This window comes from Cololabis saira, chromosome 22, assembly GCF_033807715.1.
Source record: "Cololabis saira isolate AMF1-May2022 chromosome 22, fColSai1.1, whole genome shotgun sequence".
NCBI classification, from domain to species: Eukaryota; Metazoa; Chordata; class Actinopteri; order Beloniformes; family Belonidae; genus Cololabis; species Cololabis saira.
Window position 1 is genome coordinate 31441572 of NC_084608.1, and position 144179 is coordinate 31585750.

At 39.9% G+C, this 144179-nt stretch overlaps 1 protein-coding gene across 1 annotated transcript; it reads left to right on the forward strand.

Moving 5' to 3' along the window:
• The first annotated feature begins 3614 nt into the window (after positions 1-3614).
• tmtopsb (teleost multiple tissue opsin b) lies at positions 3615-115491 on the forward strand. The gene is made up of 4 exons (XM_061713117.1): positions 3615-4014; positions 47481-47809; positions 94162-94395; positions 115198-115491. The coding sequence occupies exons 1-4, from the start codon at positions 3615-3617 to the stop codon at positions 115489-115491; spliced, it is 1257 nt and encodes a 418-aa protein (XP_061569101.1).
• Positions 115492-144179: the final 28688 nt, after the last annotated feature.

A 144179-nucleotide genomic window follows, 5' to 3' on the forward strand; every position in this document is an offset into this window, starting at 1 on the left:
AGAGGGCCCGTTCATCGCTGCTTGCAGCTTTAATTGTTATTCTATTTTCTTGAGAACATTTAAAATTTTAAATTAAAAAATATAAAAACGAACTTCCTCTCACACGTGATAGACTGATGTTGCGCGTCATGTTGCAGTTCACGAGCGGGTCATTTAGGTAGACTACTGTTGCCGATAGCTGAAATCGTTGATCAATGGCTAAACGGCTGTCTTTGGGCCACCTTTTCAAAAACCATGTCTACAGATAGCTAACTGGGATGTGGCTGCTTCTCGCAAGCTGCTTTCAAAGTTTCGCACATCTGTTGTCACCACGACTTTGGGGAAAACATTAGCCATCAAGAATGATGCTGATTTAAAGGCCCTGTGGAACAATTTTCTGGACAGGCAAATATCGCAGTTAAACCATGTTCAATTTGTCTGACATTTCAATATCTGTTCTATACTACTCAACCCCAATTGCAAATGACCAACTTTATGAATGAACCTCATAAGTGAGTAATGCGACAGTCAGGTGTCCAATGTGCTGAATTTGTGTCCGGAGCGAGGTGTGAAGATTTATTTATTCCAATAAGTGAACAGAGAAATACATGTCTCAATGTTCAATATCAACAAAACAATAAAGCTTCAGCAAAGACATAAGCTCGATCTCTTTCGCTCTCTCCCTCTTTTTTCCTTATCACGTCTTAACAGTGAATTTGAACAGAACAGAGGTCTGATTGTGGAGTCTACAGTAGGACTGCTGTATTTCCTTTCATACCTGTAGATATTTATCTGACAGGAATCTGACTTAAAGGGGACCTATTATGAAAAACAGGTTTTTTCTTGCTTTAACATATATAAAGTGGTCTCTCCTCAGCCTGCCAACTCAGAGGAGGAAAGCAACCAAATTCTGCAGTGTCTGTACAGCCGCCCGGATGAGCCGTCCAGTGTGATGTGGATCTACGAGCCGTTCAGATTCTGCACATTTTCGTTACGTAACCAAAATGCAAACCACGCCCACAACTATAAAACCGTGTAACTGCATGCGAGCGTCCCACTATCACGTAGCACTGCGTGACATCGGACGCTCTCTGTCCATCTCCCTCCAGCAGCTGCCACTTTATTGAGGTTTTTGTGGTGAAATGAGGAGGAATCATAGAGATAACTTCTCATTTCAACTAACTGGATCAGCCGTTCCTCATCATGACTGTTTCCTACAGCGCTTTCAACCGGCTTTCAACGCGAGCGACAGGAAGAAAATAGAAGTACAGCGTCCGACAAATGTTCAGCTCAAAACGGCGCTGCGTCGCTGCTGCCAGTTAGGACAGTCCAATAGAAAATAAGGCAATGGAATTGATTTTGTCGATGACGCTCGCTCGCATCGCATGCAGCAAAGATCCTCTATACAGAAGATAGCACATTACCGTTACTGCCAATGGTATGAAATGGTATACACTTCCTGTCTCCTAAGTGGGTGTCATCGCCCCTCTCCCCACATCGTTTTGGAACATAAAACACTATACAGAAAACTTTCTTCCAAAAAGACTTAAATAATAAAAATAACAGTATTATTAAGCAAAGAAGCAAGTTTTATTTTAGTTTTAAACTTCATTTTATCCGATGGGAAAACGACGAGAGCCAAATCTCACGAGTGTTGATCAGACAGAGACAGGTCTCAAACAAAGTTCATTTTCTCCTAATCTGTCGGTCTGAAAATTGCCATTTTGGTGTCAGAATGTTCAGAAGGTTTGTGGCTTTTGAAAAATGGGTCCCATATTTACTTAGGTTACTATGGGGCGAAGGAATTGGTAATAATCTGTGCTCACGTTCACTTTTCCCATAGGACTCAATAGACTCAGGACCTACTTCCTGTCTCCTAAAGGGGCGGGGGAGTCACGTGACACAGATACAGGAAACCGAACCGCAGTGGGCTGTCTCGTTTATTGAACGTCTCTGCATGCAGTTAGGACACCGTGTAACTCCGCCGGCAGGAGCTTCCGCCCTTTCTTCGTAGCGGTGTATCGCGTCATTCAGGCAGCCAATCAGCACAGAGCCTCATTATCATAGCCCCGCCCACTCAGAATCCTGCATAGATAATGAGGTTAGAGAATGGGAAGATAAAGACATGGTTTAGAGGCTGAATTTCTAATTTATTTAAAAAAAACAATCAAAAGCTTGTTTTTAAGACATCCAAGGCCTGTTTAAAATAGGTATTAGATGCCATAATAGGCCCCCATTAAGTACGAGGTGTACTATAATTAACAGTGGTCCGAGTCTGACAGATTTTTTTTACACAATATAATTTGTACGCACATATCAACTTTAAACAAATCAGGCCCATTCAAATTTTTGCAGGCCCACCCATTAGGTACATTCTTACGACGGAGTACTAGGGCCAAACTAAGACAAAAAAAAAAGAAAATGGAAATTACGAGAATAAAGTCATAATGTTGCGAGAATAAAGTCGTAATGGAATAAAGTCGTAATATTACGAGAATAAAGTCGTAACATTACGAGAATAAAGTCCTAACATTACGAGAATAAAGTCGTAACATTACGAGAATAAAGTCGTAATTTATGAGAATAAAATCGTAATATTACGAGAATAAAGTTGTAATATTATGAGAATAAAGTTACGACGGTATTAGGGCCAAACTAAGACAAAAAAAAGTTGGAAATTACGAGAATAAAGTCGTAAAAATTACGAGAATAAAGTGGTAAAATTCCGAGAATAAAGTCGTAAAATTCCGAGAATAAAGTGGTAATTTATGAGAATAAAGTCGTAATATTATGAAAATAAAGTGGTAATTTATGAGAATAAAGTCGTAATATTATGAAAATAAAGTGGTAATTTATGAGAACTCTAACAGGAAGAGCATCTTCTCCCTGTGTTAAAATGAGGAATATTGAGCATCTTGTAAATTATATTTATATATTTATAATCTATTACAACTTTATTCTCGTAATATTACGACTTTATTCTCAAAATATTAAGACTTTATTCTCGTAATATTATGACTTTATTCTCGTAATTTTTTTGTCTTAGTTTGGCCCTAATACTCCGTCGTATAAAGTTGTAATATTATGAGAATATATTTTATGAGAACTCTAACAGGAAGATATTCTCCCTGTGTTAAAATGATGAATATTGATCATCTTGCGAAGTTCTATTTATATATTTATAATATATTTAATATTACGACTTTATTCTCGTAATATTATGACTTTATTCTCATATTATGACTTTATTCTCATATTATGACTTTATTTTTTATTTTTGCTCTTGTTTGGCCCTAATACTCCGTCGTAATTCTGGCTCCGCCACTGGTTGGAGATAAAGCAGTGCGCACTTTACGCAGCAGCCGGAGCGCACGGCGGCGGAGTGGGTTGGGGGGGGGGTTTGGGGGGAGAGGCGGGTCTTCAGGACACCTGCAAGTGTTGTCTGAGTCCTCAGTCAGTGTTCAGGTTTCTCTCGGACAGGAGAGTGGTTTTTGCAGCGGGCTGCCCCTGGCGCGCCTCCGCTCCATCACATGGACTGAGCCGAGGCGCACGGAGACCGGATGGTGTCGCCGCTCGCTCCGCGGAGACGCAAAAAAAACTTCCCACTGCTCCAAAGTTGGCGGCTTCGGCGCGGCATGATCATTTCCAACGCGAGTCTGAGCTGTGCCAGCTGTCACGGTGAGGTAGCCACGGACGCGTACGCGGAGGTGTCGGGCTCTGTGTCGGGCTCTGTGTCGGGCTCTCTCCCCCCGGCTGCGGCGGCGTCCCTGAGCCCGGCGGGCCACCTGCTGGTGGCCGTGTGCCTCGGCTTCATCGGCACCTTCGGCTTCCTCAGCAACCTGCTGGTGCTGGCGCTGTTCTGCCGCTACCGGGCTCTGCGCACGCCCATGAACCTGCTGCTGGTCAGCATCTCCCTGAGCGACCTGCTGGTCAGCATCCTGGGCACCCCGTTCAGCTTCGCCGCCAGCACCCAGGGGCGCTGGCTCATCGGCCGCGGCGGCTGCGTCTGGTATGGCTTCATCAACGCTTTTCTGGGTAAGAAAGCTTTGGTTTTGATTTTTATTTGTGAATGAAGTGGGTTTTTTTTTTTTTTTACTATAAATCAGCTTTCAATATCCACAAAATCCAAAACGCGTGCCTCTTTATTTAAAACTTAAAACTGGGTGAAATCCAGATTTTTGGCACTTAACACGTTTCTGCGTAAGCAAGCTTTGGTTTGATTTTATTTTTGAATGAAGTGTTTTTTTTTTACGTGTATTGCAGGAGCCTAAACTGGCAAAGTCTTAAGCCTGCATTATGGTTCTGCGTTAAATCGACGCAGAGCCTACGGCGTAGGATCTGCGTCGATATAACGCGGGACCATAAATCAACCTTCACTCTTTATTAATTTTTATTACTTATTTATATTACTTTTTTACCCCCTTCCCTGTATGTGTGTTTGTACTGCTGCTACGTGAGTCTCCCGATTGAGGGAGTAATAAAGGACTATTTTATCTTATCTTATTATTGCTTATTATCAAAAATGGATAGTCTTTCCAGACTAATTTATCCGGCATTCTCCTTACCCATCTCAACAAGAATGACGAAACAATAAATACAGTTAATTTTAAGTTCATATGGAGAAATAGATGTCAATATATAAGAAAGATTAACATGGTAAAAAACTATGATGATGTTGAATGTGATCGATTTCAATATTATGAATGGTGTCTTGAAACTGAAATAGTTAAAATCTTTCCTTACAAATAGACATTCCATCTGGTTTATTGTTCCAAATATGATTTTCCAAAAAATGGGTGGAATAGACTAGAATACTATTATTTTGTTGAAGACAAGAATTTGGACTTTGTCCTTAATAATTTGGTGTTATTGGGAAAGTTCTTCATTCACAAATGTAGATTTTTTTTAAGACCAAACCGTGTTTGAGCCATTAGAGAAATGAGCTAAAGCTCTTGAGTAAGTCCTTGAGTCTTGTTAAAGAAAAGAAAGCCCTTAAACTGTTTTCTTTACTTGAAAGATATGATTTAATATAAGATGGCCCTTGTGAGTTATTTTTTATTTATTTTTTATTTTATGTTGTACAATAATTAGATTGTCAGTGTATATTTTGTAATACTGATGTTGCTCAACCCAAGGCAAAAGTTTGTAATTCTGATATTACTTTTATGTGCTTTGTTTGTTTGTATCTATCTTTCAATAAAAAAAAAAAATTCTGGTGTAAAATTAAAGTGAAGTTAAAGTGAGTTAACAAAGGGGAAGTTAACCTGCATGGGGAACTTTCTCCAGCTGAGAGCAGCAGTGCCAGCTGGGATCAGACCGGGAACAGCGACACTAGCGGCCAGAGCGAGAACTGCAGGTCGCGTACGCGTTCAGTGTCTTTTTGAGAACGTGCACGTCGACCGGTCAAATGAACGCAGGATACGTGTGACGTCACGCGTACGCGTTCTGAACGGCGACCATGTTTGCGGCTTACGGCGTAGGGTACGCGTCGACGCGTATCCTTTGCCGTAGGCTCTGCGTCGATTTAACGCAGAACCATAAATCACCCTTCAAAATCCACAGCATCTTTATTTAAAATTTAAAACTGTGCAAAATCCAGATTTTTGGCACTTTACTTGCAAATGTCAATCTCATGTTTTGGCCAAAGCATCATGCATAATCTCGTAAGCCCCCCAAAAGTTGCAGTATTTCATTAGTTTCTGCATAAAACTGCCAAAGTGAAAGTGCGTCCTACTCGCACTTATTCTTTCTCCGAATGAAAGCTGCGACTCCGCCGCCTGCAGCTCCATCCAACATTACACTGCATGTGGACTAAAACCCAAATACCTTCCGGTCAGTTTCATTTAGTAAGATTTGGAGTTTAGATCTACAAGCTTTGCAATCCTGGAGGTACTTTACACGATTTAATTTTTCCTTTATTTTTTTTTAATTTGGCAAACTGAATTACAATGACACAAATAATGATGTAGTGAACTGTTATCCTCCAGATCTGTGGCACAGATAGTAAACTGAAACATGGAAAAAGCATTTCAGGCTGGAATTAATTGAATCTCCATTTCTTTCTGTATAGATTTAATTCAGATTGCTTCTTGTGCTCGGATTTATGGGCTGTTGATGGAGCTCTTTATGTGTGTTGGAAGCAAAGCTGTAACCTTTACGTTTTGGAACAGTCGCTCTAATTACTGTCCAGGTTTTATTGACCTCCGTCTCCTGCTCACGGAGCAGATATTCCGTCCGCTGCAGTGATGAAAACCAGAGGAGACAGATGATGTTGATTGGGGGTAATCCTGCTCCGCTGATTAGAGTTCATTCTTTGGGCTAAAGAGAACAATCAGTCTGCTAATAGACGCGAGTAGTGCTCCCTTTCCCGTCATTGTTTAGTCATTAGGTCTTGATTTTCAAACCTGAGTGAAATGCAGTGAAGTGCATTTAATAAAAATGTCTCTAATTAGTCTTTTTCTCTTTGGGACCTGAAATTGTGCAGCAAGGCATTGTAACTGTTGAATCTCTTCTTCTCTCTCAATAAAACAATTAGCCAGACTATTTCTACGGCATATTAGAGGAATGATTAATGCAATTTAAAACCCTGTTACAAGTGAAACTAATGCACTTCAAATAGGTTAAAACTTGCACAATACAATACAATAAGAGTGAGAAAATACTAAAATTGGTAAATTATAAGCCTAAAAAACACATCAAGTTGAAGCAACTGTAAATACATTAAAATAGACTTTATAAAAGCACAACAGTAAATGGGTTTTTGTACATTTTGAAGTGAAATCCTCATTGCCAGATGTTTGCAGCGTAGTACGTGAAAAGAGTATCACTAAATGTCTTCGTTCTGCTTTGAAACTGAAAAACTGATGATCTGAGGAGATCTTCTATCTCGCGTCTCTGAGATGCTTTGAATGGCCACGTGCCGCCTTTTTAACAACTTAAAGAATTGAAAAGTCAGTGCAGATGCTGTGTAAAGAGTTTTAAATGGGTGTAACGTGCGCTCTGGTATTGGTCTGAGTAGACTTTTGTGGAGGAAATGTCTGATTAACAGTAACTGTGTTGTATTCTGACAGTAGAGTTAAGAGGATTAAAGCTCCTGCATGGTCATAAAGGCGTGTTTTAGTGTTTTTTCGCTAGGGATGGGCGGTATGGACTAAAAAATGTATCCCGATAATTTCTGGCATTTATCCTGATAACGATAAAAATGACGATAAAAAAACACCAATTCAACTCCACCTTTGTAACTATAAATCTATCACCACATTCAGTCTTTGGAGCCAAATCACTGCTCTAAAATATACTAAATACTACTAAACGTCATCAATGGGAATTTTTCTTTCTTTCTTTCTTTCTTTCTTTCTTTCTTTCTTTCTTTCTTTCTTTCTTTCTTTCTTTCTTTCTTTCTTTCTTTCTTTCTTTCTTTCTTTCTTTCTTTCTTTCTTTCTTTCTTACTTACTTACTTACTTACTTACTTACTTACTTCTTATTTCCCTTCCTTCCTTCTTTCCTCCTGCTCTCTCCTTCCTTCTCCCCTTTCCTTCCTTCCTTCCTTCCTTCCTTCCTTCCTTCCTTCCTTCCTTCCTTCCTTCCTTCCTTCCTTCCTTCCTTCCTTCCTTCCTTCCTTCCTTCCTTCCTTCACGTACGTTGTGCATGGATTTAACGCAGAACTATAAATCAGATTTACACAGAAACGTCATCAACGGGAATTTATCATTTTTATCACCAGATGACAAATTCTTACCGTGGGGAATTATTTTGACGGTATATCGTGAACGGTAAAATATCACCCATTCCTACTCTGCGCTGATCATTAAGGGAAGAAGCCTCCGTTTGGAGATGTTCATCAAACACAATCCGCTTTACAGATGTTGTGAGACTGTTTTCGTTTGATTCTTGGATTCAAATTTGTCTTCTCCTTTAAGTGTACACAAGTGCGAGGGGTTTGCGGGGAACGTTGTTGATCATGTCTTGATGAATTTGAATCTTCTGATCTTGTACCGCCTTTGTTCTTTGCAACCCCAGACAGCTGCATTCATGTTTATATACTTACTGATTTTCAGTGTGTATTTGCTAAATGTTTTCATGTGTCTGTGTTCCCACCTTTGTTTACTGTGTATTCCTGACACACGTGATCTCTGCCTGCTCCTGGGTTTTGGTCTTGCTTGATCCCTGCCAATGTTGCCGTGTTCCTGAAGCGTTTGACATTTTGAAGTGTCTTCATATCTTGACCTTTTTGTCAGCACCCTGCCTGATGTGCAGCCCCGCCTTTTGCTAGAAAAACCAAGCAGTTTGGACTTTTACTTTGAATTTGCTCTGACCACTGCGCGAGGAGTCATTTCTTGGTCTTTGTTCAAGAATGAAAGCATCCAAATTGGAACAGAAACTTGCTGCTTTGCACGAAACTGTCTTACAAAGAATGATTGATTGGACTTTTAAACAGCTGCCTTTGAGCTGTGGTTTGGGAAGAATTAAGGTTTAAAACAAACATTCCTTGTCTTAAAACCAACAGTGTCACGATGACTCTATCCTGTATTGTTTTGGGAGTTCTGGTTTTCAGAGTAGTGTATCCTACCTCCAAAAGGTGCAACATGTTATGTCACAAATACGACATCTGTACTAGGAATGGGCGATATTTTACCGTTCACGATATACCGTCAAAAAAATTCCCCACAGTAAGAATTTGTCATTTTTGTGTGAAGCTGATTTATGGTTCTGTGTTAAATCGACGCACAACGTATGTGAAGGAAGAGAGGAAGGGAGGAAGGAAATGAGTCTGAAAGAGGGACAGAAAGAAAGAAAGAAAGAAAGAAAGAAAGAAATGAGCCTAAAAGAAAAAAGAAAGAAAGAAAGAAAGAAAGAAAGAAAGAAAGAAAGAAAGAAAGAAAGAAATGAGCCTAAAAGAAAAAAGAAAGAAAGAAAGAAAGAAATGAGCCTGAAAGAAAGAAAGAAAGAAAGAAAGAAATGAGCCAGAAAGAAAGAAAGAAATTAGCCTGAAAGAAAGAAAGAAAGAAAGAAAGAAATGAGACTGAAAGAAAGAAAGAAAGAAAGAAAGAAAGAAAGAAAGAAAGAAAGAAAGAAAGAAAGAAAGAAAGAAAGAAAGAAATGAGCCTAAAAGAAAAAAGAAAGAAAGAAAGAAAGAAAGAAATGAGCCTGAAAGAAACAAAGAAAGAAAGAAAGAAAGAAAGAAAGAAAGAAAGAAAGAAAGAAATGAGCCAGAAAGAAAGAAAGAAAGAAATTAGCCTGAAAGAAAGAAAGAAAGAAAGAAATGAGACTGAAAGAAAGAAAGAAAGAAAGAAAGAAAGAAAGAAAGAAAGAAAGAAAGAAAGAAAGAAAGAAAGAAAGAAAGAAATTAGCCTGAAAGAAAGAAAGAAAGAAAGAAAGAAAGAAAAAAAAGAAAGAAATGATCCTAAAAGAAAAAGAAAGAAATAAAGAAAGAAATGAGCCTGAAAGAAAGAAAGAAAGAAAGAAATGATCCTAAAAGAAAAAGAAAGAAAGAAAGAAAGAAAGAAAGAAATGAGCCTGAAAGAAAGAAAGAAAGAAAGAAAGAAATCAGCCTGAAAGAAAGAAAGAAGGAAAGAAAGAAAAAGAAATGATCCTAAAAGAAAAAAGAAAGAAAGAAAGAAAGAAAGAAAGAGCCTGAAAGAAAGAAAGAAAGAAAGAAAGAAAGAAAGAAAGAAAGAAAGAAAGAAAGAAAGAAAGAAAGAAAGAAAGAAAGAAAGAAAGAAAGAAAGAAAGATAAATTCCCATTGATAACGTTTTTGTATTGGTATTTTTTTTATCGTTATGGGGATAAATCCCAGAAATTATCGTGATACATGTTTTAGTCCATACCGCCCATCCCTAATCTGTACCAAATACATAACTTTGAAAGTTGTAATTTTGTGCAAGTAAATAAAGGGAGTGGAAGCATCACTTCACAAATACGATCGTTTTCATTTTCAGAGCTCTTTTAGTAACATCCCAAACATTGCGTTTGGGTTTCGAGGGCAGGAGTGAAATCAGACTGGCCCAGATCTGCCTCTCTCTGTCCACTCCTTCGCCTCGCCTGCCAGGATATCAGGGCTTCCCTGGCCAGAGATATACAACCTCCCCAGCATGCCCCTGGGGAAACTCATTTCACCCACTTTATACTTGCGGTCTCGCTCCTTCTGTCTCTGCACACAGTTCATGACCATACGTGAGGTTAGGGATGTAAATTGACTCGTGAACAGGGAACCTTCTCTCTTCTCTAGAACAGATCGGTTCAAAGCATTGCTGCGATTCCTCAGTCTATGTCTTGCCCTGTTTCTAACTCACGTGTGAACTAGAGTCTGAGATATTTAAAGTCCTCCTCTTCAAGGAGCACCTCATCCCAAACCCAGAGAGAGCATCCCACCCTTTTTTGGAGGCTTCATCACCCAGATTTGGATTTCTCTGCTGCCTCACACATGTCTGCGAACTGCATCAGTGAGAGCTGACGTTCCCCACTGGAAGACGCCAATAGTGCAGCATCATCTGCAAACAGCAGAGCTGAAATCCTCAACTCCTGCCTGAAACAAATCTGACTTACCACTGGCAACATGAACCAAACTCTCACTCAGTTTATGTAAGGACTGAGAAACTATCTTCTCCAGAACTAGGGATGGGCGGTATGGACTAAAAAATGTATCACGATAATTTCTGGCATTTATCCCGATATCGATAAAAATGACGATAAAAAAAATACCAATTCAACTCCACCTTTGTAAATATAAATCTATCACCACATTCAGTCTTTGGAGCCAAAACACTGCTCTAAAAGATACTAAATGCTACTAAACGTCATCAATGGGAATTTATCGTTCTTTCTTTCTTTCTTTCTTTCTTTCTTTCTTTCTTTCTTTCTTTCTTTCTTTCTTTCTTTCTTTCTTTCTTTCTTTCTTTCTTTCTTTCTTTCTTTCTTTCTTTCTTTCTTTCTTCTTGCTTGCTTGCTTGCTTGCTTGCTTGCTTGCTTGCTTGCTTGCTTGCTTGCTTGCTTGCTTGCTTGCTTGCTTGCTTGCTTGCTTGCTTGCTTTCTTTCTTTCTTTCTTTCTTTCTTTCTTTCTTTCTTTCAGGCTCATATCTTTCCATCCATCCATCCATCCATCCATCCATCCATCATTCCATCCTTCCTTCCTTCCTTCCTTCCTTCCTTCCTTCCTTCCTTCCTTCCTTCCTTCCTTCCTTCCTTCCTTCCTTCCTTCCTTCCTTCCTTCCTTCCTTCCTTCCATCCTTTCTTCCTTCCTTCCTTCCTTCCTTCCTTCCTTCCTTCCTTCCTTCCTTCCTTCCTTCCTTCCTTCCTTCCTTCCTTCCTTCCTTCCTTCCTTCCTTCCTTCCTCCTCCACGCATTTAACGCAGAACCATAAATCAGATTTACACAAAAACGTCACCAACGGGAATTTATCATTTTTACCGCGAGATGACAAATTCTTACCGTGGGGAATTCTTTTGACGGTTTATCGTGAACGGTAAAATATCCCCCATGATGACCCGCATTTGACATTTGACTTGGATTTCAAACAATATCTCAAAGGTCAAACACAAACAAAACTGAAAAAAACGGATTATTGCTTCAATGGCGCCAAGTAGGGATTGGATGCTCAAACTTAGTGCATCGTTATCTAATAATTTGACATTTTTGCAAGGGTTCTGGATAGGAATGGGCGATATTTTACCGTTCACGATATACCGTCAGAAGAATTCCCCACGGTAAGAATTTGTCATCTCGTGGTAAAAACGATAAATTCCCGTTGATGACGTTTTTGTGTAAAGCCTGATTTGGAAAATCTGAAAGTCTGATTGAGGAAGGAAGGAAGGAAGGAAGGAAGGAAGGAAGGAAGGAAGGAAGGAAGGAAGGAAGGAAGGAAGGAAGGAAGGAAGGAAGGAAGGAAGGAAGGAAGGAAGGAAGGAAGGAAGGAAATGAGCCAGAAAGAAAGAAAGAAAGAAAGAAAGAAAGAAAGAAAGAAAGAAAGAAAGAAAGAAAGAAAGAAAGAAAGAAAGAAAGAAAGAAAGATAAATTCCCGTTGTGTAACAAACATGGCGGATCTGAGTCATTCCAGTTTTGCAGTACAGGTGTAACTCATTTAATTGGTTTTTATTAATTCAATTTAATTGGTGTAGTTTAGTAGCATTTAGTATCTTTTAGAGCAGTGTTTTTTTCCGGGCTCCAAAGACTGAATGTGGTGATAGATTTATAGTTACAAAGGTGGAGTTGAATTGGTATTTTTTTTATCGTCATTTTTATCGTTATCGGGATAAATGCCAGAAATTATCGTGATACATTTTTTAGTCCATACCGCCCATCCCTAGTCATCAGGAAACACAACTACACAAAACTAAAAAAGAAGTGGCCCCAAACTGATCCTTGTGGTACCCCACAGTTTCCTGAAAGGGATCTTCCACAAAAATATGTGGTAGATAAAAAACATTTTTTTAGAGAAGCTAAGTTGTCTTTTCAATCTAGAAGTTTGTGAAAACATCTGCTGGTCCACATAAATAAAGCAGTACCTGAAATTAAGGTTTGTTTTTTCTGATTAAATCGTGAATCCAGTTTATGTCTTTAACCAGCGTTTTGCTTTATTTTAAAATCAGCAGGGAAAGACCAAGGTGTAGGAGTGATTTAATTTACTAAAGTTGTCTTCATGCAGTCAGAAAGAAAAGTTAAAAAGACAGAAAATATGTAGGATTTAATTTGTCTCTGTTTTCCTGAGAAGTTCAACATCAACCGGGTCAAAACATTTCATCTTCACGTTAGCTCTCAAGTCCGATCTCGAGCTGGAGTGCAGTTTGATGTTTTTGCTGTTAAATCCGATATTTCAGTGGACTAAAGAGGAGGTTAAAATGTGTTGTTTCCTCTGAGGAGTTCTGGTGTGCAGGAGGGAACATTCATGTGTCATCTATTTTCTGTATTCATTTGTTTTGCTCTTCTCAGTTTTCAATGCGGCTTCTCATCTTCCGTTAAAATGAATGATTCTGGTGGATCTGGATGCAACAAGCTTGAACGAGCTGCAATGAGACGCACAGCGATGCTGTCTATTGTGCTCTTCTAGTTCATCCATAACAACAGAGCTGGCACAATTAATTTTGAACAATGATTCTTAGCCTTGCATGCTCAATAGCCTTTGTGCAACTAAATAAGCAAAAGCGAAGGGCATTAAAACCGTACCTGACAGGATCAAAGGCTCACTGTTGAAGAGGAGCCGGATGAGGTGCTTCACAGATTCAATTCTGGAGCTGGCGAGTTCATCGGCTCTCTGAGAATACTGGAGTGGGGAGACGGGCACCTTAACATCAAACATTTATGGAGTAGTAGTGAGTGATTGCAGGTTAAAATGTCTCACGTAGGGGAAGAGCAATGAAACATGCAGCCAAATTTGGGCAGGAAAACGCTACACGGTCAAATTGCTTGGCATTTATTGACTCGCAACGACGGTTATTCCCACAATAGTTCATTATTTCATCCTGGCATCTGTGAGGAGAGTGAAATTAGACTTCATTGGTTTTAATTACAGCATTCTTTATGATGTATATCAAGTTGCTGGATCTGTACTCCGGTTCGTTAAATCTGTGCGATTGTTTAAGACTTCCAAGCTGTTTGTTTGCAGTTTGTGTAAAAACAAAACTGCACAAGGGAGGCCAGAATTTCTCTGTTCAGTCTATTTGGTTTAATTTAGGTTTCTGCAGTTGCACACAACACTGCATTAGAAGCCAAATGCAAACAATAAACAACTGCATTTAAATTGGAAATGCAGAAACATCTACTCAGGTAAATCAATAGCATCAAGCGTTTACTCGTCAGTATCTCACCAGGGCTCCGTTTCACAAAGCAGGTTAAACAAACTCTGAGTCTAATCCTGAACTCTTAGTTGATCTACTCTGAGATCGGAAACTCTGAGTTTTCGGTTCCAGAACAGCGGATTTGAGTTAATTTACTCAACTCTAAGTATTTTCACCTGGAGTTAAGCGCGTGCAACACAACTATAAAAAGCCAGCATTAATGGAGCCCTCTTACAACAATTCACCATGGCAAGCGGCGACAACAAAAGATCCACATACTTTTTCTTTTTTCTTTTTAAAACTTTATTTAACATTTCAATTTACAAAATCCCTTTGAGGAAACATTATCCGTAGTTTGCATCTGAAGATCCACATACTTCACGCCGTGTCCTTTTTCACCCGAGAGAGATTTTAATGCGCGCATACGGCGAATTTGAACATGTTTTTCGAAAAAAGAGTAACACCGCAGAACAGAATAATATAAAATTAATTTAACAGATCTCTACATCATTCACCTGCAATCCTGTGGAACTCCTTGATGGCTTGGACAGGTTTATGTAGGCTTGCCCGTCCCTTGAAATACGGAATTGTTCCGTAATTGGGAATTAAAAGGTGCATTCCGTATTGAACCAATACAGACACATATTGTGCTCTTATTTATTTATGTAATAATATACAGGTGGAGGTCGGAAAATGTGAATATATTGCAAAACATAATTCGTAGTAAATTCAACTTAAGGTGAAACAAATATTATTTCCCACTACATGCAAAGTGAGATATTTCAAGCCTTTATTTGTTATAATTTTGATTATTATGGCTCACAGTTTATGAAAACCCCAAATAAAAAATCTAAAAAAATTAGACTATATTATGAAATCATTAAACAATTCAATCATCAAAATTATAACAAATAAAGGATTAACATATATTGCTTTGCCTGTAATGAGACTATGTACTGTAATGTACATCTATTACGTGGTCTGATAACCATCTCCCGACGAATATTTAATTCTCTGCGCATTAATGCTGCACCTTCATCAATTGGGTCATGCCATGTTCGTGACAATGGACTTCTAATATTTATTCTGACTCTGTTTTTAATGACAGACGGCAGAACTTCGCCAAAACTCGCCTGCTGACTGAATGAATGAGGAAATGAAAGTGCGTGTGTCTCTGAAAGAGGCGGAGACGCAGAGAAACTCCAGGTTTCACGATATAGACCCGGTCCCGACCAGGTTAGGTTCAGAGCGTCTGTTACTACGGTAACTGACCGAGAGCTTAAGTTACCTCTCTTTGTGAAACAGGCTAGAGTTACTCCTCTTTCTCTGGTTTGAGTTACCTCCCTTTGTGAAACGGAAAACTCAGAGTTTCCCTCATTTCAGGGTTAACAGACTCCGAGTTTTCACTAAACCTGCTTTGTGAAACCGACTCCAGGGCTCCGCGTTAAACTGGATGCTGGATCACATTCAGGTGACAGGACAGAAATGCCTCTGCTCAGAGTGGTGGGGTTAAAGTAACCGGGACCTTGTTTCATTCTGTGCTGTTTAGTAATTTACTAAAGAGCCTCTGTTCACCCCAACACAATTACCTCAGACGGCAGCGGAGCAGCTGTAGCTCCAGGGAGGGATGCTTAACAAAGTTGTAGTAAGGCCTCATCGGGTCACTCTTGCTGGAGCAGAATAATCTTCCTGTAGTAATCAACGCCGTCCTTTTGTATTTTACCCTCATTTGTTTTTGATCCTTTTACTGTTGGAGGGAGTATGGAGAGGTGTTTTCCTAGTAGCCTACTTTCTTTTCGTCCCACAGTCCCAAATCACGTATATTAGGCTGGTTAGTGGTTCTTCCTTGACCATAGTGAGTGTGTGAGTGGCCCAAAGACTGTATACGTAGAACTGGACAAGCCTGCAGAGATGTCACCCATAGGTTTCTGAAGTGCTTTTGAAGACTTTTTTCCCCATAGACATATATACGTAGACGCTGCATCGAGTGTTCTTGCCCGCTGCTGCGATACGTCAATGTCGCCGCCATATTGGATGTGGCAAGACTGCGCTGTAAACTAATACAAGTAAATTGACTTATTTTCATAAAGCGCCTTTCTACAAAGAAATTTACGTTTTACGTCTCATTTATTCTTTCACACACGCACTAATATACTTGGGAAACAGTTAGGCACCAAATATAATATATTTAATTTTCTTAGATGGCAAAAATAAGAACTTTATTGATCCCACATAGGAGTAATTCATGTTATATCAGCTATAGAGAACAAGGTAGTGCCGAAAAACAATATATATCCCCCCTCACAAAAATAAGAAAAATAGAGAAACATATTTTCTCATCAACAAAACAAATTTTAAATTTTTTAAATAACAAAATAACATATTTGAACCATTTTTCAGACAATAAAATAACTGAAAAAATCTGAAAAATGGTTCAAATATGTTATTTTGTTACTTGAAAAATGTAAAATATGTTAATGTAAAATATGCTACAGTAGTTTACAGCGCAGTCTTGCCACATCCAATATGGCGGCAGCGTTGACGTATCGCTGCAGCGCTCGATAGGGCGTCTACGTATATATGTCTATGTTTTCTCCCTCTCATACTGCACGGCGCCGTGTTGTAAATGTGCAGAAACAGCGGCTTTAACACGACCACTTTAGTTCACTTACTGTGAGTTAGAGATTTCAGCTTGGCTCATGTTAACTTATGATGCTAACTAACTTAAATTCACTCTGATCAAATCTCTCAATCTATCCTCATTTTTCATGCTGTCAGAAAATGACACTTGAAATGAGTAATGTTGGCTTTAAAATGAGAACAAACAGCAATAAGACAACCTACATCTGTCCTACATTCAGCAGCCAATAGACTACTAGATCTCAACTATGGCTCAGTGGTGTTTTGAATCGTTTTAGAGTTGCAACTGCAAAAAGAAAAAGTGAAACTGAAAAAGATGGTTTGAAAACAGAAATGATTTCAGAACTGATGAAGAAAAAGAAAAGTGTAACCCAGAAAGATGATCTTGTTCTTGGTTCGATGGTTTTATATTTCTTGATTACAGATTCTGGGTTTTTTATTTTAAGAAATAATTTTTTTTTCTTTTTCATTTTTTAATTCAGATTTTGGATTTTGATTCGCATTTCGTTTGACGTTGAATTGACGCCATGAAATCCCCCCCCTACAGTTGACATGGGTGTAAAATTTGGCGATGGAGACCAAAACTGTGATTTGAACCCAGACATTATTGTTTATTTCTGCTGCTATAAATGTTGGACATTTAAACACGGATGTCAACAGAGATCGACTCAGTTTTCGAGGCACAGTCGCTGAATTACAGCTAAACTCATTTCCTCTGATGGCATAAAACAAGCGGGGGTTTCGTAGAGGGGGATATAGCCCCCTGGTGCTACATCCCCCCCAGATGCATATGTCGAAATTACACTTTGGATTGTGTAGAAAAACGAAAAAACAAAACTAATATTGCAATATTTCCATTCTGACCTCCTATTAAACACAAGGATTTGTCGTGTCTTGCTTCAGGCCGTCACACATGACCTTTCTTCAATTAAATGCTGCCCTCCTTTTTGTCTGCAGTGGTCCTACTTCCGTTTGTCGGAAGTAGAAAGGCCTCGGTTTTTAACAAATAACAGAGCAATATGTTATTAATCAATGAGACGAACATGAATGATTTTAAAAACAATCTCTGAGCATATCAGATTAGTTTTTTTAACAAACACTCTCCTGCTCCCTGTCGGAAACATTGGGAATAACAGGTTTGTTTGAATTCAACCTGCTTACACGTGAAACCAGAGGCACCGGGCAGATTTTAAATATTTCAGCTACGTTCCAGCCGTGGAGTAAGTTAACAACATTGTTAGGAGTGCCAGTTGCCTCCCAGTGGCAGCTCCGTGCTGCTGATGCTTTGCAGACGAGACAGATGATCTATCAGGCTTTGATCAGGAGTCATAACAGTTTTATCAGTTAATCCCAGCTGTCTCTAGACAAAGACCATGCACTCTAGAGAGACAAAAATAAGGCCGGCGTTGGTGGTGAATGTCAACTCTCCATCTGCACAGAATCAGTCCACCCGCCGTCCATCGTCCAGTTCTTCCTATATTCCAGTAGTAGCACTCTAACCTCTGATGTTGATGAGTATCATCTTCCAGTAAGTAGATGCACATACATGCAGTTGTCCTGGAACAACCTTTTAATTAGAGATGCACCCATCAGGATTTTGAGGGCCGATCATTGATCCCCGATCTCGAAAACCAGTATCTGCTGATACCGATTTTGCCGATCACAGCGATAAATCCATAAATTTGTCAATATTGTTGTCTCATGTACATTACACTGACATTGTATTGATAGGTATTAAACTTAGGAGATGAGAAAGTATCATGAATTGACTGTTTTATTGCAGGCTGAGGAAATGAGCAATATTTCCTACTCTAGAGACTCTTAGAAACGACTTAGACTCGGCTTACAAAGAGTAAGTGTAGCTTACTAGTTTACGTTTTCCTGTGGTAATAATTATGTACAACATGAACCAACACAGACAACAGCAGACATGTCACTCTCTAAAAGTTGATACAAGTTGTAAACTATAAACTTTAGTTTTCCTGTGGAAAGAGGAATTAAATCTTACAATAAAAATTATGAATTAAAGCTGCAAGCAGCGATGAACGGGCCCTCGCACTCACGGCCACCGCCCCCCATAAGCATATCAGAAATGACACCACCCACGACTCTCTATGTCAAACCATTCAAAAGTTATAGCAGAAAAAAAGGACAAACAATCAGAAGAAGGGGCGGGGCTAATTCAGGCCAATGAAGCTCAAGGACTCAATACAGAGTCAGATGACACCACCCACTACTCTCTATGTCAAAACATTCAAAAGTTATAGTGGGAAATAGGGACAACCAATCAGAAGAAGGGGCGGGGCTAATTTTCACCAATTATGGTCAAGGACTCAATACCGAGTCCCATGACACCACCCACAACTCTTTATGTCAAACCATTCAAAAGTTATGGCAGAGAATAGTATTCTAGGGGGCGCTGTTGAGCCGTTAGGCCACGCCCATTAATGCAAACCATGAAATATCAAATGTATCGCCAGGCCTGGCTTGCATGCAAAATTTGGTGACTTTTGGAGAACTATTAAATATGGACCAATCAGATGAAGGGGGGGGGCGCGCCTTTTGGCGTCTAGCGTCGCCACGGCAACACTTTTGAAAGAGAAAAGTAATGCGCGTAGTCGCAGGATGGAGACGCACATTTTGATGTATAACACACCTGGGTGCACATTACGGTTCGGGCCGTATTAATTGCCGAAGGAATTGCATAAATTGCGCCAAAATTACACAATTAATTCAAAATGGCCGACTTCCTGTTCGGTTTCGGCCATGGCAAGAGACTTTTCTTTAAGTTGTGCCATGATACATGTGTGTAGCGATTTTCGTGCATGTACGTCAAACCGTATTGTGGGGCTTGAGGCACAAAGTTTTCCGGGGGGGCGCTGTTGAGCCATTTTGCCACGCCCATTAATGCAAACCATGAAATATCACATTTATCGCCAGGCCTGGCTTGCATGCCAAATTTGGTGCCTTTTGGGGAACTATAAAATATGGACCAATCAGATGAAGGGGGGGGTGCGCTTGTTGGCGTCTAGCGTCGGCACGGTAACACTTTTGAAAGAGAAAAGTAATGCGCGTAGTCTCAGGATGGAGACGCACATTTTGATGTATAACACATCTGGGTGCACGTTACGGTTCGGGCCGTATTAATTCTCGAAGGAATGGCTCATATTGCTCCAAAATTATGCGATTAATTCAGAATGTTCAAAATGGCCGACTTCCTGTTCGGTTTCGGCCATGGCGCCAAGAGACTTTTCTTTAAGTTGCGACATGATACAGGTGTGTACCGATTTTCGTTCATGTACATCAAACCGTATTATGGGGCTTGAGGCGCAAAGTTTTTTCTGTCTGAACCAACCAGATGAAGGTTGGGTGCGCTTTTTGGCGTCTAGCGTCGCCACAGTAACGCTTTTGAAAGAGAAAAGTTATGCGTGTTGTCGCAGGATGGAGACGCACGTTTTGATGTATAACACCCTGGGTACACGTTACGGTTCGGGCCGTATTAACTACCGAAGGAATGGCATAAATTGCGCCAAAGTGACACGATTAATTCAAAATGGCTGACTTCCTGTTCGGTTTCCGGCCATGTCGCCAAGAGACTTTTCTTTAAGTTGTGTACTGATACAGGTGTGTAGCGATTTTCGTGCATGTACGTCAAACCGTATTGTGGGGCTTGAGGCACAAAGTTTTCCGGGGGGCGCTGTTGAGCCATTTTGCCATGCCCAATAATGTAAACCATTAAATATCAAATTTTTCGCCAGGCCTGACTTGCATGCAAAATTTGGTGACTTTTTGGGGCACGTTTAGGGGGGCAAAAAAGGCCCTCCTTTCGTCAGAAGAAAGAAAGAAAGAAAGAAAAAAGAAAAAGAAAAAAAATTCCTACAGATACAATAGGGCCCTTCGCACTGAAGGGAGCTCGGGCCCTAATTATTAAGCTTTTTTGAAAACTTTAGCGATAGCATCCGCCGCGTGTGAGGAAACTCTTGTGAGTGAAACTCTTCACACTAGAACTCCAAATGACTCGTGAAGCGACTGACAAGACTGTCGTCCTGCGTAAAGCTTTGGACTGTAAATAGTCTGGTATACAGTAACTATGGCGGGATTTCATCAGTGAAATATTTTACAACGCGGGCAGCGCGACCGCGGATCCAAGCAGCTAACGACGCGGCTAAACCCAACGTCTTCTACAACAGAAAGCGGCTGATGAACAAAGCGTATGAATTCATTACATTACGATGTAGTTCTTTATTTTTCTTGCTGTCGTTTATAGGTCTCTGTTACATTCAGCGGAGTTAGCGGCATTGCTGCACCTCCTTTTCTTTCTCTTGCCTTAGCGGCAGCCAACTTTGGAAACTCAATATACTCCTTCGAGTGAAAAACTTTCAAATGTCTCATCAGCTTCGTTGTGTTGAAATTATTTTTTAACATTCCCCCTCGGGGTATTTCCTTTGCACACACCTTGCAAACTGCAAATTTGTTGTCCTTTTCAGACATTGTAAAACTCCCACACCGGCGAGGCCGACGCCCCCTCAGGACAGCTCGGTCTGAGATAACGGGAACGGACGCGCGGGCGGCGTTTGTTGTTGTAAACGTCATCAGATCGGCTGATTTGAACTATTATTTTCCGTTACCGATCAAAACCGATAGGGGCATTATCAGTTGACCATCAATCGGTGCATCTCTACTTTAATCCGTTGAGAGTAGACAAGATTGTCTTAGCTGGTGTGTGTAGTCCCTCCAACATCCGCGGTGCTTCCTTTCAACTGAAACAACGGGTTCTTCCTAATCTGAATATTCTTCTGTGCTTCAGGTTGTTTGATTAAAGTTTTGCAACTCTGCAAACACGGAGAAGATATATGTGCCATCGAGACAAAGCAGTTATATTTGTCGTTATCAGATACACAGCAAGAAGGCGTGCTCGGCTCCCCGGGGTTAATGACTAACAGTAAACCCATTAATAACACTAAACTGGGGCAGGGTGGGTTCTTGCTTGCCTTAAGTATTCACTCGGAATATGTCGTGGAGGCCTGGGTTCTTTCTTTCTTTCTTTCTTTCTTTCTTTCTTTCTTTCTTTCTTTCTTTCTTTCTTTCTTTCTGTCTTTCGCACTGCATGCTGGGAGTCTGAGGTGTGTGAGCGGCTGTAGAGCGTGCGGAGACACGGAGTGGAGTGTTGGATGGTGAAATGGTGCTTTTTTGACTTTTTCAACTTTCCAGACTGTTCTTCACGAGTAGGTAAGGGGACTTTAATTCATCATTAGTGGATTCTGAAAGTAAACGTGTACAGGATCGTGTTTTAGCGGGCATGGCGTCCCTCCCTGGGGAGGGTTCGCCGCCGTCCATCAGGCATGGGTGTCAGGGTGGTGGCTGCTCCACACTACACCGTGGAGAGGGTTCTCCTGGCTGTGGGAGAACAGGTGGGTCATGAGAACATCACGTACGGCTCCAGATGAATAAGGCCGTGGTGGCGTTTCTCCGTGAGGAGCGCCTGGTTCATGAGTTGGTCGGGAAGGGCGTGGTGCTGGATGATCTGTACGTGGCTGTGTCACCGCTGTTTGTTCCATCTGCACGGGTCACTGTGTCGGGCGTGCCCCCCTTTATCCCCAATGAACTACTGGAGAAAGAGCTGGTCCGTTTTGGGAAGTTCGCCAGCGGGTTTAAGACAGTTCGGCTCGGCTGTAAAGACGCCAAGCTGCAGCAACGTTCAGTCCCTGCGGAGACAGGCGTTCATGTTTCTGACGATCCTGCTCAGAACTTGGAGGTTTCCTTCAAAGTGAAACATGAAAATGGTTTTTTATACTGTTTATGCGAGCTCGGGCAGTATGAAATGTTTTGAGTGCGGTGATGTCGGTCATAAACGCTCAGCATGCCCGCACAAGGAGCGGGCTGCTGCGGGCAGCGGTGCGGTGAGCGGCAGCGGGCTGCGGGTGAAACCCAGGTTGCAGGTGAACCCCGGGCTGCAGGTGAGCAGCAACGGGCCTGCAGGTGAGCAGCAACAGGCTGCAGGTGAACCCCAGGCTGCAGGTAGCGCTGTCATCGAGCCCCCGCGGGCCGTGCAGCCTGAGGCTGAGACAGAGGGGACCAGCGCCCCGCACTGTAGTGAGGTGCATGATGAGACCACGGTGCAGGACAGTCGTGAGGGGAAGGGCAGTCGGTCTGATGATGCAGAGAAGCATGCAGAGGTAGATGTAGGCAGTGAAGAGGCAGAAGAAAGACGGATTGACACTCAGGTAACAGAGGCTGGAAACCAAAGTGGACAGGCTGATGAGACCAACACTGTGAATGAGGAAGAGGAGATGTTGGAGGATGACTCCCTTTCACAGTTTTCAGACACATTGTCACAGGATGATCAGAATTTATATTCACTACAGGAGATCAATCTCTTCCTGGATGAAACATATGGCAGACAGTCTGTTGAACTAACAGACTTTTTCCCTGATGTCGATCGGTTCATAAACTCAGTTTTAAAACTAAGAAAAAGGCCAGTGATGAACTGAGCAAACAAAAAAGTTTCGACTGAAAAAGTTATTGACAAAACTGAGGAAAGAAAAGCGGGGAAAGGCTCCTCTAAAAATGTAAAAAAAAAATGGGTGAAGCACACAGGGTGATTTTAATCTCTTGCAAGGGTCTCACTGTTCTGTTCTTCTTCCTCTCTCTTTTACTCATGGAGGGTCTTAAAATAGGAACTCTTAATGTGAATGGGGGGGAGGGATAAGAATAAGCAGGCAGCGTTAGCTGAGCTTAGCAGAACTAAACAAATAGATGTTTTATTTTTACAGGAGACACATAGTACCTCAGATAACGAGGTAGACTGGGGGATGAGATGGAGAGGGCAGCTCTTCTGTAGTCACGGCACTAACATCAGTGCAGGTGTAGCAGTCTGGTTCTCACAACATCTGAACCTGACAAATGTTTCTGAGTGTGAAGTGGAGCAGGGCAGGGTTCAGGTAGTCCAAGCGGACCATCAGGGACATACCCTTCGTATTCATTAACGTGTATGCTCACAACTCTGGTTGCTGACCGCCTGAGACTGTTTCGTCGGACTAAATGACAAACTGAAACAGTTTAATAGTAGATCTGTCATAGTGGTCGGAGGAGACTGGAACTGCACCACACATCCGTCAGTAGACAGGAACACAGCAGAGTCTCATCCAGCATCAGGTTCCTTTCTGAACAGTGTGGGTGGCAGAAAACGACCTTACAGATGTCTGGAGGAAGTTTAATCCGTCAGTCAGACAGTATACGTGGGTGAAGGTGACCGAAGGGAGTGTAAAGGCTGCCAGATTGGACAGGATCTATATAAACCAAACGTATAACAACAGGCTAATTAAGTCCATAATATCACCAGTTGGTTTTTCAGATCATCACCTAGTGACATCAGACATCTCACTACTGACTCCCCGCCAGCGCTGCCCCTACTGGCATTTTAATGTAAGGTTAACTGAGGATGAGGCCTTCTGCCAGTCTTTCTCTGACTTCTGGAGTCGATGGAGGCTGGAAAAAGATTTCTTTTAATAATTTGGCACAGTGGTGGGAGGTTGGGAAAGCACAGATCAGGGTTTTTGTCAACAGTACGCGTCAAATGCAGGAGCTGTAGAGCGACACTCCATTGAAGACCTAGAAAAAAGAGATCAGGTTACTGGAAGACGGAGTAATTAATGGGGCAGACGGCAATAACAGGACTCTAGAAGGCAGAAAGAACTCATTGGGTAGATTTTTGCATGAAAAGGCAAAGGGCGCTCTGATAAGAACTCGGATGACCACGATCAAAGAGATAGATGGCTCCAACTCGGTTTCTTCTTTAAATTAGAGAAGAAAGTTAGAGAGAACAACCAGATGATGCATCTTAGGCTTCCTGATGGGTCTGTAACAGCTGATCCAGGCAGGAAGAGGAAGCTGGCCATAGATTTTTACACCAATCTTTTCAGTGCTGGTAGCTGTAATTCAGATTCCATGGCTAGGCTCCTAGAGGGACTACCCCAAGCTGGATGAAGGGATGGCTGCCTCGCTGGAGACACTATCACCTTCAACGAGGTGTCAGCAGCGGTCCAGCAGCTCAACTGTGGTCGGTCGTCTGGGATCGATGGTCTTCCATCGGAGTTCTATAAGCGCTTCTGGAGCCTGGTGGGGGACGGGACTTTGCTGAAGTTGTTCAGTACTGTCTGGACTCTGGAAATCTGCCTCTGAGCTGCACAAGAGCAGTCCTGACCCTGCTACCCAAGAAAGGAGATCTTGGCCTACTGAAGAACTGGAGGCCTGTTTCGCTACTGTGCACTGACTACAAGATCATTGCAAAATGCCTCTCCAACAGGCTGAAAGACTGCATGGACAGTATTGTGCACTTCAGCCAAACATACTGTATTCCTGGACGAACAATTAAGGACAACCTGTTCCTTGCTGAGGGGACATCATTGACCTTTCCAGGTTCCAGCAGCTGGATGTCGGTCTCTTTTCCATCGACCAAGAAAAGGCTTTTGATAGAGTTGACCACTCGTATTTATTTAAAACACTTGGCACTTTCGGGTTTGGGGAAAAATATGTGTCCTGGATCAAGCTTTTATACTCAGGAGCAACCGTACTGTTGAAGGTGGGCGGAGGACTCAGCAGACCTGTCCCTGTCCAGAGGGGTATTAGGCAGGGATGTCCCCTCTCTGGGATGCTCTACGCTCTGGCGATTGAACCTCTCCTGAGTCACCTTAGGCAGGACCTTGGGGGGTTGACCTTTGCAGAAGATAACAACATTCCAGTTAGCCTATCCGCATATGCTGATGATGCACTGTGCTTGTAACTGGACCAAACGACATCCAAGTCCTTAAAAAAAAATTGGCGCTGTATGAAGAGTCTTCTTCTGCAAAGGTCAACTGGTCTAAATGTGAGGGTTTACTGCTGGGAGAGTGGAACAACAAAGAGCAGCCAACTTTGCCAGCTGGGCTGCAGTGGAGCAAAGAGGGGATGAAGTGTCTGGGAGTTTTCCTGGGGAACGAGACTTTCCGGAATAGGAATTGGGAGGGTCTAATTGAGAAAATCAGTGCCCGATTGTCTCGATGGACTTGGGTCCAGCCCCTTCTGTCTTATAGGGGGAGGGTCTTGGTCGTCAACAACTTGGCTGCCTCGATGCTTTGGCACCGGTTTATGGTTGTGGAACCTCCAGGAGCATTGATAAAAGACATACAGCGCAGATTGGTGGACTTTTTCTGGGGAGGATACCACTGGACCAGAGCTGCGGTGCTGTTTCTACCTGTGTCAGAGGGAGGCAGGGATTGGTCGACCTGCGCAGTAGAATAACATCTTTTCGCCTTCAAACAGCCCAGCGGTTTCTTTATCATAAGCAGCAGCTCTGGACTGAGACTGCCTCCGTACTGCTACGCAGAGTGGAGAGCTTGAACTACGATAAACATCTGTTTCTCCTGGACTTTGCTGGCATGGATGTGTCACGGACCTCTGTCTTCTATCAGTCTGTCCTCCGTGCCTGGAAAACGGTCCTAAGACCTAAGAGAGACTGTGCTCAGGTGTATGGGAGTGTGGAAGAAGAACCATTATTCCATAACCCACTTGTACGGAGCAGGATACTTGGGTCTGCTAATCTACGGAGAGTCCTAACAACAGCAGGGATGACGAAGATAGCGGATCTGAGGACAGCAGGAAAGTGGAAGACTGCAGCCAGGCTGAGTCATGAAACTGGCCTTCAGTCTCTGCGCCTGCTGGGCAAGCTGGTGGAAGAAGTGCGGGATGGTCTTCCTGGTCTTTTCGGGAGGCGTTGGGGAGCAGTGCTGTGGAAGATCGAGCACTATTGTCGGCTGAGTTTCCACCACTGTCCATCGGCGCTGCAGTGGAGGAGCAGGAGGAGGAAGGTGGAACTCTACTGTCTTTTCATACACCGGAACTGTCAGCCTTCTCTGAAGCGTCCAAGAAGAGTCTGTCTACAGTGACTGTGAAGGTTCTCAACAGAACATCTTTGGCTGGTGTCCGGGAGTCGAGGTGGTCTGGTGTGTTGGCGCCTGGGTCTTCTCCCAGAGGCAGCTGGAGGTCCCTGTACAAACCTCCCATAGAGAAACGCTGTGCGGGATCTCCAGTGGAGGGTGGTGCATGGGGCCGTGGCCACAAACAGATATGTGGCACATGTAGATCCTAGAGCAGGGAGTCATTGTGTTTTCTGCCAGGGTGAGGAAACGTTGCAGCACCTTTGGCTCTCATGCCCCAGATTGGTTCCCCTCTTTGCTCTGCTGCGGCGATGGTTAGGTGGTTTGGGACAGGTTTGGATGATAGGCTGTTTATCTTTGGTCCTAGGTACTCTGCAGCACACCGGAGGAACATCTGCCTTGTCAATTTTCTATTAGGCCAGGCCAAAATGGCTGTATGGCTCACAAGGAGGAACAAAACAAAAGAGACAGGATCTACAGATGTTGACTTAATGTTTAGAGGTTTGGTGGCTGCACGGATAAGGACAGAATTTATATATTTTAAAATGGTGTCCCAATCTGCAGGAGTTTGTCTGTATTTGGGGTGCTGGAAGTGTACTGTGCAGTGTGGTGGATGAAGTTCTCACTCTCAGGTTTTAACACACACACATACACACCACACACACACACACACACCACACACCACACACACACACACACACACACACACACACATACAAACAAGGTATGTTTTTTAGGCTAATAGTTCTGTGTTTTTTTAAGATGTTGTATGTTTTGTAAGCAAAAATTGACCAATAAAGTGGTGCTTAAAGGTCAAAGGTCTTTCTTTCTTTCTTTCTTTCTTTCTTTCTTTCTTTCTTTCTTTCTTTCTTTCTTTCTTTCTTTCTTTCTTTCTTTCTTTCTTTCTGGCTCATTTCTTTCTTTCTTTCTTTCTTTCTTTCTTTCTTTCTTTCTTTCTTTCTTTCTTTCTTTCTTTTCTTTCTTTCTTTCTTTCTTTCTTTCTTTCTTTCTTTCTTTCTTTCTTTCTTTCTTTCTTTCTTTCTTTCTTTCTTTCTTTCTTTCTTTCAGGCTCATTTCTTTCTTTCTTTCTTTCTTTCTTTCTTTCAGGCTCATTTCTTTCTTTCTTTCGGGCTCATTTCTTTCTTTCTTTCTTTCTTTCAGGCTCATTTCTTTCTTTCTTTCTTTCAGGCTCATTTCTTTCTTTCTTTCTTTCTTTCTTTCTTTCTTTCTTTCTTTCTTTCTTTCTTTCTTTCTTTCTTTCTTTCTTTCTTTCTTTCTTTCGTTCTTCTTTCTTTCTTTCTTTCTTTCAGGCTCCTTCCTTCCTTCCTTCCTTCCTTCCTTCCTTCCTTCCTTCCTTCCTTCCTTCCTTCCTTCCTTCCTTTCCTGTACGTTGTGTGTGGATTTAACGCAGAACCATAAATCAGATTTACACAAAAACATCATCAACGGGAATTTATAGTTTTTACCGTGAGATACAAATTCTTACCGTGGGGAATTTTTTTGACGGTTTATCGTGAACGGTAAAATATCACCCATTCCTACTGACAACATTAATGGTGTCAGTAACAAAACAAATGAAGTAACTCCACCTCTGTATGTGTCTTACTTTGGTTCCTTCAGTAGAGTTTAAAAGGTTTATTTTGACACAAACGTCCAGATTGTCCGCCATGGATGTCCCTCAACAATGTGCCGCAGACCTAAAAGACTTTAACCCTATTGGTTAATAATTCCAGTGACAGTCGTCGTTTCCACTGTGGAAGTCAGTTTCTTTTTCCACATAAGTGAAACACAGGTTTCACATGTGCCTTCTTTCCTCCTGCTCTCTCCTTCCTTCCTTTCCTCCTTCCTTCCTTCCTTCCTTCCTTCCTTTTTCCCTTCCTTTCTTTCTTTCTTTCTTTCTTTCTTTCTTTCTTTCTTTCTTTCTTTCTTTCTTTCTTTCTTTCTTTCTTTCTTTCTTTCTTTCTTTCTGTCTCTCTTTCAGACTCATTTCCTTCCTTCCTTTTTTCCTTCCTTTTCTTTCTTTCTTTCTTTCTTTCTTTCTTTCTTTCTTTCTTTCTTTCTTTCTTTCTTTCTTTCTTTCTTTCTTTCTTTCTTTCCTTCTGGCTCATTTTGTTCTTTCTTTCTTTCTTTCTTTCTTTCTGGCTCATTTCTTTCTTTCTTTCTTTCTTTCTTTCTTTCTTTCTTTCTTTCTTTCTGGCTCATTTCTTTCTTTCTTTCTTTCTTTCTTTCTTTCTTTCTTTCTTTCTTTCTTTCTTTCTTTCTTTCTTTCTTTCTTTCTTTCTTTCTTTCTTTCTTTCTTTCTTTCTTTCTTTCTTTCTTTCTTTCTTTCTTTCTTTCTTTCTTTCTTTCTTCCTTCCTTCCTTCCTTCCTTCCTTCCTTCCTTCCTTCCTTCCTTCACGTAAATTGTGCGTCGATTTAACGCAGAACCATAAATCAGCTTTACACAAAAACGTCACCAACGGGAATTTATTGTTTTTACCACTTTTTCCACATATGTGAAACACAGGTTTCACATGTGATGTCCTTTCTGACACAACTTTCCAAGGATTCAAAACCAGCACAGTGACAACACCGGGTTGTAATCCCTTGTTGTCAGGGGGAGAAAGCTCAGATTTGTCTGATGTGCTACATCTATGCATGCTGTTTATTTTGCACTTTAAAAGCAGAAGTTTTAGCAGCTATATGCGTGGTGACTAAGCTGCTTTCATGGCACAGTCTGAGATTTACTCTTGATGGATTTCTTGCTCAGGCTACTTTGTTTTTTCTTCTGTCATGGCGTCCTTGAGCCTCTGAGTCACCTCTGCAGTTATGTCCACTGCATGTCTTTGAGCGAGTTACATCATGGTGCACGTGTAACCAAGCGGCAACCATCTAACGTCCGGACTGAGTCTCGTCAGGAACCAAGAACCGTTGCGGTTCCTCGACCGACTGATTGATTGACTTGTTTTGCAGCCAGCCTCTTTCTCCATTGACTTCCACATTAAAATGTCCAACTTTAGAGCAGCTCTGCAGATATTTCAGCAGGGTTCGGCTGAAGGAGCTGGGCGCAGAGCTAATTCCGATTGACATACACAGGGAGTGTTTCTGTCGGACTGCCAAGCAGCTAGCCCTGCCCCATACGAAGAAAAACAGACCCTAAAATCCAGGACGTACAAGTATGAAACCAATGGGTCACGTGATCTAATGCTCCATCCAGCGTTTTATACAGTCTATGGATATGACATAGTGCCATAAAGTGCTTGACAACACTTCATAAAAGTGATAAAATAAATGAAACTGACACTGGTGTGTTGATATGAAAATATCTTTTGTGCAGCTTTAAATGTGTTTTCATGCATGCAGGTGAAAGGAGTAGTTGATTCATTTCAAGGGATGCAAACGCGGAGACGTTGATTATGAATGTACGGGAGTGGCTAACTCCACCCCCTCAAACAGGCAGTTGTTAAACTGTTATGGCATTTTTCCACTAGTACCTACTCAGCTCAACTTGGCCTGGTTTCTTTTCCACTACAATTCAGCACCTGGAGCAGAAGTAGGAGGTTGGAGAAGCTGCTGTGACGTATTTGATTGTGTATCTAAACGAAAAAAAAGACAACACTAAAGATGTAGAACCTGGAGGAGATGATAAATGTGCTGCTGGGACTGTGGCTTGTGTTTGATATCAAGTTAAAAAATGAGAGAGAGAGAAGCTTCAAGCGGCAAAGCTTTTAATTTTTTTAGTTTGTCTCGGCGCTGCTGAAAAGTCAGCTGGAGCCGTGAGCAGCTATGAAGAGACAGAGCTCCTGGTAGATCTGGTCGTTCCTTATCGCCCGTCTAGATCCCTTTTTAATTCTCTCCTCAGCACCAGGTTTATGAACATCTGCATCTCAGAGTTGGATCATGTTGAAGAATAATATAAAATCCAGTTGAGAAGTCCGCTGTGATGTAGTAAGTTTTATTCAGTAAGCCGGCGGTGAGCATGACCAGCACAGATCGTGTCTGAGTTGTTGTGCCAACCCAGAGTGCCGACCCAGAGTGTATACAGGGATTTTATACAAAAAGTACAAAGCACAGACGGCAAGAATCAACAAACCAAAGGTGAAAGACAAGAAGCAATTAAAAGCTATTTACAGTCAGATGTGATCGTTCAGTTGGAACTACCCCGTAGTCAGTCAGGAACTCCATCATATGGCATTTCTGTGGTTCAAGTCTTCGTTTCTGCAGGGGTAGGAAGCCGAAGCTACTTGCAAGGTGTCGTCTCTGCAGGGGTGTAGGAAGCTGGAACTTGCGTGACAATGTGTCTCAACAATCACCAAACAGACTTTTGCGCTAGTGCTGGGCGGTATACCGGTTCATACCGAATACCGGTGTTTATTTTTCTTATGATATGAATTTTTCATATACCGTAATACCGGTGAGTAGCGCACACAACGTTGGGAGCGCCGCGCGGCGGAACGTAGCGCCGCTGGACCCTGTTTGTGTGGGGACTGTTTAGCGAGTGAGCAGAGAGCAGAGCCGGCAGGGAAAAGTCAACAGTGCCGCGTGTCTGCGTGTAACCTAAATCTACTATGGTCTTGGCGTTAGGGCTCGGCAAAGTGAGGCTTTATAAATATATGGGCTTTATAAATTTATTAAATATATGAGCGCGGAGTCGGCGAGGAGCGCGAGCCGGGAGCACAGTCAGTCGCGCTGTGAAGCCTGATTTATGGTTCCGCGTTAAATCGACGCGGGGCTTTCGCCGTAGGTGACGTAACCCACGGCGTAGGTACTGCGTTGGTGTAACGCGGAACCATAAATCAGGCTTAAACCACACCTGCAGTCCGTCAGGAAAAGGTTAAAATAGCGGGGCTGCCAGTTGTTGATTTGCTGGTTCGTTTTCTTAACTCTGTGAGCTTTATTGGTTTGTTTGTTAGTTTGCTGGTGTTTTTTTTTCTCTCTGGGATTTTTGAGTAACTTATGAAGAAGTTCTGAGTTACGTGTCAGCAGTACTCGAGTTGAGGGGGGATGAGGGGTGATGTGATGGCACCCCCCCCCCCCCCTGAAATAAAAACGGTCCAAATCATCCCCCCCTGAAATAAAAACGATCCAAATCATCCCCCCTGTAAAACTGCCATCCCCACTTTCCATCCCTTATGTCATTTCATCAATGAATGTGGTTTTACTGCTATTTCAACATTTAGAGTCATCACCAGAAAAATAACACCAGAAAAATAACTTATTTGACAATTTTCACCTGTTTCAAGTAAATTTTCACTTGAAATAAGTAGGAAAATCTGCCAGTGGGACAAGATTTATCTTCTTATTACAAGCAAAAAAATCTTGTTCCACTGGCAGATTTTTCTACTTATTTCAAGTGAAAATCTACTTGAAACAGACTGATTTATTGCTTGTGTAGTTGAAAATTACATGAGAACAGGACCTTGAAAAAAATAATCGCATTGTAAACGGCATCAATTTGTGAGGCCATGCAAACCTGTATTTATACTACTGTGGACATTAATGTTTTTCTACAATATTTCGTCCTCATTACATATTAATAGGCCATTCTAAGTCAATTTGCTGCAGCAATTCCTTTCCAAATCATTAGAAAATGTGGTTAACACCCAGTTGTGCATGAAAAAAAAAATACCGTGATATACCGTGAAACCGATATAATTTTGAAAAATACCGTGATATAAATTTTTGGTCATACCGCCCAGCACTATTTTGCGCTGCCATTGCCTGGTTTGGTGATGTCAGAGTTTTGTCTCTTCTCCATTGTAAGACGTGCCGTTGGAATTACTGTTTGGTGTGAGAGCGTGTGAACTTGTTGAAATGCGTGAGTCTCACGCTCAATACGTGAGACTTGAGAGCCTTGTTATTTCGTCTGCAGCGATATCAGCCCCCTCTTAGTGTGAACCATCAGCCATTTTCTTGGGTTTCCCTTCTGGATGGGTGGAGTCACGTGATTACAGACACGCTTTACACCATCTTAAAGGGGAATGAAAATAGCTTATCAGCACACAGTCAACACAAACAAAAAGATGTTTATTTTCTTTTTTTAGCAAAACACCAAATTTAGATTGCATTAAGGTGGAAAAGTATGGATGGCCCGACACGGGGAATGTGTTTACGGGAGATGGCGTCATGCTTGGCACTGGAGAAATTAACTTATGTTGCCAAAGGGAAACTAAACAAGTTCACAGAGATATGGGACACTTTTATGCAGTTCCTGGAAAGTGATCGGACTGTAATTAATGATTAAAACCTGAGGGGCGCCGCTGGTGGAAGCTGGCATGCCTTTTATAAGCAAGCAGGACCGCTTATATGTTTGTTTTTTTTGTTTTGGGGGGATGGGAGGGGGGTTATTATATTATTTGATCTTATGTCATTGTATGTTTGTATTTGATTTAATTCACCCTTGACTGTTGGTTGTTGAGGGTGGGGGGGGATGGATGTTCGGGATGTCACTGTGCTTGTGACTGTTCTCTCAAAAAACGAAAATCAATAAACATATTGTTAAAAAAAAACACTGAATTTACAGACATGGGAAAATTCACAACGGTCATTGCAGTGAATGTTGGTAACGGTTAGGGGTGTAACAATATATCGTGCCACGAAATTCCGCGATACAAAAACGTCACGATACGTGTCGTGGAGGTGACAAACTGTATCGCGATATTGGGTTATTAATATTAATCTATTATGTTGACTAGTAACGCACATCCGACCGCGACCGCGCGGACCAAAATCTTACTCCGCTCAGAAGAAACTAGTCCCGTTTTGCGGTCCTGTTTGGAGCTCTGAACCTTTACTTATGTAAGTCTGGTGTAGAGTTAAGCCTTACCTTATTAAATTAAACATTTTTGGGGTCGTGAGTAGGATAAACACGGGGAAACTTCTGCGTGAGTTTGCGTGTACTTCAATGTCCGCTCAACAGCGTAGGATTTTAGAACATCAACACAGCACCTAGTGCTGTATCACTCCGCCCAATCTAAAACATATTAACAACTACAGATAAACTGACTAGTGTCATTATAGTCCCTGATTTACAGAATATAAAGAATATATTTATAAAATAATGAACCCTGAATTACCAAAATAAACTTCTTAACAAAAATAAATCTCCTCTTACACTTATAAGGTGAGCATGAATCAATCTTTTTTATGATGTAAAATTGTATGTATTTATTTACTTTTATTTATTTATTTAATTTTAGTTGTTACATTTCTGGAAAAGAAAAAAGTCAAATCATACATGAGAGAAACTATTCAGTTTGTACTTGTATGAAACTGAAGATGCATAATGCAAACCTGACATTTACTTTTAGTTCAGTTTGTGGAAAATGGTTGGCCTGGCTTTCTCTTTAAAACTTAAACAGTTATAAAGCATTACAAACTGTAACAATAGGGCAAACGTACAGTATTGTTTTGTATTATGTGTCTTTCAAATAAAAGACAATTTTTTCCAGTCATATATTCCTCTATCAAGGTTGTTAAAAAATACTGCTATAATATTGTATCGTTATCGTGACCTCAATATCGTGTATCGTACCGTATCGTGAGATTAGTGTATCGTTACATCCCTAGTAACGGTACATTTTCGGTTTATCGCCCAGGCCTTTAAGGAGGCCCGGGCCTCCCTACTTAGTACCGAAGTTGTTGTCATACCTTCAGCCTGTTCCAATACATCGTCAAGAATCTCCCCAGATATCTGTCTGATCAAGTTTTCTTTTCAGCCATCTAACCTGATTACGCAAACCTGATTTCTCGTTTATAAAAGTGGACAAAGCAGATTAAAATAACCCATTACTGCCAGTAGATTGCCGTAAAATTGTGCTGAGGAGCAAAACCTACTGACAAATGGTTTGATTTGGGACAAGAGCCTGCGCTTCGCTGTCAGGACAGGAGAGCGAGTACGGAAATGAAGCGGTGGCCAACGAAAAGGGATGCAGAGATATGCAGCAGAAAAGAAACACAAAAGGAGAAAGAGCAGTAAAAGAGGAAGAGGGAGAGAGGGACAAAAAGGAAAAGAGGGAAGTGGAGATAGTATGAGTGCAAAGGCAAGAGACAATGAAAGATGATTACTTCCTGTGCTGACTCAGGCCAGGGACAGTGGGTCATTCATTTTACCATAAATCTATTGCACACCTTTCCCAGAGTTGGGTGAAGAAGAATCAGGCCTCAGGTGAAAACCCATTAAAATGCATGCTGGGGAATCAAAGTGGGCCATGCTTGAATCAAAGCCAGCATTAGGCACTGATATTCCCACTAGACTCAGGGTACAGGCTGTGCAATCGTTACGGGAAATTAATGAAAAACTAGCGGCTGCTGAGCAAAGTTGCTGAGTAAGCACACCGGTCAAACAAAGAGCACCCATGTGGGCCGGAGAGTGTCCAGTGGGGTGACTCAGATTTATTTACTTGAGAGTTTAGAATCTTTGACATTTTTCTCCACATTTTTATGTTAATCCTTCAGGTGAAAGATCAGATATCTACCGTAGATCCGACAACAGCGTCTAACAGGTTCTTAACCCTTGTGCTGTCTTTGGGTCAAAATGACCCAATTCTTCTGTCCTTCTTTCCTCCTGCTCCATGCTCTCTCCTTCCTTCTTTCCTTCCATCTTTTCTCCCTTCCTTACGCCGTTTCCTACTTCCTTCCTTCCTTCTTTCCTTCTTTTCTCCCTTCTTTCCTCCCTTCCATCTTTTCTCCCTTCCTTACTCCCTTTCCTACTTCCTTCCTTCTTTTCTCCTTTCTCCCTTCCTTCCATCTTTTCTCCCTTCCTTACTCCCTTTCCTACTTCCTTCCTTCCTTATTTCCTTCTTTTCTCCCTTCTTTCTTCCCTTCCATCTTTTCTTTCTTCCTTACTCCCTTTCCTATTTCCTTCCTTCTTTCCTTCTTTTCTCCTTTCTCCCTTCCTTCCATCTTTTCTCCCTTCCTTACTCCCTTTCCTATTTCCTTCCTTATTTCCTTCTTTTCTCCTTTCTCCCTTCCTTCCATCTTTTCTCCCTTCTTTCCTCCCTTCCATCTTTTCTCCCTTCCTTACTCCCTTACTTCCTTCCTTCTTTCCTTCCTTTCTCCCTTATTTCCTTCCTTCCATCTTTTCTCCCTTCCTTACTCCCTTTCCTACTTCCTTCCATCTTTTCTCCCTTCCTTACTCCCTTTCCTACTTCCTTTCCTTCTTTTCTCCTTTCTCCCTTCCTTCATCTTTTCTCCCTTCCTTACTCCCTTTCCTATTTCCTTCCTTATTTCCTTCTTTTCTCCTTTCTCCCTTCCTTCCATCTTTTCTCCCTTCTTTCCTCCCTTCCATCTTTTCTCCCTTCCTTACTCCTTTTCCTATTTCCTTACTTCTTTTCTCCTTTCTCCCTTCCTTCCATCTTTTCTCCTTTATTTCCTCCCTTCCATCTTTTCTCCCTTCCTTACTCCCTTTCCTACTTCCTTCCATCTTTTCTGCCTTCCTTACTCCCTTTCCTACTTCCTTCCTTCTTTCCTCCTTTCTTCCTTACTTCCTTCTTTCATTCCTTCCATCTTTTCTCCCTTCCTTCATTCCTTCTTTTCTCCCTTCACCCTCCCTTGACCCAAAGACAGCACAAGGGTTAAGTTGATTAAACAACTTTTTAACGTTGCACCCATCAATATTTTTTAAATTGGAAGAAGATAAAAGGACCATTTAACCACAGCGACAAACCCGAAGAGAAACCTTTGTTTTAAATGCAGTTCTCTTTAACTTTTGGAGCTCTTCTTGTTCCCAGTTTTAAATTGGCAGAGATCTTGTGCTTTCATCAACCTTGTAAGTATATAAGCTCCAGGAGCGGCTGTGAACTGCCTGCTCAGCAGCGCCGTACCGCAAAGGGTGTCAAAGTTTGCTGCTGGTCTTGAGACTTCGCTGGAGCTTAAAAGTTGGATATTTGTGAAACTAAATGGAAAAAAAACCCAACAACGACGACACTTTCAGAAAGGGCTGTTTGGAACGAGAGGCTTCACTGCCGCTGCTCGTAGCTGCTCGTAACTGCTCGTAGCTCCTCGTAGCTGCTCGTGGCTCCTCGTGGCTGCTCGTGGCTGCTCGTGGCTGCTCGTGGCTGCTCGTGGCTGCTCGTGGCTGCTCGTGGCTGCTCGTGGCTGCTCGTGGCTGCTCGTAGCTGCTCGTAGCTGCTCGTGGCTGCTCGTGGCTGCTGGTGGCTGCTCGTGGCTGCTCGTGGCTGCTCGTGGCTGCTCGTAGCTGCTCGTTGCTGCTCGTGGCTGCTCGTGGCTGCTCGTGGCTGCTCGTGGCTGCTCGTGGCTGCTCGTAGCTGCTCGTAGCCGCTCGTAGCCGCTCGTAGCCGCTCGTAGCCGCTCGTAGCCGCTCGTAGCTGCTGGCTCCGGCGGTGATAAAGCCATATTTGCTCCAGCAGTCAGATATTGCCGTGGCTGGACTGTCGCGGCACCGACGCCATGAGACACCTGATGTGTATCTCAGAAAAGTTTTGGGCTCCGAAAAAACAAGTGTTTTGATATTTTATGAATGAGAAAAAGGTTTGTAATCTCAGGTGTTAAAAAAAGTGGATGTAAACAGATTGTTAATCATTATGCTGAACATGGAGGAGGTGATGAAATTAGACGCTATTAAACCATCTTGCTGATAAATTAACTGCTCATTAAAGACAATAATTACATTACAAACACATGAGACACGAATGTAAGCGTTGCAGTTTGTCTCTTTCTCTCAGCGGGCCTTTCTCTCACGGGTGGATGAGACACTCAAGGCCTCAGCAGCTCTGGTTTTGGAGTTCTCGCCTCTTGTTCTCGACGCATAATCGGGGAAAAACTTTATGAAAAGTGGAAAAGTCAACCCCGGTTTTCCGCACTCTTTTTTTTTTTCCACCTTCCTGCATATCTTAATTAATAACAACAAATCTTCCATCATGAACTCTGAAATGACCATCTCTGCCGTCGTCACTGTGCGGTCGCTGAATGGGAGGGGCCTCTGAGGATTTCCAGGACTTGTCCCGGCCTGAAAAATCTTGTGGAGGATGTAACAACCTCAACATGCGTTAAAGTTCACTCCTGGATGTGCGATGTACCCATTACCTTCAGATACGATAGTAAAAAGTCTATATAATATACTTAACATGTAGGTAAAGCGTCAACGTCAACGTCACCGCCACATTGGATGTGGCAAGACTGCGCTGTAAAATAATACTGTAAAACTATATGGACTTATTTTCATAAAGCGCCTTTCTACAAAGAAATTTACGTTTTACGTCTCATTTATTCATTCACACACGCACTAATATACTTGGGAAACAGTTAGGCACCAAATATAATATATTTAATTAACTCAGATGGCAAAAATAAGAACTTTATTGATCCCACATAGGAGTAATTCATGTTATATAAGCTATAGAGAACAAGTTAGTGCCGAAAAACAAAATACAGTATATCCCCCTCACAAAAATAAGAAAAATAGAGAAAAACAGAAAAATAGATCAACAAAACCAATTTAAAATTTTTCAAATAACAAAATAACATATTTGAACCATTTTTCAGACAATAAAATAACATTTGAACCATTTTTCAGACAATAGAATAATTGAAAAAATCTGAAAAATAGTTAAAATATGTTATTTTGTTACTTGAAAATTTTAAAATATGTTTTGTTGATGAGAAAATATGTTTCTCTATTTGAAAAATTATTATGAAAATAAGTCCACTACTTGTATTAGTTTACAGCGCAGTCTTGCCACATCCAATGTGGCGGCGACGTTGACGTACGGCTCAGCACTCGATGGGGCGTCTATGTATATATGTCTATGGTCAACATGAGCTGGTGTACGTGCTGTCATGCTTTAGGTTTTTGGATTTCCTCATTTTGTATTCTCTTCCTGTTTTATTTTGAAAATCCATTTCAGCTCCAGCTTGACTTCCCTAATTCGAGTCTTTCCTGATTGTTTGCACCTGTGTCTCGTCGACCGTTGTGGTTGTTTCTGTATATATATTGTCTCCCCCTTCCCTTCCCTTCCTCCCTGCTAGTCTGTTGTGTCAAGCCCTGTTTTCTGGTTATTGTTCTGCTTCATTCAACTTTGATGCTTGGAAGTTTCTCTTTGGATTTCTAGTTTTTTTTTTTGCAATGTTTTAGATGACTTTAAACCATTTTAAAAACACCTGCCTCAAGTCTACAGTCCTGCATTTTCTGCCCTGTGACGACATGCGTTCCCCTGCAAAAGATAGATACAAAAAGACCCCAAAAAATCTATTATGAAGTGGTAAAAGGGTTCTTTAAATCTCCGTTCCTGGTATTTTCAGTTTGCTCTGGTTGGTCATAGCCTGTGTAAAGTGACCTGGACAGACCCGGATTGGTATTGATAGATATTTATTGCAAAACAGGCAATTGTTTGAAGCTAAAGCCATGAATTCTTGTTGTGTTTTGACAGTAATTTGTTCAGCGTGTATAAAGCTGAGACCCTGTCTGTAGGAAACCTGTTCCAGTGGAAGTATTAAGTGCTTTTTGCTGCAGATATACTCAACAAACGGCTTTAATTGATGTTATTTTTGGTGCCTAATAAAAGTCCCCACTCCTCCCTGTCCGTCCTCTCAACAGCAGGACTGAACTGTGGCTCTTCACTGCACTCGACTGTGTCTTCGCTGCCAGGCCGAGCAGCTGCAGCTGCTCACAACAACAACAACTGGTTTCTGTCAGAAGTCAGCCTTTTTTTTTTTAAAACCAAGCGGTTTTAAAAAAAGCTAAATGAATAAAGTATCATTTATTTTCTCCTTTTGGGTAGCATCTGTTGAGTGTCTCCCTGAGCTGGCCCGTGTCTTAACTGAACAGAACCAGCACACAGAGGAAATGCCAGATTTACTGTGAGTTAATGCAGAAGTGAATCAGAGAAGCATTACTTAAAGGGAACTTTTATGGTGGCTGTGTTAACTTAAACACGTGCACGTTGGGATTTGTTGTTTTGGACTGCACCTGCAATTTGCCCAAAATGACTCTTCCAGGAATAGTCAGGAGCGATTAACGGTAAAAGCTACATCACGGGGGCAAAAAGGAGCAATACTGTACAGGCTCAAAAATGCTCAAATTACAACAGAACCCGTCTCAAAATTGTTCCATCCGTCAGTTTTGCATTATGTGGAGTGGTAAGGCATTATCATGGAGGGAGGGATGGAGGGATGGATGGATATTTCTATTGTGTGTGTGTGTGTGTGTGTGTGTGTGTGTGTGTGTGTGGCTCCTACTTTATTTCAGATATTATGTACCGGTATATAAATTCACCTCTTAGGGGGATGATGATGATGATCAAATCAGAATACCTCAAAGAACTGAATATATTTTATATTTCAAGTTATTTTTCCTGTATCTCTCCTAGATTTACACATTTAAAATCCAAAAACGTGTAGATAAAACATGGAAATCTTCAATTATTTTTTTAAATTCCTATTAAAATATGTATTAACTACTTGCTAAACAAGAGAGCTGCAGCTTTGGAGTTTGCATGATTTATCTAACTAAGAATGTGTGCATCAGTAATTCATCTGTTCAGCCACTAACACAAATCTTTGACCCTAAAATCCAAGACACACAAGTCTTTGATTCTTTTATTCATTCGTCCTGTTAAACTCGGCTCCCACAGCCTGCGATTCCACCAAACATGGCATGTTTTTAGGAAATCAGTGGGCTCCAATTTGCATTGATATGGTTTGATTGTCTGTAATCAAAGTCTCTGTCCCTGGTAGGTTCAGAGAGGTTAAGAACCTCAGGATCTTCACTTTTGGCCATACATGCTGATTAGCTCTGATTTAAGACAAGTCTTTTCAGCATCTATTAACTTCACTTTTGCATGCTTATCCATTCTTCAAAAGATGTCCAATTTGGTCCAAATATGAAGGAGATAAAGCAGAAAATCACCCTCTTCAGTCACGACTGCACTGCTGTGTTGATAGCAGCTGATTTTAAGGAGGAGAGCTTAGCTCCTCCCTCTCTTTCTGCAGGTGACTCAGTTTCAAAATTGGTGCTAAAGCTTTTCCGAGAGGTGGGAATGGCATCATGATCGGACAAACACAATGAGGAGGCTAGTTTTGGATCTGTGATGTCACAGTACCGTCCAGATGTGAACGACACACTTTCAGACTGACTGAGACAACTTTGAGTTTATGAATTTGTCATTGCTTATAGACAATATCCTACGGTGGCCGACGAGGGCCAAACGCACTGCAACGGCCTAATGTGTCTCAGTTAAGGAAAACGGCTTCAAGTACAGAAACGATTCAAATTCACAAACTCAAAACGAGGTACAAAAAGAGGAACGTGGTGCAAATGAAAAAACCTGCTGCAAAAAACAAAGACAAATCATCAGCATCATCAAACGCGCTGCAAATAGAGAAACGATGCAAAGCACAAAACGATATAAAACAAGAAACCATCTTCAAAAGAAAAACGCTTCATAACCGGTCACTACAACTTAGGGCTGGGCGATATATCGATATTTTAATATATATCGGTATATTTTCAAATGCGATAGGGTACGAGACAATATCGTTTATATCGGAAAAAAAAAAAAGTTTTTTTTTTATGATTTTGATATAGCTTATTTTGTGACAAATTGACTTGAATGTTTTATTTGAGATTTGCACAAATGTTTTGTTATTTGCACAACTGTCAACCTCAGTGGAAAAGTTTGCCTGTTACTGTCTACATTGTATTAATTGCACAGTGTATTTTAATTTAATTGTTATGCAGGAAATGGATATTTGTTTTATTTTATTCAAGAAGCATTTTTATTCTATATATGCAGGCAGTTTCATTTGTTTTATACATTTTGATATTGTGCAGACCTCTGTTAATAAAGTAACCTGTGTGACATTTGGCACGAGGCTTTGTATTAAAACGGACTGTTTTTTTAAGGGTTTGCCTCAGAAAAAATGAAGCTAACAGAGATGCTATGCTATAATGCTTTGGGGGAAACCCCAATTATTAGAAAAAATATCGATATATATCGAGTATCGCCATTCAGCTAGAAAATATCGAGATATGACTTTTGGTCCATATCGCCCAGCCCTAACACAACCGGAAGTGCTGTAACGTTAACAGGTGCTTTATGTCAATCTCTAATCATGATCTTATCTTATTAATATTATGTGCAGCCTTGTATCATTACCATGGATGTCTCTACATCCCGTGTGTCTGTCCATTGAGCTGTTACGCCGAGAGCGCCCCCTGCAGGTTTGGAGCACTTCCGGTTGTAATGACCGGTTATGAAGCGTTTTTCTTTTGAAGATGGTTTCTTGTTTTATATCGTTTTGTGCTTTGCATCGTTTCTCTATTTGCAGCGTGTTTGATGAGGCTGCATTTGTCTTTGTTTTTTGCAGCACGTTTTTTCATTTGCACCGCAGACGTTTTCCTTAACTGAGACGCATTAGGCCGTTGCAGTGCGTTTGGCCCTTGTTGGCCACCGTAATAGCCCGATCTATAGTTCAATTCCAACAGATGTAGGTGAGGAATAAAGTTGGAAAAGGAGAATATGTGTTAAAATCCTGATGTGCTTCTAACATTTAAATACAGGACTGTCTCAGAAAATTAGAATATTGTGATAAAATTCTTTATTTTATGTAATTAAAAAACAAAAATGTCAAACATTCTGGATTCATTACAAATCAACTGAAATATTGGAAGCCTTTTATTATTTTAATATTGCTGATTATGGCTTATAGTTTAAGATTAAGATTCCCAGAATATTCAAATTTTTTGAGATTGGATATTTGAGTTTTCTTAAGCTGTAAGCCATGATCAGCAATATTAAAATAATAAAAGGCTTGTAATATTTCAGTTGATTTGTAATGAATCCAGAATGTATGACATTTTTGCATTACAGAAAATAAAGGACTTTATCACAATATTCACATTTTCTGAGACAGTCCTGTAATTTGTCTGCATTATTTATCAGTTGAGTAATGGATTATGTAACGATAGCACCCCTGACCACACGGGGAAGCGTTTATACATCAGCCGCCGGCATCAGACACAATGAAATTGAGCGTCTTTAAGCAGTTATAAAGTTTAAATCTCCAAGAATTTACTTTTTTCTTCTTTTCCTTCAATAGTAAATGTGTTTTCTGTGTAGTTTGGATTTCGATTTTGAACTAATGAACGATGAAAATAATTGATGCTCTGCAGTTTTAATATTGAATTATTTGTTTGTGTGTTTTGTGGGCAGTGATTTAGAAGACAAGTGGTCGATAATTTATTTTCATATGAGCTTGGAACATTTCTTTCTCTGACATAATGTCTATAGTTGTGTGAGATTGTTGCGTTTCCTCCCGCACGTTTTGAAGTGGTCGTCTGTGGGTTTTGAGACGTGTTTACGATCAATATAGCCATGCAGAAAACATTTTTTACCTCTGCAGCTAACAGTTCCTGCCATTAAAGATTTTATGAAGCAGTTCATGAAATATTTTCCTGCACGCCTACAGTTGCTCCCCGTGTTTTTCTGTCACCAGTACAGGACTTGTTTAGATGTCCGTCCGCAAACGCAGCGACGAAGTACGAAGCGTCTACGTCCCATTCCAGATGCTGTGATGAACACATCTGTCACACCTACACAAACATGCAGCGCACCACTTTTCTGCGATATATCATTATTTCCTTGGTTCTCCATGTTCTGCTCTGTGTGCCATCTGTTATTCCTTTTATCTTTATTTTTCTTCGGTCTTTCACACAAACTTTGGTAGTTGATTGTTTGTTTTGTTGCTTTCATGGATAATTTAACACCTGGTTAAGTAACGGTGGTTGATAATTGGCCTGCTGCCCAACACCGACGCGCTTGCAGTGATATTGATTTATTGTGCACGTGCTCCAAAAACTAAAATATGATTAATAAATAACAAATTTATTTTTTTGAAGCATTTTTCTCAAAGTTTTTTGTCTTCCAGACACTCGTGTCCATCAACTCCCTCCCTTCTCCTCTTCTCCCGCCTCCGTTGCTCCGAACAGTTGAGCCTTGTTAAGAGGAATGTTCTTTTCTTTACTCCTTCACCTTCATCCTTCCTCCTGCTTTTCTTTAATGCTCCTTCACCTTCACCCTTCCTCCTGCTTTTCTTTCACTTCCACACACGAGTTCGGTCTTGCTACAACTGACCTTCATTCCTCCTCCGTCCAGCGCAGATCTCCACTTCCCCGGGTTTTCCTCCACGGATACTCCCCATCCCAATCCGGCCTGTAAAGTTGCTTTCGTCAACGAAAATTAGGTCTAAATATCCTCGTCAACGAACCTTTATCCCCTGAGGAAAACGAAACGAGACGCAACAAAAATGCTGGGACTAAAAAGTAGATTACAAAATAAAAACTGTGCTAAAATGTGTTTTCATTTTCATTGACCAAAACGAGACGAGACTAAATGTTATAAAAAAGTTCCTTAATATAAATATTTTCAGTAGTTTCTCTGGTTTAATGTCCATGTTTTCAGTAGTTTCCTGTGGTTTAATGTCCATGTTTTCAGTAGTTTCTCTGGTTTAATGTCCATGTTTTCAGTAGTTTCCTGTGGTTTAATGTCCATGTTTTCAGTAGTTTCCTGTGGTTTAATGTCCATGTTTTCAGTAGTTTCCTCTGGTTTAATGTCCATGTTTTCAGTAGTTTCCTCTGGTTTAATGTCCATGTTTTCAGTAGTTTCTCTGGTTTAATGTCCATGTTTTCAGTAGTTTCCTCTGGTTTAGTTCTGCTGGGTGACGTTAGTCATCAATCCCGGTCGCTGCAGCGGGGAATCAGATCCAGAAGATGAAGCTGCAGAGTTAGAGGCTGATGCCGTTAACGCAGAGCTCTAGTTAACGTCAATTAACAACAAAGTTACATAGAGAAACGCGGGGATCTGCTCTGGGGCTGGAGAAGAAGAAGAACCATCTTTGGATACACTTTCCTACATAGACGTGAAAAAGAAAACCCAATGTGTCGTCGAAAAAGAAAAAGACGGGGAGAAATGCGGAAAAATAAATACGTTGTAAACTCAATTAGAGTCTTCTGTATCTGGAATGAATGTATTCTTGAGTCTATAAGGTAACAATAATAAGATAACCTTGTTTGAATTGTAAAATGGGTTTGGATATATACAATCTTTGACTAAAATAAGACTAAAATGCTCAGACTTTTAGTCGACTGAAACTTGACACGACTAAAAGGAGAATGAACGTGACTAAAACTAATAAAAACTAAAATGATAGCTCGACCCAAAGACTAGAGCAGGGGTCTGCAACCCAAAATGTTGAAAGAGCCGTATTGGACCAAAAACCCAAAAAACAAATATGTCTGGAGCCGCAAAAAATGAAAAGTCTTGTATCAGCCTTAGAATAAAGGCAACACATTCTGCAGGTAGCTATATTAGTTATAACGGGGGGGAGATTTTTTTTTCATTATGCACTTCGAGAAAAAAATGTTGAGGAAATAGTCAAAACTTTGAGAAAAAAGTCGAAATGTTGAGGAAAAAGGTCAAATTTAGAGAAAAAAGTCTAAATGTCGAGATTAATGTTGAAGTACAATCTCGAGAAAAAAGTCAAAATGTTGAGAAAAATGTCAAAATGTTGAGAAAAAAGTCAAAATGCTAAATGTCGAGGAAATAGTCAAAACTTCGTGAAAAAAGTTGAAATGTTGAGAAAAAAATCTAAATGTTGAGAAAAAAGTCAAAATTTAGAGAAAAAAGTCTAAATGTCGAGATTAATGTTGAAGTACAATCTCGAGAAAAAAGTCGAAATGTCGAGAAAAAAGTCGGAATGTCGTGAAAAAAGTCTAAATTTTGAGATTAAAAGGAAAGGAAAAAGGAAGAAAAAAAGATAAAGGAAAAAAGAAGAGGAAAAAAAGAAAAAAAAAAGAAAGAAGAAAAAAATTAGAAAAAAAGGTAAAAAAGAAGAAAAAAAAGGAAGAAAAAAAAAGGAAAAAAGGGTCAAACATTTCTGAAAAAGCTCCAGGAGCCACTAGGGCGGCACTAAAGAGCCGCATGCGGCTCTAGAGCCGCGGGTTGCTGATCCCTGATCTAGACTAAAACTAAAATTGAAACAGGCTGCCAGAAACAATGCGACCCGCCTGCCGCCTGCTCTCACCGCAGATCCAGTTTCATTCACAAACACCCAAATCCACAGAGAAGCCTGTCCTGGTCCTGCCTGCCCTGTTACCACGGTTACACAAAGGGACTTGGCTGATCAGGGATGCAGTCCCACTTCCACCTGAAATTCATCTGTTAGCCCGACTTCTGTTGAAATTACACTGCAAAAAACTCAAAATCTTACCAGGAATATTCGTCTTATTTCTAGTTAAAATGTCAAATTTTTAGTCAAAATCTCATTACACTTAAAACAAGAGTCATTACCAGAAAAATAACTTGTTATCTGACAATTTTCACCTGTTTCAAGTAAATTTTCACTTGAAATAAGTAGAAAAATCTGCCAGTGGGACAAGATTTATCTTCTTATTACAAGCAAAAAAATCTTCTTCCACTGGCAGATTTTTCTACTTATTTTAAGTGAAAATCTACTTGAAAATTGTTTTTTTTTTTCAGTGATGAGCCTTGTTTTAAGTGTAATGAGATTTTTTTGACTAAAAATGAGACATTTTAACTAGAAATAAGACAAATATTCTTGTTAAGATTTTGTGTTTTTTGCAGTGTAGATATGAAAGACAACTAATCCAGTTAACCTTGGTAACTCCACTGTAGAAGGAGGAAGGACGCGTGCAGGCGTCAGGTGACCCCCAGACCTCTCTATAACACTCACACGTCAGCTGTTCTTGTAAATGAAAGTAAAGATATAACGGGGTCGAGATGCTGCAGGTGCTTCTCCATGGGTGGGGTGGAACTTTAAAGAAACAAAATAAAGAAAAATGTGCAAGTTGAGATTGTAGACGTCTTATCGCGGTACGTGTCAGTTGATGAACTCCGTGGTTGCGCCTCAGAGATGCGAGTTTCAAAGCCATTAAGATGATCAAAGCGAGCGGAAAATCAGCGTCACTCTGCGCCTGCACGCGTATCAGTCAGGATCCTCCAAAGAGAAAGCAGATGTTCCAGTTTTTGGGAAAAGTTGCCCGCTGACTCCTGAGAGCCTGATTCAGATGTACGTGACCGCTTTTCTTAACGCACAGTACTGGAGTTGAGGGGGGATGAAATAAAAACGGTCCAAATCATCCCCTCTGTAAAACTGCCATCCCCCCTTTCCATCCCTTATGTCATTTCATCAATGAATGTGGTTTTACTGCTATTTCAACATTTAGAGTCATCACCAGAAAAATAACACCAGAAAAATACCTTATTTGACAATTTTCACCTGTTTCAAGTAAATTTTCACTTGAAATAAGTAGAAAAATCTGCCAGTGGGACAAGATTTATCTTCTTATTGCAAGCAAAAAAAAAAAATTTTCTACTTATTTCAAGTGAAAATCTACTTGAAACAGGTGAAAATTGTTGTTTTTTCCAGTGATGAGTCTTGTTTTAAGTCTAATGAGATTTCTTTTACTAAAATGAGACATTTTAACTAGAAATAGGACAAATATTCTTGTTAAGATTTAGAGTTTTTGCAGTGATCCATTTTACTTATCCTGTGAAGGACAGAGTCATATTGATAAGTTCAGAAAACTGTTTTTTATTTTTGTGTTTTGATGTATTTGATGTAGGGCTGGGCGATTTTGGACAAAAATAAAATCACGATTTTTTTCTATGAAAACCCGATTTTCGATTTCTATTTAGATTTTTTTGGTAAAACTACAAAAGACAATGGAATAAATTGTTTCAAATATTTTATCTTTATTTTTAAAGAAAAATAGTGCAATTGAAAGATACTGTAAATCCTCCTTGAGTTTAGTAAAGTGACAACATTTACAATTTTCTTGACCAAACAAAGATGACTAGAAGAGCTCTGTCTGTAATGCAGCCAGCTGCAAAAAAGGAAAATCGATTTTTTCCGATTTTCCTTTTTTTAACATCGTCTTGATTAATAAATCCGATTTAGATTTAAAATCGATTAATCGCACAGCCCTAATTTGATGTATTTGATGTAAGCCCAGTGGATATTTAAAACTTACAGAAGGCTGCATTTAACTGCTGCTATGTCATTCCTGCAGTATTTCTGCAGGTGTTTTGGTCACTGCTATTATTTGTAATATATTATATTATTTGTAATCAGCACAAATGATCTGTCCCCATATGATAAAATCCACCATCCCCCCTGATTTTTTTTTACAACTAAAGTACTGAACTTCCTCTCCCTCAGGCATCGTGTCCCTGATCTCCCTGGCGGTGCTGTCCTACGAGCGCTACTCCACCATGATGACGCCCACCGTGGCCGACGGCAGGGACTTCCGGCCGGCGCTGGCGGGGATCTGCTTCTCCTGGCTGTACTCCGTGGCCTGGACGGTGCCGCCGCTGCTGGGCTGGAGCCGGTACGGGCCCGAGGGCCCCGGCACCACGTGCTCGGTGGACTGGAGGACGCAGACGCCCAACAACATCTCCTACATCGTCTGCCTGTTCACCTTCTGCCTGGTCCTGCCGTTCGGCGTCATCGTCTACTCTTACGGGAGGCTGCTGCACGCCATCAGACAGGTGCGCGTTGGGAAATGTAAACCTTAAATCACCCGGGTTTAAAAGCCTCTGGGGGGAAATTTAAAGTAAATTTTAAGTATGTTGTGACTAGGGATGGGCGGTATGGACTAAAAAATGTATCATCATAATTTCTGGCATTTATCCCGATAACGATAAAAATGACGATAAAAAAAATACCAATTCAACTCCACCTTTTTAACTATAAATCTATCACCACATTCAGTTTTTGGAGCCAAAACATTGCTCTAAAAGATACTAAATACTACTAAACTACACCAATTAAATTAAATTAATAAAAACCAATTAAATTAGTTCACCTGTAAAACTGTAATGACTCAGATCCGCCATGTTTGTTACACAAACACGTATCAACGGGAATTGATCTTTCTTTCTTTCTTTCTTTCTTTCTTGCTCATTTCTTTCTTTCTTTCTTTCTTTCTTTCTTTCTTTCTTTCTTTCTTTCTTTCTTTCTTTCTTTCTTTCTTTCTTTCTTTCTTTCAGGCTTTTTTCTTTCTTTCTTTCTTTCTTTCTTTATTTCAGGCTTTTTTCCTTCTTTCTTTCTTTCTTTCTTTCTTTCTTTCTTTCTTTCTTTCTTTCTTTCTTTCTTTCTTTATTTCAGGCTTTTTTCCTTCTTTCTTTCTTTCTTTCTTTCTTTCAGGCTCATTTCTTTCTTTATTTCAGGCTTTTTTCTTTCTTTCTTTCTTTCTTTCTTTCTTTCTTTCTTTCTTTCTTTCTTTCTTTCTTTCTTTCTTTCTTTCTTTCTTTCTTTCAGGCTCATTTCTTTCTTTCTTTCAGGCTTTTTTCTTCCTTCCTTCCTTCCTTCCTTCCTTCCTTCCTTCCTTCCTTCCTTCCTTCCTTCCTTCCTTCCTTCCTTCCTTCCTTCCTTCCTTCCTTCCTTCCTTCTTTCCTTCTGCGTGGATTCAACACAGAACCATAAATCATCTTTACACAAAAACATCATCAACAGGAATTTATCATTTTTACCGTGAGATGACAAATTCTTACCGTGGGGTATTTTTTTGACGGATTATCGTGAACGGTAAAATATCACCCATTCCTAGTTGTGACTTCTGAATCTGAAAGCTTTTTCCTCCAGCTGTCAGAAAAAATAACCACAAAAATGACTCCAGAGTAGATCTGAGATAAAACGCCGGGAAAACCAGTTGATCTAGATGTGAGTCAAATGCAGTCTCCTTATCAGTGACCTTAACTAAACCACGACTGCATCAAAAGCCTCGGTCCAATCTGCATGTTCAGCCGGGGGGCTGAGCAGCTCGCGAGACGGCGCAGAATACAACTTCAAACGTTTCAAAGAGGCGGGCTTGAAAGCCGAGAAATGTCACCCTGATCTGAGACTGAGGTCTGACATCTCCAAAACACGGTCATTACAGCGTCAAGCCGTCAGCTTTGCACCGTCTCCGACTGCTGCGGCTGCTGGGGTCAGGCGGCCACCAGGAGATGTAGAAAAGCATCCGGAAATGTCATATTTGCAGCTTTCCAGCTCTGTGCAGACGCGATAAAGCAGCACTTCACTTCCAGATGATTGTTAATTTGTGCTCTTATATTCCTTATTCACTTTAAATATCCTGTCATGTTTCCCAGAAATGTTGAAAGAGCCATATTGGACCGCAAAAAATTTCTTTTAAAAGCCTTAGAATGAAGGCAACACATGCTGCATGTATCTAGTTATAACTGGGGGAAGATTTTTTTTTCATTATGCACTCGAGATTAATGTTGAAGTACAATCTCGAGAAAAAAGTCGAAATGTTGAGAAAAAAATCGAAATGGTGAGAAAAAAGTTGAAATGTTGAGAAAAAAGTCGAAATGTCGAGATTAATGTTGAAGTACAATCTTGAGAAAAAAGTCGAAATGTTGAGAAAAAGGTCAAAATTTCGGAGAAAAAAGTAAAAATGTCGAGATTAAAAAAGGAAAAAGGAAGAAAAAAAGAAAAAAAAGAAAAAAGAAAAAAAGAAGAATAAAAGAGAAAAGAAAAGGAAAAAAAAGTCGAAATGTCCAGAAAAAAGTCGAAATGTCGAGATTAATGTTGAAGTATAATTTCGAGAAAAAAGTCGAAATGTTGAGAAAAAAGTCGAAATGTCGAGAAAAAAGTTGAAATTTCGGAGAAAAAAGTCAAAATGTCGAGATTAAAAAAGGAAAAAGGAAGAAAAAAGAAAAAAAAAGAAAAAAGAAAAAAAGAAGAATAAAAGAGAAAAAAAAGAAAAAAAGGAAAAAAAAGTCGAAATGTCCAGAAAAAAGTTGAAATGTCGAGATTAATGTTGAAGTATAATCTCGAGAAAAAAGTCGAAATGTTGAGAAAAAAGTCAAAATTTCGAGAAAAAAGTTGAAATGTCGAGATTGAAAAGGAAGAAAAAAAGGGAAAAAAAAGGAAAAAAAAGGGAAAAAAAGGTCAAACCTTTTTGAAAAAGCTCCAGGAGCCACTAGGGCGGTGCTAAAGAGCCGCATGTGGCTCCAGAGACGCGGGTTGCCGACCCCTGATCTAGAGAGTCGAGCTCTTGTTGGAACTTGGTTGTTTCTTCTTCTTCTTCTTCTTCTTCTTCCTTTTTTTAATGGTTGCATTTGCGTGACATAATCAGAAAGGTTCAGCATAAAAGAAATAATGCACTGAGTTGTGTTTCCATATCTGCCTCCAGCAAACACAAGATGCCTCTATTTAGTTCTTTAAAGTTGAGAAAAGCAGCTTCAAGGAAGGCTCAGAGTCTCAAGTGGGGGATTTTTAGAAAAACAAAGACTGCGAAGAGGAAGAGGAGCAGTGCCGACGCTCCGTCTGCAGGTCCTGCAGGATGCTGTTAACGGCACAATTACAGAAAAGTGTCTTCATTACACGTCACTGAGGCGCTTCATTAGACCTCTGCAGGTCGACTCAGTGTGTGTGTGTGTGTGTGTGTGTGTGTGTGTGTGTGTGTGTGTGTGTGTGTGTGTGTGTGTGCCACGGTTCTCCTGGGTCCAGTACCAGCATGTCTGCTTCATCATCATGAACAGCAGTGTTTGTTCAGCATTTTTTATTCATCATGAGCAACACAAAGTGCTTTTTCAGGATAAAAAACAATAAGTTAGACACAGTTAACGTAATAAATATTCAAGAACCGAGTCTTGCAGCGTGACGATCTTAGCGCGCGGCTTTAAGTGATCTGAGACTTGGACAATGACTGCGTTTCCATGAATCAAAAACCCTTTTAAAACCCGAATATTGGCAATAACCCGAATTTGCACGGCCATGTAAACACCAATATTTGAATAACCAGAATTTGCTCATATTCCGGTTTTTAAAAACCCGAATATGACCCCTGGGTTACTCCTTTTAAAACCCGAATATTCGGTCATGTAAACGCCAAATGGGATTTCCCCATCAAACGGAACAGGAATTTGTCTTTTGAGTCCAGGAAGTTCTTATAAACACGGAGAAACGCAAGACCACGCCACACTTTTGGAGTGAAGAGGAGACTAATCACTTTATAAATGTAATGAAGGATATGAACATTTTGGCATTTATAGACGGTAGAAAGTACCGGGATAGCCAGATTTAAAAGAAGGTGAGCGAAAAGTTGCGCGAAGCAGCATTTGTTTTGAATTTGGATACAGGAAGAAGAAGCAGAAATGACACTAATTGCGTCATCACGTTCTCCGTGCGTCGCTGGTTTGATGGAGATATCCCAAATGATTAATTACCATGTATACAGGGATAACCCTGTTTGCTCACGCATGGAAACGGAATATTCTGAATGTTTCAATAACCGGAATATTAGCAATGACCCGAATTTTGACTGCATGTAAACGTAGTCACAGTTAACGTAATAAATATTCAAGAACCGAGTCTTGCAGCGTGACGATCTTAGCGCGCGGCTTCTACGGCGTTTAAGTGATCTGAGACTTGGACAACTTTGCCAGAATGAAGTGACTGAACCTTTCAAACGTCGGCTGATCAGGACATGAAGTTTTGTTTCTTTTGTATCAGACGTCCGCTGCAGCTTCTGATCTGAAGCCGTCAGCTTTTTTCAAAGTTGACTTCATCTTCCGAACAACAAAAACAGCCCGATTCCGTTTAGACACTCAGTTGAAGGTAGAAAGACTTCTGATTACTAATATTATAACAGTTGTGTGTTCATCTGTGATGTGAGTTTCATCACTTTATCTTTTGAATCGCTGCAGGACAAAAGCAGCAAATGCAAGTTGCCTCAGGCTGAATATTTGTCTGTTTTAAATTATGTGTACTCGGTAACTTCCTGTCCTAAGAGTTTCCTTTCTTTCTTCTGTTTAACCGCCTTTTTTTTTAAAGAATTTCAAGAATTACAATACCTTCCTTGCATGCTTGTTTATTTTCTGTCTTCACATAGTTTTCACGTTTTTTTTAAGGTCATTGTTTGAGCACGTATTAACCGGACAGAAGGACAGACGGCGTCACATCTCTATGGAGCTAGAACAGTCTCATAATTCGCAAATGCACACACCGTTTCACAAATGCACAGGACAAAATTCACACGTGCACAGAACAATTCACACGTGCTTAGGACAAGATATACAAATGTGTTTTTGATGCACACACACAAATATAACCTGATTTACAAACGTTTTTTTGTCTGTGAGCTGTGCTGGATTTGCGTGTGACTTTTGAGACTCCCCTGACGTCCCTCGATCCACAAATACGTTTTTTTTAACACGGAAGGATCTGCAACCAATCAGATGTCTTCCTTTGTTACCAATCATAAGAGCCCACCCCACGTGGGGGACGATTTATTCTAAACCGGGGGTCGGCAACCCGCGGCTCTAGAGTGGCTCCTGGAACTTTTTCAAAAATGTTTGACCTTTTTTTTCCTTTTTTTTCTTCTTTTTTTCCTTTTTTTTCTTTTTTTTCCTTTTTTTCTTCTTTTTTCCTTTTTTTTGTTTTTTTGTTTTTTCTCTTTCTTTTTTTTCTTCCTTTTTCCTTTTCTTTTTTAATCTCGACATTTTCTTTTTCGACATTTTTACTTCTTTCTCGACATTTCAACTTTTTTCTCGAGATTGTACTTCAACATAATCCTGACATTCTGACTTTTTTCTCAAAATTTTGACTTTTTTCTCGACATTTCGACTTTTTTCTCGACATTTCGACTTTTTTCTCGAGATTGTACTCCAACATTAATCTTGACATTCTGACTTTTTTTCAAAATTTTGACTTTTTTCTCGACATTTCGACTTTTTTCTTGACATTTCGACTTTTTTCTCGAAGTGCATAATGAAAATAAAATCTAACACCAGTTCTAACTAATATAGATACATATATGTGCTGCCTTCATTCTAAGGCTTATACAAGACTTTTCATTTTTTGCGGCTCCAGACATATTTGTTTTTTGTGTTTTTGGTCCAATATGGCTCTTTCAACATTTTGGGTTGCCTACCCCTGCTCTAAACCAATCAGATTAAAGGGGCGGATACACCTGCTGTTTGAGCTGCGTTAGCGCTGTTCTCTTAGAAAAGTGATTAATATTTCGAGTTGGTGGAGTAAATATAAATAAACAAGACAGCAACACGGGATGCTCTGCCTTTCTTGTGATCTCCGCAAAGTAAACAGCGCGATCGGAGATGGTTTGTCGGGCCGTTCAATTATGAGACTGTTCTAGCTCCAAACATCTCACCCTGAAATACTCGGTTACACCGAGAAACTGCTCCAGGGTCAGCAGAACAAGCCCCCATCATGACCCCCTCTCTGCCGTGCCCGACGTGGAGGGAAGACGCTTCTGTTCGATTCCCTCCAGCCGAGACTACGCAGTCATGAACTCTAACATTTAACGTCACCGGGGCCTGAGGAGTCTGACACGCAGCTCTTTTTTTCCTGGTTTCCCTGAGCGTTGCACGGCCTGACCTTGGGTTGAACTTGCTCGGCTTTCCCTTTCTAGGAAGTCTGGAAACATTGTTTTGAATGTTTTTCACCTTTCCACTGCCCTCGCTGTAAAATGATGGAAATTGTTTGGAAATGGTTACATGACCCTTCAAATTGATGGACGGCAGCATTTGCTTCCCAAGGAACATTACTGATGTCCTTCCTCGGGATTGTGTTGAGTCATCGGACTTAAAGGAAGGATAGGGGATCTTTTTCTGAAGCATTTTTCCTACATTACCGGAAAATCCTTTTACGCATCATTAGCAAATTATACAATTAAATAAATGCTCTCATGTTGAAATAACTAAATATTAGTCACGAAACGGGGCTCTAACACATTTCAGTCATTTTATCCGGTAAACTGTGCTTTTGGAGGCGTGGCTGAGAGAAGGAAGTTGTACTTTTTACTTTTTTTCTCATAATTTTATGGGCTTTTATAGGCTTTTCCAACATGAAGACATTGTAAAGTTATTTTGTTTTTACAGTCTGTGTACATGCGGTTTTCGTCCCGGTCGTGGAACACTGGACCAGCTCTACACCCTCCGCAGGGTGCTCGAGGGTTCATGGGAATTTGCCCAACCAGTCTACATGTGTTTTGTGGATCTGGAGAAGGCATTTGACCGTGTCCCTCGTGCCATTCTGTGGGGGGTGCTGAGTGAGTATGGAGTCCGGGGCCCTCTATTAAGGGCTGTCCGGTCTCTGTATGATCGGAGCAGGAGTCTGGTTCACATTGCCGGCAGTAAGTCAGACTTGTTCCCGGTGCATGTTGGACTCCGGCAGGGCTGCCCTTTGTCACCGGTCCTGTTCATAATTTTTATGGACAGGATTTCTAGGCGCAGCCAGGGGCCGGAGGGGATCCGGTTTGGGAACCTCAGGATTTCATCTCTGCTTTTTGCAGATGATGTTCTCCTGTTGGCTTCATCAGACCGGGACCTTCAGCATGTGCTGGGGCGGTTTGAGGCCGAGTGTGACGCGGCAGGGATGAGAATCAGCACCTCCAAGACCGAGGCCATGGTTCTCGACCGGAAAAGGGTGGCATGCCTTCTCCGGGTGGTGGAGAAGTCCTGCCTCAGGTGGAGGAGTTCAAGTATCTCGGGATCTTGTTCACGAGTGAGGGAACGATGGAGCTTGAGATTGTCAGACGGATCGGTGCAGCGTCCGCAGTTATTCGGTCGATGTACCGGAACGTCGTGGTGAAGAGGGAGCTGAGTCGAAAGGCGAAGCTCTCGATTTACCGGTCAATCTACGCACCTACCCTCACCTATGGTAATGAGTAGTGATTGAAAGGATAAGGTCGCGGATACAAGCGGCCGAGATGAGTTTCCTCCGTAGGGTGGCTGGACGCTCCCTTAGAGATAGGGTGAGGAGTTCGGTCACCCGGGAGGAGCTCGGAGTCGAGCCGCTGCTCCTTCACATTGAGAGGAGTCAGCTGAGGTGGCTTGGGCATCTGTACCGGATCCTCCTGGACGCCTCCCTAGGGAGGTGTTGCAGGCATGTCCCTCCTCCCTAGGGAGGTGTTCCAGGCATGTCCCACCGGGAGGAGACCCCGGGGAAGACCCAGGACACGCTGGAGAGACTATGTCTCTCGGCTGGCCTGGGAACGCCTCGGACTCCCCCCGGAAGAGCTGGAGGAAGAGCTGGAGGAAGTGTCTGGGGTGAAGGAAGTCTGGGCATCCCTGCTGAGGCTGCTGCCCCCGCGACCCGGGAACGGATAAGCGGAAGAAGATGAGTGAGTGAGTGAGTCTGTGTACAGAAACACATTTTATCTCATGAAATACCGTGAACCTGGACTCATGATAGCCACGATCCGCGAAGGAGAAGGTTCCTTAAACTTTGCATAGGAACCACCTAGTGGTTCCAGCAGACTACAGAAATCCTGCATTCGTTAAAGCGGATGGATGATTGGAAGTTATGTGACAAAGTTGTTTTCTCCTCACAGTAACTCCTTCCAAGAGTGCTGTAATGGCGATGGACATCCAGGACCTCTTTATTTTTGCCAGGCTTCAGTTTTCACCTCCTAGCAGTCGTTATTTTCACTTGAAAAACACCAACTTCTGCAGGAGATCGTCTCAAGCCGGGCCCGGCACACATGGAGCAGCATTTCTGGGAGATCCTCGTCCAAGATTTCACAGAGGAAGATTTATAACCATGATCATAGTATAATCATAATCAGAAAGGGTGGAGGTTCCTAGCAAGGGCTGCATCTGACTGAATAAGCATGTAGAAACAGTTGTTTCGTTTCGTAGATTGTGTAAACACGACTCTTTACAGTGCAAGAACTTTGGTGGGAGTGTAAATAATTGCTTTCATTCGGCTTATTTTCTATTTTTGCTTCCAGCTTTGTGCAACTTCAGGTTTACTGCGAGGGAATGCTTGATCGTGCAGGAATGTTGTTGTCGTTTGCAGACACAATAAAAGATGCGCACAAAGCATTCAATGTGCCGTATGCAAGTCTCAGATGTGGGTTTATTTAAGGCAGTTGGAAAGTGATGTCATGGCAGTAATTCTTCTGCAAAAGCATCAATTTTATTGTTTAAAAAAAAAAACGAAAAAAAAAACCTCTTTCTTGATAAATTTCGAACTATCAGCAAATGGAAACTCCAAACTGAGCAGTTGAACCTGGTGACTGGACATGAAGACGGGGAATTTAGTGCTAAGCCTGACATTTATTTGAAAGAATCGCAATCTTTTTATCAAAAGTAGTGTCTCTTGTTTGCTGGCTTTTATTTCCAGGAACTCCACTGCTGATGGAGCTCCTTTTTAAAGCACAACTTTCCTGCATCAGATGTGTTGGAGGGGCAACCAAGAGTCATAAATAAAATCCTGTTTCTCCTCCCGGCAAACGGCCTCGCGGACGGCGGTGGGCAGAGCTGTAAATGCACTCGTCTGACAACAGAATAATCAGGATGGATGTTCAGTCAGTGCATTTGGGGCGTTCACAGGGAACGAACAGCTGTTTCCAGTTATCTAGTTATACTGAAGATCATGTCTCTCCAGAGATCATCACGGGCCACCCGTAATCAACTCGTAGTCGTCTATCTGCGGGCGCCGCCGCTCTCCCCCCCTTCATAGTTGGACCGGGGTCTCCGTGACTGAGAGAAGTTTCATTCCTCCCCTCCTGTGGAGCAGATACCAGACAAGCAGATGAGTCCACATCTGGTGTAAATCGTCAGAAATGCTTCGGGGAACAGGAAGTAGGAGCGGAGGAGTCGGGGTGGAGAACGAGAGTGAAGCTGTACTCGTCTCGTCCGTGACACAATCAGAATTAATTAAACCGAGTTAAACTGAGACAGATGCAGCGAGACGCCTCTCGCCACGCTGCATCCTGGAGCTGATGGCAGGTACAGCGATGCATCCTTGTAGGCGTAGATGTGGTGCATTTTGTGCTTTTTTTTTATTTTTATTTTTCCGACGAAATGAGGGCCTTTTTGCCCCCCTAAAAGTGCCCTAAAAGTCACCAAATTTTGCATGCAAGCCAGGCCTGGCGAAAAATGTGATATTATAGTTAAAGAAGCTCATGGTGCAGCGTCCTCTGCCGGTGGCGAAGAGCATCTCTGAATGCAAAACACCGGATCCTGCAGCGTGGGAGTGAGAGGGGTAGGGTAACGGCCCGGGCAGGCGGGGGAGAGATTTGTCCGTCAAGACTCCTCTCCCTGGCCCTGCCCCTTCTCAACGTTTTCCCGACCCTGCACCCCAACCTGGGACTTGCTGATTGGGCCGGAGCTTCGGGAGCTGCGTGCTGGCCTGCGGTCCCCACCCCCGGTCATCCCGTTGCTGCTTCCACCTGCCTGCTGTGCTGTTGCCGTCCCTGACCCACCAGTCTGGCCCTCGGCAGGAGGGTCCCCCCTTATGAACTTGGTCCTGCTCAAGGTTTCTTCCCTCCTAAAGGGGAGTTTTTCCTTGCCACTGTTTGGCTTAAGGTTTTTCTCCCACTAGAGGAGTTTTTATCTGCCATTGTTTATGTAATAATTGCTCGGGGGTCATGTTCTGGGTCTCTGGAAAGCGTCTAGAGACAACTTTTGTTGTATTAGACGCTATATAAATAAAATTGAATTGAATTGAATTGAATATTTAATGGTTTGCAATAATGGGCGTGGCCTAATGGCTCAACAGCGCTCCCCGGAAAACTTTGTGCCTCAAGCCCCACAATACGGTTTGACGTACATCCACGAAAATCGGAACACACCTGTATCATGTCGCAACTTAAAGAAAAGTCTCTTGGCGCCATGGCCGAAACCGAACAGGATGTCGGCCATTTTGAATTAATCGTGTAATTTTGGGGCAATTTCTGCCATTTCTTCGGCCGTTTGTTTGCCCGAACCGTAACGTGCACCCAGTTATACATCAAAATGTGCGTCTTGATCCTGCAACAATGGGCATTTATTTTCTCAGTCAAAAGCGTTACCGTAGCGACGATAGACGCCAAAAAGCGCGCCCCCCCTTCATCTGATTGGTCGTGAGTGGTGTCATCGGACATGGTTTTGAGTACTTGAACATAATTGGTGCAAATTAGCCCCGCCCCTTCTTCTGATTGGTCGATATTTGATAGTTCCTATTTTCTGCCATAACTTTTGAATGGTTTGACATAAAGAGTCGTGGGTGGTGTCATCGGACATGGTTTTGAGTCCTTGACTTTTATTGGTGAAAATTGCACGCACGAGGGCTAGCAGCTTTAATTATCATTATTATTATTATTACTGCACACTGATTGATTACTCTGAGACTTTTAACAGTGTCTTTTAAACCTGCGTTTGATTTATTTTGGTTTGGCTCTTAATTATGACACATTCATGACTTTATGACAAACTTGCACGGTTAATTTGAAGTCTTCAGCTTCTCATGGCTGTGTCCCGTACCGAGAAACGGGGCTTCAAAACTGCTCTTCAGGAACCGGCGGGTCACGTGACCTGATGCCCCATCCATTGCTTGTGTTTTACCGTCAATGTGCCACTGGTTCCAGGTCCGAGCATAAGCCTCGCTGAAGCTCAAAGCACCCATCGGCGTGTATGTCCATGCTTGTGCCTCCCAGATCCTGCGGTCCTTGCATGAAGGGGTGAACCTGCCACTCCAGGTTAGTTTCATTTGAAACAACAGGACTCTGCACATCATAACCTGATAAAAGTAGATATATTCTCCGGTCATGTTTTATACATGTGCACGCTTCCATCTATCAAATATTAAGGCCAAATGTAATTCAAGCCCGGTCCAAATTTTGATTTATGGAGCATTTTCCTCTCCAACAGAAGGCTGCTTCCGGCTGGAAGGTAAAGCACAGCGTTGGAGATGTTAATGAGACTTATTTGTTTAAATAATTTATTACATTTTTCCACATTAGTTGTGAAAAAGCCTTGAATTTAACTATTTGTGCACATTCTAAGTAATCAATTGTAAATCATTTATTTGCCAGTGAGCCCCGAAGGCTGGAAGATAACTGACTTTGTCCTGCAAATGAATTAAAGCAGTTTGCCAGTATTTTTACTAATCAATCACCGGTGGTGGTCTGGTTCAGGTTCTTAAAGCGTTTTGCCATGACATGAAAACAATAATTGTGGAAAAATAGCCGCTTAAGGTGATGAAATGACCATTTGAAAATTCCTCTTTGGGAATGATGAGCTGTGATGTCGTGTGGAGATCTCTAATGTGTCGATTAGCTGCGTTTATTCTGGACGCGTGTGGAGACGCGCAAGAGGAAACGCTCGGGGAGATCAAGATTGGCATCAGCCGTGGAGTGCATTTAAATCTGCTGCGCTGTCTCGTAGCTAGCTGTGTGTGTGTGTGTGTGTGTGTGTGTGTGTGTGTGTGTGTGTGTGTGTGTGTGTGTGTGTGTGTGTGTGTGTGTGTGTGTGTGTGTGTGTGTGTGTGTGTGTGTGTGTGTGGTCAGTCATCTTGCAGTCTTGGTTTCTTGAGGGGAGGATAAGCCTTTGCTTACACAGCATGCATTTTTCTCACTTGCAGGCCTAAAAACACATATATCGCTCGATTGTTTTCTCAGGATATGATTAAATCTTGTGGGTGTGTTGACAGCTGAGACGTGAGGACAGCGGCGCGCTTCCCCAGAGCTTCAGCACCATTTTATATGTTTCATAAAGTAGTGATTTAGCAGTTATCGACTCTACAAAAGCCGGAGCCCGATCAAAGAAACATTTTTCTTCATCTGCCACATAAGCAGAGTTTACACAAATATGTCACTTCCAGTCTTGCTGGATGTGTCTCGGGCGGCGGACGTCAGCGTGTGTGACATCGTCTCAGATTAGCCTCAGAAGCAGGTGGTCGGCGGCACCGGGGCACCGCAGGTTACTATGCTGTCACCGGTGCACGTTTCCAGTACGAACACGTTGTCCTTCCGCTTCTATTTATAGTGACGAGGCTGCCGTTGCGGGGCGTCTCTCGGCTGGACAGGAAGCTGAGAACACTAGCGAGACGCTTTCTGGCTTTGTGTAGCAACAATTGCATCATCTTGAACACGAACGAGACAAAGGGAAGTGTTTGAAGAGCTGAGAATGAACCAAACACTTCCTTTTCCTGGGAGAAGAGGTGGATGTTGTGGACAAAGGACAACCGGAGGTTCAGGTGCAACACTGGGGCTGTTTGTCAACATGCAGATGAAACCACCAAGTTTCTTTCATCAGGAGCATCTTCATCTCCTACACAACAATGACCAGGGGCCTCATTTATAAAGCTTGCTTGCGCACAAAACAGGGCGTGAAAGATGCGCAAGCCACCTTCTACGCAAAGGTTGGGATTTAAAAAGAAAAAACGAACCGAAAAATCTGCGTATCCCTACGCCAACCCTGACCCTCCCGTAAGAACTTACTTAATATATGGGGAACTGGCGACGCAGGCGGTGAGGTGGTGAAATGAAGCCAGATTCATGTCATACTCTTAATAATGTCATCACATATCAGACTTATAATATAATAGCGCTGATCGTGTCCCTCTGTGTGTGAAGCTCAACGTCAGTCAGGACGCTCAGCTGCTGCTGGAGCTGCAGCCGCGGTGAGTGGGCTCGCCACCCGTCCCTTGAAATACGGAATTGTTACGTAATTGGGAATTAAAAGTTGCGTTCCATATTGAACCAATACGGTTTATTCCGTATTTCACAATTGTCCCATGCACGTCTGTCACACACGCACACACTAGTTAAGCCTAATTATGTCTAAATTATGGTTCCACGTTAAATCGGCGCAGGGGTTACGCCGTAGGTTACGCAGCGACGCGCACTGTACGGTGCACGTCGCTGCGTAACCTACGCCGTATGCTCTGCGTCGATTTAACGTGGAACCATAAATCAGCCTTGAGCAGCACTGAGGGGAGGGGAGGAGGGGTAGCGGGGCTCCCGTCCCGTCTTCGCACCGAGTGTCTTGATGATTTGCAATTACAGGCTGAGTCTACAGTTGGTTCTTAAACTGTAAAAAGTGGGGGGGACAAAAACATGAGTTTGAAAAGTGGGGGGATCTGTCCCCCCTGTTCCCAGTGGACATTGCGCCCTTGCGCCTCACGGCGTTTAGCGCAGCAACAGCGTTTTATTTTCACTTGCTTTATTTTATACTATTTATATACTATTTATACTTTTACTGTGACCACAACATCTCGATCTCAGTCTTCGTGAAATTCAGTGGCACGGTGGCTCGACAAGTCTCATTCATCCTGACGCCCAAACAGGCTGCAGGAAGCCGCTGTGCATGCTCAGCAGGCTCATTCATATGCAAATGCAGTCATCAAGTACTTTGCATTGCCCATTTATTGTAAAAAGTGGGCGTGTAGAGGGCAGGATATGAGCCGAATTCAGCTGCACAACCTTCCAGCTGGAATGTGATTTATAAAGCTAACATTGCTTGCAAGTGTGCGTGCACACGGTTTTATAAATCCACTTTTAGTATGAATCCTACACACTCTTTTATAAATGAGGCCCCAGTACTGGAAGTCATTCTCGCTGGTACAGAACGTACCGGACCAATCACAGTGCAGGGGCAGGCTTTATGCGATGACTCCCAAGATGCCTCCAGAAGCGTTAATAACACCTTTTTGATGTTGGTTTTGACCTTATTCACCAGCGTTCCTGCTCCACTGGGATGTGATTTTAGATTTATTTTGTGGATACGAGTCCGGCTGTTGCTATGACTACGTTAAATGCTTCATTTCTCTGATTTAATTGTAAACCCATCCTGTGCCAGCCGAGGGCAGTTTTAACTGCACTCGTTGGTACTGCCTGGAAATGGCAGTCTTAATTCAGAGGAACCGGACTAATGCCTGCATCGGAGAGGAGGCTAATTAAGATTGCTGGCCAGGCTACAGCGCAGTCGTCTTGCGTAACAATCCTCTCCCGTGACTGTTTGTATTTAGGTATTCAACCGTATCTTCTCATCTCTGATAATCGCAGCTGCATTTAAAGGATGGAGGCAGTCATCCGGATTTAACCTATCTCTCTCCCCTGAATACTTCTTTTTAAAATGTGTGTTACATCTTATCCACTTCCGAGGTACAGCTGATGCTGCGTTATTTGAGCTCGGGTGAAGCTGGGTCTGTGATGTCACAGTACCCTGAAACACTGAACCGTTCATGTCTAGTGACAGTCGTCCAGGTCAGAAGTTCAAATCAAATCAAACTTTATTTATAGAGCACCTTTCATGCATAGAATGCAGCACAAAGTGCTTTACGTAAAAACAATACACAAACATAAAACTCTCCCCTCCCCGCACACACACAGTTTTGTGTTGATTCATCCTTTCAGATTCCCAAATACAAGCTCCTCCCCCAGGAATAAATCACGATATCTACACTATAATTACATTTTATTCTTTTAAATATCTATTTGGGATTAATTAGATCAAATTTAAATCAAGAAATATCATCTAAAATAGCTTGACAGTGAAATGGCAAAGAGTCATGTATAATAAATATGCAGTAAAAGTCCAAATCAGAGTGATATGTTTGCAGAGGTGTCTTCAGTATTCACATTCATTACTCAGGTAGAAGTATAGATACTAGAGTTTAAAAATACTCCTGTAGAAGTTGAAGTATCAACTCAAGTTTTTTACTCAAGTATAAAAGTACTGGTTTCAAAACTACTTAAAGTATAAAAGTAAAAGTAATGTAAGGGGAAAAAAGCCATTAAGGACAAAAGCCTTTGAAAATGAATGTATCTTAGTATAATGCAAATATATTAAAGAACCATATATGTGTACTATTGAGCATTAACATGTGTTTCAGAGAGCAGGAGATATGATGACTAGTTGCCTATAAGTATTGTAATGGTGCAAAAAGTCAAACTTCAGAGGCATGTTATTTATCCTAACCTTTATTGGAATGTACATCCAAGTTTAGTTGCAGGAATCTGAGAGAACGGATGTAAGAACAAAACTGGACAAGAACATCTGAAACAACCACAACCAAATTCACTCTATCCGGATGGAGCAATTTAACTGGATAGTTTTTTTTAAAGGCCGAAATGAAATAGAGTAACGAGGCTGTTTTTAAAATGTAAGGAGTAAAAAGTACAGATAATTGTGTGAAAATGTAAGGAGTAAAAGTAAAAAGTCGTCTGAAAAATAATTACTCCAGTGAAGTATAGATAACCAAAATTTCTACTTAAGTAAGGTAACGAAGTATTTGTACTTCGTTACTTGACACGTCTGTATGTTTGTGTGTGGAAAGACTTCCTCTACAGCAGGAATTTATTACAACTTATCCTCACTTGCTCAATCATATACCCCCACAAGAAACTGGAATTTGAGTAAAGAGCATTGCCTTTATTTCTGATCCGGTTCCTGGCGTGGGACAGGTAACCTGTCGGTCCGTTCAGACGAGCCTGGAGCAGAACGCACATCTCAAGTTGAGGTTTGGACACAGTTGTGACTTTTCCATCAGTCTCACTCTTCTGCGTCCGTGGATCCTCACACTCTCCTCTGCTTTTGCCCCAGTGGGCCGCGCCTCCCTGGCTGTCAGACACTGTGATGTATAGATATGTGTTTGTTTTGTTTCTTTATCTCGTCCCTCAGATGTTCTGTGAAATGAAATATGTACGCAGCAAGGAAAGGAAATAGGGATTTGGAGGATGTGCTGTGTGGGTTTGCACTTGTTTGGATTATTTCTAAGGATATTAATGAGTATATATTCCTCCACCCAATAACTTTTAATCCCCTCTGTTCGGTGAGGTGCAGACTTTTCATTGTGGGATGTTCAAGCTTTACATTTGCACAATGTTTTGGTTTTTTTATTCCCTCATTCACACTTCAGTCTCTCAAGGATCATGTTTTATAAACAAGTTTCACACGGATCTTTTTCAAATTACGCCAGTGAAGCATATTTGCACAATTCAGGTTGGTTAATAGAAATACAACCGGAGGACTGAAACGAACATTTGCTCCTGATACCACAGGTGAGCTGGAAGGAAATAGAGACGCATCCTTGGGTAAAGAAGAATGATGCATCATTTCAGAGAACACAACAAAGAAAGTACGGTATAGAAACCCTGGACAGGCTGCCAGTTCTTCACAAGGCCACAGTGAGACAAAAAGGACAAAGGATGATTCCTGCGACCTCACGTTGCTGTCCGTTGGCTTTGAGTGGGTTGACATTGAGCGTTGAGGGTCATTTACATCGCGCTGAGTAAAAGGCCAACTTTCCTGAGCGAGAAGGTGCATGGGAACAGGACTCTGTCAAATACCCACTTTTCTTTTCTCTGTACCAGCTAGGGATGGGCGGTATTGGACTAAAAAATGTATCACAATAATTTCTGGCATTTATCCCGATAACTATAAAAATTACGATAGAAAAAATACCAATTCAACTCCACCTTTGTAACTTTGGAGCTCCCAAAACACTACTCTAAAAGAATACTAAATGCTACTAAACTACACCAATTAAATTGAATTAATAAAAACCAATTAAATTAGTACACCTGTACTGCAAAACTGGAATGACTCAAATGAAACAAGTTTGAAATGTAAGAACAGATTCAACATTTATTCAAACTGTATTGGCTTAAACAGTGGGATAACAGTGCAAACAGCAAAAGAACCATTGTCCTTCAAGTTTTCTTAGCTTATAAAATCACAAAGTAGAAAAAAGATACAACCTGATAAATAAAGAAACAGGACAAATAAATAAAAGCCATCCTTTGCACTCACTGTTTTTTTGCAGACTCTGCATATAATCGATTATGTTTGCTCCTCGTCACTCTTTAAATCCAAACCAGGGGCCGGATTCACCAATATGTTCTTAAGAACGATCTTAAGAAATGTCTTAAGATCTAAAATTAAGTAGTTCTTAAGAAAGTTCTTAACTGAAATTCCTCAATATTTTCTTAAGAACCTTCTTAAGAACTGTCATTTCTTACGAATTTCTTATTTTTCCTACTTAAGAACTTCTTAAAATATGTCATTGCATTGCACGCGCCGACAAACAACATTTATAGGTAGTTTGGGTCTTAACCGTCAGTCACTCACTAAACATGGAGAAGGAGAAAAAGAGATGCAGGAACTTTTCAAGGTTATGGTGGATGAGATTAATGTGTGAAAAAAAATACTATTGGGGAAAATTAATAATAATTAACTACCACGCTAACTAACATGCTAACAAACAGTTAACAGGCTCTTTGTGTAATTAATTACAAAGTATATTCTCAAACTATGACTAGTCTAAACTTGTCTAAAATTTGTTGAAAAAGGTGATATTAGAATCTTACCTTTTCACAGAAGATATTTTAAGACAGGTCAAGGTTGTGTTAAAGTTAAGAAAAAAGTCAAGAACAAATTAGAGAACTTTTATTTCAAGAATACCATTTTTTCTTAAGTTTTTTCTTAAGAAGAAACTTAAGAAGAAAGTTGAGAAAATACTTAGAACTTTTTTGGAGAATATGAAAAAAATTACACTTAAGAAGATTTTTTTTCTTAAGAATGTTTTGTGAATCCGGCCCCAGTTCCAGATAACGGAGCTGGAGCCTCGTTTAAAAAATGAGCTCCTCGCTCTCAGATCCGCCTTCCGCCATGTTTGTTAAGCCTGATTTATGGTTCTGGTTTAAATCGAGCCTACGCCGTGGTTACGCTGTAGGCTCTGCATCGATTTAACGCAGAACCATAAATCAGGCTTTACACAAAAACATCATCAACGGGAATTTATCGTTTTTACCGCGAGATGACAAATTCTTACCGTGGGGAATTTTTTTGACGGTATATCGTGAACGGTAAAATATCGCCCATTCCTAGTATCCAGCCAGAGGCACTTTTGTTGGTGTGATGGATTAACATCAGAAACATCCACCCCAGATAGCAGCACATATTTTGCCCATTTGTGACCAACATTTACCGTTTTCTTCGGCCCACTCTTGGCCTTGACTGACGGCTTTGGAACATACAGTACCTGTCAAGTTTTGGATTTAAAATTAGGGACATTTTCCCACCAGCCCAACCGAGGTCCAGTATCCCTTACTTTTTAAGACAGGTTTACAAGAAATCTAAAATATCTACCTGTCAACCGCCTGATAGTTCTACCTTTGTTGGCACTGAAATGCTGTGGACATTCCTATGTATCTAATTCCTATAATAGAGTCTCAATGAAAACACAAAGGGGAATTAAAGCACTCTCTCTGTACTGCGCTGGTGCTGCTGACGAACATCCGTCCTTCCCCTGTGAGAGACACTAAAATCGCAGTTACACATCTTTCAGAACGGGTAACTGAGCCCCCTCCTGCTCCTCTTTAGGAAAGTAAATTCGGTTTCCCATTTTTCAAGATATTTACACGTAGACTCCAATTTTTTGGCCACCACCTCTATGAATTGTTGGTCCGAGTTTGTTCCCGAACGGCCACCAGGCTACAGCAAGTGGCAGTTCTCGCAAGGCCAGTGACAATTAAGTTTAGAGATTCACAGGAATTCTTATCATATTATAAATGGGAAATTTACGGGAAAATGTTAATACGGGAGGACGGCGGGAAAGAGGGGTAAAATATAATAGTTTCCTGGCCAAAACGGGAGACTTGACAGTCCAGCGTTGGGAGTGTTACTGCCTGAACTCTACCATACACCAAAGATATGGAGCTAATTTGCATTTTGTTTTGGCCTTTGGGTCGTCTTAGCTCTTGCATGCCTCGACGTAACCTGATGACAGCTCGGCCACATCTGGGCCATACAATACATGCCATGACCCAAGTGTGAACCCCAGCACGTTGCTGTGCTGTCACTAAAGCCTGGTTTATGTAGTAGCAGCTATGCATGAAGACTGCAACAAACATGGATGACACGTTGAGGTCAGGTGACCCACTGGTTTCTGAGGAGCTGTTTTTAAGTCAGTTTTACACGCCCACCGTATGTCAATCAAAGTCAACTTGTTCATTTTAACATCAGAGTCACTGGAGACAGACTTTTGGACTCCAGTGGTCAGTTTACTGAAGTTAATCCTTATTCCCACATGAGCATCAAGCCGGAAGTTAGATGGTTGTAGGGGTGTAACAATATATCGTGCCACGAAATACAGATACAAAAACGTCACGATACGTGTCGTGGAGGTGACAAACTGTATTGCTATATTGGGTTATTAATATTAATCTATTGTGTTTACTAGTAACGCGCAGCGTATTTGTGCCGGCCGCGCCTCGACCCGTGGACCAAAATCTTCCTCCGCTCAGAAGAAAGAAGTACCGTTTTGCGATCCCGTTTTGAGCTCTGAACTTTGACTTATGTAAGGCTGGTGTAGAGTTAAGCCTGACCTTATTATATTAAACCTTTTTCGGGTCGTGAGTAGGATAAACACGGGGAAACTTCTGCTGAGTTCCAGTGTACTTTAATGTCCCTCAACAGTGTAGGATTTTAGAACATCAACACAGCACCTAGTGCCGTACTGTGGCGTATCACTCCGCCCAATCTAAAACAGACTAATCACTACAGATAAACTGACTAGTGTCATTATAGTCCCTGATTTACATCAGAATATAAAGAATATATTTATAAAATAATGAACCCTCAATTACCAAAATAACCTTCTTAACAAAAATAAATCTCCTCTTACACTTCTAAGGTGAGATGAATCAATCTTTATTATCATGTAAAATTGTATGTATTTATTTACTTTTATTTATTTATTTAATTTTATTTGTTAAATTATTGGAAAAGAAAAAAGTCAAATCATACATGAGAGAAACTATCCAGTTTGTGGCAAAAATATTTGTACTTGTATGAAACTGAAGATGCATAATGCAAACCTGACATTTACTTTTAGTTCAGTTTGTGGAAAATGGTTGGCCTGGCTTTATCTTTAAAACTTAAACAGTTATAAAGCATTACAAACTGTAACAATAGGACAAACGCACAGTATTGTTTTGTATTTTGTGTCTTTCAAATAAAAGACAATTTTTTCCAGTAATATGTTCCTCATTCAAGGTTGTTAAAAAAATACTGCTATAATATCGTATCGTTATCGTGACCTCAATATCGTGTATCGTACCGTATCGTGAGATTAGTGTATCGTTACACCCCTAGATGGTTGGTTGCGACACTGGTGATTTGACAGGAAACATTATATTGAGCTTGAGCCATAAATGCCAAGATTAGTCCAGATGTGTGTAATCTGGGACCGTTGGGACTCCCCACAATGCTGCTGTGTGAATGCACCGCCTTCAATCTGAGATACAACGGACGGATCGAAGGAGGTTCACATCTGTCAACAAACCATGTCATGTGTGACCTTTTCCGCCTGTTATTCCCGTCACGTGACTCTGCCATGATTTCAAAACTCCTGTTTACATGATAAGCACGTCATGAGTTGTGCACACTATAGCAATCCAATGGTGTTGTATAAACACGGCTTAAAATAACCCTGGATGATCACTGATCGCCACCAAATTTCATGTTGGGTGCACACTGTAGTAGTAGTAGTAGTAGTAGGACACTATGATTTTAAAGATCTTTCCAGACGCACCGAAGAGAACAAAAGGAGGTTTGAACTGTAGAGTAGGTTAATCGTCTGTGATGAGTCCGTGTTTAAGTCCTGACCTGCTCCGGTACATGCTGCCCTACACTTGTACCTCAGCTGTTATCAATACTTTTGTAGGTCACTTGAGGCCATGCTGTGGTTGAGTGACATTTGAACGAGTTGCCGGTCTTTCCGGTCAGCGGAAAACAGTTTTTTACGTGTTTCCAGCCTGTAGCTTTGCTGTCCCAACTGTCTGCTACTTGACCTTGATCTTATGAGCTGCTGTCTTTGAAATTTTAATGAGGCAACCTGATGCTCGCGGCCGTCGTCTGCCTGTAAAGCCAAAATTAAACCAATCTATTGCTAGGTTAGTAGGTTCAATTTACTCACTCAAAACTGCTTTGCCTATAGGGTGTAAAAATAAAAATTCATAAGAATTGTTAAAAGTAGCAAAATTGTCTGAAATAATCTAAAAATTTCTAAGAAAGTAAAACGTTTTGTTTAAAGAAAATTGGCAGTGTCCAAGCAAAGGCAGGAACGCTCCTGCTTTTGTGTCTATTGACAGTTAATAGTCGGACATTTGATCGTCGACTTGTATGAATCTGAGACCAGAAGCCTGTCTACCCGTACAGACTTTTTTTTAATAGGATTTCTGTTCACTCACAAAGTTTAAATCAGGGGTTCTTAACCTTTCTGACCTTGGGGCCCAATTTTTTCAGTACAGAGTGGCCCGGGGCCCATTAAATATAAACACTGTATAGCAGGGGTCTTCAACTAAAACTTTAAGAGGTCCATTTAGAGAAAATTTACTCAAGCGAAGGTCCAGAACATCATAATATATATATATATATATATATATATGTGTGTGTGTGTGTATATTCAAGTAGCCTCATAGTTGTATCAACATCTGCATCTGACTGTTATATTAAAAAAAGTACATATTTGCCCATTAACATGTTTAACTTGAATTACACATATTTTTTTCTCTTAAAAATAAAGTAGATTTTCTTTTATTTTTCAAATGCTATCTTATTTTATTTCTCTACCAGCAGTTTGAATTTCCCCTTTTCTTTGTTAATTGTCTCAACACATTTTTATACTAAATTAATATAAACACATCTTAACAATTTAACAGTTTTGCAGTTTTTCTTTCTCCCCCTCTTATAATCTTATGCCTTCACTTTCTGTCGTTCAGTGAGAGAACTGAGCTCTAACTTTTTCTGTCAGGACTTTAAATCTGGGCTGGATGGTGTAAGGTTCTCATATGCATGTGGAGGTGTTGATTGTTGAGCCTGAAACGATATTTAGTTTTAATTATGTTCACTGTGGAGAAAGCTGCTTCACAGCTGTATCTGGACCCAGACATGGGCAGGATGTTTTAAGATGGTCAGTTTATTTTTCTGTGACTTCAGTTCAGACTTGAGTGGATATGTTTGATGATAAACTTTGTGTTTTGTTTCAGTGGCCTTTCACTTTCGCACTTTGAACGCCACGGTCTCTGAACGTATGAGACACTGGTTTTGTCCCAGTGGGAAGACTGAACAGGATGAATTTGTCCATTCCGGGTTGCATATTTAAAAATACAGCGAGGACAAAACTTAGTTTGATTTTACTTTAAGTTATTTACATTAATAAGTTGTCAGGACTCAGTGTGTCAGGGTTCATCCGAGCCTGATCAGCTGCGACGGCACAGCCCGCACCGCAGCTCTCTGGTCGCGCTGCAGCAGTTACTTTCCGATGCTTTTTCGAAAGCCCGAACAGTCCAGTCCAGCAGACACGACAGCCCACGCATCTACATCTACCATCTTTCACCAGTAACGACGGAGCCCACCGCCCGAGCGGCAGCCTCAGCCGACCTCCCCGGCCGCGGGGACGCGCCGGGATAAATGATGACGCCGCGCTCGCTCGCTCTGGGCGCAGACCCCAGTAATCGATCCCTGATCCTGGCGGATCTAAACCTACTCTGTGCAAAATTAAGGATTTTCTCTGTAAAGACACACCATTTCTCTTACTATTACACGTACAGCTAGCTGAGTGTCTTCTTCTCCTCATTTGGTTGGGAGTTGTTATGCAGTCCCGCGGCCCTCGCGGCCCACACGTACAAAACAGAATTTTTTTTGGCGGCCCACTAGATGGCGCTCGCGGCCCAAGTGTGGGCCGCGGCCCTATGGTTAAGAATCACTGGTTTAAATGATCTTAGTTTGTCTGTTGGGACCTTTTCCATACTTAAAGGTATAGTCTGTAATTGTATTCAAAAACATTTATTGTTATACTGGGTGAAATGGTCCTTCCATCCTGAGAGTAGCCAGTGAATAATGTGTTCAGAAAAAGGAAAGAAAAAAATCCGACCTCTCTGACAGCTTTAATCCTGTAAAAACTCTGACCAATCTGTTTTCTGCGCACCGAGTGGCACGGATTGGTCAGAGGACAGGAGGCTTGGCAGGGGGGAAAGAACCAATCAGATGCCTTCATTTTTTTTTTTTTTATGATTTTGATATAGCTTATTTTGTGACAAATTGACTTGAATGTTTTATTTGAGATTTGCACAAATGTTTTGTTATTTTCACAACTGTCAACCTCAGTGGAAAAGTCTGCCTGTTACTGTCTACATTGTATTAATTGCACAGTGTATTTGAATTTAATTGTTATGCAGGAAAGGGATATTTGTTTTATTTTATTCAAGAAGCATTTTTATTCTATATATGCAGGCAGTTTATTTTTATTTCATTTGTTTTATACATTTTGATATTGTGCAGACCTCTGTTAATAAAGGAACCTGTGTGACATTTGGCACGAGGCTTTGTATTAAAACTGACTGTTTTTTTAAGGCTTTGCCTCAGAAAAAAATGAAGCTAACAGAGATGCTATGCTATAATGCTTAGGGGGAAACCCCAATTATGGCACAGAAAAAATATCGATATATATCGAGTATCGCCATTTAGCTAGAAAATATCGAGATATGACTTTTGGTCCATATCACCCAGCCCTAGGTGTAACGCGGAACCATAAATCAGCCTTCAGCATGTCTGCTGTTCTGAACTTCTCTGTTGTTCATTTCGCTGGGACGTCGGGTCCCTCCGCCGAGACGCAACTTTTCCGGTATGCGTTCATTGTTGTGTCTAAAAATGATGCGCAGTGCCCACCCAATCAGAAACGGTACAGATATTCTGTGATATTTTTTTATATTTATAAAAAAATAAAATTATAAAAAAATAAAGGATCCCCATAACTTTGATTAGGCAGGATGCACATTTGGGTGGGCACAGCCCACCCCTGCCCCCCCCTAAAACCGGCCTCGCTTACAGGTGAATGAGACATGGGGTAGTTTTGTTGAAAATGTGCTGTCCAAAATGTCCTGGAAAACTCGACTCCTGCAAATGTGCGTTCCCCAAAGTTTGTGGGGGCGTGGCTTTGGACGGAGCGCTGACGGGAGGGGGATGAGGGGGCGGGGCTTACAGGAGGTGCCACTTTCAAATCTTGCTAGCTCTCCAACATCACGGACTATACCTTTAAGTGGAGTGACATTATCGTCAGAGGCTTAAATCAGCTATTTATTTTGATACCAACAATAACTTACTTTTTTGTGCAAATGTTTTTTTCCATTTTAACTCAATACTGCTTCGATTCACTTGATTTGGTCCTGAATTAAAGCTTTCTTTTTTTCAACATCTAACAATGGACCTAGAGCTTTCCTTTAAGGAACCTTCAAAGGACAGGACACCTGTCCAGGGTCTGTCCCACCTTTGATGTGTCACCCCTGCAAATCTAAAGAGTACAGAAAAGGGTTTGAATAATAAATGGATAGAAAGATGAAAGTATAGTTTCATTGTTGTGAAAGTAAAAGTATACTTAGACTATAAAGAGGCTTTTATGATGGAGTTGCTTGAACTTCGCTTGTTCAAACTTATAGCCAGTACTCGAGTTGTAAAAAACAATCAGGGGGGATGGTGGATTTTATCATATGGGGACAGATAATTTGTGCTGATTACAAATAATATAATATATTACAAATAATAGCACTGACCAAAACACCTGCAGAAATACTGCAGGAATGACATAGCAGCAGTTAAATGCAGCCTTCTGTAAGCTTTAAATATCCACTGGGCTTACATCAAATACATCAAAACACAACAATAAAAAACAGTTTTCTGAACTTATCAATATGACTCTGTCCTTCACAGGATAAGTAAAATGGATCACTGCAAAAACTCAAAATCTTAACAACAATATTTGTCTTATTTCTAGTTAAAATGTCCCATTTTAGTAAAAACAATCTCATTACACTTAAAACAAGACTCTTTACTGGAAAAAACAACAATTTTCACCTGTTTCAAGTAGATTTTCACTTAAAATAAGTAGAAAAATCTGCCAGTGGAACAAGATTTGTTTGCTTGTAATGAGAAGATAAATCTTGTTCCACTGGCAGATTTTTCTACTTATTTCAAGTGAAAATCTACTTGAAACAGGTGAAAATTGTCAAATAAGTTATTTTTCTGGTGTTATTTTTCTGGTGATGACTCTAAATGTTGAAATAGCAGTAAAACCACATTCATTGATGAAATGACATAAGGGATGGAAAGGGGGGATGGCAGTTTTACAGGGGGGGATGATTTGGACCGTTTTTATTTCAGGGGGGATGCCATTCTCCCTCATCCCCCCTCAACTCCAGTACTGGTTATAGCAACAAGTCAGCTTTGGGTTGGTGAAGCTTTGAGTAAATATCAGATGTCTCTAATTGTCACAGAAATAGGTCTATGTTTGGTCCTTAACAATACTGCTAACAATAGCTGAGGGTATTTTGCAAGACTTCATTCATAAAAACCCCAAGATTAGTCTGAAAAACTAAAACATGCAAGCATTTTGCACAAGAAGATGAAACGCTAAGCCGCATGGTGCAACATGGCAGCAAGTGGAGACTAAAACACAATGCGTAGGCGAAATATAGCCTATTATATTCATAGTAAGATGGGTGATAATTACTGAGCAACATGATATAAATAGCACACCACCCTAAAGGCCTTGCTTTATTTAGCCAGCGTTTAATAAAACATGGTGCATTGCTAATAGTAAAATAATAGTTTCTACCTGGTGGTTCCCCTGCGGTGTCTGTTGCCGTGAGACAGACGAAGCAGCAGCGGCCTCAGTTCCTGCATCGCTGCTGGTGTTTGCAGCGTTGCAGCAGCTGGAGGGGGGGGATGACTGAGGTCGATAACTACCCCCTGCACGCCCTGGTTACACCAACTTTGCACTAGGGATGGGCGGTATGGACTAAAAAATGTATCACGATAATTTCTGGCATTTATCCCGATAACGATAAAAAAAATACCAATTCAACTCCACCTTTGTAACTATAAATCTATCACCACATTCAGTCTTTGGAGCCCCCAAAACACTGCTCTAAAAGATACTAAATGCTACTAAACTACACCAATTAAATTAAATTAATAAAAACCAATTAAATTAGTACACCTGTACTGCAAAACTGGAATGACTCAGATCCGCCATGTTTGTTACACAAACACGTATCAACAAGAATTTCTCTTTCTTTCTTTCTTTCTTTCTTTCTTTCTTTCTTTCTTTCTTTCTTTCTTTCTTTCTTTCTTTCTTTCTTTCTTTCTTTCTTTCTTTCTTTCTTTCTTTCTTTCTTTCTTTCTTTCTTTCTTTCTTTCAGGCTCATCTCTTTCTTTCTTTCTTTCTTTCTTTCTTTCTTTCTTTCTTTCAGGCTCCTTTCTTTCTTTCTTTCTTTCTTTCTTTCAGGCTCATTTCTTTCTTTCTTTCTTTCTTTCTTTCTTTCTTTCTTTCTTTCTTTCTTTCTTTCTTTCTTTCTTTCTTTCAGGCTCATTTCTTTCTTTCTTTCTTTCTTTCTTTCTTTCTTTCTTTCTTTCTTTCTTTCTTTCTTTCTTTCTTTCTTTCTTTCTTTCTTTCTTTCTTTCTTTCTTTCTTTCTTTCTTTCTTTCTTTCTTTCTTTCTTTCTTTCTTTCTTTCTTTCCTTCTTTCTTTCTTTCTTTCTTTCTTTCAGGCTCATTTCTTTCTTTCTTTCTTTCTTTCTTTCTTTCTTTCTTTCTTTCTTTCAGGCTCATTTCTTTCTTTCTTTCTTTCTTTCTTTCTTTCTTTCTTTCTTATTTTTTATCATTTTTACCGTGAGATGACAAATTCTTACCGTGGGGAATTTTTTGGACGGTATATCGTGAACGGTAAAATATCGCCCATCCCTACTCTGCACCCATAACGCCACCATTACTTCCTCCCGAGGTGGAACGGAGACACAACAGTGGCAGGTTTAAAAATCTCACTGCTCCACCGCTGTGAAACTGGTCATGTTTTCCAGTCTTGTTTGCTTTATCATCTCAGAAATATATCTAGAGTAAGATGCTTTCTGTCACAATCAAACTCTGAAAAGCTGGTTCATGCCTTTATCTCCAGGAGATTACATTATTGCAATGCACTTTTTGCAGGGCTAACAAAGCAAGTGTTACATAAACTCCAGCTTATTCAAAATGCTGCAGCCAGAATTCTAACAAAAACCAGGAGGTGCGAACACATCACTCCTGTTTTATCCTCTCTTCACTGGATCCCTGTTAAACAAAGAGTAGAAGTTCTTCTTATTGTCTTTAAATCTATGAATGGCTTAGCTGCCTCCTACATGGTTGATATGCTGAATACATACCGGACAGATCCCTTAGACCAGGGGTCGGCAACCCGCAGCTCTAGAGCCGCATGCGGCTCTTTAGCGCCGCCCTAGTGGCTCCTGGAGCTTTTTTCTAAAATGTTTGACCTTTTTTCTCCTTTTTTCTTCCTTTTTCCTTTCCTTTTTAATCTCGACATTTAGACTTTTTCTCTAAATTTTGACTTTTTCTTCAACATTTCGACTTTTTTCTCGACATTTAAACTTTTTTCTCAACATTTTGACTTTTTTCTCGAGATTTTACTTCAATATTAATCTCGACATTTCAACCTTTTTCTCTAAATTTTGACTTTTTTCTCGACATTTCGACTTTTTTCTCGACATTTAAACTTTTTTCTCAACATTTTGACTTTTTTCTCGAGATTTTACTTCAATATTAATCTCGACATTTCGACTTTTTTCTTGACATTTTGACTTTTTTCTCAACATTTTGACTTTTTTCTCAACATTTTGACTTTTTTATCGACATTTCGCCTTTCGCCATTTGCCTTCATTCTAAGGCTTATACAAGACTTCATTTTTTGCGGCTCCAGACATATTTGTTTTTTGTGTTTTTGGTCCAATCGCTCTTTCATCATTTTGGGTTGCCGACCCCTGGCTTAGATCATCAAATAAGAGTCTTCTCATCATACCTAGAATTCACACTAGATCTGCTCATGGTGCTTTCAGTCACTACTACACTCTCTGGAATTCCTTGCCACAGGAACTAAGGTCTGCTCCAACAGTGCCCTCTTTCAAAAGCAGACTAAAAACTAACCTTTTTGCACAGGCGTTTGAGTAAACTCTACATGATTGGCTGGGTGATTGCACTTTTGTTCTAATGGAATTATGGTTGTTATTATTGTTTTTTCTCTTGTCATACTCGTTATCTATTTCTGTTATTGTAAACTTGTAATTTTGTTTTTTTGATTATGTATTTTGAGCACATTGAGTCCATGCTCATAATGTGAAATGTGCTTTTTAAATAAATTTGCCTTGCCTTGCCTTGTCTTTAGATAATGTTTTTAAATATTGTAAGATAAAAACCTCAGAACAATTGATTTATCTGCAAGTATCACAAACCTGCTCCGTCCAAGTAGCATCAAAATCTGCTTACCAGCTATTTTAAAGTACATTTCTTTGAATTTTGAACCCCTTCTTTAACTCATATAAAGGACTGTCTCAGAAAACTTGAATATTGTGATAAAGTCCTTTATTTTCTGTAATGCAAAAATGTCATACATTCTGGATTCATTACAAATCAACTGAGATATTGCAAGCCTTTTATTATTTTAATATTGCTGATCATGGCTTACAGCTTAAGAAAACTCAAATATCCTGTCTCAAAAAATTAGAATATTCTGGGAATCTTAATTTTAAACTGTAAACCATAATCAGCAATATTAAAATAATAAAAGGCTTGCAATATTTCAGATGATTTGTAATGAATCCAGAATGTATAACATTTTTGTTTTTTTAATTGCATTACAGAAAATAAAGAACTTTATCACAATATTCTAATTTTCTGAGACAGTCCTGTAGATAATGTTTTTGAATATTGTAAGATAAGAACCGCAGAACAATTGATTTATCTGCAAGTATCACAAACCTGCTCCGTCCAAATAGCATCAAAATCTGCTTACCAGCTATTTTAAAGTACATTTCTTTGAATTTTGAACGCCTTCTTTAACTCATATACACCAAACTTGGCCTTTTATTATGCGATTATGTTACATATATTGTTGTAACTTATTTTTCCCGGGTAAAAAGTGTATTTCCCAAATGTTAAATTACTCCTTGCCAGACGTGTGTCAGATAGATGGATGTGTTTCCTCAGACTTCCCTCTTAAATATAATAATATCCGCTGGCTGACGGCGACATGTGCTGCGTCCCTGGTGTGACATGATGGAGCACATCCTTGATCACATGAGCGTTCCTGCTCCGTTACTGACCTCATTCTGCCACTGGTCGTAGTATCGGCTTTTTCTCTTTTTTTTCCAGGTGCCGTCGTTAACAATGACTCCACGGTTAGAAAAAAAAAAAGGCAGAATTTTTTCCAAGAACGTCCCAGACATCCAGCTGACACAGCAGCTGTCACCTTGACTGAGGGGCTGCAGGTCTCTCCGAGTCGCAGGTGAATCGGTTCAGAGGGATCACCGCTGGGAAGGTGACGGCTCGGAGCCTGACGCTGTTCATTTCTAAGAGCAGGCAGTTATTCTCTCCACTGCCTTGGCAGAAATTACTTTTGGCTGAAATACAAGCACATTTGTGTCCAAATATATATACTTGCCGCAGTGAGTAATCTGGAATAACAGACCCCGGAGACACTGACTGCTTTTACATGCATCAATAACCCTTTTAAAACCTGAATATTGGCAATAACCCGAATTTGCACGGCCATGTAAACACCAATAACCCCTTTGAATAACCGGAATTTGCTCATATTCAGGTTTTTAAAAACCTGAATATGACCCCTGGGTTACTCCTTTTAAAACCTGAATATTCGGTCATGTAAACGCCAAACGGAATATCCTCATCAAAAGGAACAGGAAGTTGTTTTCTGCACATGCTCTGTTTGCAAGGAATCCTGGTCTTTTGAGTCCAGGAAATTTCTTATAAATATGAGAAACGCAAGACCACGCCACACTTTTGGAGTGAGGCGTAGACTAATCACTTCATAAATGTAATGAAGGATATGAACATTTCTGCATTTGTAGACGGTAGAAAGTACCAGGATAGCGAGATTTACAAGAAGGTGAGCGAAAAGTTACGCGAAGCAGCATTTGTTTTGAATTTGAATACAGGAAGAAGAAGAAGCGGAAATGATGCTAATTGCGTCATTATGTTCTCTGCGCGTTGCTGGTTTGATCCAGATATCCCAATGATTAATTACCATGTAAACGGAATATTCCGAATGTTTCAGTAAAGCCGGGCATACACTGTGCGATTATCAGCTCGTTTTGAGACGATTTTCCAGTTGTGCGACTTTTTTGGATCGGGACGGATTTTGACCCAATCGTTGCTTGTGCCTCGTGTGTACGTGGGGTAACGACGAGAGATTAACACCTCATGACGAGCTCCCGATCACAAATCGTGAGGTTGCAAGAAAATCAAGCGTGTTTGAAATCCTGGTCGCTCCTCGTGAAGGAATCACAGTTGAAGCAGCTACGACCCGATTTGCCTCATCCTTTCGCAGAGAGCATGCGCAATCTCTGATGTCACGTCAAAAAACTATTATTTGTAGTTTAAGTGTTGCAAATTCACATTGCAAATCATGTTTTAATAGCAGAAAAAAAGACTGCATTTCCACATACGGTGCGGGTCGCCGCGTAGCCTACGCCGTAGGCTCTGTGTTGGTGTAACGCGGAACCATAAATCAGCCTTTAGTGTGTGCTCTGTGTGCTGTTCTGAACACTTCTCTTCTCTGTTGTTCTCATTTTGCTGGGACGTCGGGTTATATTAAGAAAATCCACATATGATCGTATAGTGTGAGCAGACGGGTCGCATCCGAGCATTGGGTCGTACAGTGTGAGACCATAAATCGTGGGCTGTGAACTTTTGAACTCAGCGGTCTAGTTGTGCAGTGTGAGATGTGGCAGTCTCAAACGATTTAAAATATTGCACAGTGTATGCCCAGCTTAACCAGAATATTAGCAATAACCTGAATTTTGACTGCATGTAAACGTAGTAACTGAAATAAATGAAGAGAATAAAAGTTAGCAATCTACTCTAGTTCTACCGACTTCACAACCTGCAGACGAACCCAGACGTTTATGTCTGCAGCACATTTTAAAGCGTTGCTTGAGAGGCATGTTTACGGTTGTGCTTCAATGTCTGTCATGTCTTGATTGTTGAGGGACTAAGGAGACGGGAATCTTGGCAGTTTTTGTTAGGCTGTCAAACAGGAGGCATATATTTGGACTCCAAGTGGAGCAGCCGCCTCAAACAGGCTCGTATCGTTCAGCTATGCTGTTGGAAGTTGTGCAGGAGCCAGTCTGACTTTGTCCTGCTAAAAGAAAGCTCCTAGGAAAACATGTCACCTTCAGCGTGGCATACGTCTATCACTTTAAAACTCCAGTATTTGCCTCTACATGAGCAGCGCCTTCACCCATGCCACGGGCGTTCAGGCACCCCCGTAGCATGGCAGATGCTTTGCCTCTTCTGCTCAAAATAGCTTTCATGCTCTTTTTTCATCTTTGGCACATAGAAGTTGACATCCCATCTTTTTTCTTTTTCTTTTCCCCCCCAAAAGCAAACCGGAGCGTGGACTCATCTGACCCGAGCATAATACGAGACGAGCTCACGCTCAGAGAAGTCAGAAAACTCTGGGTAAAACTGATATATAACAGTTTCAGGTTGCCGTTCTGGGTACGGTGTCACCCTGCGCTGAGTGACAACGGTTCTCCGAGGTACGGCCGACTCCGCGTGGCTTTATTGATCACAATGACATTCACGTTTCTCAAGCAAGCAGTGCTGCCGGAGGGCCCGACGATCACACTCATCCCACCGTGGTTTCCGTCCTTGACCTTTTAAAACGCTCACATTTCTCCAGGCTCCCCGAAATTATTAGACGCTGTAGATGCTTAAAGATCTGGATTCCTTCAAAATGTCTTCTGAGAACTGATTGATTCTCATCAGGAAGTTGGCAGAAAGTGATAATTGCACCTCATGATTAGAAGCTTGAGTCTGTTTTGTAATTTAGGAAGCTTGTGGCTTGACTGAAATTGGGGTCGTTGTAGGCACATTTAAAGGGACATGTCTCTGTATTGATTGGTTGATTTAACGCGGAACCATAATTTAGGCTTTACACCGTGTCATAACTAGTGATGCACCGAAATGAAAATTTGTGGCCGAAACCGAAACCGAAAATAATAATAAACACTTGGCCGAATACCGAACAATACCGAACATGGTTCTTTGCAGTTTTACATTTATTTTGCCAATTTTTTCACCATTGCATAAATCAAATAAATTTGATTTAGGCATGCTTTTAAAAGAAAAAAATCTTTTACAAAATTACAAGATAGAAAACATTTGTTGAACATAAAAAACTGAACATTTTTTAATTTCCCAGCATTTCTTAAATATTCCAGCAGACATTATACCAGCAAAGAACAATAACTTACAATAAATAAAATGTCTTCTGAGAACAGAATGATTCTCATCAGGAAGTTGGCAGAAAGTGATAATTGCACCTCATAATTAGAAGCTTGAGTCTGTTTTGTAATTTAAGAAGTTTGTGGCTTGACTGAACTTGGAGTCTTTGTAGGCACATTTAAAGGGACATGTCCTTTTAAATCGATTTGTAAAATTACCCAATGAACTTATACGGTAATACTAAAATAAAATTATTTTGAAACTATTTAAAATGAATAAGTGTTGTTTTTTAATGTAATACAAATAAATACTTGAAATTAAAAATAAATAACATTTTCTCTGTATTATTTCTGTAACGGCCAGTAAGGGCCTGATTAAGTAATGATTAATAATTTAGTTAAAACAGTTAAAAATGGGTAATGATAATTTTGTTATAATTCATGAGGTTTACATTGGCCTAAAATTCATAATTTAGCAATGTGTACATGATAAAGTCTTTTCTATGTTTTCTATATTTTGTATTTTAGGTTGTGATTAGGGTTGCCACCCGTCCCGTAAAATACGGAATTGTCCTTTATTTGAGAAAAAAATGTTGCGTCCCGTATTGAACTAATACGGGACACGATCTGTACCGTATTTTCATTAACTTTTACACCATATTCTAGTTGAGTTATTGAAATAAATTAACTTTTACACCATATTCTAGTTGAATTATTGAAATAAATTTACTTTTACACCATATTCTAGTTGAATTATTGAAATAAATTAACTTTTACACCATATTCTAGTTGAATTATTGAAATAAATTTACTTTTACACCATATTCTAGTTGAATTATTGAAATAAATTAACTTTTACACCATATTCTAGTTGAATTATTGAAATAAGTTAACTTTTACACCATATTCTAGTTGAATTATTGAAATAAATGAACTTTTACACCATATTCTTCACCTGTAGGCTATATTACATCTGGGCTGATGTGGACATACAGAGCATAGGAGGCTATTTCAGTTACTGGTATGGTTGTCTGTCTGTACAGTCATGCAAGTTCAATGCTATTAAAGCACTTTAAACTTTAAATCAAAGCATTTTGTTTTTTCATATAAAATAAACACATTTTTATTCAGTTTAGAAGTTTTGGGGCTTTTTTTTGGCTCCTGCGCTGCTGAAATCAGGGCGTCCCTTATTTCTATTTCTGAAAGGTGGCAACCCTAGTTGTGATGTCACTGTAACTTTGTGACCGTGGTTTGATGTAAGGAGAAGTTAAGTTTCACTTTCAGTTTGAGTCAGAAAATGCTGGAAGCAACACAGTCGACCATGCGTTGGATTTGTAATTTACTTTAATCTTTTCAAGTAAACCTTTAAAAGCCAAGGAAAGTTGTCATGTCTCCAAAATAGTGTTTTTGTGGACTGACTCAAAAGGTGGTACAAATAAGAGTGAACAGAGTGCCACTACACTTTCGTATGTCAAGCGTTAACGGGTAAAGGGTAAAGGGGTGGAGCATCCATTCCACTTTACTCCGTCCTTGTGCACCAGCTTTGATATTTCAGTTTTGCGGGATGTTGTGAATGCAGAAGTGGGAAATGCTGCACTTCACTAAACGGCCACTAGGGGCAGACCTGCTGGCTGTAAAAGCAAATGAATATCAATGGCCTCCATGTTAAAGTGTCTTAGTTCGCAGCTGAAATAAACATTTTTACAGCCTCCTACACAAATCAGGTTTCATCTCATTGCTAGTTTTACATTCATGACGATTGTACCTGGAGTTAATTTTTAAGTTTCGCATCAGGTAAACTTGTATAAAGTCCCTAATGTAGTCATAGTAAGGGTTGTGTATGGTTGAGTGACAGTTGTTAACACCATTGACCGCAATGCAGCTATCTGTCACCACTTCATCTTGGTGATTATTTTTAGTAAATTTTACGTTTGAGCATTTAATAGAGCTAAAGCAACATCTGAAATGAGATCACGTTTGATGAGTTATAATGGGTAGCTCGTTGTAACTAAGTTGGGCGTATTCAAACTCACCTGTCAGGCTTGTTCTGCATCACCTGCATGAGTGGAGTCAGTTCTTACCAGCATGGTGTTCATCATAACCTGCTAAGCTAACTTTGACTGACATGCTTGGGGCTTGTTCCCGTGGACAACATGGCTGCACAAAGAAAAGGTTTCAAATCTCCTCCTCAGAAACCAACGGGTCATGTGACCTAAAGCTCTGTCCATTTTGTTTTCTTTAGAAAAAAACAAAGCTTCAGGACTTAAGATTGTTTCTCTGCCCAGTGACTGTTTTTAGCAGCAGATCAAATTGACACTCCTGACCATGACGCTATGATTTAAAAAAAAAAATACTTTGCTCCCAGAAGCCGTGACAGTGAAGTGCAGTGATTTTTTTTTTAAAAATGTGTCCTCACAACCAGTACTGGAGTTGAGGGGGGATGAGGGGGGATGAGGGGGGATGGCATCCCCCCCTGAAATAAAAACGGTCCAAATCACCCCCCTGTAAAACTGCCATCCCTCCTTTCCATCCCTTATGTCATTTCATCAATGAATGTGGTTTTACTGCTATTTCAACATTTAGAGTCATCACCAGAAAAATAACACCAGAAAAATAACTTATTTGACAATTTTCACCTGTTTCAAGTAAATTTTCACTTGAAATAAGTAGAAAAATCTGCCAGTGGGACAAGATTTATCTTCTTATTACAAGCAAAAAAACTTTTTCCACTGGCAGATTTTTCTACTTATTTTAAGTGAAAATCTACTTGAAACAGGTGAAAATTGTTGTTTTTTCCAGTGATGAGTCTTGTTTTAAGTGTAATGAGATTTTTTTTTTACTAAAATGAGACATTTTAACAAGAAATAAGACACATATTCTTGTTAAGATTTTGAGTTTTTGCAGTGATCCATTTTACTTATTCTGTGAAGGACAGAGTCATATTGATAAGTTCAGAAAAGTGTTTATTTTTTATGTTATTGTTGTGTTTTGATGTATTTGATGTAAGCCCAGTGGATATTTAAAGCTTACAGAAGGCTTCATTTAACTGCTGCTATGTCATTCCTGCAGTATTTCTGCAGGTGTTTTGGTCACTGCTATTATTTGTAATATATTATATTATTTGTAATCAGCACAAATTATCTGTCCCCATATGATAAAATCCACCATCCCCCCTGATTTCTTTTTACAACTCGAGTACTGCTCACATCAGTAACATGTTTAAAAGCACTTGACTTTAAAGTAAAAGTGCATATTTGGGTTGTTGCCATGAAAAAGCTACAGGAAACTTAAGGTTTGACTCACTTCAAACACATTAATTTGTTTTATTTCACTTCCCAGCCCAGTAGTCCTCCGGCCTGACATCCACGCACTTGATATTATTAGAGCGAGCAGTTGACGCCCTCAGCGCGGATCTGGCAGCATCAGCGCGGGGTTTATCATCTTCAACCTAATCAAAACTGCATCTGCACTGCATCCTCTCTTCCTCCCTCCCTCTCTCCCTCTCTTTCTTTCTCTGTTTTGAACTTTAAAAGGATATGGCCATATTCAGGAATCTCTCAATGCAATATTCATGGTGGCAGATGAGGATCTGATGGTGCAGGTTTAAATGCCGGTTCAGCGTCTCCAGCTCTGAGCCGTGAAAAAAAAACCTTTCACAGATTCAGACGGAGCCATCACGTTCAATGGAGTTCCTTAACTCCCGCGTGTCCCTCTCTTCCCGTCAGTCAGCTGTGTTTGACTTCCATAAGTGAGTGTTGTTACTCGCAGTGTTTTATAATCCAGGTTAGAGCCGGCAGCGAGGAAGCGTGAAGCAGCAGCCGGGATCCCCAGAGGTGGCAGCTTTATGCTCGCAGCAGCAGCATTTCCTGAGTGAAATGTTGAGCTTCTTAATATATAACAAGGTGGATTCCTTCTCTGTCCTCTTTGAGCTTCCTACTCGCTTCTCGACGCCTTTGCTCCCTCAGATGTCACGATGCCCTGGTTGTGACGAGGTTCATCAGCTTCTGTAATCGTAGAATTCCCAGATAATATCTGACATACTTGTGTGGGATTTTTAATTCAATTTAGAGCACAATGATGTGTTTTTTTGTCTGTTTTGACTTGAATGTAGACTGAATACCCACCATTAGGGATGGGCGGTGTGGACTAAAAAATGTATCACGATAATTTCTGCCATTTATCCCGATAATGATAAAAAAAATACCAATACAAAAAACGCCATCAATGGGAATTTTTCTTTCTTTCTTTCTTTCTTTCTTTCTTTCTTTCTTTCTTTCTTTCTTTCTTTCTTTCTTTCTTTCTTTCTTTCTTTCTTTCTTTCTTTCTTTCTTTCTTTCTTTCTTTCTTTCTTTCTTTCTTTCTTTCTTTCTTTCTTTCTTTCTTTCTTTCTTTCTTTCTTTCTGGCTCATTCCTTCCTTCCTTCCTTCCTTCCCGTACGTTGTGCGTGAATTTAACGCAGAACCATAAATCATCTTTACACAAAAACGTCATCAACAGGAATTTATTGTTTTTACCGTGAGATGATAAATTCTTACCGTGGGGAATTTTTTTGACGGTATATCGTGAACGGTAAAATATCGCCCAGGATATTCTTTCAGTTTCTGTGCACATTTACTCAGTACTCGAGTTGTAAAGAAAGATCAGGGGGATGGTGGATTTTATCATATGGGGACAGATAATTTGTGCTGATTACAAATAATATAATTGTAGCAGGGTGGATGCTACGGGGGCCCGCCTGAAGGATGGAGAGACACGGAGTTTTCGTGCAGACCCTTTATTAGACCAGTTCACCAACACCACACACAGCTTCTCAGGCAGCAGCTCCATCGGCCCCTTTGCTGCTGTCCAGCTCTGCCTTATGAAGGCTGGCAGGGCGGAGAGGCTGATTGGGCCCCACCTGTGCCCTAATCAGCCTGAGTGGCTGCAGCTCCTCCACCCTGCCACAATAATATATTACAAATAATAGCACTGACCAAAACACCTGCAGAAATACTGCAGGAATGACATAGCAGCAGTTAAATGCAGCCTTCTGTAAGCTTTAAATATCCACTGGGCTTACATCAAATACATCAAAACACAACAATAAAGAACAGTTTTCCGAACTTATCAATATGTAATAAGTAAAATGGAAAAATCTCATTACACTTAAAACAAGACTCATCACTGGAAAAAACAACAATTTTCACCTGTTTCAAGTAGATTTTAACTTGAAATAAGTAGAAAAATCGGCCAGTGGAACAAGATTGTTTTGCTTGTAATGAGAAGATAAATCTTGTCCTGCTGGCAGATTTTTCTACTTTTTTCAAGTGGAAATTCACTTGAAACAGGTGAAAATTGTCAAATAAGTTATTTTTCTGGTGTTATTTTTCTGGTGATGACTCTAAATGTTGATATAGCAGTAAAACCACATTCATTGATGAAATGACATACGGGATGGAAAGGGGTGATGGCAGTTTTACAGGGGGATGATTTGGACCGTTTTTATTTCAGGAGGGATGTCATCCCCCCTCATCCTCCCTCAACTCCAGTACTGCATTTACTTCTCCGTATAGTTGCTGGAGAGTCGACTGGCATCAAACCAGGAGAGTACAGGATGACGAGGGTTTTTTTTTTCCCTTCCCTTGTTCTTTTAGGATCAGGCCCTTTTTTGCAGTAGTGTGCAAGCCGAGCTGAACTGGGACATTTGCAGCCGTGTGTCAGCAAACTCGGCTGCGTTTTGGATCAGCTGACTGTCCCAGTTAAGGATGCCAGTTAAGGATCAGCCTGGATGTTGCGAGAGTCGATTTAGGACAGTTATGCCTGTAAATGACCGAAATCAGCAGCTTTTGGACCAACGTCGTATCATCTGAGGTGAATTGAATTTTGTCACAGTTTTTTTTTTGGGCTGATTTCGAGGCATCATTCAAGTCATGCCCAGTCTGTTATCTCTCTCAGCCTGGCTGGGAAAAGGTTTCTCTGTCTGAAAATGGATGTTTGGATGTGAAAATGCACAAATATCTCACAGGTTCATGTGTCCACTTCTAACCAAACGCCATCATTATAAAGGACTGTCTCAGAAAATTAGAATATTGTGATAAAGTCCTTTATTTTCTGTAATGCAAAAATGTCATACATTCTGGATTCATTACAAATTACATTACAAATCAACTGAAATATTGCAAGCCTTTTATTATTTTAATATTGCTGATCATGGCTTACAGCTTAAGAAAACTCAAATATTCTATCTCAAAAAATTTGAATATTCTGGGAATCTTAATCTTAAACTGTAAGCCATAATCAGCAATATCAAAATAATAAAAGGCTTGCAATATTTCAGTTGATTTGTAATGAATCCCGAATGTATGACATTTTTGTTTTTTTAATTTGCATTACAGAAAATAAAGAACTTTATCACAATATTCTAATTTTCTGAGACAGTCCTGTATATTCTAGATTGGTTCTTTCTAGAGAGAGTGTAATGAATTATTACTCGTCAGATTAAAGGTATTCTCCCTGATGTGGTAGAGCTAGCAAGAATTTTGAAAGAGGCACCTCTAAGCCCCGCCCATTCGGTCCGAATGAAACGGATTGGTCCAGGACCAGAGGCTTGGCAGGAAGGGAAAGAACCAATCAGATGCCTTCACTTTAAACCACGCCCCCCCCAGTATGTAATTATTTCCAGAGCGGGTCGGTCCCATTGTGTGTGTGAGAGCGGGGAGCAGAGCCGTTAGCCGTCCGGGCTGCTGCTGCAGGACTCTGCCCAGCAGCAGCAGCCCGCGGGGACACGGAGAGCCGCAGCTCCGGCTCGGAAGCTATATGGGGGTCCGCCGGGATGTAGGCGTCTTCATCACAGCGAGAGCGGAGAGCGCCGGTGCGGCTAGCGGAGCGCTGCGGTGCCGTGCAGGCTCTGTTGCCACAGCTACCCCATAGGGTACACCGTAGGCTACGGCATAGCCGTGGCTCTAGAGCCTGCACGGCACCGCAGTGCTCCGCCAGCCGCACCGGCGCTCCGGGATGGAGACGCCACTGGGCAGGATGCACGTTTGGGTGGGCACAGCCCCTCCCTGCCCCCCCTAAAACCGGCCTCGCTTACAGGTGAATGAGACATGGGGTAGTTTTGCTGTAAATGTGCTGTCCAAAATGTTTAATAATGCGCGTTCATGTTTGTGGGGGCGTGGCTTTGGACGGAGCGCTCGTGGGTGGGGGCGGGGGTGGGCGGGGCTTAGAGGAGGCGGCACTTTCAAATCTTGCTAGCTCTAGGAAGTTGCATAGAATAACTTTAAGACACGTGCTTTCTTTGTGAGCAACTTAACCTTTATTTCAGTTATTGCATAAAAGACATGGCTTTCTATTGGCTGATTTTGTATGATATAAGACTTGATTACATTCCTTGAAATAGGTGTTTTTTTTAAATCTAATTTCCAGAATTCATGTGTGGTAGATACGGCTGGACATCCTGAGTTATTTTAAGAGATGGAAAAGTATTTATAGCCCTGGCAACTGAATTTGCTCTTGAGAGACGGTGCAGTGTCACATGACCTCTACCATGACGTGTGTGATGGAAGTTTTCCGTCACTCTGTGAGGTCGTTGTGAGTCCACTCAGGTCAGACCAGTAGTGAGCGACAACACACTCCAACATTCACTCACCCAGAAGCTTACCAGTGCATATCCAATGTCTGTTTAAAAAAAAGAAGTTAAGGAACAGTTTCGCTTATGAAAGGTCACCAAGTTTCTTGCAAACACCAGTTGTGAACCCCCCCCGGCCCAAAGCTGACATCAAACCCTTTGTGGTCACCAAAACTGTTGTGGACAAAAACATCTAATGGCACTTTTCCACTAGCACCTACTCGGCTCTACTCGTCTCAGCTCGGTTCGACTCAACTCGTCCTGGTTTCTTTTCCATAACAATTCAGCACCTGGAGCAGAAGTAGGAGGTTGGAGCGAAGCTGCTGTGACGTATTTGATTGTGTATCTAAACGAAGAAGAAAACTACGCTAAAGATGTAGAACCTAGAGGGGAGGTTATAGATGTGCTGCTGGGTCTGTGGCCTGTGTTCAATATCAAGTTCAACTGGCAACGCTTTTTAATTTTCTTTAGTTTGTCTCGGCGCTGCTGAAATGTCGTTGGTATCTGAGCAGCTATGAAGTGACAGAGCTCCTAGTGGATCTGGTCGTTCCTTATCGCCCGTCTAGATCCCTTTTTTTAATTCTCTCCTCAGCCACCAGGTTTATGAACAGAGTTGGATCACCAAACAGACTTTTGCTGCCATTGCCTGTCGAATAAAATGAACAAGAATCCGTCAGAGTCTCTTTCGCTGATGCCACATCCTGACTCAGACGTCTGACTCCAACCCCCCGACCAATCGGTGGTCTGTAGTGTGATGACGTCAGATACAGCCGACTCAGCCGCTTAGAACCTCGACAGAGTAGTCACAGAAAAAGTATCTACTCTGCACGTTAGACCCCTGGTGGAAAAATTCCATTATACCTCTGTAGAAACACATTTTACCCACTCAAGGTGACTTCATACCTGACCGACAGACCACAATTTGTAAGGATCGGTAGCAGTATCTCCAGCACCATCACCAGCAGCACCGGAGCTCCGCAGGGGACCGTGCTGTCCCCCATCCTCTTCTCCCTGTACACTGCTGATTTCCAACACAACTCGGAACTCTGCCACATTCAGAAGTTCTCGGACGACACAGCAGTTGTAGCATGTATCAGGAAGAACGAGGAGGGGGAATACAGGGAGCTAGTGAGCGACTTTGTGGGGTGGTGCCAGGAGAACCAGCTGCTCCTGAACACCTCCAAAACAAAGGAGATTGTGATGGACTTCAGGCGCCAGCCCCCCGCCCCACTCCCTGTCTGCATCAAGGGTGAGGAGGTTGAGATAGTGCCCTGCCACAAATACCTTGGACTCATACTGGACAATAAACTGGACTGGACTCAGAACATTGATCACCTCTACAAGAAGGGCCAGAGCAGGCTTTACCTCTTGCGGAGGCTGGCATCATTCAACATCTGCACCAAGCTCCTACAGATGTTTTACAACTCTGTAGTGGCTAGTGTGCTGTCTTATGCTGTGTCTTGCTGGGGTGGCAGTGGCAGCAAAAGAAATATCTAGAGGCTGAACAAGCTCATCAAGAAGACAGGCTCAGTGGTGGGCCTGAAGCTCGACTCTTTTGAGGAGATAACAGAGCAGAGGTCACTCACCAGACTCAAGGCAATTATGAACAATGCCAACCATCCGCTGAGCACTGCCTTCAACCAGCAGAGGAGCACCATCAGCAACAGACTACGATCACTGAACTCCTCAACAACGAGACACACAAAGTCGTTTGTCCCCCGAGCCATCAGGCTGCACAACACCCTGAGTGGGAGGAAGAGGCGGGAGGGGGAGTAGGAGTAGCAGGAGTCAAGCGGGTGTGGGGGGAATCTCTCCAAGGCAGGAGTGCTGGAACACTTCTGTCTTCATTCTGTCTTCAGTGCCCGAGCTTTCAGCTGCTCGGCACCCAGACTCTGGAACTCCCTCCCCCCACACATAAAACAAATAGACTCCATCACCACATTCAAAACACAACTCAAAACCCACCTGTTCAAACTTGCCCATTCACTATAACCGGACATCACGCACTACTTCCCATCAGTTTGTTTGTCTACTGTTTATTATTTGTCTTGTTGCTTGTATAGATGTTTATTGTATTTTTAATTGTATTTCTTGTGTTTTTATTCTGTAAGGTGACCTTGGGTGTCGTGAAAGGCGCCTCCAAATAAAATGAATTATTATTATTATTATTATTGTCACTGTTTCTGTTGCGGTGTGTTGTTTTACCTGTCCTTGCCTTTGTCCCCAAGTCGGTTCTCCCTCCTGTCATTAGTTTTTATTTATTTTAAATATTTATTATTTATCTGTTTATTACACTAGTTGTGTGTGTGACTGATTCTGTGAGCAGTTGACCACTCTTAAATTTCCTTCGGGATTAATAAAGTACATCTATCTATCTAATAAGACTGAAATGATATAATCGCACTTGTTATACCCCGGAGCCTCCGGTGCAGCGGGCAAATGCTATATATGAACATAAGGCTGAGTTCAGGCAGTGCGTGAAGGGTTTTAAATAAAGACTTGGCAATATGGCTCATATTAGTGAATGATTTAATTATCAAATGAATGAATGAAACATAAAAATAATCTCACATGTTTTAACGTTATACATTTCATGAAAAGTTGTAGCACGTTTTGAGTATGATGGCAGCAACGTGTCTTTCAAAAAGTCGGGATTAGGGGCAACAAAGGGCTGAAAACGCAACTGGTGCAGAAAAGAAACACCTGGACCGACATCTTGCAGATAATCACATGCAAGATGTTGCTCTCGCAGCTCATCACAAACACGTCGGTGGCATGAAAAGAGCATATTGGGGAGGCAGAGTCTTTCAGAGGCAAACGTGGGCAGAGCTTCACCAATCTACGACTAAACTGTCTACACATTTCGCCACAGATGTCTCAGTATAAAACATGTTGAATATCCTCAACTGTACATGATATCAACAACATTTCAGGGAATCTGAGGAAACGTCTGCACAGGAGTCGAGGAGGAAAATCAATACTGAATGTGCGTGATGTTGAAGCCCTGAAGCGGGATGATTCAGTAACGTGGGCCACCGCATCAGCTCAGGATCCTCTCCAGGAATCCAGAAATCCAGAAAAGAACTTAGAGGAAGAAGAGCAAGTGCAGGCTAAAACTCTAACATGCAAACAGGAAGCCTGTCCTGACGAAGAGAAAATTCAATTCAATTCAATTTTATTTATATAGCATCTAATACGAAAAAAGTTGTCGCTAGATGCTTTCCAGAGACCCATACCCAGAACATAAACCCCCGAGCAATTATTACATAAACAATGGCAGGTAAAAACTCCCCTAGTGGGAGAAAAACCTTAAGCCAAACAGTGGCAAGAAAAACTCCCCTTTAGGAGGGAAGAAACCTTGAGCAGGACCAGGCTCATAAGGGGGGACCCTCCTGCCGAGGGTCAGACTGGTGGGTCAGGGACGGCAACAGCACAGCAGGCAGGTGGAAGCAGCAACGGGATGACCAGAGGTGGGGACCGCAGGCCAGCACGCAGCTCCCGAAGCTCCGGCCCAATCAGCAAGTCCCAGGTTGTGGTGCAGGGTCGGGGAAAGGTTGAGAAGGGGCAGGGCCAGGGAGAGGAGTCTTGACGGACAAACCTCTCCCCCGCCTGACCGGGCCGTTACCCTGCCCCTCTCACTCCCACACTGCAGGTTCCGGTGTCCGGCAGAGGATGCTGCAACATGGACAAAAGAGAGAAAAGGGAGGAGAAGGGGGGGCCAGCACAAGAAACTACAGGAGCGACTCTGGCACACTAGAGTTTACACTACCTAGAGATTTACCAACACCAGCTAGAGGTTTACTAAACACTAACTATAGGCTTTACTAAACAGAAATGTTTTAAGTTTAGTTTTAAAGGTGGAGGTGGTGTCAGCGTCCTTAACCCAGATTGGAAGTTGGTTCCATAGTAGTGGTGCCTGATAGCAGAACGCCCGCCCTCCAAATCTACATTTGGATACTCTAGGAACTACGAGTAAACCTGCACTCTGAGAGTGGAGAGCTCTGCCAGGAACATAAGGCACTATCAGGTCTTAGCCGTTTTGGGCTTTATACGCATGTAATAACATTTTAAATTGGATTCTGAATTTTACGGGTAACCAATGGAGCGACTCTAACACTGGAGAGACGTGGTCTCTCCTGCTAATTCCTGTCAGTACTCGTGCTGCTGCATTTTGGATCAGCTGGAGCCTATTCGGCAAATTACTTGGACATCCTGCTAATAACACATTACAGTAATCTAGTCTAGAAGATACAAACGCAAGAAAACTGTCCTGGTGTCAGACCTGGAGCTTCGTGGCCTCGGATGTTTTCAAGACAACACTGTAACGCACAACTAGCCTTGAGAAAAGCATCGTGCTAAAAGAGCTTGACTGCTGGACTAGACTGAATGGTTTTCTGTTTCACTCCCGTTGAGCCGTGCCAGACCTGAATTATTTCTCCAACAGCTGATCTTTTCACTCAGACATATATGGACTGTCTTTAAAAGAAGACTACATCCTACACAGGGGTCAACCAGTCCCAACAGTTCTTTATTAAGTGTTAGGAATAAAAACAGAACAGGCTTTAGAGGATTTGCCAGTAAATGTATCCTGTTTTAATAAACATTTTATAGTGTCCTTCCCTTTTTGGAACAGAATTCTTAGTTAAAATTTAGACATTTTCATTTAATATTGACAAGAAATAAGAAGAACGAATTCATCTAATGAGAAGATTTAAGGGAGAACTTGTTGACATTTTAGTTTTATTTGGATCCCCATTAGCTACAGCAAAACTGCAGCTATTCTTCCTGGGGTGCGACACATAATACACACTACAGCACAAGGATGGTTTGATGAAAACAGGTTATCATTAAACTTACAAAAAACAAAATTTATGATTTTTAGTAATCGAAAAATTTTAAATGTGTCACTGTCTATAGACGGAGTAAATATTGAAAGAGTAAGTGAACTTAGATTTTTGGGTGTTGTACTGGATGACAAATTGACATGGAAAGCTCATATATCACATGTTAAAAAAAAGATTTCCAAGAGTATTTTTGTTCTGAACAAAGCAAAATATGTACTAGATTATAAGGCATTGCGAATCGTATATTGTTCACTGATTTTACCTTACTGTATCTCAATTACTGTGAGGAAGTCTGGGGCAACACATATACTAGCGATGTACATCCATTGTTTATCCAGCAGAAAAGAGCGGTGAGGATCATTCATAAACAAATTACAGAGAACACACCAACAGATTATTTATTCATTCAGGACTTATTAAATTTAAAGAAATAGTTGAGTTACAGACATTATTAGTTATGCATACGGGCAAAAAGAAAAGTATTACCAAGTAATCTACAGCAGTTGTTTGTTTTTTCAAATCCAGAAGTTATAGATCATAGAAGGAAATATAATTTCAAACATCAGTATGCAAGGACCACTCTCAAGCAGATGTGTATATCGGTTGTGGGAGTAAAACTGTGGAACAGAATGATTTAAAGGAATGTACAAATTTACTTTTAGGTTAAAAAAAAATGTATAAAGATAAAATATTTAAGTTATATGATCATGAATAGGCTGGGACTTAAAAAGTACTATTGATATATGTGGTTGGTTTCTATTTAAGTGTATATTTTAGTGTAAATATTGGTTACATTGACTGTTCTTTATGTTTTGGTATTTAATAAGGGGCAGGTAAAATAAGACTTGTCTTCATCCTGCTCCTTTTCGGTCATGGGTGTGTAGATTGAAGTGTACAAAGTACTACTGAAATATTGTCAAACTATGCACTACCATGCACGAAATAAATAAATACATAAAAAATACATTACAACAAAACATTAAAAGCAAACATAAAGAGGCAGCATATAAAAAAGAAAGGAAAAACAGAAAATAAAGAAAAAATAAAAAGTCATTCCGTTTAACATTTAGATATAAATAAAAACAATACATATTCATGTATTTATATTATATTTATTTACATATATATATATATATATATATATATATATATATATATATATATATATATATATATATATATATATATATATATGTATGTACACATACCCATATGCTATCTACATTATTTATTCCTTGTGAGGGGAAAATGAATTTAACTGAAACTGCTCCGTCGTTTGTCCCTTTAATCTTCATGGACTTCATGCCTGTTCGTTTGTCATTCACGGTGCGTCAGTAAAGTTGTGTGTGTCTCCGTCAGGTGCGCAGGGTGAGCTCGGTGGTGACCCGTCGGCGGGAGCAGCGGGTGCTGGTGATGGTCGTCACCATGGTGGTGTGCTACCTGGTCTGCTGGCTGCCCTACGGGGTGGCGGCCCTGCTGGCGACCTTCGGCCCCCGTGACCTGCTGACCCCCGAGGCTAGCATCACGCCGTCGCTGCTGGCCAAGTTCTCCACCGTCGTCAACCCTTTTATATACATATTCATGAACAAACAGGTGAGCGTTCTCTGAGTCTCCGCCGGCCGCACCATTCAACTGTTCTGATTAGATTAGCCTTTATCATCGGTTTAGACCGGGGGTCGGCAACCCGCAGCTCTAGAGCTGCATGTGGCTCTTTAGCGCCGCTGTAGTGGCTCCCTGGAGCTTTTTCAAAAATGTTTGACCTTTTTTTTCCTTTTTTTTCTTCTTTTTTTCTCTTTTTTTCCTTTTTCTTTTTTTCTTCTTTTTTTCCTTTTTTTCTTGTTTTTTCTTTTCTTTTTTTCTTTTTCTTTTTTTTTACTTCTTTTTTTACTTTTGAATTTTGACTTTTTTCTCGACATTTCGACTTTTTTCTCGACATTTCGACTTTTTTCTCGAGATTTTTTACTTTTTTCTTGACATTGACTTTTTTCCTCGACATTTCGACTTTTTTCATGAGGTTTGTACTTCAACATTAATCTCGACATATAGACTTTTTTCTCGACATTTCGACTTTTCCTCAACATTTTGACTTTTTCCTCGAGATTGTACTTCAACATTAATCTCGACATTCTGACTTTTTCTTGAAATTTTGACTTTTTTCTCTACATTTCGACTTTTTTCTCAACATTTCGACTTTTCCTCAACATTTCGACTTTTTCCTCGAGATTGTACTTCAACATTTATCTCGACATTTCGACTTTTTTCTCGACATTTCCACTTTTTTCTCAACATTTCGACTTTTTTCTCGACATTTCCACTTTTTTCTCAAAATTTTGACTTTTTTTCGACATTTCGACTTTTTTCTGGACATTTCAACTGTTTTCTCGACATTTCGACTTTTTTCTCAACATTTCGACTTTTTTCTCGAGATTGTACTTCAACATTAATCTCGACATTCTGACTTTTTTCTGAAAATTTTGACTTTTTTCTCTACATTTCGACTTTTTTCCTCAACATTTCGACTTTTTCCTCAAGATTGTACTTCAACATTTATCTCGACATTTCGACTTTTTTCTCGACATTTCCACTTTTTTCTCAACATTTCGACTTTTTTCTCTACATTTCGACTGTTTTCTCAAAATTTTGACTTTTTTTCGACATTTCGACTTTTTTCTCGAGATTGTACTTCAACATTAATCTCGACATTCTGACTTTTTTCTGAAAATTTTGACTTTTTTTCTCTACATTTCGACTTTTTTCTCTACATTTCGACTTTTTTCCTCTACATTTCGACTTTTTCCTCGAGATTGTACTTCAACATTAATGTCGAAATTCTGACTTTTTTCTAAAAATTTGGACTTTTTTCTAAAAATTTGGACTTTTTTCTCGACATTTCGACTTTTTTCTCAACATTTCGACTTTTTTCTCGAGATTGTACTTCAACATTAATCTCGACATTTCGACTTTTTTCTCGAAGTGCATAATGAAGAAAAAAATCTTCCCCCAGTTATAACTAATATAGAAACATGAAGCATGTGTTGTCTTCATTCTAAGGCTTATACAAGACTTTTCATTTTTTGCGGCTCCAGATATATTTGTTTTTTGTGTTTTTGGCTCTTTCAACATTTTGTGTTGCCGACCCCTGGTTTAGACATACGATGCATTTATTTATTATTTAGATAATATTTTTCATGATGAACTGTCAGTTTTCACCATGATGGATGCTTGTCTTCCCCGTGTCCCTGCTGTGTTAAAGGCAGGGTGAGGGATTCTAAGAACAGGGGGGTTTGGGATGGGGAGGTTTTATCAGGGAGCACTGGTTGTGGGATCATCCTAAAATCCCTTACCCTGCCTTTAATGTTCCGAGATCACTTAAACATGTCCGACTCTGACTCCGAAACGCATTGAGACAGAGGCTTTGTTTACTGTACGGCCGAGTAATTCAGCGTACTTGACTGTGCACAGGGAAGATCAAGGGGATAAGTCTCAGGACTTATCGAGCCAAATGACAGAGTGATGTGGTGCAGAGAGCACGGGGGATGAATAAATTGCTGGATAAGATATAAACAAGTTAACTCAGCGGGACGGACATGAACTAATGGGCAGACAGGGATTTGTGGCTCCAGCTGACTCCCTGGCTCCCTGAACTCCCATCAAGCTCGGCGGGTCCGGGCCGGCTTTCATGTGCTCGTTTGCGCTGTCATCTGTAAATGTTTTATTTAATGTGAAAGTGTGGGGGCCGTGGGGCTACTTGGCCTCGTTCTTTCATTCCTGAACTTGTTTTTCATTAATGGATCGTAATATCCCCGTTTCATTCATCCCCAGCCACGCTAAGCAAAAGGAAAAAGGGAAACAAGTTCGGGTACAAATGGGAAGAAACTTACAATTATCAAGATGAAGACAGTTTTTAAATGTTTGACCTCCCTCTTCGTCGTTCCTCATGATCTAATTCATGAGAGCAAAGCATCTGCTGCAGTATTAGCTTTCTGGATTATTCACCAGACATTTAACTTGTGTCTTGTTGGAAACAGCATTTTACACGGCTGCTCTGCAAGATTTTAGATGTGTGGAGTGTTTGTTTTCATTCACTTGTCAGTTTTGAGCTCATATTTTTGGAACCACATGCTCACCAATCGTTCAAAGACTTCGACATCTACTTTTCTTCCCTTTTTCATCAAAGAGGGACTTTTACAATATTCTATTTAATACCTTTTTACTATGTTACTACCAGAGCTGGTAGAGGAGCCAAAAAATGTACTCAAGTAAAAGTACTGTTACTTCAGAATAATATGACTCAAGTAGAAGTAAAAAATAGTCATCCAAATAATTACTTGAGTAAAAGTAAAAAAGTACTTGGTGAAAAATCTACTCAAGTACTGAGTAACTGTTGAGTAACGGCTGATTTTTTTTTTTTTAACACAACCATTCAAACAGACAAAAGTACAAAATAATCATCTTCAGGCAAATTAAATCAATAAAATAATAAAATAAATTAAAATTAATAAAAAATAAAAAAATAGCTTAATTTAAAATATTCTTAAAGTAAAATTAAGTACTTTAATAAATAATAAAATAAATAAAATAACAGAATAAAAAAATAAATTAAGCACAAAATTTTGACTTTTTTTTTATTTTTACTTTTCTTTTTTAACCAGGCAGAATTAGAACAAACATGAACTCATAGAAACTCTGTGTGTGTTTGAGTCTGTGTAAATGTGACAAAACATGCAAAAACAAACATTTTTCCCAAAGAATCACCCAGTGATGTCATGAGATTGACGCGTACGTGGATAAAAGGGATAAAAGAAAAGTAACAGCTCAACGTAGCCTAATGTAGCGGAGTAAGAGGAACAGTTTCTCCTTCACAAATCTACTCAAGTAAAAGTAAAAAGTATAGTGATTCAAAACTACTCCTAAAAGTACAACATTTCCCAAAATTTACTCAAGTAAATGTAACAGAGTAAATGTAACTCGTTACTACCACCTCTGGTTACTACTTGTTGCTTGTCCTGTCCTTGCAGGAACAAGCAGGAAGGATTTTAGTTGTTCCTCTGCAGGGATGCAGCACAGTTTAATGCCAGATTGCAGGAGACTTGTCTCTGTGTAGTTGAGCTGCCTGCTGAGGTGGCTCGGCCATCCGGTCAGGAGATTAAAGATTAAAGGAGGACAGTAATATATGATGAGCGTACTCTACATATTTAATGCAGTTATTGCTTAGTTTTATGATTTCATCATTAAAAGTAGGCTTGTTGTTTATCAGGAAAATCCCTTTTCGGGCTGGTATTTTAATCTGATACCAGAATTATAACGTCCAATTCTCTGGATGGTAATATAAGTTGACTTTTCCAAAAGTACCCGGATGTAAACGGCTTGTAGGAGGAAGGCAAACCTCGGGGTGTATTTTAGAGGCCAGATAAGGCCATGCTAGGAGCAGACTTAAGGTAACTTGGTTTTAATTGTATTTCATTGGTGAAATCAATGCAGTCGTCACGTCAAAGCGGGTAATATGGTGTATAACGAACATCTTACTTTCCATCTAGTATTAAGTCATCGAGTGGTGAAGAGCAGAAAAGTGCTAACTCTTTGCAAGTCCACTATTTCATTTTCTTTTTGTCAGACAAATAATGAAGGTTTTTTAATTACCTGACATATTTCGGACTGGATCGGACTAGATCGGGGTCTGCAACCCGCGGCTCTAGAGCCGCATGCGGCTCTTTAGCGCCGCCCTAGTGGCTCCTGGGGTTTTTTCAAAAATGTTTGACTTTTTTTTTCTTTTTTTCTTCTTTTTTTCCTTTTTTTCTCTTTTTTTTCTTTTTTTTCCTTTCTTCTTTTTTTCTTTTTTTCTTTTTCTTTTTTTTCTTCCTTTTTCCTTTCCTTTTTAATCTCGACATTTCGACTTTTTTCTCGACATTTCGACTTTTTTCTCGAGATTGTACTTCAACATTAATCTCGACATTCTGACTTTTTTCTCTACATTTTGACTTTTTTCTCAACATTTTGACTTTTTTCTCGAGATTGTACTGTGATTGTGTGTATTGTGAAGGCGAAAGGATCACCGAAACAAGTCAGGTAATTAAAAACCCCTAAATTATTTGTCTGACAAAAAGAACGAGCAAATAAAATTGTAATCCATAGACAAAATGAACTTTATTAAATCATAAATCCAGTATTATTTAGCTGATCCCTCATCGGTACCCATTTCCTTTCCACCGTTTTTCGTAACTGTTGAAGCTAATCTTATATTTATAAGCAGCCCGGTGTGTTTTGGAGAGAATATACCACCTCACACCCCTGAACATCGACATCACTGCTCAGCATCACTCCCCCCGGTCATCACACACGTTAGAAACGCAGTTACGTGATATATTTCTTATTCCTCCCTGGTATGAAGTTTGGGCTCCAGTGGGACTAAGTGGTACTAAAAGAGCTGCCAGCCTGCCCCGGTTCATCCTCACAGGACTTTCAGTGGCATGAAAAGGAAAATGTAACTATTAAAGTTAGCAGCTTGAAGCTTTGAATTGGATTTGTTCTCCTCAAAGAATTTGTATTCATCCCGAAATGAGAGCGACGGGACAAAAGGACGAGAGTGGTGACCGACCGGAGAGCACTTTCTGATCCTGTTTATGTGCGGTGGGCTTCACCTCCGCTCTCGCACCTTCACCCTCCATCACAGTACACAGCCGTTGTACTTTCTTTGCATTTGCAAGTAAACTGCAGTGTGGTTCAGCAGAACAAGTGGCTGCTGCAGGAACCATAGACATATACACGTAGACGCCCCAGCGAGCGCTGAGCCGTACGTCAACGTCGCCGCCATATTGGATGTTCAAGACTGCGCTGTAAACTAATACAAGTAAATGGACTTATTTTCATAAAGCGCCTTTCTACAAAGAAATTTACGTTTTACGTCTCATTTATTCATTCACACACGCACTAATATACTTGGGAAACAGTTAGGCACCAAATATAATATATTTAATTTTCTCAGATGGCAAAAATAAGAATTTTATTGATCCCACATAGGAGTAATTCATGTTATATTAGCTATAGAGAACAAGGTAGTGCCAAAAAACAATATATATCCCCCTCACAAAAATAAGAAAAATAGAGAAACATATTTTATCATCAAAATAACATATTTTAACTATTTTTTTTAGATTTTTTCAGTTATTTTATTGTCTGTAAAATGGTTCAAATGTTATTTTATTGTCTGAAAAATGGTTCAAATATATTATTTTGTTATTTGAAAAATTTTAAATTTGTTTTTTTGATCTATTTTTCTCTATTTTTCTTATTTTTGTGAGGGGGGATATATATTGTTTTTCGGCACTACCTTGTTCTCTATAGCAGATATAACATGAATTACTCCTATGTGGGATCAATAAAGTTCTTATTTTTGCCATCTGAGAAAATTAAATATATTATATTTGGTGCCTAACTGTTTCCCAAGTATATTAGTGCGTGTGTGAATGAATAAATGAGACGTAAAACGTAAATTTCTTTGTAGAAAGGCGCTTTATGAAAATAAGTCCATTTACTTGTATTAGTTTACAGTGCAGTCTTGAACATCCAATATGGCGGCAACGTTGACGTATCACAGCAGCGGGCAAGAACACTCGATGCGGCGTCTACGTATATATGTCTATGGCAGGAACACCAGAGCAGCTGTGTGACTCCAGGGCCGCGTCGCCCTCCGCCTGGCGTCAGCTGATCCGCACTCTCCGTCCACTCTTCCCCGCATCATTCAGGCAGACGTGTGTTTGAGTTGTGATGTGTGGGCTGTGGAATCATGACTCAGCCTGTAAAGAGCAGAACAGCCGGGCTGTTTTATCTGCCCGAACCATTAGCTGAGCAAAACACAGCCTTCACGGAGCGGCGGCTGACGTAAGCCAGAGCTGACTGTTCGCTGCTTCTGTTTAATGAAATAAAGTTGGCCAGCAGCTGAATGCACCAGTTTATTACTGTTGATTCTGTAAACTTCTTGTCCAGAGGCGAGGATAAAACTTTAATGGAGCGTAGTAAACGTGCTCGGCAGACGCTCTTCAGCGAGCCAAAACTCGTCTGGTGGGAAAGAAAATATCGCACTCACTCAAGCGAGAACAGGACTCAGAAAGATCTTATAATCATTTGATAAATGGCTCTTAGCAAAGTTTTCCTTCGTTGAAAACAGACAATATGTATAAAAAGACAATGAAGCTTGTGCATCTTTTTAGTTCTAGATCGGGGGTCGGCAAACTTCCATCATCAAAATAAACCAGTAGTTCTAGTCTTTATAAAGGTTCCTTACATGTCACTTAATCCCCTTAAACAGCTCTTTACATGACACAGGGCACCCACTTTAGTGGAAACAGATTCTTACAGTAGTTTGTGAAAGATTATGCTCCTCGATGTCGCAGCTCCTGATATCTTGCTCATATCTTGCTTTCTTTCTTTCTGGCTCTTTCTTTCTGGCTCTTTCTTTCTTTCTTTCTTTCTTTCTTTCTTTCTTTCTTTCTTTCTTTCTTTCTTTCTTTCTTTCTTTCTTTCTTTCTTTCTGGCTCATTTCTTTCTTTCTTTCTTTCTTTCTTTCTTTCTTTCTTTCTTTCTTTCTTTCCTTCTTTCTTTATTTCTATTTTCTTTCTTTCTTTCTTTCTTTCTTTCTTTCTTTCCTTCTTTCTTTATTTCTATTTTCTTTCTTTCTTTCTTTCTTTCTTTCTTTCTTTCTGGCTCATTTCTTTCTTTCTTTCAGGCTCTTTCTTTCTTTCTTTCTTTCAGGCTCATTTCTTTCTTTCTTTCTTTCTTTCTTTCTTTCTTTCTTTCTGGCTCATTTCTTTCTTTCCTTCTTTCTTTCTTTCAGGCTCATTTCTTTCTTTCTTTCTTTCTTTCTTTCTTTCTTTCTTTCTTTCTTTCCTTCTTTCTTTCTTTCTGGCTCATTTCTTTCTCGCTGCTGACTGAACCACAGTGTTTACGTCCATGGTTTAAACATACAGCGGGAACTGTAATGTGATTTTTATCTGACTATATTTATATACGATGTTTATATCACTGTACAACGCTGTACATTACGAGACGTTTCTTTATTATATTTTAACGTTACAGTCAGCTGTTCGGTCTCTCTCTACATCCCGTGTGTCTGTCCATTAAGCTGTTACGCTGAGAGCGCCCCCTGCAGGTTTGGTAACTGGTTATGAAGCGTTCTTCTTTTGAAGATGGTTTCTTGTTTTATATCGTTTTGTGCTTTGCATCGTTTCTCTATTTGCAGCGCGTTTGATGATGCTGCATTTGTCTTTGTTTTTTGCAGCACGTTTTTTCATTTGCACCACGTTCCTCTTTTTGTCCCTCGTTTTGAGTTTGTGAATTTGAATCGTTTCTGTACTTGAAGCCGTTTTCCTTAACTGAGACGCATTAGGCCGTTGCAGTGCGTTTGGCCCTTGTCGGCCACCGTAGACATCTGCTGCGTTTCCGTGAGCGGCCACTAGAGGGCTGGGTTTGAAAGTGAGTCGATCTCCACCGATGTTGAAATGTCCAACTTTATATCAGAAACAACTATATTAACCACTGTTTATAAAAGCTGTTTCTGATATGATTAATTGATATTTCGGCATTGTTCAACTGAAGGGTCCGGTAGTCAAAGCTAACTTTAATTAACAAACGAGGGATGTCTACCAGTCCACCTCCCTTGCTTATTTACAGCCTGTTACGAAACTTAATTTGGTCTCCAGAGTCAGTTTAGCTACTTAGCACATTCTCCGAAATGAACCCCTAAGCTTTTGATAAAGAGTTACCATTTTATAAAGAATATTATGTATATGAATAATAAATCAAGGTATGTAACACATGATCGTAAGAGATCAGTCTGCTGACTTCACAAGCTCCAGTTCGGTTCAACTACAGCCCAACTAAGATGTACAGTAGGGCTGCACGATTCTGGACAAAATGAGAATCACGATTTTTTTGCTTAGAATTGAGATCACGATTCTCTCACGATTTTTTTCCAATATAAAATGTATGCACTTATTACTTTAACTTTGCAACAGCTGAACAAAAATATAATAACAATAAACATATCTTGTCTTCTTTACACAAACCTTTGAATAATTTAAACAATAATAACAATTTTGAACAATATTTGTTCCTCCCTGAGTTGAACACCCTTTCAGAAAGGGGACTTGTAACAGATCCTGTAGTTCTGAGGCAACAAATTATTCCTCTGGCTGCTTTTTGCTGTAACAGCTGACATTGAACATAAAAACAATAAACATCTCTCTTGTCTTTAAATAATTTTAACAATAACAATTTTAACAATATTTATGTGCAATATGTGTCAGGTGATGAGAAAGGTAGATGTTTCTCCAAATGTAATCCACAATCATTAACAAAATATAACAAACATGACAACATGATAGTTGACCATGACAGGACTACAACAACCTAGAACATAGGCCTAGTCCTTTTTTTATGCAGCCATCTTTATAAAAAAAAAAAAAAAAAAAAAAAAATCTTTTTTTTTTTTTTTTTTTTTTTTAATCGTCGTCATTTGGAAACGAGATCGCGTTCAAGCATGAATCGAGATCGCGATTTTTTAACGATTAATCGTGCAGCCCTAATGTACAGTATACATGGCTTTTAAAACGTCCATCAGTTTTCTTTCAAGCTTTCTTAGTGGATATAAAAAAGGGTGTGTTTGTTTCTGAGGAAAAATATTAAAAATCCTGAGCAGATAATCAATTAAAAACTTTCTCTGACTTGACTGAGTGTAAGAAGGGAGAGTCTACATGTTGCATGAATTACTTATTTATACTTATTATATTACCTTGCATTAGAAAATGAAACAAACTTAAAAATGCTTTCCATTTTTTAAATGACTGTTATTTCTGTACGACATCTTTTCTTTAGAAATCCCTCCACCTGCACCTTCAAAACCAGAGCGATAGTCGTCGGTGTGAAATACCGAGGTCCCGGTTTATTTAATACATTTGCTCCATAATTGGCTGACTGGGTGAAATCCTGAATATCTGGACAGCAGACGCTCCACTCCCTTTCTGATCACTCACTGGTTCCAAGCCGTGGTTCCTTTTCAGACGCTGATCTCTGATATTTCTTTTTATTCGCAGTTAATTTAAATTGAGCCTTTTCCCAGAGTTTTGCTGATGCTTCTTTGCAAAGTGTTTTGTTTGTGTCGCTCTGTCACGGTCGGCCGCTTTTCCTCCGGAACCAGACGTCCTGCATCCCTCTTTCCGCCGTCAGGCGCGACTAAATAGACGCCACTCCATTCCGACATCACAGCAAAGAAAGAAAAGATGTGAAAGAAGAGAAATATACTGAAGGGAAGGAGAAAGAATAAGCAAAATTACATTTGCTACCGTGGAATAGAGGAAAGAAAACCGGAGAGGAATGTGGGATGGAGAAGTGAGGAAAGGACTGGAGGAAAGACGACATGCAGAAAGGAGAGGAGAAAGAAAAAAAGATGAGGGGAGAAAGACAAAGAATATCTACGGAAGAGTATTAGGGCTAGGCAGGAGAAAAAATATTTGAGAGGGGAAGATTTTTTTTTATTGTGCACTTCGAGAAGAAAGTCAAAATGTCGAGAAAAAAGTCGTTCAATTTCAAGAATAAAGTCAAAATTTCGCCTTTTTTCTCAACATTTCAACTTTATTCACGAAATTTTTAATTTTTTTCTCAACATTTCGACTTTTTTCTCGAAATTGTACTTCAACATTATTCTCGACATTTCGACTTTTTTCTCCTCAATATTTTGACTTTTTTCTCGAAATTGTTTCTCAAAAATGTTTGACCTTTTTTTTTTTTTTTTTTTTTTCCTTTTTTCTCTTTTTTTCCTCTTTTTTCCTTTTTCTCTTCTTTTTTCTTTTTTTTTCTTTTTTCTCTTTTTCTTTTTTTCTTCCTTTTTCCTTTCCTTTTTAATCTCGACATTTCGACTTTTTTCTCTTCATTTCGACTTTTTTCTCGACATTTTGACTTTTTTCTCGAAGTGCACAATAAAAAAAAATCTTCCCCTCTCAAATATTTTTTCTCCTGCATGGCCCTAATACTCTTCCCTAAATATCTGAGGTGCAGGGAGAGAGTGAGAAGTCATGGGAAGGAAAGTTGTAATTAAAGTAAACGCATGAGGAAGCGTTTCTGAAGAAGAGACGGAGGGAAAACGGGATGGAAATGGAAGTGATTGACTTTCAATAAAGGAGAGAAAGAAAGAGCTGCAGCAGAATTTGGAAATGAATACAGGACATTAAGATGAAAGACAGGTGGCAAAGAGGAAAGCAACCGCCGGGACGGGTAAAGGGTGAAAGCTCCTTTAATCTCCAAAAGGCAGCGTGGCTTTGATTTTGATTAGCATGTGATGTCGCTATCAGGGAACGTCCCTCTGTGGCAATGACCTTTCACTCCTCCCATCACACTCCTCCTCTCTTATCTGCAGCGTCCTTTAATCTACCGCCGTCCCACTGTTTCAAGTTTTCACTTTCAAGCTTGGCCGACATCTAACTTTCCTTTACGACCGACTTGTTGCGATGGCGGAGGACGGAGCGAGGCTGAGCCGCGGACGGACGAGCGGGAAGGTCACGCTGTGTGGCGCTTTCAGTCTTCAGTTCCTCCCAGCCCATGACTATGGCAGCGGTGTGTTGAGGCGAGTTGAAGACTTCAAGCGCTGTGCAGATTCACGCCCCGGACCTCAGACGACAGACGGCGGCTCCACACCTCTGCTTCGGCCCGATTGGGGGTCGCCGTCATCGACGCCGATCTGGGAATCTACTTTTGCCTTTTTTCTCTCACTTGAGAGCCGTTTCACGTCACCTTTTAACTTCGTTCCTTCTGGTTTTTGATGTTCTGGTAAAAGAGAAGATGAAATGGGGCTTTTTTCCAACAGTTAATAACTACAAACATGATTATTGTCAAGAAGTACAAATAGGTTAAAATTAACCAAATACTATAGTTAAGTGTCATTTTTGCAGACATTATCAGCCCGATTCTATCCTTTCTGTTAATATCTGTAGGTCTTGTGTTACTGTAATTCCCTTAAAAACGAAGACTAACCACTTTATTATGGAGCTAGAACAGTCTCATAATTCGCAAATGCACACACCGTTTCACAAATGCACAGGACAAAATTCACAAATGCACACACCGTTTCACAAATGCACAGACCGTTTCACAAATGCACACACCGTTTCACAAATGCACACACCGTTTCACAAATGCACAGGACAAAATTCACAAATGCACACACCGTTTCACAAATGCACAGACCGTTTCACAAATGCACAGACCGTTTCACAAATGCACAGACCGTTTCACAAATGCACAGACCGTTTCACAAATGCACAGACCGTTTCACAAATGCACAGACCGTTTCACAAATGCACACACCGATTCACAAATGCACAGGACAAAATTCACAAATGCACAGACCGTTTCACAAATGCACACACCGATCCGCAAATGCACACACCGATTCACAAATGCACAGGACAAAATTCACAAATGCACACACTGATCCGCAAATGCACACACCGTTTCACAAATGTACACACCGTTTCACAAATGCACAGGACAAAATGCATAAATGCACACACCGATCCGCAAATGCACACACCGTTTCACAAATGCACAGGACAAGTTTCACAAATGCACAGAACAATTCACATGTGCGTAGGACAAAATATGCAAATGTATTTTTGATGCGCACACAAATATAACCTGATTTACAAACGTTTTTTTGTGAATTTTGTCCTGTGCATTTGTGAAACGGTGTGTGCATTTGCGAATTATGAGACTGTTCTAGCTCAATACTTTATCAAAACTAAAACTGCTGGTAACTAATTAGTAGTTAATAATAACTAAACTGAAGTAATCAAACAAATTGAGACAGACAGACAGACAGACAGACAGATATCATCTTAAACCTCGGACGGACGCACCGGTTCAGTTAAAGGTAATATTAGTTGGCTGAGCTAAATTGTGGTTTGGCTGCCAAGCACGTTACTGAACTCACCTGCGAGCGGCCAGCTTGCATTTGGAGGAATGGTCAGCTACTGTAGGTACAGCCTGAGCCGGGGGGCACTTCCTCCATAAATGTATGCAGCAGGAGAAGGCAGGTCATTACTTACCTGAATATTTAGTTATTGAGAGGAAGAACTCAAGGATGAGCAGCTCCAGCAGGGACAGAAAGATCAGCAAAAGCAATAAAAACAGCCACACAATCAAACATCCTCAACAGAAACAGAAACAGGGCTGTCACCTACATCTGATGACGAATGGTTGTTTCTTTTCAGTCGGTGGAGGCATGCTGGGTAATCCCCGGCTTTCTGGTCCAAACCTGGCTTACGGGAGGCCACTTATTTTGGGCCAAAAATGGCTCAGGTCGTCCCTTCTGCTCCGGAAGCTGCTGGTTCAATCTAGTTTTCTCAGGTTAGGTGTCAAAACGCTGAGCTCGTTCAGTGTACGGCACACTTTTACGCGCACAGTTTGGTATTGAGAAGAGGCCGGGAGGACGGAGGTGGATAAGGATGCTGCACAGCCGAGGAAAAGCTTCAAATGTTCCAGTGCGGCTCACAGATGTGTTCCAGGCTGCTGATGTTCAGTGGATAAATGATGTAACACAGATTAGAAAGGAAGTCGGAGTGAATATTGGTCGGTTGAGATCAGTTCATCCTCCGTATCTGCTCTAACCCGGTCGGAGGGGCCGTGGACCGGAGCCCATCACAGCTGCTCGGGGGCCGGACAGCTGGCACAACGTCACACAACATTCAGTCAGGAAAACGCAACAGATAAATGTTAAGAATCAAGTTTAGAAATGTTTAACAGGCTTTAACAGGCATTGATGGTGCATTGTTTTCAGAGCTGGGTAGAGTAGCCAAAAATAAAGTAAAAGTAAAAGTACTGTTGCTTCAGAATAATATGACTCAAGTAGAAGTAAAAAGTAGTCATCCAAATAATTACTTGAGTAAAAGTAAAAAAGTACTTGGTGAAAAAACTACTCAAGTACTGAGTAACTGTTGAGTAACGTCTGATTTTTTTTTTTTTTTTTTTTTACCATTCAAACAGACAAAAGTACAAAATAATCATCTTCAGGCAAATTAAATCAATAAAATAATAAAATAAATTAAAATTAATAAAAAAAGCTTAAATTAAGATAATCTTAAAGTAAATTCAAGTACTTTAATACATAATAAAATAAATAAAATAATAACAGAATAAAAAAAAAAAATAATAATTTCAAGCGTTTGTACTTTTCTTTTTTAAGGCTCTGCAGGCAGAACTAGAACAAGCCCATGAACTCATATAAATATAATGTATATGTGACAAAACATGCAAAAACTAAAATTTTTCCCAAAGAATCACTCAGTGATGTCATGAGATTGACGCGTACGCGGATAAAAGGGATAAAAGAAAAGTAACAGTTCAACGTAGCCTAATGTAGCGGAGTAAGAGGAACAGTTTCTTCTTCACAAATCTACTCAAGTAAAAGTAAAAAGTATAGTGATTCAAAACTACTCCTTAAAGTACAATATTTCCCAAAACTTACTCAAGTAAATGTAACAGAGTAAATGTAACTCACCTCTGATTGTTTTACACTAAACTGACCATAGAAACTTATTATTTAGGCCTAAACTCATGTATTTCTGCTTCAGTTCTCCTGTTTTCTGTATTTTTATCATTATTATTATTTAATTTACACTTTTAGTTTTTTTTCCATCCACAAAATCTGATCAGATTTGTGAATTTCGTGCCGAAGCACAATAAATCACTTGAAAATCCCCGTCCACGTCCCAAACATCTGTGATCGGGACTCGCGTATTTCATTTCCGGAGAGTCTGGCTCCGAACTGGTCGGGTGAAATGTCCTCCTGAGGGCTGTCACACGAAACTAGGATGAGGGATTAAGGCGGAATATGTCCCATTTAAAAACCGCAGGGCGTTTCTGAACGACTGCACGACTCAAACGGTTTGTAAACTCAAAACCACCAGCTTCCATCTCAAATTATTGCCTTGCCCTCCTGCTCATCTCTGTAAAGTTCTGTGTTTGATGGAAACGAAGCTGGAGAGGTAAAAACGTGTGTTGCATCAGGTTTAAATGGATTAAAGTGAAACTGTCTCTGCGCTAAGAGAATGGCAAATCTATTCACGAGATACCTTTTAGAGGCTGTAAAGATTAAACGGACTCATACTTGAAACGTGTCCATCCCTGGAGCTTGAAACGAAGGTCAGAAGCTTCTTAAATACATTACCTTCAGCGTTTTATTAATTCGCCCTCACGTAAGTGGATAAAGCAGAATGAACTGCATCTCCGCGACCTCGGATGGACCGCAGCATTTTATTACTTCCTCTCTGCACCGTAAATGTCATTTGTGTTTTCACATGAATGAGTCGGTCTCCGGCTCCCTGAGCTCTTCTTATCAGCCGGACTGGGAATGCCGAGGTTTCCGCCGCCCGCGACACCTCTGCTCCCTCTCTGCGTCCTTTATCGTTTCCATTTGCTGTTAGAGGAGTCGTAAAAGACGGAGATGCGGCAGGATTTCAGACGTTTGTAGACTTCTCATAAACGGCAAATGGAAAGCAGATGGAGTTTGAGCAAAGTAAAGCAACGTGGAACACAATAATGAAATGTACTAATGATTAAACGGTAAAATGTTTCACTGTGATTGATTTTACAAGTCTTTAGAAGGCGTGGCACATAAAACCTTCTGGGTTATACATTGTCTCAATCTCAGCTGAGATTAACCCCGGGCCAAACCCTCAGGTGATGACGGTCACATGACGTTGGTCTTTGGTTGTTCCTGCAGCTAAGAAAAACGTAAAAAAACACTTCACATCAACCACGTATGGAAGAGTATTAGGGCCAGGCAAGAAAAAAAATTTGAGTGGAAGATTTTTTTTTATTGTGCACTTCGAGAAAAAAGACGAAATGTCGAGAAAAAAGTCGAAATGTCAAGATTAATGTTGAAATACAACTTCGAGAAAAAAGTCTAAATTTCGTGAATAAAGTCGAAATTTTGCCTTTTTTCTCGACATTTCGACTTTTTTCTTAAAATTTCGACTTTTTTCCTCAACATTTCGACTTTTTTCTCGACATTTCAACTTTTTTCTCAACATTTCGACTTTATTCACGAAATTTTGACTTTTCTCAACATTTCGACTTTTTTCTCGAAATTCTATTTCAACATTAATCTCGACTTTTCAACTTTTTTCTCGACATTTTGACTTTTTTCTTAAAATTTCTACTTTTTCCCTCAACATTTTGACTTTTTTCTCGACATTTTGACTTTTTTTCTCAACATTTCTACTTTTTTCTCAACATTTCTACTTTTTTCTCGAAATTCTATTTCAACATTAATCTCGACTTTTCAACTTTTTTCTCGACATTTTGACTTTTTTCTTAAAATTTCTACTTTTTCCCTCAACATTTTGACTTTTTTCTCGACATTTTGACTTTTTTCTTAAAATTTCTACTTTTTTCCTCAACATTTCGACTTTTTTCTCGACATTTCTAATTTTTTCTCAAAATTTCGACTTTATTCACGAAATTTTGACTTTTCTCGACATTTGGACTTTTTTCTCGAAATTCTATTTCAACATTAATCTCGACTTTTCAACTTTTTTCTCGACATTTTGACTTTTTTCTTAAAATTTCTACCTTTTTCCTCAACATTTCGACTTTTTTCTCATCATTTCGACTTTTTTCACAATATTTCAACTTTTTTCTCGAAGTGCATAATGACAAAAAAATCTTCCTCCTCTAAAATATAATTTTTATTTTTCTTCTGCCTGGCCCTAATACTCTTCCGTAACCACGAGAGCTCTCATTATATAAACTTTTATCTTCATTTAGGCTCAGGCAGGGTGCTGGACTGGCTCTACATGAACCACAGACAGAAATATGTATTTATAGTGCAATAATTAACCAGCGGCATCATGACACGGTTATGATAACGATGTTAACACGTTAGGTCGAGGTGAAACCATCACATTAGCGCTCTTTCAAAGGCTTTTAACATCAACAGGATTCAGGAGCTGCTTGTTTTATCACAGAGAGCACATTGTTTTGGGTGGATGTGAAATTAAATAACTCATGTCATGCAGGCCGGACTGACTCCACCTTCTTCGTGATCTGGATATTTGACCACAAAGCATCAATAAGGCAAAAAAAGTCTTCAAAAAAGATGAAACTTGCACTTTTTACACTTCAGAAAAGTTAAAAACCTAAAGAACAAGTTTGAAATGATAGACTGGTGCCCAATTAAACACTTTTTTACCATCAAACAGACGCTAACATTTCCCATAAAAGTTTGAGGGTTTATTAAAAGCATTGCCATATGGCGTTTTTGTGCCGGTGCCGGCTGAAAACACGCCGCCAACTTCGTCGTGTAATCAAACAAAACTCTCCTCCGACTGCCTAACACACATTTCTGAAAGCAAAGCCCACAAATGCCCACAGATCTCCGCTGTGCAGTATTACACGTCCATTATCATGTGCTAATCACTGAGACGCGCAGATTTTGGTTTGCAGGTGAGGATTTGGTTCACCGCCCATTTTAAGATCCCAATCTGTGCCTGTAATCCCTCCCGACGTCAGCTCCTCCTCCGCCGTCTCCGCTGCTCTCCGTTTCCTCCTCGCATCCCACTTCACGCCTCCAGCCTTCGTGTCCTCTGGAGTTTTGTCTTTCAGACTAATACCGTCGAGCGTGGCTCTCCAATAGATCCATTCGCAGGGATTTGAGATTATAAAAACAGAGTTAATTGTGAAAAATGGCATAATTTCCTCAGGGTAACAAAAAAATAAATTGGCTCTGACGGTATGTGATGCGTCGTGTGGCCACACAGTTTATGTTTGTTCAAAAGCACCACAAACCCTCCTTTGTACTCTGCAACTTTTTATTTATTTGTTTTTTTACTACATTAAATGCGTGCTGGAGATTACCGGGCGCTGTGTTGATATAATAACACACAGTGAGGAGTCCGGTTTCCTGCGGCTCGCCGGTCTGATCGATGGCGCCCTGGGGAAATGTAGTAGACTTCAAGTATACGTGTGGAACTGAGGAGTATACTAAGTACACTACGTTTATCCAGGGGACGCCTGCTGGGCTCCACATACCGGGAGAAGACAGAAAAACCAAAGACAAGACATCATATGCCCTTTTTTTGACACAATGCCACTGAGATAGAGCAAAAAAAGCACCTTTTTCTGCCTCGCCTTTACAGCTCTCTCAATAGCAGCTGCATTTAGGGGGTGGAGTCAAACAAACGACCCCGCCCTCTTCTTTTGAGGGGTGTGTGAATGTGTGATGACAGCAGTTTTAATGCAAAAAAGATAGTAAAGCACAGACAAGAAAACAACATATATTCTGCTCAGATTATTACGGGTATTACGAGTATTAGGCCAGGCAGGATAAAAATACAAATAATATTTTAGAGGAGGAAGATTTTTTTTTCATTATGCACTTCGAGAAAAATAGTCGAAATTTCGAGATTAATGTTGAAATACAATTCCGAGAAAAAAGTCGAAATGTATTTTAACTTTATTCTCGAAATTTCAACTTTATTCACGAAATTTCGACTTTATTCACAAAATTTCATTTTTCTCAAAATTGTATTTCAACATTAATCTCGACATTTCGAATTTTTTCTCGACATTTCGACTTTATTCACAAAATTTCAACTTTATTCACGAAATTTCATTTTTCTCGAAATTGTATTTCAACATTAATCTCGACATTTCAACTTTTTTCTCGATATTTCAGCTTTTTTCTCGACATTTCGACTTTTTCCTTGACATTTCGACTTTTTTCTCGAAATTGTACTTCAACATTAATCTCGACATTTCAACTTTTTTCTAGATATTTCGATTTTTTTCTCGACATTTCGACTTTTTCCCTGACATTTTTACTTTTTTCTCGACATTTCGACTTTTTTTCTCGGCATTCCGACTTTTTTCTCGAAGTGCACAATACAAAAAATCTTCCCTTCCCAAATATTTTTTCTCCTGCCTGGCCCTAATACTCTTCCATAGATTATAGAGTAATGGCTGAGGAAGAGGTTACGGTTCTTGGACCGTTCTGTCTTCAGTCCTAACAAGGTCCTGACTCGTCTCCAGGACAGAATTTTGACATAAAAGATGACGTTTGTACCGCCTGTCCTTTCACAAAAGCTCCATATCACCGCACACTTTTCTGTCACCCCGGTGGTTTACTGTGATTTGCTTCCTACTGCAAACACAATCTAATCTTCTGTTTACATGTTTCCCACTAAAGCCGGGCATCGGTACCTCCGTCCGTCTCTGTGTCCGTCTGTCCACCAGTTGTGCTGAATAACGTGGCCAGTGAGAGTACACGTTACACTCCCTGGCTGTGGCATCTTTCTATGGAGCTAGAACAGCCTCATGATTCGCAAATGCACACACCGTTTCACAAATGCACAGGACAAAATTCACAAATGCACACACCGTTTCACAAATGCACAGGACAAGTTTCACAAATGCACAGAACAATTCACACGTGCGTAGGACAAGATATACAAATGTATTTTTGATGCGCACAAAAATATAACCTGATTTACAAACATTTTTTTGTCTGTGAGCTGCGCTGGATTTGCGTGTGACTTATGCGCTCTTATGATTGGCTGAAACAAAAGAAGACATCTGATTGGTTGCAGATCCTTCCGTGTTAAAAAAAACGTATTTGTGGTTCGAGTCACGTCAGGGGAGTCTCAAAAGTCACACGCAAATCCAGCGCAGCTCACAGACAAAAAAACGTTTGTAAATCAGGTTATATTTGTGTTCACATCAAAAATACATTTGTATATCTTGTCCTACGCACGTGTGAATTGTTCTGTGCATTTGTGAATTTTGTCCCGTGCATTTGTGAAACGGTGTGTGCATTTGCGAATTATGAGACTGTTCTAGCTCCATATCTTTCCTACGTGGAATATGTCAGGAAAACGACGCTGCTTGTGTTGCTTCTTTTAAAGGTCCCTCACAGAGAGCGTCGCACACTCCTACTTGTTTGAGACGCTTGAATAAATGATCCATTCTGCTACCTTTAGTTCCCACCGATTACATGCAACTACAGATAATCTTTGAATAAGCATCTGCAAGGCTTCTAGACCACGTTTCATGAGCATCCTATTTGAAATAACATTTACTTTAACCACCGTTTACTTCTATGTTTCTATTATAACTATTGATGTGTTATGAAGCAATGCCGGTGGTGCCATACCAAAACTATGCAGATTAAAGCAACATTTGTTTGTTTTTATCCAACATCACTATAAACTACCACATGTTTCCGAGCCTCCTGAAAGACGCCATCTCCCCCATAGACATATATACGTAGACACCGAATCGAGTGGTTTTGCCCACTGCTGCGATACGTCAACGTCGCCGCCATATTGGATGTTCAAGACTGCGCTGGAAACTAATACAAGTAAATGGACTTATTTTCATTAAGCGCCTTTCTACAAAGAAATTTACGTTTTACGTCTCATTTATTCATTCACACACGCACTAATATACTTGGGAAACAGTTAGGCACCAAATATAATGTATTTAATTTTCTCAGACGGCAAAAATAAGAACTTTATTGATCCCACATAGGAGTTATTCATGTTATATCAGCTATAGAGAACAAGGTAGTGCCGAAAAACAATATATATCCCCCCTCACAAAAATAAGAAAAATAAAGAAACATTTTCTCATCAACAAAGCATATTTTACATTTTTCAAGTAACAAAATAACATATTTGAGCAATTTTTTTTAGATTTTTTCAGTTATTTTATTGTCTGAAAAATGGTTCAAATGTTATTTTATTGTCTGAAAAATGGTTCAAATATGTTATTTTGTTATTTGAAAATTTTTACATTTGTTTTGTTGATGAAAAAATATATTTCTCTATTTTTGTGAGGGGGGATATATATTGTTTTTCGGCACTACCTTGTTCTCTATAGCTGATATAACATGAATTACTCCTATGTGGGATCAATAAAGTTCTTATTTTTGCCGTCTGAGAAAATTAAATATATTATATTTGTTGTCTAACTGTTTCCCAAGTATATTAGTGCGTGTGTGAATGAATAAATGAGACGTAAAACGTACATTTCTTTGTAGAAAGGCGCTTTATGAAAATAAGTCAATTTACTTGTATTAGTTTACAGCGCAGTCTTGAACATCCAATATGGCGGCGACGTTGACGTACGGCTCAGCGTGTCCAGCATGTCCTCTTATTAACGCGTGTTTCGGCTCGTATTATTGTGTGTTACTCTACAAGTCCTATAAAGCCATCAAGTCTTGTTTCTTGTAAAGTTTTTTGTCATTTGAAAAGTGTTTCCCCCTCCATAACAGGTTTGTTGTTGCCATAACAACCACTTCAGTGCCAGTAATGCCTCCTCTCGTGTGTGTGTGTGTGTGTGTGAGTGCAGTTTTACAGGTGTTTCCGTGCGTTTTTCTGCTGCTCCACCGCCCAAGACGGCTCCACCATAAAGACATTTTCCCGGGTGACCAAGACGCTGCGCACCCTGCGTCAGGACAAGGATCTGCAGGTGTCGGCGGCGGCCACGGCCACGGCCGGGCACTCGCCTAACTCCGTCCGCAGGTCCTCGCAGGGAGCCAATCACGTGGCGGCGGCGGCGGCGGCGGCGGAGGATCAAGGCGAGGCTCCCGCTGCCGTCGGCCCCAAACCCAAACTGATCCTGGTGGCTCACTACAGAGAATGAAAAGAGAGAAGCAACAGGAGCTGGACGTTCACGGATAAGAGAGGACCGGAGCACGCAAGGGGAGCAGGTCTCCAATTAAGACAAATCCTCCTAATAGCAGAAACGTGCAGATGCAGAGAGAAAGAGAGCTCGGTGTGAGTCTTAACCAGGACCTGGGATGTGTTTTAATCCCAGAACAGGCTATTGTTGATGTGCAAAAGGATGGCGAATAGGAACACACACACTATCTCATCCCGTCTAGCAGGGGCTCTGTGTACAAATCAGAGAACTGTACGAAGCGTAGGGCTACACGCAGTGCTTTGTGTTGACATCACACACTAATGCCAGTAGGATGTACCTGCCATGAACACGTCCGTCACACACAGAAGCACAAACGCAGCACTGATGCTCACTTAAGGGCCTTGGGGGACGAATCCCAATCTCACAGGTAACCAACTTTGTGTTTTTTTGTCCGAGCGCGATAGTCGGGGTTGAAAAAGCTCTAAACCGACCCGTGCAGGGTCAACGGGGAGAGGAGGGTACTAAACTCCCTAAAAAACATGTGAGAACAACATCCTGCTTCATTAAAGAGAAGATATATTTTGAAAGAATAAAGTTAATCAGGCTTTATTCTAACCCCCTAATTATTCGGTGGTTTATTACATGGTGAAATGTGGTTGAGCAGATGGTTAAAATACAAGACTTTAGGCTCTGGAGACGTATAAACCACATAAAAAAGTTTTTATACAGCTACTGGGATACTTGATCGGACCATTTCTTTTCTTTTAAGAGGAGGTTGTGTGAGATTCCAACCTCAGGTCGGTGCATTAGCAACAATAAAAAAGTTTGCCAGCCCTTTGGGGTACTTAGCACCGTTTCCAAGTCGATTACTCATAAAAATGCAGTCTGAGCTTTCGTCTAAGTCATGAAAATGCCTCTACTACTAACACAAACACCATTTTTAGGTCTTTATTGAACGCAAAGCGAAGGCTGTCTAATTTAATTATTGAATTCAGTTTGGTGGTGATGTTATATTTGCAGCTGCGGTTTCTTCTCACTAAACTAGAGCGAGCCTGTTTTCAGAAAGCAGGGTTGGTTTTTTTTTTGTACAAACTGAGTTTGTTGAACCTGAAATTAGGGAAATTCAGGTTTTTTCTGTTTCAGGTAAAATGAACACCTAAACCTAACGAAGAGGATTAACTCTGTTAGACTCTGTTACCATGGCAACCTACTCTGTAAACCTTTATAGATGAACACAGTAATCACACAGGCTTTAACCTTGCTAGGCAGGTAATGTTTTAAAGGCACGTCTCGGAGACGTCTCTGAACCATGACACGTTTCTTTACTGGTGAAAAGGCTGCAGAAATGTTAGACCAGGGGTCGGCAACCCGCGGCTCTAGAGCCGCATGCGGCTCTTTAGCGCCGCCCTAGTGGCTCCTGGAGCTTTTTCTAAAATGTTTGACCTTTTTTTTCCTTTTTTTTTCTTATTTTTTTCCTTTTTTCTCTTCTTTTTTTTCCTTTTCTTCTCTTTTTTTCTTTATTTTTTCTTCTTCTTTTTTCCTTTTTTTTCTTTTTTTCTTTCTTTTTTCCTTTCCTTTTTAATCTCGACATTTCGACTTTTTTCTCGATATTTTGACTTTTTTCTCGATATTTTGACTTTTTTTCTCAACATTTAGACTTCTTTCATGAAATTTTGACTATTTCCTCGACATTTCGACTTTTTTCTCAACATTTAGACTTTTTTCATGAAATTTTGACTATTTCCTCGACATTTTGACTTTTTTCTCGAAATTTTGACTTTTTTCTCGACATTTCGGCTTTTTTTCTCAACATTTAGACTTTTTTCATGAAATTTTGACTATTTCCTCGACATTTTGACTTTTTTTCTCAACATTTAGACTTTTTTCATGAAATTTTGACTATTTCCTCGACATTTCGACTTTTTTTCTAAACATTTCGACTTTTTTCATGAAATTTTGACTATTCCCTCGACATTTCGACTTTTTTCTCGAAATTTTGACTTTTTTCTCGACATTTCGACTTTTTTTCTCAACATTTAGACTTTTTTCATGAAATTTTAACTATTTCCTCGACATTTCGACTTTTTTCTCGAAATTTAGACTTTTTTCTCAACATTTCGACTTTTTTCTTGACATTTCAACTTTTATCTCAAAATTTCGACTTTTTTCTCGAAGTGCATAATGAAAAAGAAAAATCTTCCCGCAGTTATAACTAATATAGCATGCAGCATGTGTTGCCCTCGTTCTAAGTCTTAAGGCTGATTTATGGTTCCGCGTTACACGATTCGCGTTAGTCGATTTAACGCAGACCATAATTCAGGCTTTATACAAGACTTTGCATTTTTTGGCATATTTGTTTTTTGTGTTTTTGGTCCAATATGGCTCTAAAACATTGTGGGTTGCCGACCCCTGGGTTAGACGGAGCTGCGTCCACTTCGGAAAATGACCGTAAGGCTTCAACAACCACAGCAGATTTTGTCTGGTGTTACAGTTTTAAATATAATCAATACTCACAAATATCACCCAATGTGGCTTTACTTCACACCAAATACTGAGTCAGGGATGCTGAACAAATATTTCTAAGAAAACGGCGTGAGTGTTCCAGGCTTTTATAAGTATTTCCTGGCCACAGACCTGTAAGAGCCATCAAAGAAGACTTTCTCAAGGTGCATGACTTAAAAATCGACCTCATTAATGATTCACAGTAACTTTTCTCTTTGATGGCGTCCTGCTCTGAAGGGATTTTCCTCGAGGGCTTCTCCATTTTATTGGATGTTTATGGGACCCCTGATCAAAGCTCCTTGAATGATTCTTTTTATTTGCTGGAGATAAATCTTATAAAAAACGAGTGACATATGTGAGCCTGTTACCTTTGACTTAACTGTCTGCATTGTGTTTATTGGTTGCTTGTTCACCAGCAGGACTGAAGGTGAATCTACGGTACAATAAACCTACATTCCTCTGCTGACCGAACATTAGAAGTCATTAAATATTTAAATTCGCATTCACTTGCTTTGTAATTTCTCCCAGACCGGCTCTTTCCTTTTCTACTGAAGTCATATTGCTTTTTCTTCTGAGAAGATGTGCTAAAATTCACTAAATGGTTGCAATAAAAACTGTTCTTAACTTGTGTTGCCATGGTAACGGGGCTCAATAAGTGATCCCTTGTCAATAGTTGTGTAACCCAGTTTCAATTGAAACCGTCTTAATTTCCTGATAAGAAACTGGGAACTCTTGAGCTTCTAATCTCAGAGTTTGTCTTTTAACTCAGCTCTCCTCAATTAGGCTGTTTCTAAAATACAAGCTTTTTCTTTAGGTGTTCATCTACTCTCAGTCACTCCTGTGTCATCCCTCTGTGTGATATGATTTTATGGTATTTCCTTTGCTCAAATATTGTAACCAGTACTCGAGTTGTAAAAAAAATCCGGGGGAATGGTGGATTTTATCTTATGGGGACTGATAATTTGTGCTGATTACAAATAATATAATATATTACAAATAATAGCAGTGACCAAAACACCTGCAGAAATACTGCAGGAATGACATAGCAGCAGTTAAATGCAGCCTTCTGTAAGCTTTAAATATCCACTGGGCTTACATCAAATACATCAAAACACAACAATAAAAAACACTTTTCTGAACTTATCAATATGATTCTGTCCTTCACAGGATAAGTAACATGGATCACTGCAAAAACTCAAAATCTTAACAAGAATATTTGTCTTATTTCTAGTTAAAATGTCTCATTTTAGTAAAAAAAAATCTCATTACACTTAAAACAAGACTCGTCACTGGAAAAAACAACAATTTTCACCTGTTTCAAGTAGATTTTCACTTAAAATAAGAAGAAAAATCTGCCAGTGGAACAAGATTTTATTGCTTGTAATGAAATAAATCTTGTCCCACTGGCAGATTTTCCTACTTACCGTATTTCAAGTGAAAATTTACCTGAAACAGGTGAAAATTGTCAAATAAGTTATTTTTCTGGTGTTATTTTTCTGGTGATGACTAAATGTTGAAATAGCAGTAAAACCACATTCATTGATGAAATGACATAAGGGATGGAAAGGGGGGATGGCAGTTTTACAGGGGGGATGATTTTGACCGTTTTTATTTCAGGGGGGGATGCCATCCCCCCTCATCCCCCCTCAACTCCAGAACTGATTGTAACGTGTGGAAGTATCACCACACCCTGATACTGTCCGTGTTGGTCTGCAGTGCCTTTTACCCTCCAGATGCAGAGTTGTAAAATGTTACCCAACACTTCAACGTCCGTCTCGTTTGTCAACAGACAATTTTCCCATTTTGTGATCCAAGTGTGGAAATCTTTGCAGGTTCTTCGGTTTTTTAAGTTTCTTCGGGAAGTGCACATACTGCAGGATGAAGCTCTGCAGGACACCAACGTTTTTTTATTTTTCCAGCTTGTGTTATTGTGGACGGATGGACACCCAGATTTTGCAGAAGGACAAACTTTGACCGGACCAGCATGTTATCCCACCTTTATCCTGATCACAGCTGGATGGATGACAACATGCTTTTTTTTCCACTCTGGGGTGTGATTACTGCGTTCAATAAAGACATGAAAATACATCTGTGTGCTCTTAGTTGAGGTACATTGTGCTCGGCTGGAGTAACGACCACGTTTAAGAGAAACTCTTCAGAACTCCTGATAATCAAGTGTTTACAAGCTTCTTCTCAGAGCTGTGTGGCAGACGGCTCCCATCACGCTCTTATTTTGGAGACGTAAACAGGAGACTTGCTTCGGAAAAAAGGCATGAATTATTTGAAACTGTGATGCGCCTTTTACCCACCCCTAGTTTGTGTTTTGATAAGTTGTTGCAGACGTAAAAGCAGAGACTGACTGAACAGTTAAGTGTCGTATATCTGTGCTACCTGGGTTTTCCAGGCCGTCACCCCCTCAGAAGACTTTTCAGTAAAAGTGAATGTGAACTGGACCCACTTTACATCGGCCTTGTAACCATTCTGACATGAAAATGGAGCGTGTTGTTTTTGTTATGTTTGTTTCTCTTTCCTGGAAGTCAGAAAATGAACGTTTGAGACCTCTCTCTGTCTGCAGGAGCCTCGTAAGATGTGTTAAGAAAAATACCTGTTTGCAAAGTAAAAGCTGAATATAAATATAGATATGAATTCTAATATTTACTCTTTAATTCTGCTTTGTTCCATCGATGAAATCATGTAATTCACATCTGAATCTTACTTTTTCACCTTTACTCTTTTGACACAAATTGGAAGCAGATGAGTCTCTGCTAGCTAGTAGCTACTGTTAGTGCAGCTTGAAACGTGCTATCTTGTTGTTCCCATCATTTACTGGCCATATTTGCATTCATCGATAGCTCAACTTATGTGTTGGTGTCTACGTTCACTTCTGCAAACTGGGATCATGCCGACTGTCATCTAAAGTGGGACGTGCACCGACATGTAGCCTAGGGTTGCCACCTTTCAGAAATAGAAATAAGGGACGCCCGGATTTCAGCACCGCAGTCGCCAAAAAAACAGGGACATCCCCAAAACCTCTAAACCGCATAGAAATGTGTTTATTTTATATGAAATAACAAAATGCTTTGATTTTAAAGTTTAAAGTGCTTTAATAGCATTGAACTTGCATGACTGTACAGACAGCCAACCATGCTAGCAACTGAAATATCCTCCTATGCTACGTACGTCCACATCAGCCCAGATGTAGAATATAGATACAGGTGAAGAATATGGTGTAAAAGTAAATTTATTTCAATAATTCAACTAGAATATGGTGTAAAAGTTAATTTATTTCAATAATTCAACTAAAATATGGTGTAAAAGTTAATTTATTTCAATAATTCAACTTAAAAGGTAAAACTTATACTGATTATTACATAGTCTTATTACAGGCAAAGCAAGATATGTTAAGCCTTTATTTGTTATAATTTTGATGATTGAATTGTTTATTGATTTCATAAAATATTCAAATTTTTTGAGATTTTTTATTTGGGGTTTCATAAACTGTGAGCCATAATCATCAAAATTATAACAAATAAAGGCTTGAAATATCTCACTTTGAATGTAGTGGGAAATAGTATTTGTTTCACCTTTAGTTGAATTTACTACGAATTAAGTTTTGCAATATATTCACATTTTCCGACCTTCACCTGTATATTATGACATCAATAAATAAGAGCATAATATGTGTCCGTATTGGTTCAATACGGACCGCAACTTTTAATTCCCAATTACGTAACAATTCCGTATTTCAAGGGACGGGTGGCAACCCTAAATTGTAGCCTACGCAACATAGCTTTTGGTCATTCAGCGTTTTTGCAATTAAACCCTTTACATGTAGGAATTCAGATGTGTATATTTTTAGAAAACTTGTCAATGAATGTGTGGTGTAGTTAAGTGGGAACGTATTCGCTTCGAGCCGAGAACTGGCTTGTTTGTTATGCCGCTATTAGCATGTTAGCAACGGATATGGAAATAAGCACGACTGCACTTTACTGATCCAGAAGAACCGTTGGGACGACCATGTGGAACTGCATTCACTCTCCCCAGATAACTTCATTACAGAAATGAAAAAATCCACATGAACAAGTTGTTTTATTTTGTTTTAATTTTTTTTAATTGATGCATTTTTGCTAAAAAACCAAATTGTGTTCTTTTTCTTAAAATCAGAAAAGAGATTCAGGAACATTTAAGGAAAGCACAGCCTGCTTTTGCGGCAAATTCACGAACTGTTTAGTGTTGGTTTTCCTTAAATCGGTTTCCGTTTGAAGATTATTCTTTTTTTCTGTAATAATTTTATTGAAAATTGGGTAAGCTTCTCTGCATGACCCCATTTCCATGCCTGATGTTTGGGGATTCGATACAGAGTATTATAAGAATTTGTTGAGCATTTTTATGCAACTTAGAAGTAAGAAGGGTTTCTTATGCCTTTTATTTATACTTTGCTGCAACCCGCCCCCCGTTACAGTCGGGGCTCATGAAAACCATCAAAAGGGACATTTCAACATGTTATGACGGACACATGAAGAGGTTTTACTGTTTTTAGTTGTGAAGACGTATTTGTTGCTGTTGTTTCTCCTTGTTTGGTGTACATGTAGCTTTGTGTTGTCTTCTGATGCGTTTTCTGTTGCCTACGTAACATAAATGAAATCATGCCACAAACAAACTGAGATGCCTCTGTCTTCTTCTACTGAATTCACCCCAAACAGAGTGTTAATACGTGTGTCTTCACTCCAAAACTGGAGCTACATGTTACTTTCTCCTTCATATCCGTATTTACACAAGCTGATAAACCCATGAATTATTAACATGGGTATTATTACATGGAGGAAAAGTAGATTAACGTTCTGTAATACAAACCTTCGCCTCAGTCTAAGATAAACAGTATTTTAAGTGTTTGAATTGAATATCGCAACTGACAGCCGTGAATACTCAATCAGCTGAGGGCTGCAAACACCGGCGGCTGAAATTAGCTAAAGTCTAGGATAGAATTTGCAGACTTTACTTCTCTATCACCCCTTTTGGGTGTCGCAGAAACATCCGTTGAACCATTTTCTTCGCCAGCTTCATCCCTTGTTTGCAGTAGTCGAGTTGTAAATATAAATCAGGGGCGATGGTGGATTTTATCATATGGGGACAGATAATTTGTGCTGATTACAAATAATATAATATATTACAAATAATAGCACTGACCAAAACACCTGCAGAAATACTGCAGGAATGACATAGCAGCAGTTAAATGCAGCCTTCTGTAAGCTTTAAATATCCACTGGGCTTACATCAAATACATCAAAACACAACAATAAAAAACACTTTTCTGAACTTATCAATATGACTCTGTCCTTCACAGGATAAGTAACATGGATCACTGCAAAAACTCACAATCTTAACAAGAATATTTGTCTTATTTCTAGTTAAAATGTCTCATTTTAGTAAAAAAAAATCTCATTACACTTAAAACAAGAATCATCACTGGAAAAAACAACAATTTTCACCTGTTTCAAGTAGATTTTCACTTAAAATAAGTAGAAAAATCTGCCAGTGGGACAAGTTTTTTTTGCTTGTAATGAGAAGATACATCTTAAGATAAGATAAGATAAGAAATCCTTTAATCCTTTAATAGTATCTTGTCCCACTGGCAGATTTTCCTACTTATTTCAAGTGAAAATTGACTTGAAACAGGTGAAAATTGTCAAATAAGTTATTTTTCTGGTGTTATTTTTCTGGTGATGACTCTAAATGTTGAAATAGCAGTAAAACCACATTCATTGATGAAATGACATAAGGGATGGAAAGGGGGGATGGCAGTTTTACAGGGGGGTGATTTGGACCGTTTTTATTTCAGGGGGGGATGCCATCTCCCCTCATCCCCCCTCAATTCCAGTACTGCTTGTACTGGAGCTGGTGCTCATGGCTGTGGAGTTGCCGGAGCCGATCCCAGTGATCCCAGTGATCCCAGTGATCCTAGCGGTCATTGGTCAAGAAGCGGCATGCGCTGCTTCTCGCCACCTGGAGACAAACAAGACAAACACTCGCACGTACCGACTCCTACAGAAAATATAAACTCAATATATGTGCCGTTGGACTGTGGGTGGAAGCCAGAGTACCAAAGGAAAAACCTGCATGTGCATGGGGATATATGCTTGTTTTTTTCTTTATCATCTTCAACTTCTACTTACCAACTCTCCACTGTTCATCTACGTGTGGGTGGAAACTGCGTTTTATTCAACAATGTCAGAGAAATGTCAAATCCAAGCAATTTACCTTCTCTCGCCTCATTCGGTACCATCTTAAAGACACAAAGGTTTGCTGGATAGTTTAAAATGCTTGCATAATTGCAGAGCCGATCGTTTAAAAAGATCAAAGATATTGACAAAGTAGCAACACATCCATGAAATTTCCACTGAATTTCCTTGAGCAAAAAGACTGATTTTAAAGTGAAGTCCTGTGTTTACAGGTTCTATTAAATGATATCCAACCTTTCAGAAAAAAGTGTTTTCCTTTGATGTGAACGCTATTTACATGTTGGAAACTAATCATCATAAACGAAAGGGGCATCAGATAAGCTTTCATTGTGCACTTTTTGTGGATAGATGTCAGGTTTTCATCTCATTAGTAAAACAAAGATGAAAAGATACTTGAACCTGGGGCAGTTCTGTTTCTGAACGCTGAAAAATAACTACAGGTCGGAGGCAGAAGTATGTGAACAATGACATCCCACAATGATTTGGACACAAGTTTAGCTTTATACACCACCACAATGGATGTTAAATAAACAATCAGTATGTTTTTCAAGGGCTGATGTTGATATGAGGTATTGAGTTGGTATTTGACAGCAGTTTGACTGGAGATACAAATATAAAGTCCAAAAAATCTCAATGCAAGAGAAGGAGGACGTCATTAGGTCGACATAATCTTTAAGAGAAACAGCAAAAACCTTAGATGGGGAAATCAGTAGTGCTGGTCAAAAGACCTGGAAGACAACAGAATACTTTACTTGGTAAAGAAAAAGTGCTTTACAGCATAAGGAGAAGTACAGAGTAGTTATAAACTGTAAATATAAGTCCTTAAAACATACAAATTAATGGTCTCATTGAAGAACATGAAAGCCACATTAGATTTTGCCTGGAAAAATATGTGCTGGAATCTGATTCTTTAAATAGATACTGTAGATGGCCGTTATTTCAGAATAATGGCAAGGGAGAAGTTTGTAGAGGAAAAGAAACAAGTCATTATTATAACATACCATATCATGTGTCCAGCATGGTGGCGGTAGTGTCATGGTATGAGCATATTTGGCTTCCAGTGGAACAGGCTCCCCGGTGTTTGTGATGATGTGAGTGCTGACAGAAGAAGACAGATTCATTCTGAGGTCTAGAGGGCTCTACGATGTGCTCACGTTTATTCAAATGAAACAAAACTGCTAAGACGGTGCTTCAAACTGCAGATGGATACGGAGCTTCAACTTATTTTGACCTCTGAGCCTTGGACATCTGGTGTGCCACAGGGATCCATTTTGGGCTCTGTCTTTTTGTCTTTTTTTTTGTCTAATGCGGGGGTCGGCAACCCGTGGCTCTAGAGCCACATGCGGCTCTTTAGCACCGCCCTAGTGGCTCCTGGAGCTTTTTCAAAAATATTTGACCTTTTTTTTCCTTTTTTCCCTTTTTCCTTCTTTTTTTCTTTTTTCTTTTTTCCTTCTTTTTTCCTTTTTTCCTTCTTTTGTCTTTTTTCCTTCTTTTTTTCTTTCTTTTTTTTCCTTTTTTTTCTTTTTTTCCTTTTTTTCTCTTTTTCTTTTTCCCTTTTTCCTTCTTTTTTCTTTTTTCCTTCTTTTTTCTTTTTTTCTCTTTTTTTCCTTTTTTTCTCTTTTTTTCTTCCTTTTACCTTTACTTTTTAATCTCAACATTTCGACTTTTTCCTCGAAATTTTGACTATTTCCTCAACATTTCGACTTTTTTCTCGACATTTTGACTTTTTTCTCAAGATTGTACTTTACATTGTACAACATTAATCTTGACATTTCAACTTTTTTGTCAAAATTTCTACTTTTTCCTCGACATTTCGACTTTTTTCTCGAAGTACATAAAGAAAAAAAAAAAATCTTCCCCCAGTTATAACTAATATAGAAACATGCAGCATTTGTTGCCTTCATTCTAAGGCTGATACAAGACTTTTCATTTTTTGCGGCTCCAGACATATTTGTTTTTTGTGTTTTTGGTCCAATATGGCTCTAAAACATTTTTGGTTGCCGACCCCTGGTCTATTGTCTAATAGATGGCATTTAACTCTGGCTTTCTAAAGCCCTCCAGTAGATGGTATCGTCTCTTGTCCCAGCTCCTGATGCCCGTTACTTTAACCATGCGGTCAGAAATGTGGGAGTGACCTTTGATAACAGTTTCAGATTTGATAACCTCATCAAATCTGTTGTCATGGCAGCTTTGATCCCTTACAAAAGTCAAGCCCTTCCTGTGCCGTGGTGACCTTGAGATAGCCAGTCATGCTTTCATCGATTCCCAGCACTATTATTGTAATGTTCTATATTTTAGGTATCAAGCAAACTTTACTGCATCCTTTGTAATGTTGAGAATGCTGCTGGTACTTGGAACCGTGACCACATTGCAACCGTCCTGTGTTCTCTGTACTTGTTCAAATTCAACGTCAACCCAGTGGAGGTTTGCGTTCGGCCAATATCTGTTACAGGATCCACGGAAGAGGTGGAAAAAGTCGGGGGGGTCGTTTGTTTGCAGTCGATGGCTCCTAACTTACCGGTGAGTTACCTCACCAACCTTCCACCAACGGGTAACGTGACTTCATCCTTTGTTTTTTTTGTTTTTTTCTTATGGATTCTGGTAATAATTGGACTTCCATTGATCCTGATTGCACCTGCGTCTCGCCAGTCCTGTCTCCATGAATTGTCTTGTCCTGCCTTTTCTCCCTGCTGGTACATCAGCGTTTTTCCTGATCTATGTTTGTCTTGTTTTCTGGATTCCCATCAAACTTGTATAACTCCTGTCTCCGCAGTTTGGGTCCTCTCCTCAACACGGGGTAACATTTTATAAAACCCATTTTGGTGGTGTGTACAGGCAAAGTTGTCATTCCTGTCCCTAACTATTTCTTCCTGTGTGAAATCCCTTCATTTTTACTCTCACCCATGGGCAATTAATTAAACTTACATTTTAAATATTCTCAACTCTGTGTTTACTATAGTTTCTCACCAAGACTGTAGGAAGTGTCTTTCAAGAACATATTGCACAACATTGCATCAATGGTGGAACTTCTTTGAATTTTGTGACTGCCCCCCTGCTGTGCCGCCTGAGAAGTAAAGCTGAAATTGATGAATCCTCTAGTACTTGGGTGTGTTTGAAGATTGTAATTACACTTTGAAGTGACTTTAATTCATACACAGAACAGAGCAGCAGACGCTTATAAAGTGAAACAGCGTATCTCAAACAATTAGAGTGATGTGAAAAACTGACCTTTTTCTTAACAGTTCCTTTAAATACGACATATTTGAGGTCCCGACACCTCAGATGAGCAGGACACGTGATATTGTAGAACATTTCATTATTTATTTAACAAAAACTGGGAAAAAAACAAAGAAAAGCTCATGATTCTTGAGCTTGTAGCACCACCTTGGCAATGTTAGTCTCCCACATGTTTTAGAGGGATTTTGATCTGTTCCACTTGACATTTCCTCAGTTCACTGAGGTTTGCAGATATTTGTACAAGTATTGTTCAGATGCAACTTGGCAAACCTAATCCATGCTGCCACTTCCTTTTTAGTGAGAAGATACTTCCTCATGACTGCGTCAAAGAAACTAAACCTCTTTGGTCGTCGTCTAACTGAACTGTCATGAGACAGTTGAGCAACACATGGTCTGATCTTGGGGTGAATTTGACATTCTCTCCTTGGATGTTTGGCTTTCAAGTGCCATTTAATGTTTTCCCGCAGGTTCCTACACTACACTTTCTTCTCTAAAATGATTTCGTGAATTTTGGACATAAGCATAGAAATCAAACAGGAAGGTTACTATAAGGGCAATTAGAGGGAGAAGGGGTATGAATAAATCAGTTTTGCTTCTTCGTATCCCTTTTCAGACAATTTGCATCAATCAATGTCATATCTGAAAAATACTTACAAGTTGATTCAATTGTAAATTTTGTTTATATTATTTTCCTATTATGTACAAATTTAGATATGAACACAGGACTGTCTCAGAAAATTAGAATATTGTGATTTTCTGTAATGCAATTAAAAAAACAAAAAAAATAAAAAAATTAGAAATTAAAAGCAGCACGGAGTGGTGTTTTCCTTCGAAAAACATTTTAAGTAAAAAGCAGAATAAGTATAAAATAAAATTGTACAAAATAAAATAAAATAAAATAGAATAGAGTATGTAAACGGTATATATATATATATATATATATATATATATATATATATATATATATACGTATATATATCTTAACATTTCATATATTCATATAACATTTCATATATATATATATATATATATATATATATATATATATATATATATATATATATATATATATATATATATATTCAGGACTGTCTCAGAAAATTTTAATATAGTGATTTTCTGTAATGCAATTAAAAAAACAAAAATGTCATACATTCTGAATTCATTACAAATCAACTGAAATATTGCAAGCCTTTTATTATTTTAATATTGCTGATCATGGCTTACAGCTTAAGAAAACTCAAATATCCTATCTCAAAAAATTTGAATATTCTGTGAATCTTAATCTTAAACTGTAAGCCATGATCAGCAATATTAAAATAATAAAAGGCTTGCAATATTTCAGTTGATTTGTAATGAATCCAGAATGTATGACATTTTTTTTTTAATTGCATTACAGAAAATAAAGAACTTTATCACAATATTCTAATTTTCTGAGACAGTCCTGTATATATTGCGAAGATGAGCTAATACTGAATATGTATATGTTGTTTGGGATTGTTCTTTTGTAAATACTGTTTACCAATCACTTTTGTGGTAATTGTCTGAAATAAATTAATTAATGCATTAATTCATTCATTGCCTCTGTTTTTCCTCCTTGGTGTTGTAGTACATATGTGAATATTCCAGACCAGCAAAGGACCAAAACCTCTCCTGATCAGAGGGTACAGTTATCTTTTCCATGTAACTGTATGAGCCTGTTCTGATAGATAAATTGCGGGTGGTGGAAATAAAACCTTATCGAGTGAGAAAAGCCAGGCCGTTCTCCTGCTGGGACACATATTACAACATCACACAAAGTAGATCAGAAGCGACTCTCAGTCCCAGACATCCACGGCCGACTACAGTGCACCTCTCATAATCGGCGTAATAATTTCTTCTTTTGTTGTGACACCGTGTCAGACACAGCACTTTAATTTGAATCAAATTATGCTGAGAAGTTGTGGGCAATGGAGGTTAAATAATAAGCAGCAGTAGCATTATTTCACATTTGCAGCTTGTTATGCAATGTTATGCATTTTCAGTGAACGTCGTTCATGTTTCACTAATTAATAGCTTCATTTAAAAACAAAAAAAGAGTTTTATCTCTGGAATGACCAACTATACACATATAATACTTGCTCTAGTGAATCAGAGTAGAGAACACCTTAAAATCAATTGAAGAGCTGCAGCGGAGAAAATAACTCATCAAAATAATGCCCAGAGGGATTGTCCTTGGAGCGCTCATGGACCGGTGGAAACATTATGCAATAATCTGACCTGTGCCGCTGCCATATCTCTGTATTTCACCGCTCGGGCGATCTGCATTCAACATCATCAGGGCACGAAAGGTTAAAGGAGCTGTGTGTAAGAAGAATAATAAAACGAATCATAAAATGACCCCCATATGTCAACAGACATTTAAAAATCATGTTCATTTCAAATACTTATGTCACTGACAACAGCACTCAAGCCAGGATATTCTAGTTTAAAAAGAGGAGTTGCAGCCCTCAACTGATGTTTTTGTTTTCATTTTTTGTTTTGGTCTGAAGCTCCACCCTCCACCTATCTCCCAATCACGAAGTCAGTAGCGTTTCGGCATCCGGGTTGCCAGCTCGGCTCTGATTATTGCAGCAGCTGCTACAAACGTGTTGGATGAAAACATGTCTAGCGTTCCAAAAACTAAAAGACCTCATTATGAATCCGAGTTACGTCGTGACAAGGTCCGAAATAAAACCAGGATTTGTATAGGAGATGCTTTTGAAAGATGGAGACGGCTGAAAGCGGAGAGGAATTTGAAGACAGACGCCAACGTTGCTGATTTTCTCCTGGACAGGTAAGATTCATAGCTAAATGTTTGGCTTTCATATATAAATACCATATTTTCGCGACCATACGGGCGCCGTTTGGAAAGCAGCACCCTCAGTTTTGTGTAATTTCTGTATTTAAAACACACACACGGCGCACCGAACCCAAAGGCCCCGTCTACACACACACACACACACACACACACACACACACACACACACACACACACACACACACACACACACACACACACACACACACACACACACACGTGCGCCGCGGAACACAAACACAACCACACGAGTGTGCGAATTTAGAAATAGAGCAGGAAAAAAACTTTGTTTGATTGTAGGCTACTTTATTTCAGTTTTTACATTAATCAAACTCATCAAAGTCCTCATCCTCTGTTTCTGCATTAAAGAGCTGCGTAACCTACGGCGTAGGCTCTGCGTCCATTTAACGCGGAACCATAAATCAGGGTTCACTTTGAACGGCCGGTGTTGCACCGGTGTTCTGCCAATAACTGCTCCCTGCCGTTAGCCATTGATGACGAATGCAGACGTAATTTTCCCCGCATTATCTTTGGTTAGACACTAGTCTGTGGTAAATGTGTTGGTTGTTGCATATTATGGTAAATGTGTGGAGTGTTCCATAATTATGACAAAAACGCTTGTCTCTTCAGCTATTATGGTCCAAGCACTTCAACCCCAAGTAAAAGACAGTGGAAGAAGCACCACCTGACTGCACTTTTGGAGCCGGACCCTAGTGGACCCTAGAGGTCAACTGCAATGTTTCTTCACTCTGCAGTTTGGAAGTTGGAATATTGTGCGTAATCATATAACACACTGGACATGTATTAACCTCGCAAAACAACCATCCCATCGTATATACAGGACTGTCTCAGAAAATTAAAATACTGTGATAAAGTTCTTTATTTTCTGTTATGCAATTAAAAAAAACAGAAAAAGTCAAATATTCTGGATTCATTACAAATCAACTGAAATATTGCAAGCCTTTTATTATTTTAATATTGCTGATCATGGCTTACAGTTTAAGATTAAGATTTCCAGAATATTTTTATTTTTTGAGATAGGATATTTGAGTTTTCTTAAACTGCAAGCCATGATCAGCAATATTAAAATAATAAAAGGCTTGCAATATTTCAGTTGATTTGTAATGAATCCAGAATGTATGACATTTTTGTTTTTGTAATTGCATTACAGAAAATCACAATATTCTAAATTTCTGAGACAGTCCTGTGTATATATGTATATATATATATATATATATATATATATATATATATATATATATATATATATATATATATATATATATATATATATATACCGTTTACATACTCTATTCTATTTTATTTTGTACAATTTTATTTTATACTTATTCTACTTTTTACTTAAAACGTTTTTTGGAGGAAAACACCACTCCGTGCTGCTTTTAATTTCGTTGTATACCTCGTATAATGACAATAAAACGTCTGAATCTGAATCTGAATCCCATCTAATTCTCATTAACTTGGCTAAATAAAAGAAAGAGGATTAATATGATTTTAAAATTCAACCAATATTCAGCTCTTTGTTTGGAATCAAAACTGTTGTATGAGGTAGAGCCTTTTTTTTTGTTTTTTTGTCTTGTGACATCAAGAAATCAACGCCAGAGGGGTATTCCAGGAAGCGGGTTTAGTGAAAATCCTGAGTTTGTTAAGCCTGAGATGAGGGAAATCCGGAGTTTTCAGTTCCAGAAAGCGAGTTAACTCAAAATCTGAGTCAGTTACTATGGCAACTGAGCCTCTGAACCTAACCTGCTCCCTAGCAGGTTTACTTCAATAAAGCCTGAGTTTCTCTCCGTTTCCTGCCTCAGTGGCGTCAATTCAGCCAATGGGGCAAGCGGCAGAGAGAGCAGAAAAAGCGTATCTAACAAACGCAACATATTTTATTCACTATGTCGGTGCAACAATATCACAGGGACATCCGAGTTTAACTTCAAACAGTTAAAGTCCAAATGCAAAAAGGGAGAAAGAGAGGGAGAGAGTAAAAAAAAAGTCAAATATTTCCCTTAAACAGATTTATAAGAGGGTAGGGTGATTTGATATCTTACCTTAAAATGAACTTGCATAATTAATCCATCAGTGGCTATCAGTAATATCTTCTGCTGCTGGGGCAACATTGGACCCATCACTTGCCTTCCACCGGCGGGGGGGTATAAGTGTTGGGAAAGATAATACCTAGTGAAATCCATCATGTTTTTCTGATATGCATTTGTAGTTATTTTATATGTATTAAGTAATAGAATAAATCAATACAAATAGACAGAGTAATTCCATAAATGCATAAAAAAAAATTAAAAAAAACATTTTCCCCTGAAGCCGGGTGTGATCTAAATGACAATAAAATTTAATTCAATACCATTCCACCGCTGCTTTCATCTGTAATACTATAAGACAGTGTGCTTTCTCAATCCTGTTCCTCATGGGCCCCTGTCCTGCATGACTTAGATGCTACTCTGCTTCAGCGCACCGTGATAAAAGTACCTGTGTCATCAACAGAACTGTGCAGACCTTGGTGACAAGCTAATGAGGACCTTTAATTAGAATCAGGTGTGTTGGTGCAGGGAAACATCTAAAACATGCAGGACAGGGGCCCAGAGGACCAGGATTGAGAAACACTTAAATGTTAAATGAATACTGCATTCAAACTTACACATTGACTGCAGCAACTTTCCCCCACGCCATTTCTCTCCTCGTTTTTCGTGTTTTTTTTTCTGAAATATGCTCTCATACTCGCCATACGCACGTATTGACCATAACTCCAGTGGCGTGAAGTATGTGGATCTTCAGATGCAAACTAATGTTTCCTCAAAGGGATTTTGTAAATTGAAATGTTAAATAAAGTTTAAAAAGAAAAAAGAAAAAGTATGTCGCTCTTTTGTTGTCGCCGGTTACCATGGTGAATCCTTGTTTCAGGGCTCTACTGATGATGGCTTTTTAACTCGAGCTTAACAAACTCAGAGTTGATTGAACTAACTCAAATCCGCTGTTCTGGAACCGAAAACTCTGACTTTCCTATCTCAGGATAAGTCAACTCGGAGTTCAGGTTTAAACTCGGAATTTGTTGAACCTGCTTCCTGGAATACCCCTCTGCACATGAAAAATTAACGACATGTCATTATTATTTTGTATAAATCTGTATCATATTTGTTGGGGGATAAGCATTCTTGGATGTTTTGGACCCGCTAACATGTGAAAACTCTGTACCTGTGTCCCCGTGATTGTTTACAGGTCTGATTTTGAAGCACAGCCAAGTATCACTTCAGCAGAAAATGGGTTGTTACTCACCCCGGGACCCAGTTGTGCTTGAGAGATCCAGCTGATGAAGTAATTTCAGGATATGATGGTTTCATAGCAGAATAATTAGAAGCATGCCAATAATAGTTTTCACTGATGGTGGTCGCCTCCGCCAAGACTTCATTTTTAATATAGTGGAGAGACGCTTCACTGCTGGATGCCCTCAGCTTATTCACTGTTGACAGGTTCTGATAATATATGTTGCCCTGATTGAGCTTTACGTGCTTCCCTCCTCCACTGTAGAAGGAGATTGGAAAATTACTGCGATGCACCATGTTTGAGTTCACACAATTCAATATAATCAAGCTAGGAATGTTTTTTATCAGTTGAAAACTGCAATTTGTTAAATGTGTTGCCTTGGTTGTGTAAATGTGAAATGTGAAATATATGTATTATAATATCTTACCTGCATAACTGTGTTGTTTCCAACTACAGCCAACACCAGCACAGCCCATTTAATCAAATTATATTTGATGAGTTCTGAGATGTTGCTTTGAGTTGTGGTAAAAACTGAGTCAGATGTGTTTAAAGGAGACGTCATGTGCATTTTTCTCAAGTTGAAACAATTTTCTGATTTCTGCTTTAGTCAAAATCAGTGGCGTCAATTCAGTCAAAGCTAAGGTATGGCAAGGTTTACAAGTCACATTAACTAGAGTATCAATCAACACGTCCAGCAAATATTCATCACAGAAGTCTATGTAGCTTATCTGTGTGGTCAAGAAAATTGGAACTTTTTCAAATGCAGTCTCGCATCACTGCAAAAACTCAAAATCTTACCAGGAATATTTGTCTTATTTCTAGTTAAAATGTCTCATTTTTAGTCAAAATATTTCATTACACTTAAAACAAGAGTCATCACCACAAAAATAACTTGTTATTTGACCATTTTCACCTGTTTCAAGTAAATTTTCACTTTTTTTTCTCATTACAAGCAAAGAATTCTTGTTCCACTGCCAGATTTTTCCACTTATTTTAAGTGAAAATCTACTTGAAACAGGTGAAAATGGTTGTTTTTGAGTCTTGTTTTAAGTGTAATGAGATTTTTTTTTACTAAAAATTTGACATTTTAACTTGAAATAAGACAAATATTCTTGAGATTTTGAGTTTTTGCAGTGTATAATAACTAGTGAAATCGATCATGTTGTTCTGATTTGCATTTGTAGTTATTCTATATGTATTAAGTAATAGAATAATCAATACAAATAGACACAGAATAATTCCATAAATGTATTTAAAAAAACAAACATTTACATTTAACTCTTGAAGCCAAGGTGTGGCGGCTGCCGTACCTTCATACCCAATTGACGCCCCTGGTCAAAATACCACAGAGATTCAAAGCAAAAGTTTTCTTTTCAACCAAATCCCAACTGTTTCATAGCAGCATTTTTAGGGGTGGAAATCAGTCACTTGGAGATGAAGATGAGGAGGCTGGGTGGAGATGAAGAGGCTGGGTGGAGATGAAGATGAAGAGGCTGGGTGGAGATGAAGATGAGGAGGCTGAGATGAAGATGAGGAGGTGGAGATGAAGAGGAGGAGGCTGAGATGAAGATGAGGAGGCTGAGATGAAGATGAGGAGGCTGAGATGAAGATGAGGAGGTGGAGATGAAGATGAGGAGGTGGAGATGAAGATGAGGAGGCTGAGATGAAGAGGAGGAGGTGGAGATGAAGATGAGGAGGCTGGGTGGAGATGAAGATGAGGAGGCTGGGTGGAGATGAAGATGAGGAGGTGGAGATGAAGATGAGGAGGCTGGGTGGAGATGAAGATGAGGAGGCTGGGTGGAGATGAAGATGAGGAGGCTGGGTGGAGATGAAGATGAGGAGGCTGGGTGGAGATGAAGATGAAGAGGCTAGGTGGAGATGAAGATGAGGAGGCTGGGTGGAGATGAAGATGAGGAGGCTGGGTGGAGATGAAGATGAAGAGGCTAGGTGGAGATGAAGATGAGGAGGCTGGGTGGAGATGAAGATGAGGAGGCTGGGTGGAGATGAAGATGAGGAGGTGGAGATGAAGATGAGGAGGTGGAGATGAAGATGAGGAGGTGGAGATGAAGATGAAGAGGCTGGGTGGAGATGAAGATGAGGAGGTGGAGATGAAGAGGAGGAGGTGGAGATGAAGAGGAGGAGGTGGAGATGAAGATGAGGAGGCTGGGTGGAGATGAAGATGAGGAGGTGGAGATGAAGATGAGGAGGCTGGGTGGAGATGAAGAGGAGGAGGCTGGGTGGAGATGAAGATGAGGAGGTGGAGATGAAGATGAGGAGGTGGAGATGAAGATGAAGAGGTGGAGATGAAGATGAGGAGGTGGAGATGAAGATGAGGAGGTGGAGATGAAGAGGAGGAAGCTGGGTGGAGATGAAGATGAAGAGGCTGGGTGGAGATGAAGATGAGGAGGCTGGGTGGAGATGAAGATGAGGAGGCTGGGGGGAGATGAAGATGAGGAGGTGGAGATGAAGATGACGTATTCTAATAGTGTCAAAAAGGGGCGTGGCCTACTGGCTCAACAGCGCCCCTAGAAAACTTTGGGCCTCAAGCCCCACAATACGGTTTGACGTACATGCACGAAAATCAGTACACACCTGTATCATGTCACAACTTAAAGAAAAGTCTCTTGGCGCCATGGCCGAAACCGAACAGGAAGTCAGCGATTTTGAATTAATCGTGTAATTTTGGCGCAATTTATGCTATTTTCATGTGTCGTACTTTAACAAACTCCTAGAAGGATTGTCCGTTCGACATAAAACTTGCTCGGGAGACACAAAAGACGTTAACGATGAAAAGTTATCAAAATCGTGAGTTTTCGTGAAACGGCGTGGCCGTGGCGCCGCGTCAAACTTCAACGTTAAACAGGAAGTGATACTAGTAGCTGATTGGTCGATATGTGATAGTTCCTATTTTCTGCCATAATATTTTAATGATTTGACATAAAGAGTCATGGGTGGTGTCATTGGACTAAGGGCCCGATTTACTAAGATCCTAAATAAAGAGTACTAAATTGCGTGTGCACTGAAAAAGTTTGCACGTGCTGTTTGCGTGTGGTTTGCAGGTGATCAACTAAGAATGCGTGCGCAATTGATAACAGGTGCAAACAGCAGTATTTAAATGAGGTGTTGCGTGTCTTACGTTTGCGCCATGGAGAGTCTGGATGGAATGCACAGTCACAAGTCACAAGCGCAAAATGAAATTTGACGAGTTGGAGTTAGAGATATTAGTGGAAGAGGCAAATAAACACATTCATGAACTACAGCAAAGAAATTTAAACATTACCAAAAGAAACGCAATATCGGAGAAAACCTGCGATAGAATAAATGCAGTTGGTAACACAAAAAACGGAAAAACGTCTGGTTTTTCATATTTCAATTTTAGGCACAGATCAAAAATATGAAATAGAAAAACGGGCCACAGGACTGAATTTGATTTTAATATTGAATTGGTCGGGTTTGCGTGACCCGGCGGTGCTCGGCATGATCTGAGGAGAAAAAGACAATCAGACACAGAGCTGGAGAGCGCTTTGATTCAATCTATTTATGAGTTAAGTTTTTATTCAGATGTCCACAGTATATTGCAAATATTATATATTATATAGCAAACACTGACAGTAAATGTGTGACAGACGGGACCACGTTTTGTGATTAATAAGCACGGGTTTTAATTAAATGTAATTTACGAAGGATGATTTCACATTCAATAAGATAAGTAATCAATAAAATACAAAGTTTTGGCACAAAGGCTTGGCCTGCTTGTGGGCGAGTGGAGGGGGGCACAATAAGAGAAGGTGGCAAGATATAAGGCGGAGAACTAAAGAAAAAGTGGCCTTTAATAAAACTTGTGCAACCATTTTTAAAATAGCATGCAGCAGAATAAAGACTCTCTCTCTCTGCGTATTCTTTGATTTTGGATGTCGCCTCCTTGCCACAATAACAGCAGCAGCAGATTAGCACCTTCCTTTCGAACGTATTAAATACAGACGCAATCACAATACGCGCAATTACTTTCAGGCTTGGTAAATCTCATTGCGCGTGGTAAATGGAGCAATTTGCATCTTCCCCTCCCAGTATTTAGGATTTCTGCCGGGTACGCCCCATATTGATTATTCATCAGGGCAAAAGTACTAACTGAATTGCGTGTGCAATTTAGCTCATTTCAGAGACGCAGTCCTCTTTGCACGCTGTTAGTAGATCAGCTGGCACTTTGGTTTGCGGGTGCTGTCAAGTTTGCACAGGTTTTTACGCACGCAAACCTTTAGTAAATCGGGCCCTTAGTTTTGAGTCCTTGACCTTTATTGGTAAAAATTGCACGCGCGAGGGCCCATTCATCGCTGCTTGCAGCTTTAATTATGTATTTATAGTTTTTCATAATATGTCCCCCTTTTAAAAAGATATTAAGCAACACATACTTGGAGACAAATAGTGACCTCAAAAGCAACCATTTAAATGTTTTCAATTTATTAGAACATTCAGTTAACTTTTAAACACCAAGTGATGAGTTAGGTGCACGTCAGCGTTCAACAGGTACAGTTTGATAAATCTATTAACCAAATATATCAATGCTCTAGTTGTAAAGCTGCTTTATGTTCTGAAAAGCTATTTTCATTTTAGGAGGTATGACCTTTTTCTCTTTTCTGCATGAATGTCCATGAGTCACGTGCATCAGGTTGATGAAACATTTCTTTTTTTTTTTTTTAAATAAAATGCATCCGTGCAAAATTTCTTATGTGAGAAACCCTTTGAAAAGAGTTTACTTGCGCGTGCTCCTCATTTCACGGCCCAACGTTCCAGTGGGATTCAAGTCTGGGCTTTGAGTGTCCACCTCTACCTTTTGAGCCATTTGTTTGTTGATGCGCTGAGAGCCGTCATCACTTGAGAGTTTCAGGGTGATGGACTGACCTTATCCTCTAAAAAACACTCATGTGATGCAAAACTCACAGCTGAAATCAGTGACTGCAAACTGCTCCAAGGAAGAAAAATCACACCAAACCAGACCATCCTTTAGATCAGGGGTCGGCAACCCGCGGCTCTAGAGCTGCATGCGGCTCTTCAGCGCCGCCCTAGTGGCTCCTGGAGCTTTTTCAAAAATGTTTGACCTTTTTTATCCTTTTTTTCTCTTTTTTCCTTTTTTCTCTTTTTTTCTCCTTTTTTTCCTTTTTTCTTTTTTCTTCTTTTTTCTATTTTTTTCTTCCTTTTTCATTTCCTTTTTAATCTCAACATTTCGACTTTTGTCTCGACATTTCAACTTTATTCTCAAGATTGTACTTCAACATTAATCTTGACATTTCGACTTTTTTCTCGAAATTTCGACTTTTTTCCCAGAAATTTTGACTTTTTTCTCAAGATTGTACTTCAACATTAATCTTGACATTTCCACTTTTTTCTTGAAATTTTGACTTTTTTCTCAACATTTCGACTTTTTTCTCGACATTTCGACTTTTTTCTCGAGATTGTACTTCAACATTAATCTCGACATTTTGAATGTTTTTCTCGACATTTTGACTTTTTTCTAGACATTTCACCTTTTTTCTCGACATTTCGCCTTTCGCCATTTGCCTTCATTCTAAGGCTTATACAATACTTTTCATTTTTTGCGGCTCCAGACATATTTGTTTTTTGTGTTTTTGGTCCAATAGGGCTCTTTCAACATTTTGGGTTGCAGACCCCTGCTCTAGATGTTAAAAGGGTCGGATTGGATATCCCTTTTTCCGTAGTTGAGAACATATTATTTCAAGTCACTACTAGTTCAAAAACTGTAACTTTCTTTGAGGCATCTTTTGGTCTGAAAATCTCTCATTTGGATGAGCCGTTTAAATTTCCAGGGATCTGTGAGATCACAGGATCAGAGCTGAGTGGTCCAGTTTCTCGACCCTGGCATGTGCTGCATATCTGCAGGGAGTAAAGCCTAGACATCCGTTTCAAACATGTGGAAAAGAGAGGATGGAGCAAAGTTCAGCGGCTCACTCCCCCACCTAAAACCGGCTGCTATGATCCGAGCTGTACAGATGTGGTTGAAAGAAGAGCTTTTGCATTGCATCTCTGTTGTGTTCTTTACACAGTACATCACTTTTTATTAAGACATTTTATTAAATCTGTCACGGTTGGTGTTTGTGAGGACCCAAACGCAGGAGAGCAGGAGGCAGGAGTTGCAAAAAAGCAAGGTTTATTTAAAAAAAAAAAAAAAAAATCAAAGTGCTGCTTAGCAGGATCAAAAAAACACAAAACAGGGATTCAAAAAACTGGAGCAAAAACTTGTCAGGAACAGAGGTGTCAAATAACGAAGTACAAATACTTTGTTACCTTACTTAAGTAGAAATTTTGGTTATCTATACTTCACTGGAGTAATTATTTTTCAGACGACTTTTTACTTTTACTCCTTACATTTTCACGCAATTATCTGTACTTTTTACTCCTTACATTTCAAAAACAGCCTCGTTACTCTATTTCATTTCTGCCTTTACAAAAAAACTATCCAGTTAAATTGCTCCATCCGGATAGAGTGAATTTGGTTGTGGTTGTTTCAGATGTTCTTGTCCAGTTTTGTTCTTACATCCGTTCCCTCAGATTCCTGCAACTAAACTTGGATGTACATTCCAATAAAGGTTAGGATAAATGATAACATGCCTCTGAAGTTTGACTTTTTGCACCATTACAATACTTATAGGCAACTAGTCATCATATCTCCTGCTCTCTGAAACACATGTTAATGCTCAATAGTACACATATATGGTTCTTTAATATATTTGCATTATACTAAGATGCATTCATTTTCAATGGCTTTTGTCCTTAATGGCTTTTTTCCCCCTTACATTACTTTTACTTTTATACTTTAAGTAGTTTTGAAACCAGTACTTTTATACTTTTACTTGAGTAAAAAACTTGAGTTGATACTTCAACAGGAGTATTTTTAAACTGTAGTATCTATACTTCTACCTGAGTAATGAATGTGAATACTTTTGACACCTCTGGTCAGGAAACATGGAGGTAGAAACCGTACGGACCGACAGGGAGAAGGGGAAAGACAACACCAGATATAAACAGGGGATAACGAGACACAGGTGCAGACAATCAGGGCAGATTGGAAACAGGAGGGACAGAACTGAAACTCAAAAACTGGGGGGAAGTGTCAAACCCTGACAAAATCTTGAAATGTCACAACATTGGAAAGGCTTCCTCTGATGCCTTTCCTCCATTAGCATATTAACAGATAAAATTGTCTGTAGTTACGGTGTGTGTGTATTAAACCCCCAGACAACAAGAAACCAATCAAATTTGATTTCAGATGCAGCACTCAGCTGAATCATACGGTGGCCCATTGCTGAAAATTAAAGAAACGCTGCAAATAAAAAGAAACGCAGCTGCAAATAAAATAAACGCTTTGCAAATAAAATAAACGCTGTAAATAAAAACAAACGCTGCAAATAAAAGAAACGCTGCGAATATAAAGAAATGCCGCTGCAAATAAAAAAAAAACACGCAAATAAAAAAGCCACAACGGAAGTGAATTACCGGGGACTATTTTTGCTGATGCATCTGTGTTTTTTACGTGAGAAGAGAAGAAAAAGACGAAGAGGACGTAAGAGAAAAGGAAGAAATAAGAAGAGCGAGGAATAACAAGAACGACGAACGAGAAAATAAGTGAAAAAGTTAGTGTTCAACGTCGCTACGTGTAATTTTTAATGTGCAACACCAGTGCATCGGCAAAAATAATCCCTGGTAATTCACTTCCGTTGTGACTTTTTTATTTGCGTCGTTTTTTTATTTTATTTGCAGCGGGGTTTCTTTATATTTGTAGCGTTTATTTTATTTGCAGCGGCGTTTCTTTTTGTTTGCAGCGTTTATTTTATTTGCTAAGCGTTTATTTTATTTGCAGCGGCGTTTGTTTCTGTTTGCAGCGTTACTTTTCACAAAACCGATCTGCACCCACAGTATGGAGGATTTTTTGTGCCAAAATTAAATAAATAAATAAATACATCATTAATTAATTACATTGGGAATGAAATATATCATTAATTAATTAAATGTGTCATTAATTAATTAAAATTAGAATGAAATATGTCATTAATTAATTAAAATACAATTCATTTTAAGTAAAAAAATATATTTCAGCATTTAATTAATTAATGACACATTTAATTAATGATTCCGTGTTGCGTGTGAATCATGAAATGTAAAACTGCATTTAATTAATTAATGACACATTTAATTGATGATTTCCTGTTGCTGAATCATGAAATGTAAATGTAAAACTGTCAGTTTCACTCGTCAAACTCAGTGGGCGGAGCTAACGCAAATCTAGTGGAATCCACTGCTTTGGTCTGAAACGTTTTACTTAAAATGAATTGTATTTTAATTAATTAATGACATATTTCATTCTAATTTTAATTAATTAATGATATATTTAATTCCCAATTTAATTAATTAATGATGTATTTATTTATTTAATTTTGGCACAAAAAATCCTCCATACCACAGTAGCATTTCAGAGCCATCAAGGCTCACAGAGACAGTTTAATTTAGAGGCAACTTCTTTCTTTAGTTAGACTTTTTGTGATGGACAAAACTACAAACCAAATCAGGTTTTAAGTGCAATCAACAACTGTTTAATCACCATTTGTCTTTGTAGCCGTTGGAGCGCAGAATAAATACTGGAAATCAATAGGTGTTTAATTTGCTTTCCAAAAATATCATCAAAAACACATTTTGGTGTCAAAGTAGCGAAGACGGAGGACACTTATGTATCAATAAAGGATGTACCCATCATTTATAACTGATCTTGATGGATTTGAAGAAGTTGACAGTGAATTGTGATAAGTTATTTTAAAATGTTTAATATTTCAAACGGACACTGTTGCAAAGAGATTCAAGTGCTTTCTGACCGCAGCTCCAATCTGCAAGTCAGAACAGTTGCCCTCGAATGCTCGCAGCTGAATCTCGTGGGGTCCTCGTGGGAAAACGTGCGGGAGGGAATTTTCTCACGGTGCAAATCAAAGCTTTCACGTTTTCAAATGTAGTGAAACGGCGTTCAACTTTATTTGCTGCAGACACGACATGGAACACCTTTCAACTCATCCTCCTGCTCCTGAACGCTTCACACAAACCCACATAAAAATGAATCATCCCTTTAATATCTGAACGTGGGGGGAGGATGGGGGGCAGATAAACAGCAAAGTCAGAAATGAAAAGAAAAGCCAAAGCTTTATTCTCTCGAGTCAGCTTTATCTCATATGTATTGCCTTTTCAAAGAATGAGAAACAGCTTTTAGGAAACAAGGAAAGTCTTTTGAGTTGTTTTTTTTTCGTGACTCAAACGTCTCAGAAGTTCTGCGTGGTCAAGAACAGTGAACGCCAAAATCAGATCCTCTAATCTGGATAATATTCATTGTAACTTAAACACTGCATAACATATTCCTGCTGGGAGCATAATAAAGTATTGATTAATTGTACTCCTACAGAGCAGCAACAACAAGTATGATCAAGACAGCTGCCGCCAACTGATTTCAGGTAAATTATGTAAACCAGGGGTGTCAAATGTGCGGCCCGCGGTGTGTGGGCTGCATGCGGCCCGAAAGAGATTTTCATGCGGCCCGCGAGAAGTTTCCAAAAAAACGAAATGTTAATTTACTAAAAAGGAAGGCATAAATAATTGCCATGAATCGCAGCATATCCGATAATATATTTCTTCTACAAATCCATCGTTATTCCACAAAGAGAGCAGTTTTCGAATTTTTTTTTGTTTTCTAGAATGCATTTGCCGATTTTATTTCTTTGTAGACGGTCGTTTATTTTTATTAACTGACTACTATTATATATTTTCACAGGAAAAATATCACTGCTAAAAAAGATGATAGAAGATATTTATTCGGAGAATTTCAGTTTTGAATACGAGGATAGTGACAAAGTAAAACAGTTAAAAAAGAAGTGCTGACTTTTTCAGCACACTGGCGTAAATATCCGCGCCAATTTTTAAAAATAAATACACTTAATTGTACTGGAAAAATCTCTAAATCACAAAGAAACACTCTCGGATGTAATAAGAAAGATTTTGCTTTTAATTAAATTTCCTATAAAAAAGCGAAATATTAAAAAAAAAAACATACTTGTTTCTGTTTATCTTTGTAAAATGATATTAAAAGTATCTTACATAATTTGAAAAAAAACGAGAAATTTCAAGAAAAGATCCTGAAGAAATATATTTTACATAATTAGAGTGTAAACAAAGTGCATATTTCCTTTAAAATTAACTAAACTGATATTGGATTAGATAACAATAGTAAAAAAAAAGAATTAGAAAAAAAATGTTGCACCGTTTTTGTTATTTTGAGCGTGCGGCCCGCGAGAAAAAAATTGGTCAAATCCGGCCCGCCAAGCAAAATGAGTTTGACACCCCTGATGTAAACTGTGTCAACTAATCAGTTTGTATTTTATTGTATTTGCTTGTTTTTGTTTGATTGGTTGGTCTTGCGCATGTTTATGTACTTTTCTGAACTGTGGGTGCTGATGGCACTGATTTCTTTCTCAACTGTTTTTATTGTTTATTTGTTAGAAACCAAAATTAAATATGTGACCTGAGACATTTTATTG

Excerpts from the sequence above, each read along its gene's own strand:
- tmtopsb (XM_061713117.1), top strand. The coding sequence starts at position 3,615 with ATGATCATTTCCAACGCGAGTCTGAGCTGTGCCAGCTGTCACGGTGAG. Across the intron at positions 47,810-94,161 it reads TGCTGCACGCCATCAGACAG|GTGCGCAGGGTGAGCTCGGT; the intron begins GTGCGCGTTGGG and ends TGTCTCCGTCAG. Across the intron at positions 94,396-115,197 it reads ACATATTCATGAACAAACAG|TTTTACAGGTGTTTCCGTGC; the intron begins GTGAGCGTTCTC and ends GTGTGAGTGCAG.